General features: G+C 50.4%; 2 protein-coding genes and 1 pseudogene across 4 annotated transcripts; 1 reads left to right on the top strand and 2 right to left on the bottom strand.

The window, feature by feature from the left end:
* Positions 1-18,812: 18,812 nt before the first annotated feature.
* TMEM201 (transmembrane protein 201) lies at positions 18,813-41,067 on the bottom strand. Of its 2 annotated transcripts, XM_057702726.1 has the most exons (12): positions 40,869-41,067; positions 34,246-34,366; positions 33,874-34,062; positions 33,450-33,644; positions 32,064-32,240; positions 30,593-30,945; positions 29,917-30,120; positions 24,370-24,605; positions 22,123-22,194; positions 21,127-21,426; positions 20,190-20,327; positions 18,813-19,039 (listed from the first exon to the last, which is right to left on the bottom strand). In XM_057702726.1, the coding sequence occupies exons 1-12, from the start codon at positions 40,979-40,981 to the stop codon at positions 18,942-18,944; spliced, it is 2,196 nt and encodes a 731-aa protein (XP_057558709.1). In that variant the 5' UTR covers positions 40,982-41,067; the 3' UTR covers positions 18,813-18,941. The 2 variants fall into 2 exon arrangements, with proteins under 2 accessions (XP_057558709.1, XP_057558716.1); XM_057702733.1 differs by lacking the exon at positions 33,874-34,062.
* A 3,338-nt stretch (positions 41,068-44,405) lies between these two features.
* Positions 44,406-78,715, bottom strand: SLC25A33 (solute carrier family 25 member 33). 2 transcript variants are annotated; one of them, XM_057703660.1, is made up of 7 exons: positions 78,428-78,715; positions 61,170-61,349; positions 53,552-53,629; positions 51,400-51,500; positions 49,583-49,649; positions 46,078-46,358; positions 44,406-44,892 (listed from the first exon to the last, which is right to left on the bottom strand). In XM_057703660.1, exons 1-7 carry the CDS (start codon positions 78,481-78,483, stop codon positions 44,690-44,692), a joined length of 966 nt encoding a protein of 321 aa, XP_057559643.1. In that variant the 5' UTR covers positions 78,484-78,715; the 3' UTR covers positions 44,406-44,689. The 2 variants fall into 2 exon arrangements, with proteins under 2 accessions (XP_057559643.1, XP_057559651.1); XM_057703668.1 differs by lacking the exon at positions 53,552-53,629.
* Positions 78,716-128,808: 50,093 nt separating this feature from the next.
* On the top strand, positions 128,809-130,155 carry LOC130851033 (developmental pluripotency-associated protein 2-like; annotated as a pseudogene).
* Positions 130,156-140,313: the final 10,158 nt, after the last annotated feature.

The raw sequence follows: 140,313 nt of genomic DNA, 5'->3' as shown, positions 1-140,313 counted from the left end.
AGAACCACACACTCTAAAGACATCGCATATGGGAAGAGAAACAGCCTGGAGGAAAGCGGATGGAGGGAATGATCCAGAAGAAAGGAAGACCTTAACGAAGCCGAAGGGGGAGGGGCCGGGCTGGGTGGGAGCGGAGGGGTGGGGAGGGGCTGGGGTCAGGTGCGGGGTGGGGGCGCCGGCCTGGAATGGGAGCCTGGACGGTCCGTGGTGACAGGCAGGCGTGCAGAGGGCAGGGGGTAGCTGTCCATGGGCTGCTAGATAGAACGTGGGAGTCTGTGGGACTGAGGGGTTTTTTTTGTTTTTGTTTTTGTTTTCCTGTTAATTAGGAAGCAAGGGGGAGGGAGGGAAGAAGAAAGAAAAAAATTAGGACGCAAGCTCGTCAGCTGAGAGAGAAAAGAGGGGGGGAGGTACTGAGAATGGAGGCGAGAAGCGAGAGTGTGAAGGTTCCTCCAGGAACCTGTGCGGGGCGGCCGGGAGCCCGTAGCCGTGCTTTTCTCCAGATGCTTCGGGCTTTGGTCCAAGACGGCCCCGCGGCTGCTGCCCTGCCCGGCCGCCCTCCCTCACCGTGGAGCTCCCCGGCCCCTGGGGTCCCGCCTTCCTCTGGCCTGGGCCTCTGGCCGAACTGGTTTGAGCCGGTTTCTCTCACTTTATCACCTTGAACATGTCACTGGAACTTTCTAGCTGCAGTTTGTTTCCCCTAATCCGTCTGCCCTCGTGTCTCAGCCAGATCCTATTTCCAGAAGAGTTCATTGCTCTACAGGTGTTAGCTAGGCAAAGACAAAGTTCTGGAAGGTTCTAGGGTCCCGAGCGGGAGTGATCGTGACCAACTTACCAAGCACCAGCCACTGTTCTAAGCAGTCCTCACCCAGTTCACTCACTCAGGTCTCACAGTGGTTCTCCGTGCAACCTCTACTGTGATTTCCTCAGCACAGGCGAAAGGTGGGAGGGCAGAGAGGGGACTAAGGTGATGGACAAGCTGGAATCCAGACCCCCTGGGCCTGACTCTGACTCAGTCCAGAAGCCAAAGGGGCCCGTGTGGCTGGACGGCACAGGAGGACAGGTGCTGGCAGGATCGGTACATAACGTGCAAAAGGGACACGTACAAAGGGAAGCTAAGAATTTCCAGATGGCTTTTCAAGCAGGGCATTAAACCCAGCATAGGGCTTCTTTGATCACATGGGTCTGACACCCAGGAAGCAGGTGTGGTGGTAAAAAGAGACAGGAGGACCGCGGTGCAGGGCCTCTTAAGGGAGGTCCAGGGTGGGTTGTAGTAGAGGATGTTCAATGCTGCTGCCTTTGCCTTCCCACAGGGACCCCTCCCCAACCTTCCAGGGGCTCCTTGTTGAGACTAGAAAGGCCCTCTGGGTCCTGGACCCAGAAAGCAGGGACAGGGATGCAGCCCTGCATCAGAGAGAGGGACTTAGGTCTTTCCCGCTGCCTTTGACATGATCCCTCCCTCCTGTCCAAATCCTCTTCTCTGAACTCAAAATCCCCAAAACGTAGGGGAATCCTGGTATCAGGACCAGCGGCTCCCTCCCACCCCACCTTCTCCCCACCCTAGGTTACTGGGGAGGGACATTTAAAATGTGCAGGGAACTATGTTCTGAGCGTCCCTCTCACACACAGGACTCTCTCTGATTCACCTTCCATCCATTTGAGCTCAGAGCTGCTCACTTTAATGAAGCCTAACTCTTAACAGCAGGAGGTTGCTTTAAAACAGTTCCAGTACCAGAGATGAAAAAGTGTGCTGTCATCAGAACCGTGTAGCAGAATATTTAATGAAAAGGTAAAATGCTCAAGATATGAGACATTTTTTAAAAAGCTGCCTTAAAAAAAAAAAAACCAGCCTGCCCAACATGGTCCCAATTTTCATAAACAAATATACATATTTTCACTCATTTATTCCTTCAACCAACATCTACGATAAGAGGAGCCTCCTGAGAGCCAAGCCTCACCCTGCAGGCGTGGGGGTGGGAGGGGGTGTGGGGGGGATAGGTGTGAGGAAACCTACCTGCTTCAGCCTCACAGGTGAGCTGCAGTCTTGGCTGCCAGAAGGAAGTGCCAGGGGCTACAGGAAGGTTCGATGGCTTCCTGGAGAAAGTGGCACTGGAAGGAAAAGCTGCAGGAGTGAGAGTTATCTGGGCAGAAAGGGTGAGGGAGAGGCTGCAGAGAGCTCACAGGTTTGGGAACTGACCAGATAGAGCCCTGGCAGTGCTCGTGGATGAACTGGGGGTCCTGACCAGGCCAGACGGCCCCTGTGAGCCACCAGAACAGGAGCCACCCAAGGGCCTGGGTCCATTCAGCTCCGGCCCCTGACTGTCTTGCAAAGGAAATTAAAAATGTGTGGCAATAATGGGGGTGGTTAGGGAAGGCCCCTCTGAGGAGGTGATGTCTGAGGCGAGACCTATAGGAAGAGTGTGGGGAGGGTGGTCCGGGCAGGAAGTGCCACGTGTCTGCGGGTGGGCACCCACCAAGGCCTGGAGGTGGGAGGGGCACGAGATATTCCAGGAGCTGCAGGAAACTCACTGCGCTGCAGCAGGGCTGCCCCACTGTGTGCAGGGACCCCGACAGGTGTTTGCAGGGCTCCTGTCTCTATAAACAATTCTGAGGAAGCCAGAATCAGCATGGCATCACCCTCCTTGCAGCCCAGTCTCATCGGATTCCCCAAAGAAATGCCCCGCTGGCCAGTGTGAGCCGCCTTTACCAGGCTTCCGCCTGGGCTGGCTGCATAGGCGTGAGGACCTGAACTTCTCAAAGCATCTGGATTGGTTAAGTGCCCCCGTCTAAATGACAATTCTGGCCTCTGTTGGTCCCGGGCACCAAGGAAAATGCTCTTTGAGGAAGGGGACCCCTGAGGCGTGGTGCCTGCAGTCCCTGTACCCCCTTGTCTGGGCCTAAGTGTGGTACTGAGCTGGAGGGTGGGTGGCGCGCCAGGGAGGGGGGCAGGGCTGAAGGGGGCTGGGCCTGCAGGAACTTGGCTTGATGCTCAGGACAGAGGGAAGCTGGCACTAAGTGCCTCCGTCACTGGTCCCCTTTGGGTCCCAGACATCATGCAGCCATGAACAAGCCCACCCCACTCCTCTCTCCAAGAGCCAGAGGCAAGCCCCTCGTGCACAAGCGGGACCAGGGAGGGCCATGAAGTCCTGCCCCTGGTCTCCTGAGCAGCTGTCACCAGGTTCCAGCTTGGGGCGTGTGGGGCCTTCTCAGTGCAAGGGGGGAGGGGGGAGCCCCTCCCCACCTCTTCCCTCCGTTTGCTCCTGGGAATTAGTTGAGCAGCCTTCTCCCCAAACCTCTCCCTGGCATGGGCTCTTCTGAAGGCCCAGGGCCCAGGGTGCCCTGTCTGCAGCCCACGCTTGCCTGCCTGGCCTTCTAGTGCGCTCAGCACCCAATGAACAAGTGAACAAACGTGGCCACCATGGTGGGGCCTCTGCTGCTCTCTGGCTGCCCTGGGCTCTTCACAATCCCAATAAAACGCCGGGGTGTGGCATCAACGCCCACGCGGTAGGAGACCCAGAGACCTTGTGTACACTGCCTAAACCCGCCCAGATGATGGGGGGCAGGGAGGAGAGTTGAGCCCAGATTCACCTGGTGACACCAAGTAACCCCACCAACCAACCTTCCTCGTGGGTCAACCCCAGGGACCTAGGGCTGCTTGGCGTGTGATCCACTGCAAGGCGTCTAAGCCTCACCACGGCTCTGGGGGGATTCAGATTCTCCATCTCACACCCACAGGGGTGTCCAGAGAGCCCCCCCATCCCATTATCAAACCCGTGAGTCATTTCTGCAGCAAGATGTACGGCGTGCAGGCAAAGCGTGATGGGGGTGGGGGTGGGGGAGGGGGGGATCCAGATCACAGCCTCCCCTCAGGTCAGGGCAGAGATTTAGCCAAGTGAGTTTGTACGACACTGAAACACTTTCTGCTTTCAGAGCTTTGGGGGCTTTGGAACCGACAATAAAGGATTGTGAGTCTGTACTGCCCCCGTTTTATAGATGACAAAACTGAAGTACAGAAAGGATCCAACTTTATGTGGGAATTGGCTGAGTTGGGATTTATATACTTTTTTTGTTTATTTGTTTGACTGCCTGCGAGGCTTGTGGGATCTTAGTTCCCTGACCAGGGGTTGAACCCGGGCCCCTGCAGTGAAAGCGCTGAGTCCTAACCACTGGACTGCTGCGGAACTCCCTGAGCTGAGATTTAAATCAGGCAGGGGTTGTTAACTTCTATATTCTCCTGCCACCTGCATCTCCAACACAGTAACTATAACAAGCACCTTTATACTATAGACTCAATCTTACACCAGCCCAAAGAGGTAGAAAACAGGGCCCCAGTTTTTTCCAAGAAGAGACTGTATCTCAGGCCAGTAATTAATTTATCCACGATGAGCGAGCCAGTAACTGGCTGGTAGAGGCAGAATTTCACCCAGTTCTGCCCACTTCAAGCCCACGTTCTTTCCACTGGACAGCTAGATTGTGTCCTGGATATACGTATGTAAGTTACAAAAGAATAAATGCAGGACTTCCCTGGGAGCGCAGTGGATAAGACTCTGCGATCCTAATGCAGGGGTCCCGGGTTCGATTCCTGGTCAGAGAACTAGATCTCATATGCATGACACAACTAAGGAGACTGCCTGCTGCAAGTAAGGAGCCAGGTGCTGCAACTAAGGAGCTGGCAAGCTGCAACAAAGACCTGGTGCAAACAAAGAAATATTTTAAATAAAATAAAATTTTATTTAAAGACAATACTATTTGAAAAAAAAGAATTAAACACTTGTAAACAAACACAGTGTATGGAAAGAGACAAGAAATCTTTGCTTTCACTCTGCCCTAGTCCTATTCCCCAGGGATGACCGTTGCTGATAGTCAGGTGTAAGTTCCTTCCTGGCAGGAGGGGCTGCATAATTGCACAGCCCTGTGCAAAATGAAACTGTGGGGCCCTTTGTTCAAAAAAGATTAAGAATTTCAAGATGGTGACAAGAGAGCATTAAGCCAAGTGGAGCACGGAGCCTTTCTGGACACGGGGGTCTGTGCCACTGTGTGAGTCTCACACCTATGAAACACCATGAGCCATAACTACTGAGCCGGCATGCCACAACTACTGAGCCTGAGCACTTAGAGTCCGTGCTCCACAACAAGAGAAGCCACTGTGATGAGAAGCCCGTGCACCACAACGAAGAGTAGCCCCTGCTCGCTGCAACTAGAGAAACCCACACACAGCAACGAAGACCCAACACAGCCAATAAATAAAAAAATTTATTTATTTATTAAAAAAAAAAGAAAAGTAACCTGTTTAAAAAAAAAAGACATCAAAAATAGAAGAATGGAAACAGACTCACAGACTTAGAGAATGAACTTCTGGTTACCGGGGGGGAGGGTGGGGGGAGGGATAGTTAGGGAGTTTGGGATTGACATGTATACACTGCTATAATTTAAAATAAGTAACCAACAAGGAACTAAAAAAAATAGAACAGTATATACAATATAGATGTGAAGTATATACCATAGACATTCATAAACATTCAGTGACCTATACAGTTCTCCCAATTATAAAATACAGCTCAATTCTAGGAACCAGTAAAGCCTTAAAATGAGACAGAGAAGCCTCTAGTTCCTTTGTTCCTTACCCCAACTTGTACATATTCTGGTCCTCTGCACCAGACGATGCAGAAAGCGTCTCTGATAGTGTTTGGGCTACCTCAGTGATTCTCAATCTTGTGTCTACATTAAAATAAGTTTAATTTTTTAAACTTTATATTGAAATATATCACCTGTATTTGCTATTGCTGCCATAACAAAATATCAGATTGCATCACTTTAACATCAGAAATTTATGGTCTCACATTTCCAGAAGCTGAAAATTCAAGGTGTCGGCAGGTTTGTTTTCTCCTGAGGCCTCTCTTGCTGGCTTGCAGACAACCACCTCCTTGCTGTCTCCCTACATGGTCCTTCCTCTGTGCATATACGTCCCTGGTGTCCCTCTCTTCTTAAAAGGACACCAGTCCTTTTGGCTTCGGACTCCACTCTTCTGACCTCATTTAATCTTAATTACCTCTGTAAAGAGCCTGTCTCCCAATACAGTCACATTGAGGGTTAGGGCTCAACATGTGAATTCTAGGGCAACACGATGTAGTCCATACGTCATCCACGCAGGAACGCACACAGATCCCAAGTGTACAGTTGATAAGTCTTCACAAGCCTTACCAATAGCATCCAACTCCAGAAACAACATTACCAGCACCCTCCAGACCCCCCTTCCAGGTACCTCCGATCCCTCAAAAAAGTAACGGATACCAAACCAAACTTGGGTCAGCTCACCCGACGCACAGGAAAGCCAACCTACTGATGCTGGGTTGTGGTGAAGGAAAGTACAGTGTTGAGTGCATCTTCAAGATGCCCAACGTGGAGCCAAGCAAGGAGAACAGGCAGCTTCTGCTCAAAAGACCCGAAATCCCTAGTGGCTTTCAGGGAAGGGTTTTTATTTAATTATTTTTTTAAAATATTAATTTATATTTGATTTTCATTCTTTCTTTTTCTTCTTTTAAAAATTCTACTTTATTTATTGGCTGCTTTGGGTCTTCGTTGCTGCACACGGGCTTTTTCTAGTTTCAGCAAGCAGGGGCTAAGCTTCATTGTGGTGCGCGGGCTCCTCATTGCAGTGGCTTCTCTTGTTGTGGAGCATGGGCTCTAGGCACATGGGCTTCAGTAGTTGCAGCACAGGGGCTCAATAGTTGTGGCTCATGGGCTTAGTTGCTCTGAAGCATGTGGGATGGAATTCTCGGAGCAGGACTTAAACCTGGGTCCCCTGCATTGGTAGGCGGATTCCTAACCATTGCGCCACCTAGGAAGTCCCCGGGGAAGGGTTTTTAAAGGTGAGGTGAGGGAGAAGGTCGAAGAGTTCCTTATCTGCTTGTGGACATTCTTCTGACTGGTTGGTGGTGAGGTAACTGGGTTGTACTTCGGGAGTCAACATCATCAACCTTCTGGTTCCAACTGGTCTGGGGTCTTTGTGCTGGTGGGCAGCATGTAATTAACTTCTCCTACCTGGTGGGGGTTTCAGTCTCTGCAGAACAGGTGAAGGACATGGCTCAGGATATGATCTATAGTCCTCCAGGAGGAGCTAAAGGTCCTTGACTTTGTTTTATGGTTAAACTATTATTATTTTGTCTTGCTTGACTGTTTTCTTTTGTTTCTGCATTTTCTCACTTCTCTGATTAAATCTGCTCTTTGCAACTCAGAGAAGGCCTAGGAGGCTAAAGCTTTTACCCAAACAAGAGGGGGGAGGAGGACATGGGGGTCTGTCCCCACGAAGACCCCACAGGGTCCTGCTTGGTTTTATAACCACTATTGTTATTCTAACCTTATAGCTTATTGTTCTCTGATTTTGAACTTTTTTTAAAAAATAAATTTATTTACTCATTCATTTTTTGGCTGTGTTGGGTCTTTGTTTCTGCACATGGGCTTTCTCTAGTTGCGGCAAGTGGCAGGCTACTCTTCGTTGTGGTGCGCAGACTTATTGTGGTGGCTTCTCTTGTTTCAGAGCACAGGCTCTAGGCGTGTGGGCTTCAGTAGTTGCAACACTCGGGCTCAGTAGTTGTGGCTCACAGGCTCTAGAGTGCAGGCTCAGTAGTTGTGGCTCCCAGGCTTAGTTGCTCCAAGGCATGTGGGATCTTCCTGGACCAGGGCTCAAACCCATGTCCTCTGCATTGGCAGGCGGATTCTTAACCACTGCGCCACCAGGGAAGTCCCTTGAACTTTTATATAAATAAAAATTTTATGTATTCATTTGTGTCTGACTTCTTTCATTCAATGTTGTGTTATAAGTTCATCCATGTTTCTGTTCATTTCATTGCTGCGTCAATGTCCACATGTGTAAAAGCCCACATTTAATGTCATTTTCTATCCGTTCCACTGTAGATGGACGTTTACTTTGTTTCCTGTTTTTGGTCCTGCTGAAACTGCAGAAGAACAACTAGGGACTGTGGGAAATAAAGATCAACCTGTGAGACTCTAATAGGTGAATTTTACTGAGCACCTGCTATGTGCCAGCATCTTGCGCATTTCTCCTTCCTCTGGGTCCCGCAGAGCGCTTTGGCTGGATGTCATGTGTTTATCTGCCTCTGTGTATTCCACCCCACCCGCCCCCAAGCTCAGCTGGTGCATCGGGATCTCTGGGGGTAGGAACCAGCATCAGCATTTTTAACGTTCTCCAGGTGACCCCACTATCCTGCCAAGGGTGAGAATCAGTGATTCAGACTCGGAATTTGAGAGCTGTATGTTAATGAGGCAGAGCAGTTCCAGCACGCCTGTGGGTGCTGCTTGGGTGGTCTCTGTGGGCCCTGCATCAGGCAGTGGGTTATAAATGCCAGCCTGGGATCAGAAGGAAGATTGGGGGTGGTGGGGAGCAGGCGCGGTCTCAGTGTCTCTTCACCAGGTCACAGCTTGGAGCACCATCTTTGGACCACCACACCCCTGGGAGCGTGCTGGAAATGCAGATGCCTGGCTCCTTCCCAAGACCTAAGGTTCAGACTTTTTATTTTTTATTTTTATAAATTTATTTATTTATTTATTTATTGGCTGCTTTGGGTCTTTGTTGTTATTTATTTATTGGCTGCGGGCTTTCTCTAGTTGCTACGAGTGGGGGCTACTCTTTGTTGCAGTGCACAGGCTTCTCATTGTGGTGGCTTCTCTTGTGGTAGAGCGTGGGCTCTAGACACATGGGCTTCAGTAGTTGTGGCACAAGGGCTTGATAGCTGTGGCTTGCGGGCTCTAGAGCGCAGGTTCAGCAGTTGTGGTGCACGGGCTTAGTTGCTCCGTGGCATGTGGGATCTTCCCAGACCAGGGCTTGAACCTGTGTCCTCTGCATTGGCAGGCGGATTCTTAACCACTGCTCCACCAGGGAAGTCCCTAAGGTTGAAACTTTTAATGAGTCCTGTGCACACAAAAGTTTCAAAATCACTGACTTAAAAAGTTGACAAGTTCAGGATCTGGAGTCTAGAGCATGTGTAAGATCCCTGCTGATGTTCTGTAGTATCACAGGCAGAGGAAGTGCCTCAGTTTCCTCATCTATAAAATGGGTCTTATGATATCTAAGTTTGTCTCCAGCAAAAGGCTCTGGTCCAAATTGAACTGGGTCTGAATTAGTTATAAGTTGAAAGCTTTTAAGCTGCCATCAAGTGCTATGCTGATACCTTTAAAAAGGCACTGATTTCAAAAATTTAGCTGGTGTGTTTCTAATGATGAGTTAGGGACCAAGTGAAAGATTAGGGATATTTATTAGGGGAAAAATGCCTACAAAAAATAATTAAAGCAACTGTCCCATTAAGCAGTGTTATTGTAAAGGCCAAAGATTCCCCCAAGTTCTATAAATAAATTTTTAAAAATAAAGTATTTATTTTGGAATAATTTTTTTTAAGTTTAAAAAATATTTTAAGTGAAGTACTTTGTTTTTTTTAAATTAATTAATTAATTTAGGCTGTACCACGTCTTAGTTGCAGCATGTGGGATCTTCGTTGAGGCATGTGGGATCTTATAGTTGTGGCATACGGACTTCTCAGTTGTGGCACGCATGCGGCATTTAGTTCCCCGACCAGGGATCAAACCTGGGTCCCCTGCATTGGGAGCACGGAGTCTCATCCACCGGACCACCAGTAAAGTCCCTGGAACAATTCTAGATTCACAGAGAACGTGGTGCAGAGCGTTCCTGTATACCCCACACCTAGCTTCCCCTATTGCTAGCACCTCCGGTAATTATGGTACAATCTTCACACTGAATGAACTGATAGTACTACTAGAAAAACTCTACAATAAGGTTTTGCTTTTACATAGATTAATATTTTGGAAATCCATACCAGTTCCATGTATTCTAGTGATTTTGTGGGGGAAAAATACAAGCTCAACAAAATGTGCTGAAAGCAACTTCAGGCTGGCTGCTGCTTACTCAGCATGGAAGCAGAAAAAGGGACCTGCTGATGTGGTCTCTTCCTATACTGCTCGGTTGTGCCAAGTGTCACTTGGGGCCATTTATACCAGCCCTTCTATAAAGTCATCAGCTAATGCAGTTGGTAATTTGGCAGTGTGGAGTGAAGCAGCCACATAAAAATGAAATATTGACTCCAACTCCCCCGTGCGCTTTGCTATTTATAAGGTCAAAATAGAAATCTGTGCCCCTCAGGCTCCGCCACAGTGAATTTGGAAGCTGCAAGTTCATGACAAGCTGTCAGTGTCTCTGAAAACAGAAAACCAAATCGCTAGACAAAATCCCAGCTCAGCAAAGCTCTCAACAGTGGCAGGGAGGCTTCAAGGTCATAAAACGCCTTGACCGGTGATGGATGGCTGCTTTGTACTAGATCTGACCATAAAATCAACTTCAGAAAACCGCAAGCTTTTCCTTAACCCCATTATTCTTCCTGCATTACGTCTACAGCAGGTTGAAAAGGGGAAATCGTGCATCTCCTCGCTGGAAGGCAGCACCAGCAATTCTTGGGGAATGTTCTGGCAATTTGGTGGGCAAGCGAGGGCTATGCTATGTGAATTTGTGCTACTGTGTATAATTTAGATGGAGTAACTTGGAAAGGTCCACGAGTAGTAAGAGTACGAGCTGTTTAAAAAATTCTATAAAAAGCACCGAGTGGCCCCAGCAGCAGAATCAGTGGCTGCCTGATTCTGGCTAAGGTGCCACAGGCAGTGAGGAAGCCCCTACATATGTTATTGTTACTAATTTCAACACACCATTCAGGTACGCCGTTCAGGCTAAGTAGCAAACAATTCAGCTAGGTAGAAGAAAACACCAAACACAGAAAATGCTGCTATGCTCATAAATCTTGGACTCAGATCTTACTTGGTTCTCCAAAAACTGAATAACTTTTAGTTTAAAAAAAAAAGAAAGAAAGAAATCAGCACCAGAGAACTCTTTCCACCTTTAGAATCGAGGGGAACAGTGAAAGGACCCCAATAAATTTTTACCTGCACTCTTAGCCCTGAATAGTTGGGCTACTTAATGCACTGAGTGGGGTAAACTTCCTGGGACTCACAGCCCAAATTGCTTTCCGTGGGACCTCCCTGGCGGTCCAGTGGTTAAGACTCTGCACTTCCACTGCAGGAGGCACGGGTTTGATCCCTGGCCGGAGAACTAAGATCTTGCATGCTGTGCAGCATGGCCAAAAACAGTCAAACAAAAGCAAAAAACAAAATTGCTTTCCGTAACCCCAAAAGCACATAGTAGAGGTGTCACCATATCTGCCCTAGGGAGCTCTTTTTTTAAAAAATTAATTTATTTTGTAATTATTCATTTATTTATTTTTGGCTTTACTGGGTCTTGGTTGCTGCATGCAGGCTTTTCTCTAGTTGCGTGAGCTGGGACTACTCTTCATTGCGGTGCGCAGGCTTCTTATTGCAGTGGCTTCTCTTGTTGTGGAGCACGGGCTCTAGCAGTTGCAGCATGTTGGCTCAGCAGTGGCTGGCGGGCTCTAGAGCACAGGCTCAGCAGTTGTGGCTCACAGGCTTAGTTGCTCCGAGGCATGTGGGATCTTCCCAGACCAGGGACGGAACCCGTGTCCTCTGCATTGGCAGGTGGATTCTTAACCACTGCGCCATCAGCGAAGTCCCTAGGGGACTCTTTCTTTGACATCACATATGCTTTTCTGGGCAGCAAGGGCAGAGCTGAAACCCAGCATCCTGATCAGTTTGAGTGTTTCCCCTCAAACCCCAGGGCTTGTGCCCAGTGGGAAACCGTCCACCCTAAGCATGATTATTGGTCCTTATTTGGTTTGGACGGGGCGGGACAAATACCCCCCGAGTCAGCTGCAGCTTCATCCCTGGTCCTGTCCAAGTCCAAAGCCAGTAGCTCTGGCCATCGCCACCGCCCACAGTCTGCTTGCACCCCCTGAGGCCTGAGGTTCCACCCTTGGGGTGGTGGCAATGACCTTGGGCTGTGTGAGCCCAACTAATGGCCCTCTGCAGCCAGTGTTTGTGTGCCTCCCCGAGGGGCGGCCTCCAGCCCAGGCGGTGGACCTGTTGTCCCCTTCAGGTCCCTCCCCCGTGGCCCCCAGGTCCAGCCTGGCCCCTTTGCCTTTTTTGGGGTCAGGGCAGGTTGGCGGGGTCACACCAGGCGAGACATTCGCAAATGCCCACCCCATCCTCCCCATGGGGACTCCGCCTACCCCACCCCCCGCCCCCAGCCCAGCCTGAAACTGCACAGAGGCCTTACCTCTGAGGGTGGGTGGCAGACACCTCCCTCCAGATGATCCAAGAAGATAAAACTCTTACGTCAGACCTGGTCCCCAGTGACTTCCCGTAAGAGGTCAGACGTGGGCTTCTCCCCATGCCTCCCCCTACTTGGCCCTCACAGGGACCCTTTAGCATCCTGATTCAGCTCAGAGAAGAGGGTCAGAGTTTGTGTCTCTCAGGCCTAAAGTGCCACCAAACCCACAGGACCCTTCTCTCAACAGCGGCTTCTGCCACCTTCTGCCTCCACCTCCCCCTGATCGTGAGCAGCCCTCCCCACCCACTCCAGGGTCATGACTTTTTAGGTGGGAAGGGGCCTTGGATGCCTCCTGGCCTCTGTTGTCCCACCTGATGTTCCTCTATGACAGTAATAATTTGTTAGTGTGACTGTTCCCTCCCCCAGCACCGAACACCCTCGGGGGCAGGGGCTGCATGCTCCGCTTCAGTGGAGATGGGACGTGTGAGCCTTGTGGCTTCCCTGGGGATCCCGTCTCTGCTCGCCTCCTGCCCCTCCCACAGGTGCTCAGCCAAGGTCTCCCCTCTCCTTGTCTCTGCTCCTGGTTTGCCCTCCAGGTCCATGAAGGAGCCTCCAAAGGGGCTCTCAAGCCTAGCATCTGACACTCTCCCCTTGGCTTCAGGGAGCCCCAAAGTCATGTCCCTTCTGATACCTCTCCTTGGAGTTGAGACCTAGACAGAGCTGCACACTGGCTGCCTAAGGGACATTTCATTCATTCATTCAACAGCTAATGGGCCTCAACTCCAAGCCAAGGTCTCCGCTCTTGTGGAAATTATGTTCCAGAGGGGGAGGCAGCCGAGCCAGTAATCTCACGGGGGAGCCACCCCTTGTCATTCGCGTCAGAGGATATTGAGAGAGAAAATAATAGGGGAACCCGTTCAGGGCAGGCCTCTCAAGGCTGTCTCTTAGTGGGACCTGAAACTGTGCAGTCAGGGGAGGAGGGCTCCAGGCAGAGGCACAGCGGTCTCCAAAGCACCCTGTGCAGAGGCTCAAAGCTGAATTTAAAACCTATGCTCTGGGACTTCCCTGGTGGTGCAGTGGTTAAGAATCCGCCTGCCAATGCAGAGGTCATGGGTTTGATCCCTAGTCCGGGAAGATCCACATGCCACGGAGCAACTAAGCCCATGTGCCACAACTACTGAGCCCATGTGCTGCAACTACTGAAGCCCGCAAGTCCCATGTTCCACAACAAGAGAAGCCACTGCAACGAGTAAGCCCATGCGCCACAACTACTGAGCCAGTGTGCTGCAACTACTGAAGCCCGCGAGCCTAGAGCCCATGTTCCACAAGAGAAGCCACTGCAACAAGTAAGCCCAAGCACCACAACTAAGAGTAGCCCCCGCTTGCGGCAAGTAGGGCAAGCCTGTGCAGAAAAACGAAGACCCAATGCAGCCAAAAATAAATAGATTCAAATTTCAAAAAACCCTTTAAACTAAAACAAAACCCTAAAATAAAATAAAACCTATGCTGTAGCCCTGACCCCTCTAGTTTCCCTAGGTCTGGAGAGACCCCTCCAGTCAGCCAATTGTGCTCACTAAAAACCCAGAGGTCAACCTGGACATCCTTTTATCTGTACTTCCAATCACCAACTCCTGTGGGTTGTCCCTGGAAGCTGACTGGAACCTGACAGTGTCACTCTGCCTCCATCCTGTCCCAGCCGCAATCGTCTCTCTCTTGAACCATGAGGCAGCACCTGCATCCCCATCCCCCACCCCGCCACCCCCGGTGGTTCCTTGGTTTCATTCCTGTGCTCTTCCTACGAAAACTCCTTGTTCCGATGAATCATCTTTTTAAAATGAGCGTTTGCTGGGCCTTCCCTGGCAGTCCCGTGGTTAAGACTCTGCGCTTCTACTGCAGGGGGCACGGGTTTGATCCCTGGTTGGGGCATTAATATCCCACACGCCGCATGGAGCAGACTACACACACAAAAAAAGCACGTTTGCTCCTGTCACTCCCTTGCTTATCCTTGACACTGGCTTTCCCTTTGTTCTTAGGATGGAACCTAAAATCCCTAATGTGCCCTTCATGGCTTCTGCTCTCCTCCTGGACTCACCCGGAGTTCCTCACACCCTCCCTCCCTGGGTTCTTGCCACACTCCTAGAAAGCCACACCCCGGGGCCTTTGCAGAAGCACTTACTCCCACTTAATGATCCGTCTCATCCTGCCTTCAAGTTTCACCTCCAACCTCAAGGGACCATGACCCACGACTTCACAGCCTGCTCAGGTGTGTCACCGTGTACTGACTGGGTGCTTACCTAAGCCCGCCCCCCTGCTCTAGGTAGGCTCCAGGGAGCGGGGGCCTCTCTGTCCTGCCCACCATTGCAGCCCCGGTGCCGAGCACAGCCTGGCACACGCCAGGGCACCACAATAATCATCGTGCAGACCTGGCTGGTGATGGATGAAGATGTTATGGAAATCCCGGATCGCTCCATCCTTCACTGTGACCCAGCTCGATCTCAGCGGCCACACCCTTTGGGGACTGAGAGCAGCTTTCCCCACTTCCACCCCCCGCAGCAGAATGTCCACAGAGTTGCTACCACAAAAAGCAGATCCCCCAAACATCCTCTAATGGGGGGGCCTTCTGCCTCTGATCGCCCCTTGGACCCTTCTAAGGAGGTCCTCCAGGTCCTCCGGCTCTTATTGCACCGAGGGGTCCAGGCATTGCACAGTTAGTTGGTAAGGTGGCTGATATGCTAGCAGTGATTTTCAAAACTTTTTAAATCAGCAGATCTTTTTTTTTTTTTCCCCTGACATACAACCTCAAGTGGAGCCCAGCATTTGAAATCTGAGCTTCTCTGCTAAGACACGGTGCCCGGCACCCTCCTTGCCTCCCTCACCCTCCCGCAAGTCCCTCCCTGGAGCCCAAGAGATGGGGAACCATCTCTTCACAAATGTGACCAGAATCTGGATCTTCTGATCATCTTTCCACCCCACCACGTAAGCTGTCTGGAAACCAGGTACAGGTTTCCAAAGCAAAAGTCAGCTCAAGGTTTTTGAAAAAAAACAAAACAAAACAAAACAAACAACTGATCGTTTTCTGTACCTTTTTGGAATGCAACCAGGCAATGCACATAAAAAGCTTTAGAATCCTGAAAACTTTTGATACAATGACTCAACTCTCAAGACAGCCTAAGAAAAGTCTTACCTACAGAAAACATCCCTACAAGATGCTTACCGCTGTCCCAACTATAAAAGCAGGGAGAACTGACGAGGCTTCCAGATGCTCAGCAGGACGGGAAGGTAAAGCTACCTGCTCGTGCTCACGGGGAAGGCAGCCTTTAAGAGGGATGAGAAATCACACTTGATATGGAAATAGGCCCATGATGGTGTAAAGCGAGAAATAAAGTGACAAAATGTTGTGGACAGCAAGATCTAATTCTCGTAAAAGAAAAAAGGTATGTGAAGATATATATGTAGAAAAAAAGAGTAGACACCAATATTTTAATGGTGGGATTATGGGTCATTTTCTTTTTTGCTCACTTGTATTTCTAGATTTTCTACAATAAGCATATCTCCCTTTTATAAGAAAACAACAGAAGGTGACATTAGTAAGATAACAATGGACACACCTAAGGGAAGAAATCCCTCACAGAAACAGCTGGGGCTGAGTCTCCCCACGGCCCCCTCAGCTGGGCTTCCTCTTTCCAGTGCAGGGCTAGGTGGGAGCTCTGGGCAAGGGGACGGGGTGGCACACACCTCCAGGCTCGCTGGAGAAGAGGGTTTCTAAGAAGTGGGCTCTTTGGTCCCCTGAGATCACAGCTTCAGGGGACATCACAGGACCCGTCAGTGAACTCAGGTGTTTGTGGTTCCACCTGCAGACGCTTGGCCCCGCCTCCCCAGGTCAGCCGTGAGCGGCCCAGCTCCGTCCCTTCCCATCTGCCCTCAGGGCCAGGTACATGGCCTGCCCTGCCGGCCTCAGGGAGCCAAGCACCCACCATCCACCCTCCCCACGGGTGCTGGGCCTGAATGAATCCTTCTGCACCAACGGGTGCTTTCACCATCCCCGCTCAGCCCGGGGTGGTGAGCCCATTACTTCACGGAGTCAAACTGAAGCTCACAGAAATGCAGACTGCAGCCACTGGGCAGCCTGGGCTCAGAACTTGCGCTGGGACACTTAGGACGCCGGTCCCTGGGGTTCCCACCCGGGCTCCTGGCTCAGCGTAGCATCTCCCAGTGCATCTTTGTCAGGGTCCACCGGGGGCTGGCGCGTGGGCTGGGGGTCTGCCTGCACACCTGGAGAGGCTGGTGAGAAGCCCAGCTGCTGGGAGGATGGCCGGGCCATTCCAAGTGAGCTCGGGGGAAAACAAGGTCTCGCCCATGTGGGTGACTCCCGCCCCTGCAGCCCCAGGGCCAGGTCAGGGGCTGATGTGGGACAGGCTCTTCCAAAGAGACAGCTGAACCCCTGCTCACGCTGTTCGCCCAGACCTCCTCCTGTCTCCGCTCAGGAGACTCCAGTCACCCTCCCACCAGCCAGGCCCGTCTAGGCAGCTAACGTCCTGTCCAAATCCCTGTCTTTCTGGGGACACTGCCACACGGCACCCACCACCGACACCAGGAGCCCTGGGCTGCCACCCCCCACCCGGCCCGGGTTCTGTATCAAAGAAACAAGAGAGTGAAATCACTTCCACCACAGCCCAGGCTCTCCCCGCCCCCACCCCCACCTGAGGCTTGAGCTGCCCGAACAAAGAGAATAAAGACGAGACAGACTGAGGTATAGTTCAAAGGTTGCTATTTTTTTTGGTTTCCTTTTTTGCTTTTGTAAAGAAAAATAAGGTTGTGTTTTTTGTTTGAAAGAAAACATAAGTCAGCCCCCTCCCTGCCCAGCCTCTCCCCTGCCCCTGTGGGCGCTGGGACCACCGGCCCTGGGCAGGAGGGGCCAGGCTGACCCGGTCTCGAAGGAGGGGGCTGGGCACCCGGTCAGGGCTTCCTCAGAGCCAGAGAGGAGGGGCATTCGGGAATGGAGTTTGGCTTGGTTAGGCAAAAAGTAAAATTAAAAAACTCGACACACACCCTCGGTACAAATAGGGGCCAAGAGGCACCACCTCCGAGTTGGAACCATCTCTGGCAGCTGGAGTCAGGGGCCTGGCGCGGCCCCTGGCCCCCCAGTGCCCCATGTTCTGGGGTGGGGGGCAGGGCAGGGAACAGTAGCTCTCAGGAGAGCGGGGAAGTCAGAGCAATCTCCTTCCCCACATGTAAAAAAAATTACTAAAAAAGCACCCAAAGCTTAAAAAAACGAACCCTCCCTGGCAGGGAGAATTGGGGGCATCCTGCTTATCAGAATGCCTTACCTGGCAAAAATGTGTAGAAAAATAAAATTAAACTTTATCCCTGAATGATAGAGTGAAGACCCTTCCCCTGCCCTCATGACCCTCCCCCCAACGCATCTCAGGATTCACCGAGGCTGCCGCTTTCTCCTGCAGTGGCGCCGACACGTGCACCGACACACGCACCAGCGTGCACGCAGGCACACACGCACCAGCGTGCACGCAGGCACACACGCCGCCCCACACCCGCGTCCAGGGCCCGGGGCAGCGGGACGGGATTCTGACCCCCACAGGCAGTCTCTCATTCCTCACGGCATCGTGAGGGTCCCTGTGCCAGACTGAGCCCCGTCCTTCCTCTTCTCCAGGGCAGGATGGGTCCCTAGCACAAGGGCAGGGGTGGGAGGCAAACCCACTGTATCGGTCGGGAGGGCAGTGGCAAGACCGAGGGGCATGAAGCAGGCCAGCCGCGGTGGCCGGAGACGGAGGTCACGCTGAGCCCCCGTGGCAGCCGAATGCTGAGGGGAGCTGGGTTCACAGCACGGTAGCAGGGTCGGGGTGCAGGGCCAGTCTCGTCGGAGACCAGCAGGCTGAGGGGTCAAGCAAGGCCCCCACGGACGGCGCATGAGGGAGAGGCCTGGAGGTGGGGCGGGGCGGCCTGGGTAGTGTTCTCGGGGCTGCTGCTGGGAAGATCAGCGGAGGTAATAAAATGGGGGCGCGCAGGGAGAAGGGCGTCTGGGGGTGCTGCTCACACTGGTCCAGCTGGGCCCCCGAGACCCAGGACCTCCGAGGAGCCCCGGGCAGGAAACTCTCCTGCCCGCCCCAGAGAGCCAGACGGCCAGGCCTAGCCCACAGCCCACAGCCCACACGAAGGGGCAGGACAAGGGCAGAGGAGGCCGGTCCTCAAGGAGGCCCGCCAGGGGAGGTTTATCCACCGGGTCGGGGTGCGCGACACAGCGACCACCCCTCCCTCCTCCCCCAGGGAGCCTGAGGCGTGGGACAGGGGAGTACAGTACAAAGACGTGATCACAGCCCGCGGCTGCGGGGTCAGGGGGCAGCCCGGCCACTGCTCCCGTCACAGTAGTAGTGGCATTCCTGCCAGGCAGGGCTGGGTGGTGGGGAGGGGGCCCCGGGGTCATGCAGCCCCTCGGGGACCCCTGGCTTCGGGATCAGAGTGTCAGCACCAAACACACAACGGACGTCAGCCAAGGAGGTGGGCGGCGAGGGGCACGCCGCCCACCACCACGCCCGGCGCCCCCGTGGTCCGTCAGGTGGGGGGAGGCGTCCGCGGACAGGACTCCCTCCGGCGAGGTCAGGGGCCCTGGAGAGGACGGCGGAGGCGGCAGCCCCTCGGGGAGGCCTGAGGCCGGCAGTGGTGGACGCCGCACGCACCTGGGCGCACCCTCCGAGGCTCTCCAGGCGCCGGGAGGCCGCGCGCCGGGGGGTCAGCGCAGGCTCTGGTACAGGTAGGCCGAGGTGAAGAGCGCGTTGGCAGTCAAGCTCACGGCCAGGAGGCCCCGGATCAGGGAGGGGCCAAAACGACCTTCCAGAGACAAAACGAGAGACCTGTGAGCGGTGGGGCTGAGGCCCCGCCCCCCGGGAGGCGCTCCTGGGCTGAGGCCCCGCCCCTGGTTCCTTCCTGGCGCCCAGAGGCCTCCCCCCCTGGAAAGACCGGGCGGGGCACCTGGGGTCCCTGGGTTAAATCTGACTCCTTTTCCGTCCCGCGGCTCGTGGGATCTTATTTCCCCAAACGGGAATTGAACCCGGGCCCTCGGCAGTGAAAGCGGAGTCCTAACCCCGGGACCCCCGGGGAATTGCCAAGTCCCGGCTCCTCGAAGATGCTGCTCTTCCTGACCCTGTGCCACCAGGCAGGTAGCGGGCTAGGGCGGCACACACCTGCACCTTGCCATGGGGCACCCCAGCTTTACAGACAGGACAGGATGAGCACCCTGCACAGGCCTCACCGGTAACAAGCTGCGGACTAGGGCCCCCACCCCAAGCGGATGCCGCTGGGTCACATCCCAGACCCCACCCGATGCGGGGGCAGCACCCGTTTCCAGTCAGCTCAAAACGATCCCTCCAGGAAAATCCTCCACCAACATACACGTCCCCCCCGCCTTGGGGGGAGTACCAGGAGCCGACTCCTGGCCTTTACACACAGCGGGGATGTGACCTCACAGCCCGCTCCCAGCTCGCAAGATGAGGAGCCGGGATTTGAACCTAGGCAACTCAGTGCCCTGTGCAGCCTGCAGCCTCTGCACTGGCCCCCGGGGTGCCCAGGCTCTAGGCCAACACCCTCCTGGGGAACCTTCCGCAACAGTGAAAGTGTCCTGTATCTGTTCTGTCCAGTCGAGCAGCCACAGGCCACACGTGGCAACGGAGCACCTGCAATGTGGCTGGTGCAGCTAAGCAACTAGGTTTTGATTGTTATCACACTGTAGCTGTGAAACTTAAACAGCCACCTGTGGCCAGAGGCTCCGGTAACAGCGCAGATGCAGACTAATTCAAGTGTGAGGGTGCTGCCTGCTGTCACAGACGTGGCCCAGAAGGCACTGGAGGGGCCGTCTCACCATCCTCTGTCACCCGAGGGCCCTCGAGGGGCTGCTCTCTGACAGACAGGAGGTGACAGTGGCTGCAGACCCACGGCCCCACGCCGCCCTGCCCTCCTCCCGCACATCGCACAGGGCGCAGACCTCGCCAGGGGGTGGTCTCCTCTGCACACGCTCTGGTGGTGGTGTCCACCACGCAAGAGGATGACTGGGACGAGTCGTCCTCTTTCTTGATGGAGTGGCTGCTGCAGGTGCTGCCTCTTTCCGGCACTGACTTCATGTCTGCAGGGAGAAGGGGCATTTCAGTGGGGGCTCACGGCTCACCCCCAGGGACAGACGCGGGGCAGCTCCACCTCCAATCCCTGGATGGTCCTCGGACGTGGCTGGCCGGCCAGTCCTGCCGGTCCCAACTCGCTTGGCCCGCCCTGGGCAGTGGGAGGCCAGGTCCTCATTCAGGTCCCGTCTGCATAGCTGCTGTGAAGGGAGCTGGTTTTAGATGAGAAGCAGCAAACGCAGACGCCACCAGGCAGTGGGAGACAACGGCCGGGAGCGAGGCTGTGGAGGGGGCAGGTCGGTGGGGCGGAGAGTGGCGGAGGCTGGGGCATGGGTCCTCAGCCTGCCCTGCTACCTATCTGGCCCAGTGCGGCCAGATCTTCTGATATCATAAGAGACAGGAAATCCACACATTCATGTGAAAGTTCTCGATTTTAAAGGTTGAGGCCTAATTTAAAAAATTCTAAAATGCTCTGCAGAAAAACATCCCTGCAGCCAAACAAAAACATCTGCAATCAGATGCAGCCTGACGCATGTCTGATCCATCCCAAGGAACAGAGGATCCTCAAAGTCAATTGCAAAAGAAGAAAATAAAATCAGCCAACAGAGGGCAACGTCCTGGAGGGCTGAAGGTCACCAGAAGCCAGGCCGGGGTGTCTGGACTTGGGGGAGCAGCCACAGTCAGACAAGAGCCAGGAGAGGCCCCACGCGACCTCCTGACGGTGTCCCCACCGCTGCACACTGACCAGAGGCCTCCCACGGCCCGCCGGGCTCTCCCGCCTCCGGGAGGGCGGTCAGAGGGCCATACCCACGGTGTGCTTCGCGTCCCGCGCCGGCTGCCTCTGTGGGACTGGGGGCGGCTCGACGGCGAAGAGGCTGCCGTTGTGGGGCGCGTGTTCGTCCGAGCTGCTGGGGGTGTTGGGGGCCTCCCCGGGGGGCGACGGGAACAGCAGCAGCTTCTGCCCCTTCAGGTTGAGCCGGGCCGGGCTGATGAGGGGCCTGCGGTGGCGCAGAGAACCAGAGCTGGAGGCCACGGAGCCGGCCACGGAGGGCGCCGGGGAAGGGACCGGAGAGGAGGGGCAGCTCCCCGACAGCAGAGAGAAGTAATCTGGAGGGCGGGAACAAAGGCGACAGAGACAAAGATGACAGTATCGTGTCAATGTTCGCTCTGGTTACAGGAGTTGCTTTTTTGACCTTGCTGCGTTTTCCTCTATTGACGCAGGGAGAAAGGCAAGGCTGGGCCTAGACCGGGGGGCAGAGGGGAGCCCTGCTGGAAACTGAAGGAGGAGGGGTCTGCACCCCACCAGGCACCCGAGGGAGGGGAGAGGATCACGGAGCCTCAGCCATGCCCCTCTGACCCCCTCCCCCTGACTTCTATCCAAAGGCCCTGGTACCTCCCTCAGCTGAGAGCAAGGCCCAGGGAGAAACAAACCCTGGAGACCCGAGGTGAGGGAACCCGAGCCCTGCTGATACGGGGACCCCCAGTGCTGCCTTCATCCATCACCACTGTAAGGACGACAGCATCGTAGCTAATCCTAGAAACTCTGACACCCGTTTCATAGAAGAGGAAACCGAGGCACAAGCGCGTGGAGTGGAGCATTTGCCCACGGCTGTACAGCTGGGAGGCACACAGCTGGAGACTGGGATTTGAACACAGTCCCCTCCAGGGGCCCGCCTCACCCCAAAACTCACGCTTACCCTGTGTGCCATCCCGCCCCGCCCCGGCTCCAGAAACCCCGGCCCCCAGGCGAGCCCGCCTGAGGCGGCTTCCCTGTCACTCCTCTAGGCGCCCTGCCCTCCTTACCTGAAACTGGAACCTCCCCGGATCGAGACACCTGAGACGGCGGGCGGCTCCCGCTGAACAGATACCCTGAGTCTGGGGAGGAAAGAGAAAGGCGCCAGGCGTCTCCTCGCACAGCTGCTCTGCCGAAACGCACTCGCCGTCGCCCACCTGTGCACGTTGCCACCTCGCGGACCAGGGGACCGACACCCACGGCAGGCCCCACGGGAGCTCGAGGACCGGCGCCCGTCTTGTGCCCTCCTTTTCTTCAGCCGTTTTGTTTTGAGTCCTGCCTCCTCCACTAACCCAGCGCCTGACCGCACGTGCCCGACCTTGGGGCACAGAGCCCTCTGCCCCTTCCTCAGCCAAGTGCACCCCAAGGGCAGGGACTCCATCTCACGAGCCCCTTGGTCCCCCGAGTGCTCCGCTGACAGCCGAGCGTGAAAAGATCCGGCGGCCGCCACGTGCCCGTGGGGGCGGCTGCTGCACCGCCCGGCGGCCGCAGAGCCCCGCCTGCCCCTTCCACCCACCAGGCCCGGGGACGCAGACCCAGGGCAAGCCAAGTCACTGCGGGAGGGTGGCCACGCGGCCCAACCACAGCTGGGGTCCTGTCAAGAACCTGCTCTATGGGTGCTGGGAGGGGCCTTCCCGCTGGGCGGGAGCTGGAGGGACGCAGAGGGGAGGCCTGCAGCGAGAGGAGCAGAGGCAAGGAGAGCAGGGAGACGGGAGGACGGGCCCTGGCGCTGCGCCCACGCCCCAGACCACTAGGGCCTCCTGACACCTGAGCCAAGGACCCGCCCCGGCAATGGAGACTCTGGGATCCCGCCCGTCACAGAACATTCTGAGACCAGCCTGCGTTCCACAGAACTGCCCTGCTGCCCTCGGCACAGGGGGCCTCCTGAGCCCTCGACTTGGGCATCCAAGGGCGACATGGAGACTGCCCATTGACACACTGGGCAAGGCCCACGCTGCGCCACGCGGACCTGCAGAGACTCAGGAGCCTGGGTCCCTGCCCCCACCCTGGAGGCCTGGAAGCCCAGCGGGCTCCTGGTGGGGAGCTCCGGAGGACACACTTCTGGGGAAGGGCCCAGCTGCCAGGTCCCCCAGCTTCCTGGGTGCAGGGCATTCCATGTCCCCCTGCCCCCCACTCCCGCTGCTGTTCACAGAGGGCCCACAGAGACCCCATCCATCAGCCCCAGGGCCTGAGCTGGGCCGGGTCTCACCTGGGACTGGCCTGCCACGGGCTCAGGAACGGCTGAATAACCACCCCCAGAGGACGGCAGGCAGCAGCCACCTCCTCCAGCAACATGGCTCACGTCTGGTGACACAGAAGCACCTGGAGTCCACGTCTCTGTGCCACGCGGGGCTCTCACCCTTCAATCCCACCCTGAAGGCCGCGAACACTGTCCATCGCTCAGCTCGTGCGCTGTGTCCAGCGAGCCGCCCCTCCTGCAGGGTGAGCCACCCTCTACCTAGGAGGACGCGGGACTGCACACAGCAGACACTGGGCGAGGCCCAGAGGGGTGTCGGACTGGAGGGGGAGCCCCTGCCTGGGGAGCTGCTGAGGGGCTTCAGAGAGACACTGCACGTCAGCAAGCCCGGCTTAACCAAGATGCCACGCGTGTTCCTAGAGGCCGGATCCTGCCGCACAGCCCAGCTCCCCAGGCCGCACCGAGGGTGAGACAAGCCCCATGGGCACCAGGCGGCTTCCCAGAGGGACGCGGGTCTCCCCTGAGGAGACCCCGCAGGGCCGCCACGAAGACCCTGCTGGGGAAGGCGAGGGACACAACGTCTCCCCTGAGGGAGACCAGCCGCTGGTCACATGGGGGCTCCCTAAACGCGACAGACCTGAACCGCATCCCGGCCCCCTGGACCACACAGAAACGCCGTGGGCAAGTTTTCCAGCGCCCGGGGATCTCAAAACAACAGCAGTAATACTAACGCTAAGGACCGTGATAAAAGACAAACCCGATGAGCGGGGACGTGTACCCACTGGACGCCTAAGCACTTTAAATCCATCGCCAGGTTTAACCCTCACAGCCACCCACAGGGAGGGTTCCCCTCTGGCCTCATTTCTCTTGAGGGTAACTGAGGCTCAGAATGGTTAAGCCCCTTGGCTAAGACAGCTAGTGAGTGGACACACCAGGGTTTGAACCAAGTTCCGCCCATTTCTACAGCAGGAGCAGCCCCCCTACCTGGGGCTCAGCCAGAGTCCCCGAGCCCAGCTGCCCCCAGGCCCGTGCTGCCCGCCACTGACCGAGCACCACTTACCTGCCCGCGTCAGAGAGGGGATGGTCCCCAGCGAGAGGGCCCGGCTGAGGCGGCCGGGCAGTGAGGAGGGCGAGGCCCGGCGGGGAGAGCGGAACAGCTGCTGGTTGGTGAGTGGCAGGAAGCCGGGCGGGGTGGGGACCAACAGGGACGGTGGCGAGGGGCCCGTGATGCTCGGGCAGGGGATGGCCAGGCTGGGGCCAGCAGGGAAGAGGCCGGCAGAGTCTCCTAGGAAGTACCTGCGAGAGAGAGCCCAGTGGGCGTGGGAGAGAGGAGAGGGTCAGCCCCGGGGGCTCGGGAGCGGCCTCCGCATGGCGGGCCCCCTCCCCTCCCACGGTGCAAGGTGGGGCCGAGTCGGGGTCCCAGAGGAGGCGTGTGTTAGTTGCAGCAGAGAAGCAGTCTGACCACATTCACGCCATTAGGAGCGGGTGGCTGGGAGGTGCCAGCGTGACCCACCCCTCCCTGCATGCCCCCTCCGATCCCCCCAGCCTCACAGCAAACTAGGTCCACTACAAGTCTCGGTATTAAAGTGACACTGTCGCCCTCACCAACCTCACGCCAACCCTTCACCTCGAAGCAAAAACGCCCAGTCCTGCGCCGGGGCGCTCAATCGGGCCCATGGCCTTGGGCTCCTCGGCACCACTTCCCGCTCAGTGCCCAGAGCCTCCTGGCAGTGGCCGAGCTTGGGGAGCCCCTGCTCCCCAGGGCCCGACCCCGGGAGTCCCGCCACTGCCCTCTGGTCTCGGACACCGGACATGCCTCTAAAGCCCCTGGCAGAGCGGAGGGGGAGGCAGCCAGGCTTGGGAATCTCCAGGAAGAGGCTCTGGCAGGACACGAACTTGACCTTATTAGAAAGACCCGTAACAATCGCAAGGCTGCCCGAAAGACGGAAGGTGACAGTGTCTCTTTAACTCGAGAACGGTACAGATCACACAACAGGACTCGGTGGCCCCAAGCCAGAATGTCAACCATGCTTCTGATTAAGGCAACCGATTACAGAGGGGGAGGGGCAGAGGCAGTTAATACATGATTAGTCCGCCGTCTGGACGGAGCTGCGGGAGGTCCAGCCTTACCTCGGTCCCAAGGGACAACTGAGCCCATGGACAATGTGCCGGCGGACGGGCAGGCTGGCTCAGGCCCTGCAGCAGAGCCGGGGGCCAGCTAAGGCACCCACCCCGTGCCCACCACGACCGCGAGCTCAGGCACCGCTCGCCAAGCTCCACTCCACTGACTTCCCTGTTTTTCACCCCTGCCCCTCACTCGAAACAAGTTTTACGAGGAAAGTGTGGGGTCAGCTGATGCCTTCCTGGAGAATCACGTGACCTTTTTAATGCCTTCCCAAGGGCCAGGAGGCCACCTGGACTTCAGCACCAAAGGTGGGGCCGTGTTTGTGGGACATGGGGAAATCACGGCAGGTGCTCAACTAGGAAATCTACGGAGGAGCCTGGGCAACCTGGCTGGCCCCCGGCTGGACACGCCTGCATTCCACTGGCTGACCCGTCCTGCCTGAGCCTGTCTGACCCCTGCCTCCTTTGCCCTAAAACGCCTGGGGAAAGTTCTGCCTCTGAATACAAGACACCACTTTGTGTTGTCCTCTTAGAAATGCAATACCATTCGGCAGGATGGCAACAACCTGGGGAGTGGCCTGAGGCGGCGGGACACTTGGCACTGCAGGGGCAGTGAAGGCGCGCTGGGACCTCTGGCCAGCTTGCTCTGACCACACGTGGAGCCCTGTCCCCTGCCGGGGCCTGCACCTCCCACGGCACCCCAGTCTGCCCTGTGCAGCAGCAGCCTGGCAGGGGCCGGGCATGTGGGCCACGGGGTGGGCACGCCCGGGCCCTTCCAGAGGGCGGTAGCGGGACTCTGCCCGCCCTGGGCTTCCTGTGCCGCCCCACCTGGCAGCCCACAGGCCAGGCTAGGCCGGGATTTGGCCAAGGGCCTCCGGCAGTAACTGGCAAGTAAGAGGAGAGGGTCCAAGTCGGGCTGCAGGTTTTAGAGGTGGCCGGCTGGGCCCAAGAGAAGTTGGGTCTTATCAGCTCTTTCCTACTCTTCCCAGATCCTGCTCACACGTGGGGATGCCCACCTGGCACAGGTGTTTTCCTAACCTCTCATACTATTAAAAACGCTGGCACTGATGGGGAGACAGTTCTGGTCTGACCCTCTTGCTGGGACATGCGGTGGCGAAATTCAACGAGCAGATCCCCGTAAAGCACCAAGCGTGAGCCCTTGTCCTGGCTCCACAGAAGACAGTCCCTGGGAGCCCCTGTCAGAGGAGCCCCATGTCCGCCAGGGCCCTGAGCGCCGCACAGGGATGGCTGCTTCCTCTGGTGAGGCCCCCCAGGCCGCCTTGTGCCCTCAAACCCCATCTCAAGAGAGGCCTCCCAGGCCGGAATCCAAGTCTGTTTGTCCGCCAGGACAGAGGGGCTCTGCGGAAGGGGCAGATGGCTGGCTGTACTGCATCCCGTCTGACGCTGAGGGGGGAACCTTTGGTCCTCAACCCAATGCTAGCCTAGGCCGCGCGCGGTAAGAGAGAGAGGACTGCACTTTCAGCAGCAGTTTACGGAGACGAGGAGAAGTGCAAGCCCGCAGGGCAGCCGAGGAGGGATGCGCCGGGCTGCGTGGTGCACGGGCTGCCAGCTCCCAGACCTGACTCTGGTGGGCGCCCGTCCCCGGAAGCCCCTGCCCCCGGCACGGAAGCCTCTGAAGGAACGTGAAAGAAAAAACAGAAAAGACGTGGTGCCTGACGCCCGCCGGCCAAAGCAGGGCCCCGGGGGCATTTATTGAAAATACAGCATCAAAAACACTACATCTATGGCCGGGAGTTGCAGTTACAGTGATTAGAGGGTCACTAGACAATCATCCACGTCTACACAACGGAGAGGACAGGACACTTGGTGACAGTCGCAGGCAGGAGGGACACGGGCCCCTCCCAGCGGGCTCCCGGGCAAGGGATATGGGGGAGCCTGCTCGGCCTGGGGAGGGGACCCCAGAGCCGGCAGAAGACGGCCCCCCGATCCCGGACGGTCTGGCGGTCGTCCCCAGCGGAGGGGAGAGGCCCCGGCAGGGCCGACACATTCCCAGGGAATAAGCCACGATCCCAGTGATGCCCACACTTCCTCAGCTGCCGCCAGTAACGTGGAAGGTGCTGGAATGTGCTCCACGTAAGGGGACTTTAAGGGACAGGTGGGAGATTTTAGAACATCACAAACTCTAAAAAGGCCAGGAAGCCTTCCTCGACGAGGTCCGTCGCGCGCCATGGGGGTGTCTCTCCGTCCTCGCTAGAGGGCAGGAGAGCCATCTGCTCGGCAGGCTCCTGGCCAGAGAGAGAGCTGGGTACGGCTATTATAAATAATTTAACTTAAACACACACACACACACAGATGTCCTGCGTCTACTCAACGCCAAGAAAAGCAGTAATTAGCATCGTGCCGCCCGTTTCCTTGAGAACAGGAGATGCAGAGACCAGGGCACGCACAGCCAACAGACACGGGCTCCCCACCGGCGCCCGCCGCGCCCTCTCCCTGAGGCTGGCCGGTCGGGGCGAGGGACAGGCCAGCCACCCCCGCTCCTCCTGCACGGCACCCCCCCACCCAGAGCCAGCTGAGCCGGGCTCCTGGCCCACCCGGCTCTCCACACACGGCGCGGCTGCCACGGACACTCAGGAGAGTGGGGTGGCCTCTCGGGACCCCAAGAACATGAGGACGGTGGGGCTCGGGCACCCTCCCACCTGCCCCTCAGGCTCAGCCCCCTGACGGCCCTTTCCTGAGTGTGACCCTCACACACGCGGAACCTGCTCCTGCCTCCCCTAGGCTCCCACGTGCAGAGCGGGGCGGGGGGGGGGGCACACCTGGGGGGGGCACACGTGGAGGGGGGCTCCTGCGCGCCGCGATGAGTGGCACAGGACACAAGGGCCCTGGGCAGGGGGAGGCGCACAGCCTCGGTCTACCCGCCTGTCCTGGTCCTGGGAGGCAGCCGCCAGGCTGAGGACTGCCTCAGTCTGCAGACCACATCCACGCCAAGGCCAGCGCTCAAAGGCCCTGGAGAGGGGTCCAGCTCTCACCCCCCAGGTGGTAAACAGGCTGGGACGGCAAGGCCTGGCCCAGGAAGAGCGAGGCTGAGGCCCCGTGGGCTCTGTGGCTGCCCTACAGGGAGGTGGGAAGCAGGAGCCCTGGTGCCCTCCCTGAGGGGCTCTAGGGGCCAGGAGGAGGGCAGTGACAAGCCAGAGGGGGACAAGGTGACAATGACCCGGCCTCACAGGCCTGCATGTCCCCTGGGCCCCATACCCTGTGCTAACCTTGGGCCGTTAGAACTTCTCCCAGGAATCATACTGAGGGAGGGGGTGAGAGGAGGAAACGGGACACCCCTGGCATGGGGGGAGGGGGACAGGGTCAATGAGAGCAGCTCAGGCCCTGCGCTCCTGCCAACCAGGGCAGCCTCGGTCCTGGACGCCTGCACCCCAGCCCCTTCAGGGAGTGAGCGGAGGACCTGGCCATAAGGGTTGGGTCCTGCCTTTCCAGGGCAGAACCAGGGGCTTCCCAGAAGGGTGGGCAGAGCGTGTGTGCCCAGGTTCTGCCTGTCTGGCTCACAGTGGTGCCAGAAAGACAGAGGAGTAAAGGCAAGAGTATTTAGAGGTTAGACCTCCCCCCAGCCTGGGCGAATTCCCACCACAGCCTGGCTGTTAAGAAAAAACCTGCGGACCACAGGACAAGCAGGTCTCCTGCCCACCTTGAGAAAGGCCTCGCCCTTCTCGTGGTCAAGGCCAACGTGGGCCTAAGAACGTCACTCTGCATTCCTGGGGAAGGAGGCGGAGGGATCCCAGGGTCTCAGAGCAGGGAACCTGGTGGGCAGCCCCGCCTCCCTCTTGTTTCACCAGCTCTCGCGGGGCGGATGGTGCACCAGGCAGGACCCAAGGGACAGACCAGAGACGTGTCCCTGGGACGAGGTGGGGGGCTCTGCTCTGGCTCCGGCTCCGGCTCAGCAGCACCTGCCCATGCCAAGCAGCCCAAGGGGTCAGGCCATGCGGCCAGGGCCCAGCCTGCAGCCACCATCACCAGCCCACGTCCAGGGCTCAGAGGTGGGGCAAGGCGAGAGAAGCAGACAGCAGGCCCGCAGCCCACCTCCAATGGTGCCAGAGGCAGGAGAGGGCCGTGGCCAGCAGGAGGGTGCCTGGGGCTGCCAGCTGGAAGCCACGGGGCAGAGGCAGGCAGCACGAGTGCCTCCCGTGTTCCAGTCTCAGGGCAGTGAGGGGGTCTTTGGCCAGAGAGGTGGCAGCAGTGGTGAGCAGCCGGAGAGCACGTGGGGGGTGGGGAGAGGGCGCTGGGCTGGGGAACGGCCTGGAGGAGCCAGAAAGGAAAGGGGGGCGGGCCTGACTCCTCAGGGAGGTGGGGGGGGGCAGGCTGGCCCAGGATGGGGGGCCCTAGGCTGGGCGGGGCCAGGAGTGAGGCAGGTAAGAAAGATGCAAGACAGAGGTGCCCTATCAGGGCTGCCGGCAAAGCCCTGGGCTTGTCCGTCCGTCTGTCCTCCCCCCGCAGTCACTGCTGCTTCTCTGACCTTCGGGGCCGGAACCTCCGCGGACCCGTCGCCTTCCTCGTGGCCACGGCTGCCGTGAAGCCCACCAGGCAGCATAGGGACGTGGCGCTGAACTTGAGCGTGTCCAGCCAGCTGGGCGAGGCAGACTGCAGGTACTGCTCCGCCAGGTGCAGCCCCAGCAGCAGGGCCCACAGGCCGGTGGAGAAGGCGTCGATCCTCCGGAGCCTGCGGGGAGGGCGGGAGTGAGGGCCCAGCAGGCGGGGCAAGACCCCTCCTGCCCGCCACTTCCTGCCTCCTTCACCCACCCCCGGCCCTGCGGCGCAGAGGACAGACTCCAGGGCCACGAGGAGAGCGTGGGCCTCCGAATGCCACCTGCCACACTTACACACCACGTGACTCTGAGTCAGTGTTTCTTTGAGCCTCAGTGTTCTAGTCTGTACACTGGGGCTAAAAAACCTCAGAGTCCCTGTGAGATGACATGGACACCATTCGGTACAGGGTCCGCAACTGCACAGGGACGCAGAGCAAAGGCCGAAGGGCGCCCACTCGACCCTCCAACAACCCGGGAGCTGGGTAACCATCACCTGACTGCAGATGCCCTGCCTGAGGTGGAGGTGAGGCGCTGTGACCCCGGTGGCCCCGACTCCAGCCCTGAACCTTCCTGCCCCTGCAGCCCGCCCCGCCCGCCCCCACGCACCTGATGCGGCCGGCCAGCAGCATGGCCAGCAGGCAGGTGAGCAGGCCCAGCGCCACGACACCCGTCTGGTGGCTCTGCCCGAAGGCCCAGGCCTCGCGCAGCTTTTCTGCTGCGTGCTCAGGCAGCAGGCCCAGCAGCTGCCGCCAGCCCTTGGCCCCAGGGGCCGTGCCGTTGTCAGGCGAGGCCGAGCCATTGCTACCGGGCAGCAGGGCCGGAGGCAGGGGGGCCCCCGGGGCAAAGGGGTTGCCGGTGCCGTACAGCGCAGTGGTCAGCAGGAAGGCGCAGGCCACGAAGGCGAGGGCGCGCAGCACAATGACCTGGGCCGGGGACTTCACCGCAGACGAGCAGAAGCTCTGAGGGTGGGAGGGAGAGGGAGAGACCGCTCAGCGAGATGGCCAGGGCCACCGACAGCCATCCCGCTGCCCACTCTGTGCACGGGGTCCGGCCAGGAGCCCACGGCACTCGCTGAAGAACCACCAGTTCCCGATGCTCGGAGGGGCCCTAACCTCTCACGCACTCTTGGCTTCATCTCTGGGTTACTACCGGGTGCCCACAACCTGTCTCATTCTGCCTCCCCCCCCACCCCAGTGCGAGCTACTGTGTGGGAGGGCACTGTGCGGCCACGTTCTCTACAGAAATCCTTTTGATGAGATGGTGACCTCTCCTTTCCAACAGGCTTTTCAATAATTTTCAAATTCTCATAAGGAATCCTGATCACGGCTTTAACTTCAATCATAATAAGCGTACAGACAACCCCGGCCAAAGTTAAGTTGGAAAACACAGCAGTAAGCTGTTCAGCCTGGGAACGCGGCGCAGAGCAGCAGAGCAGGGGTCGGCACGGCCCGTTCTGCAGACGAGCAGGCAGGCCGGCACGGGGCCACGCGGCCGGGGCCTGGCTGCAGACTGGAAACCACGCGCCAGCTGGTCAGCGAGATGGCCACAACCAGCGGGAGAGCCCCGGGGACACGGAGAGCGGGTGGGAGCTTCTTTGCAGAAGATGGTGTTTGCTTCTAAACCCACTTGCTACTGTATCACATTTTTTAGAACAGGACATTCCATCATCTGAGTACGGTGAGAAACATTAACGACGGTCTTAGCCAGCTGGTCCTGGGCACAAATCCTGGTGACACTGCACACCAGGTGCGTGGCCCTCTGTAAACGAGTCTGGTTTCCACAGCACCTCGGAGAACACCCACCACAAAGGCGCTGCGAGGAACCCACACAGGTGTTGGGAGGTGCCCGGGCTCAGCAGGGCAGCCCAGAAATCCCTGCCACGCACGCAAATAACAAATGTGCTCCTCAGACCCCCAGCTCTGCTCTGCGTCTGGGGACAGGTTGGGACATGGCCCCACAGGAAGGCTGTTGCCCCAGGGAAAGGGCCTCAGCTCTGGCCCAGCCCTCCGGGAAGGGGTTTCCTGCACAGACTGGAGGGACGGGAACGCCTGGAGTGCTCCGTGGATGCCCCCCGGACCTGTGTGTGGGTCTGGTCGGCCTCCCGGCGCTTGAACTGGTGGCTGAGCAGCAGGGCGCGCAGCTGGCGGTTCTGGTGTTTGATGTAGTGCTCGACGGCCGCCTGGCATGGCCGGCACAGCTTGTACATCTGCTCCAGGTGGTGCCGGTACACCTCGATCTCCTCGTCGTACCTGCCCTGCGGAAGGGGACAGGGGCTCAGGTTCCTGGCGGGCGGAGGTGACTGCGAGCAAGTCGTCCCCACCTGCTCCTGCTGCTGCCCGACGGGACAAACAGCTGGGGAGGACAGGCCGCCCAGAGCCCGGGACACAGCAGGGCCCTCCGGTGACAGCATACACTCGAGCTGGTTCTGCTGCTCCGAAGGACACACCTTGAGGCCAGAGCCCGGGACGTGGCCGCTGCTTCAGGCCCTGCTCCTGGACTCCAGAAGGCAGGTGAGCCACAGGGGAAGGCATCTGGGCTGACGCCACCTGGACGCCAACAGATGGACAACCTAGAGCTGGGCCAGTCTCCCCACTTAAGCCTAGTGGTCTAGAAAACACTAGAGAGCCCCTGGCCGGGCCAACACCAACCAAAGGGCGTTTGGGCTTCAGGAACAGCCCAGGTGACTCGAGTCCCACGCCCCCTCTCCTGAGAGGTGCAGCAACACACCCCTCCCTCTCTGTTTCCAGGGGAGCCAAACATTTCAGTCTGTAAGGTGAGAGGGTTATTGGTTTGGTCTCTTGCTAGAACCAAACATGCCAGAAAAGCCACTGTCTGCCTCGTCACACATGCCTGCCCTTCTCTCTGCAGCCTCCCCACCTCTTCCTGCCCAGCCCCAGCTCACCTCCACTCCCCTTCCTCCCTTCCTCCCTCCCAGGCTGGGCCTTGGGGAAGTCTGCATCTCTGGGCTTTAGCTGGGATTTTCCCTTGAGGTGATGGAACCCCCAGACTGGGAGAGAAGAGATCAGCTAGATGACAAGGCTGCTGGGCTCCACAGTGGATGCAGGGGAGGCAAAGCCCTAACATCAAGCTTCCTGGCAGCACCCGTCTCCCCTCCCACAAACCAGGAGCGTCGTCCACCAACTCCACAGCAAACTGCCCGCCAGCCAGTGGGCAAGACCGACTTGGAGGGACCGGGACAGGATGGGTCCAACAGGGCCCCACGCTGGAGCCCAAGGACCCTACCTCCCCCTGCCCAGGGACAAACCCCGCGGGACCGGTAGGTACTAGGGTGTCCATGATGCTCCAAGCTTGGGGTCCCCACAGCAGCAACCGTGAGACAGGAAAAGTAAGACGCGCGCGCCAGCTGAGATGGACTAAATCACACACCCAGGACATGGGGCCAGCACGGGCTCACCTCCCGTCGGCCGCCCTGACAGCCCCAGCCCGTCGCCACACCCCTCACCTCGTCGCGTGGCGAGAAGGCAGCCAGCTGCTTGATCTTGGTGGTCTGGTGGTGGCTGCACCGCCGGCACAGCAGCACCTGGCTGCTCACCCACTGCGGCGGCTGTGCAGGGGCGCGGGGGCTGGGCGTGCCGCTCACCACGTGGTTCAGGTGCTCCAGGTACTGGGCAGGGATCGGCTTGTTGTAGTCGCCGTTCTGGGGGAGAAGGACCTGAGTCGGGGGGAGCCCCATCCTATGAGCAAGAGCCCCCCCACCGGCTCAGGCCACCCTGGGTGCGGACGCGCCACGGAAGCGGATCGCTAACACTCCCTCTCTTTACGTGCAGCACAGAAGCTCTTCTCCCAAAGGAACTTCGCAAGGAAGCCCAGCACAGGGGAGATACTGAGGGTGCAGCCTGGACTCAGCCTCCCACCCACACACCCACCTGCCGTCCCTCCTCAGGACCTGACAGGGGCTGGCACGGGGTCGGCAAACTCTGGCAGCGGTCTGGCCACCCGTGTCTGTGAGTGAAGCTCTCCTGGGCCACAGCCACACGCGCTGCACACCTGGAGAGGCTCGGCGGCGACCCTGAACTCCTCAGTGCCCGACCCGCAGAGAGCCTGCCGACCCTGGCCTGGGGCAAAGCAGAGACTGGGCTTCGGAGCCAGAAAGATCCGGGTCCGAACCCAAACCTGCCAGTCCTAGCGCCGTGACACTGCACAAGGCACCTGGCTCCCCAGCCTGTCTGCTTACCCCCAAAGGCGGGGTGCAGGATCCAGGCCCAGGGCCCGCAGGCCCTGCGCGGGAGGGGCCATACCTCCTGGAAGCCGTTGTACTGCTCGCAGTGGGGGCAGTCCCAGCAGTTGCGGTTCCCGTAGGGCACCACCGTGTCCTGGTTGCAGAACCAGCAGTTGACGATAGTGTGCGTCGGCTTCATCCTGTGGACGAGGACAGAGTGGAGTCAGCGGGAGGCCGGGAGAGCACCCGGGAAGCGGGATGGGGACCCCGAGCTGCAGACACGGGCAGGTGGAGGAGGGCAGGAGGCCGTGTGTCCACTGGCAGGACCTAGGCTTCTCCTCAGCCCCTGCGGCCAAGCCTCCCCCGACCCTGGGGGCAGTGGGAGATGCACCAGGAATCCAGGGCCAGCCAGGCCAGGAGGCTGACAGGGACCAGGCTCCAGGATTGCCCTCCCTCCCTGCAAGGCTCGCAGACCTGGGCCCGTTCCCAGGCTGCGGAAATGGTGCTCCCTGGGGAGGCTCCAGATGGAAGGAGCCTCCTGTGCTTCACTGAAGTCCCCAGGAGAGCGAGGGCCAAGGAGGCCAAGGGGTGGGGACTGCAGACAGCTGCTCAGCCCAGAGCCAACCCTGCCTGGCGGGGGGACAGGGCAGTCTGGCCACAGTGACCCTCGCAGGCCACACGTATGGTGACAGGTGGGGTGTGCAGGATAATCCCGGCCCAGACACTCAGGGATCTGTGCTCTCGCCCCCTCCATCCATCTCCCTGGCTGTGGGGGTGTGTAGAGGGGGTGGGGGAACAGACATGGCAACTGCCAGGCAAACCCCTCCAGTCCCAAGAATCTAAAACAATGTGGGTGACAGGTGGCAGCTGTTTGAGCCCCGGGGTCCTGGCCTTGCCACTCCTGTTCCCCTGCTCACCCGCAGGGTCCACCTCCAGCTCTGGGGGTGCCGCCTGTGCCTTTGCTGGGACGGACCATCACACTACACACCAACACCCCTACTGTCCGCAGGACGGCACGGCCCCAAGCTTCCGGGAGCTGGAGCCCCCCGGCTCTGCCAACCTCTCTCCCAGCCTCGGGCCGCATCTGCAAAGTGGGAGCCATCACAGAAGTAGGGCACCTGCCTGTCACAAGGACCCAATGACACAAGACACGTAAAGGCACTTCACAACGCAGAGCGCCGACGCTGTCACTACCCTGTCCCTGGGGTGGTCAGGGGCCTGGAAGACAGGCTGGCCCCCCGGGAAGCAGAGCTGCTGTTTCCGACACTGCAGATGCCTCCTGGCGTCGTCCCTCCTCTGACCATGGGCAGGGTACAAGAGTTCTTCAGACCTCATTCTTACCACCTGTCAACTGGGGACAAAGACATGTCAAGCGTGGGAAGCGCTTACAGAGCCCGGCGAAATGCCCAATAAACGGCAGCTTACGTGGGGAGGGTGGGGGAGGGGAGGAGAAAGCCTGGACAGAGAAGGGGACCCGGAACCAGACCCTGCAGGGAAGGGTCTTGCCCCCAGCAGCTGCAGCCCCAGGTCAGGCCAAAGCCCTCAGAATGGACCACAAGGGACCGCACATCTTCAGCACCACTGAAGCAGAGGGAGGCCCGGAAACAGCAGCACCGGGCAGCGCAGCCCTGTGGTCACCGTGTGGCCTTTGGGGAAAGTCATTCCTTTACCTGGCCAAGGGGGACAACGACAGTTCCTGCCTCCAAAAGGCTGCCGAGAGGATCAAATGAGAGGATTTAGGAAAGCGCTGAGCTGGGCAGATGGTCAGTGGAGGCATTTTGACAGCTTCACTGGGCTTCAGGCAAAGAGCAGGGTAAGAAGGCGGCTAGCGGTGTGGGAACCTGCTCTACTGAGAAGCGGGCACTTGGCATTCCTGGGCCATTAAGCACTTGGCCTTCTCTTTGTTAATCTGTACCTGCTTTACATGCCTCTTTGTAATAGTGCACAGAGGCGTGTCCAAAGGGGTGATGAGGCAGGTGGGAAAACCTCCCTCCTCTGCCCCCGGGTCCCGCTGTCCTCACAGTGGGCTCCTCTGCCACCTGCACCCCACCCCGCCTCTACAGAGAAGCCAGCAGAGGAGCTGGCAGCCCACGAATAAGGAGAGGTGGGAGAGGAGTACAGATGACCAGTGGCGGGCGAGCAAGAACTGAGGCTTTGGTCCAGGGGGCCAGGCACAAAGTCCCTCTGCACAGAAAATCATCGTTTTCACCCTGAATCTCCAGCTAGGGAAGTTAGCCTGGCCTGGAAAGGGGCGGCAGGAAGGGGAGGCGGGGGATTAGCCCTGGTCCCTGACCCAGCGGCTCTGGCATGGTAATCCCTGCCCAGGGTCCTCTCTTGCGGACAGAGCAGCTGCCGGCCACCCTGGCCAGGTGGGGTCCACGTACCAGGAGGTCATCTCCCACAGCTCCTTTGGGGTGAGCCCTGAAAGCATGTGCAGGCCTGTGAGCGGCAGACAGGCCAGTGAAGCCACAGGGAGCTGGGTGTGAATGTCCGCTCCCCAACCACCGCCACACGCCAGACACGTGGGCGCACGTGAATCACATTCGTGGGCTGCACTTGACGGCCAACCTCACAGCTCGTGCGTCCGGTCCCCACAACCATGGGGCAGTCCTGACCTCCGGGCCCGTGCCCGCCTCTAGCAGGCCTGATGCGGGAGACTCTGGGTCTGTCTATTCCGAGCCAGCCTGGCCAGGGTCCTGCTCGTGCTCAGGGACACGCCCCCCACCCTGCTCCACGCCTGACCCCTCAACCCACCTCTCCCCTGACAACCTCTGTCCCCAGCGAGGCTCTGGGTCAAATCACTCTTCGTGGTAGACAGGATCTGAGGGGACAAGACAGCATGTCCCTGTGACACAGGCAGGAGCGAGTTAGACAGGTCCAGGCCTGGCTGCCTCAGAAGGAAGGTTGGGCCCCAGAGGGTGAGCGGCCGGGAGGGTCTGGAAGGTGCTCGCCCAGCTCCTGCTACCTGCGTGCTGAGCTCTCGGGCTCCGCTGCTTTGCAGGATGGGCCCCTTGGGAGGAGCCGGGGCTGCTGCCTGCTCTGGAACCACGCTCCACAAGCCCATACACACAAGGGGAAAGATGAATGCACGTCCCAACAGTGGTGCCACCCCATCAGCCCCAAACATGGACATTTAATTACAACAGAGCTTGTGCCCTCACATCCCGCCATGCCCTACAGGTCTGGTGGGGGCAGGGGGTCGGTTCTAGCCCACCACTAGCCCACCACTTTGAGGGCTGCAGCTCCAGGCCCTCGGCCCAGGAGCCTGCCAGGGGGTGGGCACCTGCTGTGAGCCCAGAACTGTGCCTCGTGGAAGAGACACTGCGTGGGGCTCAGTCCTTATGGGGAGGGGGGGGCTCAGAATCCGGGGGAGGCTGGCGTGTCAACCAGTCTCCTCCTGGCCCTGAGAAGTCCCCCGAGGGGGGCCCGGCACATAGCCTGTGACCCTGGGCACCGTGTGCTGGCCCTGCAGGGTCTGGAAGATGGTCTCTGAGAGTCGGAAGCCAAGAGGATCCCAGAACAGCTCACAGGTGAGGGGTCCTTGCTGGACCCAAGCGGCTCCTCACTTGCTCCTCTGTGCCCTGAGTGCTGCCCGATCCACCCGGGAAAATCCAAGAAGGTGACTCTTGAGCAGCAGGAAAGCGGCACCAGCGTGCACGTTCGCACCACCAGAACCCAATGGGCCTCTGGGCCGCCTGCTCCAGCCTCGAGGCAGCGCACACTTAAGCCCACAGCAGTCCAGCCAACACCAAGACGGGAAGCCTGGATCCACTCTTGGTGGATGGCCCTGGTTCCTCAGCACAGCCCAGGCTGGCCAGGTACATGCTGGACTTGCGAGGAGGCTCTCCACTCCTGACATGGTCAAAAGGACAACAATGGTGACCTCACAGGGCAGCCGGTGACAGATGCCACAGGAAAGAGCCAACAAGCGGAGCATTTGCTGTCACCCTCAAGAACGGGTTTGCTGGCCAGCAGGGAAACGAGCAGATGGCCCTCAGACGGGACTACCGGGCAAGGGGGGGACCACCCAGGGTGCGTGCAGGGAGCCGGGCCCCCCAGCCAGAGTGCGCAGCACCGGGAGAGCGTGGCAAGAGGTGAGTGGGGACCAGGGACTCTGGACACCAGGCGGAGACTCTGCTCCTTTACCCGGGAGGCTGCATCCCCTTCATCTTCAAACACCAGTAAGCAGACAATCCAATCACCACCCATGGGGGCCTCCAGAGGTCTCGAGCAGGGATATGCTGGCAGAAGATGGACATGATGCCAAGCAGCAGAGCCCAGGGGAGGGGGTCTAGGTGGAGGAGACACAGGAATCCACAAGACTGCCCAGGTACACAGAGAGCAAGCCCAAGGAGTGTAATTTGGGCTTCCACCCCTCTGTGGGTGCAGAGTGACAGCTAACTGCTTACTGAGGACCCAGAGCACAAGGCTTGCTCAGGACTGAAGGGCCAGAGTGAGGCAGGGCTCTGCCATGTAGTGACTCGGTGTCGTAGGGCAGGAAGCCCGATCTCCTGGGGCCTCTGTTTCCCCATCTGTAGAATGGGGCCAACAGCAGCGCCTGCCTCCCAAGTCCCAGTCCGGTCAAGAGGACTCTGTGGATGGGAAGCCAGGTTGGCCCTGGGGCTTGGCCCCTGAGGCTCAGGGGACCGCAGCCCTTCTGAGAAGTGGGCTCTTCCCCCTGCTCCCCAGCCAGTCCTCTGTCCAGGTCCCTGCATCTCTGTGCTGAGCCGGCAAACACCCACCCGGCCAAGTCCATTTCCAAAAACAACTCTCCTCACATGCCCTCCCCAGGGTCATTCAAAACCCATGCTGTGGCCAAAGCCATTCCTCACTGTCACTGTTCCCCCCACACAGAGAGAAGGGCTCAGTTGGGTCTTGCTTCTGAATCGTGACAGTGGCCAATTTATGACCCCCAGACAAAAGCCAGTGCTCTAGGAGAATCTCAGAGCCCCCTGGGAAAGGGCTGGTCCTGCTCAACCAACAGGTCCCAACACCACACACGACTCTGGTGTCACGCCCCTGGTACCCTGCTGGCTCCCCTCAGAGCAGCTCACCCAACACGGCCCCAAGGCCTCAGACTCCTGTCTCCGGGAGAGGGAACGCTGTGGCTGGCAGTCCAGGAGGAGAGACAGGACCCCCGGGAACAGCCACAGCACAAGACAGGAGCTCGAGGCACAGGGAGCAAACCCAGTGCAAATCCAGCCACACCGACAGGGGTGGGGGCCGCAAAGCCTGGGGACAAGGCCCGGCCCAGGCTCTGACCCTTGGGCTCATTCCCTACCCCGGTTTCCTGGGAGGCAAACCCGGCTCTGGACACACCTCTGCTGTCAACATGCTCTGGGAAGCGGAGCACGCGGCGTGCACCTCTGCACCTCAGTTCCCTTGTGTATAAAACGACTGGTTTGAACCAGTTGGTCTGACAAGCCCTTCCAGCTTCCAAAAATTGGGCAGAAGCTGGGACACGCAGAGACGTGGGTTGTCAGGGACCCCTTGAGGCCGCCCCCTCCTCAGCCTGCCAGTCTGGCTCATCCTGCAGACACAGCTGATGTCCCTCCTCCCCCTTCCTCCCCCAGGAAGCCTGTGACTCAGTCGCCCTCACTTCTTTTCTCCTTGGGTGAGAAGCAATACGTGGTGGTGGCTAAGGAAGAACAGACATGCCCTCCAGGTCCAAGTCCCAGCTCCCCCACTTGCTGCCGAGTGACCGTGGGCAAGTTCCGCCGCCTCTCCCACCTAAGCGCTGAGCTTCCAACATCCCTTGCTGAAGCTACAAACCCACTCATTCTGTCTCCAGAATGTTCTCACAACCCCACCTTTTCTCCCTGTCCCCTGGGAGGGTAGATCAAGTGGGAAGACAGTGGGGCTGTCCCTGACGTCCTCCTGAAGCAAGAAGCCATTAAGCTTTTACCCCTGACCATGGAGGCCCATGAGCGGCTAGCTCTGCATAGAGGGGTCAGCACGCTCTCGGCGCCTGGGCCAGCGTGGGGGGCCGCCCCTGAACGCGCTCAGCAGCAGCCCAGCCCGGTTTAAACACCTCTGAAGTATGTCAGGCTTTCCTGCTCTTGGAGGCATTAGAGCCCAGGGTTAGGGATGCAGCCTCCACGGCTAGGATGCTTCAGCTCGCATCCCGACTCGTCTACTTAATAACAATTTATGTAGCTCTTTTGTCCCTCAGCTTCTCTAGGCAGAGCAGGGGTTGTGATTCTGAAATGGGCTTATGTGAGATTAGAACAACGCCTGAGACAGCGTATGCAGACTACAAACCGCCGTGTAGTATTCACGCCGCCCCGACGTGCTCCTGAGGACCAGGGATGGGGGCTGGAGGCGGAAGACAGCGCGGCCCGACCCCGCGACCCTCCCGCAGGATCTGGGGTCCCCGCAGACCCTGCCGCTCGCCAGCACAGGTTTCCGCGGGGGAAGAAGTTCGCACCCCCACGCGCTGGCTGTCCCCGCCCGCCCCACATGCCTGAGGTCCCCCGACCCCCTCCTCAGCCTCCTCCCGACCGGGGATCCGCAGCCCGGGGGCGGGGGCGCGCACGGCGGGTCTCAGCGCGGGGGCGCACGGGCCGGGCCCACCGCCACGCCGCGGCCTCGCCGCGCACGGACAGGGAGGCGCCGGGCGGCCGCGGAGCCGGCGGGAGCGGGAGGGCCGCGGCCGGAGGCGCGGGCGGGATCCCAGGGGCCGCGTGGGCCGCGCGCACTCACCTCCGCGCGATCCGGTAGAGCAGCACGCCGGCGGCGGCGCACGCCGTGACCCCCAGGCCGCCGGCCAGGCCGGCCGTGGGGCAGCGGGCCAGCAGCGCGCTCATTCCCTCCATGGCTCCCGGCGCGGGCAGCGGGCGGCGGGCGGCGGCGGCGGCAGGAGGCAGGCGGGCGGGCGGCGGGCGGCGGCGGGGCCGAGGGCCGCGGGGCCGAGGGCCGCGGGCGGGACGCGGAGCGGCGGCGCGCGCCTGCTCGCGCCGTGACCTTCGCCGCTTTGTAGCCGGCGCGGGCCCGCCCCCTGACTCGGCGCGCTCCCGCCACGCAGCCAATCGGAGCGCGGGGCGAGCCCTGTGGGCGGGGCGCCGGCGGAAGTCGCCGTGCCGGAGCGAGCGCGCCCTCCCGCGGCCGGAGGTGGGAGGTGGCGCGGAGCCGGGCAGGGCCCTCGTGCGCTCCCGCCTCGCTCGCCCGGCTCCTCCCGCAGAGTCCGCCAACTTCAGCATCTCGAGCTAGTAAGTCTTTTCCCTGCTAGTCCTGCTTCGCCAGACCCGGCCCACGCGCGCCATGCTGTGGTGCGGTAAGTTGGAGCTTCGTAAGCCGCTTCCGCTGAAGCCACTCAAGTGGTCAAAAAATTAGCTTGTAGAAACATGAACCCCGCCCCCCTCCCGCCTAGGGAGCAAGGTGACTAGATCGCGGGACAGCCACGCTTCGGAACGTAATCCAGCTATTAGAATGTCCGAGCTACAGGTATTGACCTAGGGGATGAAACACTTAAAAAAAAAAAGCGACACGCACATTAATTTTGATAATACCTAAGTTGGAATAAACTCCTATCATATGTGTATGTTCATAGGAATAGCCGATGGTTAATATTGAACTGCAGTTACTTTGGGGGGTGAAGATTCACTTCATGCAAGTGTTTCAGTATTACTGGTTTGCACTAAATTACTTTTATAACTAAAAGCAGCAAAAAGCAAGTTGGGAATATTTGTATTTAATTCTGCAATATCTATCTCAGTGTTCCCACAATGATTCGTGTTTTTTTGAGACCAACATCAGAGTCCTTACTGCCCTGGACAGCAGTGGGTGATTTAGCAGCAGATGTTACCTTTGGTTGATCTCTCCCGCGTCCTAGTCCTGTGCCTTCTTCACCAGCACTGCAGAGAAGGATGCTGGGCAAGAAGCCCCGCCCGACCCTCCACTTTCTCCGAGCTTTCCTTTGCCACACTTCTGCTTTCACCACAAATGAATGAACTGCAGTGAAGCTTCCCTTCAAAATGTGGGGCGTTGTATTCAAGCACCATTCTCTTTTCAAGGAAGACTGTTTATAGCACGTCCCGCTCCCAAGAAGGGCTCTGTGATCTATGTGGACGAAAAATGCACCCCACAGCTCTATCCTGTATTAAAGCTCACCTTGATCGATGAGGTTGGAATCGTAATCCTTAAGTGAACTGAATGGTACAGTTTCCTGGACCTTGGCTTCAGAGTCGGATCATCGCACAGGCTCGGGTACCCCTTCCACCTTACTAAGATTCCTCTATTCCACAAGCAGCATAAACTCACTATTGGTCAGTTTATTACTTACCTCCGGCGAGCCAGGCAAGCCCCAGAGCCTCTCCCGTCTGTAAAATGTAGCGATAATATGTGCCTTACAAGGTTGTCAGAATTAATTTAAATGAGAACATAAGTAACAGCTCGCACAGTGCATGGCACACAACGGGTAAGCAACGAGGTTTGTTTGTTTTTTTTAATATTTACTTATTGGCTGTGTTGGGTCTTCGTTGCTGCGTGCAGGCTTTGTCATTGCAGTGGCTTCTCTTGTTGCGGAGCATGGGCTCTGGGTGCGTGGGCCTCCGTAGTTGTGGCACGTGGGCTCAACAGTTGTGGCTCGCGGGCTCTAGAGCACAGGCTCAGTAGTCGTGGCGCACAGGCTTAGCTGCTCCGCGGCATGTGGGATCTTCCCGGACCAGGAATCGAACCCATGTCCCCTGCATTGGCAGGTGGATTCCTGGTTTTAAAAGTCTTATAACTACTGAAAACTGGTGACATCCCTGGGACTAAGCTTGCAGAGAAGAGAGAACTCATCGTGGGGTCTCTCCATTAACAGCTCAGTGATATTTCTCACTTCAGAATCCAACGAGCCCCTTTATAGAGGAAGCATCACTTTTTCCCTGTTTGTTCTCTTCCTACTCCTGGTGCTCAATGTTTCACTTCAATGCCCTGGTGCAAAAGCAGCAGAGAGCTAAATTATACCAGCTCAACATCAAATTTATTACTACTTCAAGAAAGTGTGAGAATTACTTCCAAATAATTCTCATATCCAACTAGTGAAGATTAAGCAACCTGACTTTTAACCTTCCTATTAGATAAAATCTTGAGGAAAAATTCAGGCTGTAGGATGAACATTAAGATAGGAAGGTGTTGCTGAGTGCCACTATTAAACAGTTAAAATGAGCTTCTGGAATACAAATCTCTTTGCTGTTGTGCATTGTAGAATCACCAAAGCTTGGCTAAAATCATCCATCTTGACTTCCACTTAGTGCTGACAGTTTAAGCAAATTATACTAGAGACTCAGAAACACCAACCAACCTCCTTTATGACCAAAGGTGAACAGAATTAAACTCAATTGTATTCAATTTGAAAATATCCTCCTCTCATCCCTACCAGATACCAGAGCATCTGCCACTGAATCTGAAGCTACAGTGCAGCAATGATTAGAATTAAGTGTCTTTCTAGATATTCAGATTGAAAAATAACCTTAATGTACAATACACGCAAATTCCAGTGGAAGAGCTAATGGGAGACCATTGATCTTACCTGCCTTCTGTCTTATTCTCTTTTCATCCCTTATTTACATTTCCTTTAAAAATGAGGGGCGGGGGAAGAGGTTAAAACTCTGGTCATTTATACGATTTTTTTTTAAAACCTTGAATACCACCAATGCCTCCTATCAGAATAAAAAGGAATTCTCCTAGGGGTGGGCAGTCAGCCTTGCGTCCTGCGCCTCTTCTTCAGTGGTGCAGCCCCGAGAACAGGGCTGAAGACTCGCACGTTTCACACACACAGCTGACTCGGGAGGCTGTGTTCTGACACGCTCACCAGGGACCTGGGCTTGACTAGGCTGAACTTAGGGAAGTACATGCAGGGGCAAGTAACTGGTAAACCCTTCCTTAAAGCTCTTGCCTTTGGTTCAAATTGGGGATAAAGGATAACTTCTGGAAGAGGTTTATAGTTTAAAATACTTAGTGTCAGGAAGCTGTACTTATTTTTTTAACTCAGCAGCCAGAAAGTTTAGATGATCCATCTGTAGGAGATTTGGAAACGAAGAGAGGAGACTAGCTGGGGAGTCTGTCCTGGTCCACCCTGTGCCACCAAGATGTGACACTTCCCACCTGTCCAGCAGGGCAGGATCTTACAGTCAGATTAGAAAACAACTGTATCTTGATTTTATAGCTTTTCTCTGCGTTTCTAGGCTTACGCTTCACCTTAGTTACGCTATACCGGACGGTAGACATAAAAGAGGACACAAACCAAATTTATACTTAAATTAAATACCATGATTTAATTTACTGGCTGCTTAATCCTGAACTCTCTTAAGTTAAAAAAACAAAAAACAAACACAACCAAAAGTTATAATTAACTGTTAACGTTAACGAATTTAAACCTCCCAGAAAGCATGAATCCAAAAGGAAATGTCCAACAGGTGATATGAGCCAGGTATTCTATGGCTTTTCCTGTTGTCTCAAACATTCTACACATCAATGGGAAAAAAAAATTCTCTAGAGTTTCTCAGTTTTATTCTTCCAGACTGCAATTTTCTGGCCTGTTACTGAGCATGGTCTTCTAACAGGTACACAATTAACTCATAGGTAGACAACACAATGGCAGTATTTGGTATCTGCCGGATGAGCTGGGCAAAGAGTCCTCTATAAAAGGCCAGGTAGCCTTCTTCCCGGAAGACCAGCCGAGCAGTCTGGACAAAAGACTTGTACTTGGTGCCTTCCTCCCGGAGCCGTGTCCTTATGACTTCTGCAGAGAGAAACACATTTTAGGATACGTTCAGGTGAACTGTACTTCCAAGCAGTTTGTGCAGGGAACGCAAAGCACACAGCTTTCTCAGCGTTAACGTACAGCTATGGCTCTTGGCCATCTCAGCTCCATTTGGACGGGGCAACGCGGAGAGACAATGAAAGGTTCCCTTCAGAACATTTTCTAACTCTGGGAATTGGTCAATTGTCCCAAGACTTACGTATGCATACAAAAGTACCAAATAACTTCTAAAGGGATTTTTTAAAAAAGCTTAGTTTGAATGGGACTCAATTTTAAGGTGGTTTATGGTTTTCTACTCTCAATGTAGTTAGCACCATCATTTCGCTGGAGGTGTAGTTTGTATTAAGTATGGCGACATCTCCAACAAGACTTTCTTTCCACGTACTCCCCAACTTTCTCCTCCTACCACGATCCTTCTCCACGCTGTCCAGCCTCCTCCTTTTCCACACCCTTGCCCACCTGGCCCTGCCTCACCCTGGCACCCACAGCACGACACCTGTCACTGCCTGTCAAGCAGACTTAAGGGCACGTGACCTGGGAAGCATCCCGACCTCCTCTCCACGAACCCATGGGGCTGCTCGGGGCCCCAACATGTGACAGGGACGCGTGACCTGTTAGAAGTGGACCGTGTACATTTGTCACAGCTGACAGTGCAGCAGGCATTTGAAAACAAAAACCCATTTTTCATGGCACAATAAACTAAGCTGGTTTTTTTTTTTTTTCTAAAGTAGTTCAGTAGAACATTAGGGCTATTATTAATTCCTTAAAAAATTAAACTTATCCAAAGTAGCTTTCCTCAGCACTGCATTCAGTGGAAGCTGAGAGAAATTGTTTTTAAAGCTTGGCTCCCCATTTAAGTCATTTTTTTTAAATTGAGGAATTTTAAATAAAATCCAGACTTCTGGCTTCTTTGGAAACATCAGACGTTCCACAACACGGGGCCCACGCTCTGCACAGCCACGTCCTGGCCAGCAGCTGCTGGAGCCGAGGGGAGCAGAACTCCCGCCGCCCGCGTGGCCTGCGCCCCGGAGCGGCAGGCAGCCGCGCTGCGACTCAGGGACCCTGTCACCTGCGGGCACCTGCCTCTCCACCTGCGCTACAGAGGTCTGGATGTACTGACACAAATGGCTATGCTCCTGCTCTGGAGGGAACAGCAAAACCTACCGTGGGGGTAAGCGACACAGGAGGCACACCCCTTAGAAAGCGCGGCAGCTGCCATAAGTCCAAAAAAATTTGTGGCATTTTTCTCAGTCCCATTCGTAGCAGGGGCTAAGGGAGCTTCTTTCAGATACTTCTTTAAACTTTCATAAATAGCAAAACAGATGATGGTTTCTGAAATTCCGGCGTAAGAGGCAGTCAATCCCCTGTAGAAGCCGCGAATGCCTTCCGTCTGGTACACATAGCGCGCGCACTGCAGCGTGTTCATCTGCTTGGAGCCTCTCACTCTGCACAAAGGAGACGGACAGGAGGCCGTTACGACAACACGCCGAGGAGCCCTCCTGCTGCGCCGGGTCACAAAGATGGTGACGAGAACTCGCCTGGTGGGTGCCACCGTCTTCCCTGGCCTGTGGTCGGCTGAGCCTGGCCTGCTGTGAGGCCAGGCTCGTCAGCCGGGACACCCAACAGGCCCACAGGGTGGTGTGTACACCTGTACTGGGCCACAGACGCGTGCTCAGACTCTTCGATCTACTTTTGGAAAGAGCTTCCTGGAGGGTGTTCATCACAGAGAAAAATGTGACCAAAACAGAATCAAAGCAATCCAAAGTCTACACATGGTGGGGGGGGCTTCCCTGGTGGTGCAGTGGTGAAGAATCCGCCTGCCAATGCAGGGGACACGGTATGACCCCTGGTCCATGAAGATCCCACATGCCATGGAGCAACGAAGCCCGTGCGCCACAACTACTGAGCCTGTGCTCTAGAGTCTGAGCCGCAACTATTGAGCCCATGCACCGCAACTACTGAAGCCTGAACGCCTAGAGCCCGTGCTCCACAACAAGAGAAGCCACCGCAATGAAAAGCCTGCGCACTGCAATGAAGAGTAGCCCCCGCTCGCCGCAACTAGAGAAAGCCCGTGTGTAGCAACGAAGACCAAACGCAGCCAATAAGTAAATAAATACATAAATAAATAAAAGATGCATACAAAAGCTACATATGGGGATGGATATGTGAACCGTGGTACACACACTAGACTAAAACAGCTAAGGTAGTAAGGTATGGGGAAGTGCTTAAAGTGAAGAGCAGGACAAAGTTACATGTAAAGTATAATCACAATTATGATACATGCTTTAAGAAAACGCTGAAGGGAAACTCCCCAACATTCCGACAGGGGGGTGAGCATCTGCTCTTTCTCATCATTCTCATCTCCAAATGGTGTATTTCGATTCCACTATTTCTACATTTGTAAAATTATAAACACAGAATAGACAATACAGTAGCTAAAAGGCCTCGGCTTGGATGCTCCTACCCCACGATGGGAAGTTTTCAAAAACTGCTGGGATACAAACAGCATCCCAGGCCTGGACAGTGTTCACACTGGGCGCACGTGGGAGACCCTCCCGTGGGGCAGCAGACCAGTGTACTGGGTCCCCCCAGCCCCACTCCCCACCTGGAATGACCTTTGTGACACAGACGCAAGCACCCCACCTCCCCTGCTCAACATCCTCTCATGCAGGGCTTCTCAACCTTGGCGCTACTGATATTCGGGTCTGGAAAATTCTCTGTTGGGAGCGGGTATCTAACAGCATCCCTAGCCTTCACCCACTAGATGCGACCTAAATTGTGAGAGATAAAGATGCTGCCAAATATCCCCTGGGGGACAGGCCCCCTGAGCCACTGCTCTAATGGCTCTGCACTGCCTCCAATAAAGCCCGAGGCCAAACTCCCACTCCTTCCCAGGTTTTTAAGGATGTGGCCCCCTGGTTTGGCTTCTCCAGTACATCCGCATGCAGGAGATATCCCTTCTTTCAGTTGCCCAGCACGAACAATGCTTTCTCGCCTCCAGATTTTCTGCACACCCAATTCTCTGTCTGAGGCACCTCCGCTGCCACCGCCTACCCCTATTCTGCGGATGGGAGGGAGGATGCCACCAGAGGCCCTCCCTGGCTGCACATCCCACCCAGACTGCGTTAGGGACCCTCCAGGGTGCAGGAGCACCTCAGGCCCCTTATCCCATGAGCCTATGATTCTCTTTATTTATTTTCTGTGAAGCTGTGAGCTTCTGGAAGGCAGGGCCCATGTCTTATTCTCTGCTGTTTCTGCTGTGACTAGTAGACAGGAAGTATGCAACAAACGCTCATTGTTGAGGGCCATGTTAACAGAACCCACCCAAACAGAGCTTTAAAATGTCCTAAGCAAGGGTCATTACCAGGCAGATTTAAAAGAATGCACATGAAGGCTCTCAGCTAACTCGCGCACGTACCCACTGCTAAACAGAAGTGACATCTGGACACAGTGTGCACACTTGGAATAGGAAGTGATTGCCAAAGGTTTCCAGGAGAGGGTGCTGGTCAGAAACTGGTAAGACAAGGTGTTCTTGAGGGACAAGAAGGGGAAATGGGATCCTGGTGAGGGGATGGCACACCAGGGAGATGGCAGCATGAGAGCACATGACATTTTTAGGAAACTGCCAAGGACCTTGAATGTTAAACTCAGGAGCCAGGATTTGACCCTGAGAGTAACTGACATTCATCGAAGCATTCTGAGCAAAATGATTATTCTGATCTATTCAAAATGAGGAGAGGATGCACTTTAGAAGGTTCTTTCAGGCAAAACAGATTGGGGGAATATGGAATCAAAGACCAATCCAGAGGCTACAGGGGTCATTTGAGAGAGAGACAAGCTATGGCAGACCACCCCCCACCCCCCCACCCCCACCCCCGGCTTCCAGGGGCTGCTCTTGCTCACTCTCTCCCCTCCTTTCTTCACCGGCAGCTTAAGGTTGGACTGGACTAGCTGGAGGTTTCCAGTGTCCCACACACATTTCTAGGCAACCTAGTACCAGAAGGGTTCTTAGAATCCTATCACAAAACGTCATTTACCATCTTCACTAACTTGAAAATACAGTAGTTACCGGGATGCTCTTTGATCTTGTTATTTAATGTATTAGAGGAGTATATTACTATACCGCAATTTAAAAAAAAAAAATAAAGCACTGATAATGGTATTTCAATAACTGGTTTTCATTGCTTTTAAAAATATTGTTCTAAAAAGTGCCTGTAGGCTTCACCAGAGACTGACAAAGGAACACACAGCATGAAAAATGTTAGAATCCCTGGCTAATTTCAGGGCAGGAATCCCAGATATGTGAGGGCCTTGAAGATTAAAATGACCCTGCTGAGACCTGGGGCATTTGCTGTTCTGCCCTTCCTGGCATCTTCCCACCTGAAAGAGAGACCATCTAGAGGACAGCCCAGATGGTCCAACCGGGGGTGCTTCAGGGGCAACAGCTTTGCGAACGTCCGACATCCCCCCGTGTGTTATTTCTGTTGGCCTCTGTCTCCCCACACGGCTTGGCAGTATCAACCTCAACACAAAAGGAGTTTCTACACATTCAGACAGAACAGGGTGGGGATGGCTAAGGATGCTACACATCTCATGCCACAGCTGGAACGGGCGGGAAAAAAAGTGCCTAGGAATTCTTATATGAAGGCGGGAACAATTAACAACTTACTTCCGTTCTAGCTGCATCCGGGTTTTAACCATCCATATAGGGTTCATTAAGGAATTTGTGACAAAAGCTGGAAGAAAAAAAAAAGGAAATGTCATCGTTGAACAGATTCAATGCTGATAAAAGCCATCTTTTCCATGTGACAAACTTTTAAATCAGGCTTTCAGTGGCTTAACCATAAAAATGGCTGGTAGGAAGCAGTTACATTTCCGTACTACAGATGGAAGCGATAGTCCTCTAAAATGTAACATCTCTCAGTATGCGGGACCCGACATAAATCTCAGTGTTCGAGAGCCCGGTCTAGTGCTTCCAGCCTCTGGGTGGTGCTGTGGATATTCCTGTTAATGTGATTCTTATGGTAAATACGTATGAAACTATTCTAAAACTCAGTCGAAAGCTGTAGGTTCAAAAATAATTTAAAGAGTTGCTGATCTAATCCAAAAGGGTTCCTTATATATAACTTAAAAGAGAAGAAACGAAATCTCCATTTACCTGAATTCAAACTTAGACATTTTAATACCTGACTGATCATTTTAGGAAATCAAAGTTTTAAGACTGATCTGCCTATAGGAACCACTTTTTAAGTAAGTCTTCTCCATCTTAATACTGCTAATCATTCCACACCAACCAAAAAAGCAACGTCATGGTACTGACCTGACACACAGTGAGTCCTCTGGAATATCTCATCCCCTCCACAGTCTAAGAGATTGATTAGATAATAGGACCCTAGATAGTGGTTTAAAAATCTCCCTCTATAGATAAACAACAAGAACCTACTGTACAGCACAGGGACCTACATTCAATATCTTGTAATAAACCATAATGGAAAAGAATCTGAAAAAGAATGTGTGTGTGTGTGTGTGTGTGTGTACATAAGAAACTGAATCACTCTGCTGTACACCTAAAACTAACACAACTTTGTAAATCAACTATACTTGAATTACACATATACACACACACAAATTGAATGCTACAGGAAGGAGGGGAAAAAACCAATTACAGCAACATTAGCTCCTTAAAACAGCAAATTAAAGATTGCTAATGTCATTTCCTATTTGGGGTCCAGAAGTCATTACCTATAACCATTCAGATGGATTACTAGTACTTTTATTTGGAGTAACAGAGACAAAACTGATACATACAACTTACATGGTGGAAATTTTTCATAAAATGCCAATTTAATTCTCTAAAATACCTTTCTATTTAAACAGACATAAAATTTATAGGGAAAAAGACACAGCCTTCTCTCAGCAATCTACATGTCCATGTTTTTGCCAAGTATTTCCTAGGGAAAAAATCCTTTTGTGAATTTTCTATGGTAGGTGGAATGATTCCCTCAAAAAAGAACAGGAGCTACCTGATCCATCACTGACCCTACTGCGAGAATCCCACTACAAGCCCTGAGCCCTCAGCATAGAATCCAACTGTTAAGGACAAACGTGCCAATTGTACAGAGGGTAGGCTGGACACCGTGGGGAGCCACAGAAAAAGCAGCTCAAATTTTAGAAAATGATGTAATAGAAAGACATGAAAACACACTAATATTCCTTTAAAAAATACATCACACTAACCAGTAGCATGCAAGAGAACATGTCAATTTTAAGGGAGAATAAAAGGCTTTAGAGGTAAGAGAAAATGGAAGTAAGTTACAAACTGCTCGCAAACATTCATATTTTATCAATTTTAACAAAGCTTTAGGAAAATGATTTTAGATGCAGAAGAAGCAGAGAACTAATTTCTAATTCCTGGAAAAAGTTGTTTGGCGCAACATATGCTTTAGGAAAGTGAGAAACTTATCTCCACTCACTGGGGTAACATACCTGCAGAGCCAGCTGAGAAAACGTGCACAATATTGCTGTTAGGCACGAAAATGCCATTGAACTGCTCTTTGGCTTTGGAGTAGCATGCAAAGTACACAGCCCTGTTAGAACAGAGAGAATGCTATCAAGACATCAGTTTGATGCTATACAATACATATGTCCCTCTGCAACCCCTGACAAATTTAGCAATGAGGGAAAGAAGTTAATATGAAATCTGAAAGCTTGACCTTATCTGTGCTAAAACCAAAACCCGCGGCAAGCACCTTCAGGAAGCTCTTGACTGTCCCCCCAGAAAGTACTCAAATGATGATGGACGTGCCTAAAACAACTGAGGAAAAAGAGGTTTTGGTAACTAACATACAAAGTCTATTTCCATTCTTTACCCTGGACAAATGCCAGTCCTTTAAGCACCAGCATATACTAATAAACTGTTAAAATTTATAATACATTTCTAAAACATACCACACTTGTCCTGCCTTACACCATAATGAGTATGTCAAATGTAATCTGAACTTTTCCCCTGATGACTCAGGATCACATGGGAACATGTACGGTGGCATACATGTTTACATAAAGTGCACCCTCCACTGACACGCTCACACCCCAGAAAGGGACCGCTGGAGGTGGCGGCACCGCCCACCCCCGCCTCGGCTCTCCGGTCTCTCTTCTCTTCTCTCTTCTCCGCCTGTCTGCTCTCCCCTCTCTGTCTCCTCTCCTGCTGGGGCTGGAGTGCACAGCCTGCTTGTGATTTTCTCCGCTCCTTCACCAGCAATGCCAGGGAAAATGCTTTTTTTTCCCAGCTGACCAATGGATCAATTATAGACTGTAATTTTCAACTTAGGATCCCGACTACTTATCATGACTGTGTTATAAAACAGTCTTTCGTTTTTTATCCCCCCAGGTCCCAACTGTTCTAAATGGGTGTGGTGGCCAGCAGTCTATATTACACTGACAGGTGTTACCAAATCAGCACTGTCCACAAGTAGATCTGACTCCATTCTTTACGTTTACTACATGTATGCAGGATGTTTGCCTTCTCTTAATAATGCATACCCCATACAAACTCACAGACTAGTACTTTCTGTATTTTAAATAGATTATACACATAAGCTACAGGATTCCAGAGGATTTAGTAAGAATCTGCATTTTTACAACATCCTCAGGAAATGTGTGTATAAATTGGAGCAATGATATGCAAGTATTCTAGAAGCTTTCAGTCTTCACTTTGCATAAAACAAGATTCTCATTTTTGTCATAAAGACTAATTTTGCTTAAAGTCTATTCAAATATTATGTGGATTCATGTAAGTGATCTACCCTTGTCACCGAGCTCCCCCTTCCAGGAGGCAATTTCTAGAAGCAGTTTCTTACCTACTTTTCGGACATGCTGCTACACACACACACACACACACACACACACACACACTTTCATATCCACACATGCCTACCCTCTGCATCAGCACTGCCCAACAGAACTTTCTGCAGAGATGGAAATGTTTTACACCTATGATCTCCAATGCAGGAGCCACGAGCTACATATGAGTGTTAAGTACTTGAAATGTGGCTGGTGAGGCTGAGGAACTGAATTTTTAATTTTAATTTATTTAAGTAGCCCCACGTGACCAGCGGCGATTGTACTGGGACAGCGCAGCTCGATATATTCAAATAAGCTTTAAAGAGAATTAAACCTTGTAACAAAAAAATGAGGATTTTTAAACTAAAGTATGCCTGGAAGTCTTTAAATTGTTTTAGACCAGTGCTTCCAAGTACATATGAATCACCTGGGGGTCTCGGCAGAATGCAAATTCTGGTGTTGGTCTGGGGTGTGGTCCTAGGTCGTGTGGTTTTAACAAGCTCTTGATTGACACCAGTGCTGCTGACCACACGCCATCCTTCGTAGCAAACCCTCAGAGAAGGCTCCAGGTGATGGGGCAGGGTAATTCTCAACTTACGAACAAAATAACTAAGAGTCTGTTTCTCACGCACACACACTGAAAGACATACCAACAGTTGTGACTCTTTCTATATGTCAGATGCACAAATCCCACACAGAAAAAGAAACTAGGTGTCTAGCAGTACTGTCCCTCCAGTGAGAAAGGACACAGCGTACCAGACACCGTATGAAGTGAGCCAGCTGAAAGACTAATGCTTACCGCGATGGCGCAACTCCAACCAAATTTGGACCCAAGCCTCTAAAAAGCGACTTTGGTCCCTCCTTCTCCAAGATCGACCTGAATAACAAGAAAAGATGTATCTTTAAAATCCTTAGGCAAGGCCCGTGCAAAATGATAAGGGGTCAGCCTTCACATCAGCTCCTTGAATAAAGAACAGAATGTTTACAAAACCCCAGGGTCTTATCTGATTATATTACAATACAGAACCAGAAGACTGATGAATACTGCTTTCATTACTACAGTGGAAAAAACATGCTTCAACATCTCGCTTGTTCACACAGAAGCAGGGTGTTCAAGCTTTGTACCACCCACCAACATCCTAGTAAGGCGGAGAGAGCACCTGGCAAAGGGTCTGATACAGGAAATGATGTCCTTGTTATGACAAGATTCACTGAGAATTTCTTGGATGGTATTTCTTTTGGATTTATTCCTTATTTATAACAGTCCTACCTTCTAGATCTTCACCTGTTAGAGGAGAGCCCTAAACAGGGATACGAGAAATAGAAAAACCCCGTAATTTCTGTGGGATGGATGACTGCTCTTTAAAGCCAAAGCCTAGTATCTCAAGCTCAAAGAGAATACTGTGCCTGCTTTTTCTTTAAAGACTTTTTTTATTGTGGTCACATATACATAAATTTTTACCATTTTCCATATTTAAGTGTACAGTTCAGTGGCAGTAAGCACATTCACACTGTTGTGCAACCATCACCACCACCCATCTCCAGAACTTCATCTTCTCAGATTCCATACCCATTAAACACTAACTCCCCATCCCCCCGGCCCCAGCTCCGGGCAGACACCATTCTACTTTCCGTCTCTGTAAACCTGACTACTCTAGGGACCTCCCATGAGCAGAATCAAACAGTATGTGTCCTTCTGTCACTGGCTTATTTCACTCACCACAGTGTCATTAAGGTTCACCTATGTTGCGGCATACGTAAGAATTGCCTTCTTTTTAAGGCTAAATTATAAATCCATTATGTGGGTGCTCCACACGTTGTTCACCCATTTATCTGTCAACGGACACCTGGGCTGCTTCCACCTTTTGGCTACTGTGAACATATGAGTGTCCAAATATCTGTGCAGGGCCCTAGTTTAAACTCTCTTGGGTATATACCCAGATATACCCAGAGGTAGAATTGTCGGATCATACGGGAATTCTGTTTGTTTGCCATACTATCTACTATAGCAGCTGTACCATTTTACATTCCTATCAGCAATGCACAAGGGTTCCAATTTTTCCATAGCCTTGCCTACACGGTTAAAAAAAAAAAAGTTAAGTACGGTTTCTGACTAAAAGTGACTAAGAAAATTCTGAAAGGATTCTATGGGACAATCTTTTCCCACTCCAACATAATGATCTTCAAATTGGTTAAATTTATTCTTCTCTCTCTTTTTTTTTGGTCGCGCCGCACAGCTTGCGGGATGCTTACTTCCCCGACCAGGGATGGAACCCGGGACCTTGGCAGCAAAAGCGCAGAGTCCTAACCACTGGACCGCCAGGGAATTCCCAGATTTATTCTTTTCAATGGCTCAATGTTCACGGTATCATGAGGAATTATGATCCTCTCCAATATAATCTCCTTCTCTGAGGACTTTTCCTTACTTGGTAATCAGTACCTCCAATCTGACAGCATTCTAAGTTGACCTAGCTCACAAATAATCATATTGTTGTCAAAAGAGTTTATATTTTACCTTCGTTATGACACTGAAGGTAAGATAAAGAGGTATCTTCTATGGAAAAGCTATTCCTATAAAGCTAACAGTAAAGTGAATCCTGCCAATTCCATTTCTAGCAATTTCCACTTTTCCCCATAGAGAAAAAGTTTCTAAAACGAAGCTGAAATTCTTGGTGCAAATGAGGCTAAGCTGAGGTTCCAGTCTGTGGAATGCTGGAAAATGTTTAAGCTTTATCCACGTATACTTTTCTTTCTTCAGACTGATGTAATGTTTCATGGTCTAGATTCTCTGGATGTGCAAAATAAAGTAAAATTTTGAATCTTAGCCTTCTCTTCTACAAATTTTTGGATATTTATAAAATATTGCGATATAAAGAATACTTATACCTTTAAGAGCCTTCCTAAAAAACAAGAGGCTAGCAATTAGACAAGAGAAAATAAAAGGTATCTAGCTGGGCGATAAAAGGAAGTACTGACACACACTACAAGGGTGAACCTTCAAGGAACAGTAGGGTAAGTGAAAGTAGCTGGACTCCAGAGGCCACGTGGTGTATGATTTCATTTAGATGAAACATGCAGGAGACAAGTCTGTACAGACAGAAGGAAGATTAGTGGTTGGTTGTCTAGGGCTGCGGCCCTGGGGATGGGGAGTGACTGCAAACAGGTTAGGGGGTTCTTGTAGTGGGGAAGAAAACGTTCTAAAATTGTTGTGACGGGTGCACAAAACTCTGTGAACAGACTACAACAGGAGAACTGTGTGCTCTTAAGTGCGCAAATTGCATGGCGCGTGAGTTACATCTTAATAAAGCAGTTAAACACACAAAAAACCCCAGAAAGGCTCACTGAAAAAGTTCCTGAAAACAGAAGAGATATTGGTAGGAACAGAGTTTTAAAACAAAATTGAGCTCTTGTGCTAAATCAACTGCTTAACAATAGATAAATGATAAAACTGGAATAGAGACTGTAGATTAGTTAAAAAGCAGTACATCAATATTAAATTTCCTGAACTTGAAAACTGTACTGTGGTTCTAAGAGAATACCCTTTTCATAAGAAATAAATGCTGAAGAATTAAGGGTAAAGGGACTTAACACATGTAACCTATTTTCAAATGGTTCAGAAAAAAAATGTCTGTGTATAGAGCAAAAATTAGCAAATGTAGCAAAATGTTAAAAACGAGTGACCTGAGGTACAGTATAAACAAGTTATTATACTGTTCCTATAACTTTTCTGTAAGTTAGATATTATTTTTTTTAAAAAGTTTTTTTTTTTTTTTAAAGCTATAGGTCATAGGTTACAAAAATACTGAAGTCATGTTTCTAGCCCACAAAGCCATGAAGCAAGGGTTGGGGTAAAGAAAATTTGTGGGTTTCTGTAAACCTAACACTCCAAAATGAAGTACATGGAGTTTCAGTGCATTCTCACACTGGCCAAAAGCAAGCCATCTGGTCCTTAATAGAGGCATGAGAATTTAGTGTTTTCAACTTTAAATACTTTACTGTTACTCTTTCTCAAAACAGGATTGGGCTTTTAAAAAGCCAGGCTCTCTCAACAAAAACTTCTCTCAAATAACACTCTGGAGTGACCTACATCTTATAGTATACTGCATAAAAGATTTCAAACAGTCAATATGTTCAGCATTTTTTAAAGTTCAGCCTCCATCTGTGGTCCCCACGAATGTTCACTGTGCAGCCAGACCCAGGAGTCACTTATACACAATTAAGGGAATCTCTGGCTCCAGGGAGCTGGGAGCCTCGCATCTGTGATGCAGTAGGCAATGCATGTCCTCAAGTGACTCAGGCCTCTTAAGAACTGCAGAAAGCCTGTCTCCAAAGGCTGTCTCCATAGTTACGCATATTAACAGTGGGCAAAAAGTCAAATCTGTTACATAATTGAAACTTCTAACCTAGCTGGATGTTTACAAAACTTTTCTGGAACAATCAAGTTCCTACTATAAATGGTCCTCCTCAGCTTCAAAATAAGGCATGTTAGGACCTAGACTAATTTTCCCACCGTCATATAAACTTTCATTTAGGAAAGAAATGCGGAAAGAAATTAAGGTCTTGTTTGGAGCGTTTCATTCTTGTCACTATTTTAGATCATGACATGCGTACCACAGATCGACCCAAGACAAAACAAAGTGCTCATCTGAACCCAACAGTCTTTAAAAGAGAAACCACCTCACTAACATATTACTGTTCAGATTAAAGAGGCACTTGAAAAAACAAAAAATAAAGTACCTGAAGTAGTGTAAAGAACAGGAGTTCTGATGGGGGGGCGGGCAGAGATTAAGTCATAAAGGCAGACACCTGAATAAAAGGATTATTACTCTTTAGTAAATGTAATAGTGAGAGCCTAATTGTTTTTAACATCTTGTCTTTTTTCTTTTTAAGTAACTATATTCAAAATATAAAGGTAATTGATGTTCCAATGGAGAGTATTTTTTCCTTAATAGGTTAACCTAACATGAGACACAAGCAAATACTGATGCATTTTGAAAAATAAACTTCCTGTACACAAATTTCATTGTCTGTTAGGTCTTTAAATGCAGTACACTTCCTGGAAGAGTAAGGCTAATAATAAGCAGCTTAGTTTTAAATGAAAAATCATCTGATAAACCCAATGGCTTCTAAAACTGTGAACAGACAACCTCGATGGGCTTTGTGGCATAAAGCACAGAGCAAAGGCCGGGATCTCTGTCCGGTTTACCACTTCCTGGATAAAGAGCCCGCCCTGTAGACCACCATCACTGCCCCAGCCTAGGGGTGATTAATGGAAGAATCAGACAGCAGTCCAATAACCCAGGTAAGCGAGGAGGGTGGTTGGTAAAGTGAAACGTAGTCGTCTTCTTAAAACCATCCTAAAAGACATGCTTCTCATGCTGGTACATGTCTGATGGAAGTACTGGGTAACAGACTGCTTTCAGGACTTATTAGGACTTCCCTGGTGGTCCAGTAGGTAAGACGTCGTGCTCCCAATGCAGGGGGCCTGGGTTCGATCCCTGGTCGAGGAACTAGATCCCACATACACGCCGCAATTAAAAGATCCCGTGTGTCGCAACTAAGACCAGGTGCAGTCAAATTAAAACAAAAACAAAATACTTATTAACAGGAAACGACGCACATCTGCCCTAAAGAGCAAGTGTGCTTTCTGCAGATGAGAATTAGGTGGTAGGATAGTCCCCTTTTTGCCTTGGCTACCAAGAAACTCAGTTATAACTCCCATGTTTACAAAGTACAGAAGGTATGCATTTCCACAGCAGCTAATATTTGTTTACATGGCAGGGGAAGGAGTGTGTGAAGCTCTCTATTGGGTATCTTACTGCTGCGCCACATGCGGCCCTGAATCCCTGCTGTGTGGCAGGCCGAACTGGGTGCTTAGGGATACCTTGGGGTCAAAACACATCAAAGTCCCTGCCTCCAAGGAACTCCCGTTCTGGCGGGGGCAGGGAGAGAAAATAAACAATATAAATAAGTGAACTACACTGCATGTTGGATGGAGGCGAGTGCTCTGTATACAAATAGAGCAGAAGGAGGCACAGGGCAAGAAGGAAGGGCTCAGTTTTCAATAGCATGGCCTTCCTGCAAAGGTGACAACTGAGGGGCAGCCATGCAATGTCCAGCAGAAAGGCCCTGCTGTGGAATGTTCCAGTGTTCCTGGTCTTTTAAAGGGACAGTAAGGAGGTCAGTGTAGCCCACAGGGTTCAGGAGGGGAAATACAGGAGGTGAAGTCAGGGAAGTAATGGGAGGGTGACAGTGGTGCTGAGACCCACAGGCCCCAGAGGCAGCTTTGGGGGGCAGGCGGTGCATGGGGGTGACGGGAGCCTTGGAGATATCAGGCAGAGAGTTTCTAGCTGCTCCGCTGAGAAGAGCCTAAGGGCGGAGCAGGGCACAGGTCTCACGCCAGACCAGTGAGGGAAACGGGTTGTCTTGCATGCAGTGTGGGCACTGCTCACGTGCTTTAAAAGATGGAGAGAATTTTCCCTTTGGTTTACATTTTAGTAAACAATTGTCCTAATTGGGGGAAAATATGTATTTTTAGAGAGAGATTTACTGGAGATAGAGACACAGAGATACTGGGGGCATAGAACACGCATCCTGAAACACTTGAACTAGAGAAACAGTCCCATTTACCTTATGGGCTTGGCTCTGATGACATCCACAACTTCCGGGTAAGAGTTTCCCAGTTACAGTAAATAGATAAATCCACTAGTCATGCCGTTGCTGGCAAGTAAATAAAAGGAAGTTCACTTTGGATGTTATCACAGTTGGCAATTACCTCTTTCATTATGTCCAAAGCACTTTAAGTTCCTCAGAAGAAAGGTGCCATTTGAAACACTGCTAGTGACTAGACTTATAAAAAGGTGAACCGGGATGGGGTGTCTTCAGAGCCTTGTTTGTGGAGGAAGTGGGTTTGTCTCTCTGAGAGCAAAGCGTGCCTCCCACCTCTGTGCTTCCACCTTTCCTGCATCTGCCCCTAACTTTCTACCTTTTGTGGCTCTGCAATCCTTCTCAGTGTTCAATTTATTTACTATTTTTTAATTTTAATTTTTGGCCACACCACAAGGCATGCGGGATCTTAGTCCCCCGACCAGGGATAGAACCTGTGCCCCCTGCAGTGGAAGCATGGAGTCCTAACTGCTGGACCACCAGGAAGCCCCTCAATGTTCAATTTAAAAACCTCACTTCTCCTCGAGTCTTGGGTACCAGCCATCTCTTTCCCTAGTTGGGTTTCTGATTCTCCCACTTGGGACCTTGCCCTCGGCAGCTGGTCCTGCTGCCCAGTTTTGTCCAAGCTTAGAGGCACCCTTGTACAAGAGTTTGATGTGGGTGCCTGAGTGACTCAGAAACTGGCTTTACAAACAAAATGTACCTAACAATAAATTGCTTTCCAATCCATTCTACCTTATCTAAAATGTGACTGAACTCGGCCCAAAGTGTGAAGTCTTGGGGTTATTAAGACAGCCATTTCCATTTTATTGCATCTTTTTCTAAAATTTTCCAACTAACCATCCACACTGATACACAGCTGTCTCTCTCCTGAACCCATGCTCTCCCAATGACCAGTTTTAGAACTCTGAATATCAGGAGTAGTCAAATTCAACTATCATGTGTTAAACATCTCTTTCAAAGCACAAGGCCCCAAGATAAAACGCAGACACTGCCAACTGCTCTTCTGAATTTCTGATTTTGCCTTAAGCGGGGAGACAGATAAGCCAAATTCAGCTTAAGAATATGCAGCTACTTTGTAAGCAAATGAGATATTTTAACGTGGTAAAAATAATGAATCAGGCAGGTAGCCTGGGTATGAAACAAAAATTTTAAAGACCACTTTACTAAATATATATTGCAACTTTTCTATAAATGTAAAATTATTTCCAAATAAAAAGTAAAAAATTACAACATTTTGTTTCCAGATCACTTCCTCTTAAAATATTCACAACCCTTCTCTTGCGCAATGGTTAAATTTTTAACTTCATTCTACCACCTCAGAGCTTCTTGCTAGCCCTCAAAGATTGGGGGCAAGAGCCACACTTCAATGCAACAATTTAAACACGGATGCGGGGTTTGCTTTGTTAGGTTTACTTTGTCCCTGGATGGCGATCACATGCACACCGGGAGCCCTGTGGCCAAGAGAGCAGGGTCAGAGTTCAACGGTACTAGTATAGAAACCTAATTTTTTTTTTTTGGCACGGGGGATCTTTTAGTTCCTTGAACCCCGTGCCCCCTGCACTGGAAGCGTGGAGTCTTAACCACTGGACCGCCAGGGAAGTCCCCAGAAACCTAATTCTTAAATTTGGACAAAGACTGTACAGGCAGAACATCCCATCCAATGGGCCTGAGAAACATTCTGCATTGAGAGTGGGGGCGGGGGCGGGGCGGTGCTGGGAGCAGGAATCCGGAACTGGGACTGAACTTACTTCAGAACCTGTAAGAGTCCAGGCGTCACTGACGTTGGTCTCACCATCCCAGCTCCACTGATGGTCCCCAGATGGACCTGAGGATAATAGACTGTCCGAAGAGCTAATCTTGAAGACTGCAACCTCGTCTTAATGACTTCTAGTGGGCAAGTGAAAATAGCACCAACTGTGCCCCCACACCTGTAAGAAAGGAAGTCACAACAGGATCAGAAGAGCTGTATACTGTTCTGTACACAAATGAAATGGGAAATTGAACCTTTCTCTATTAAAAAAAAAAGGTACCTATGTTCATTTCATAATTAGAGGATACCAAGAGTTTAAAAAAAAAATTAGTCAAAACCCCAGGGGCCAAAAAGATAACTATTGTTAACATGTTAGTACATCCTTTAGGGCTTTTCATTACTAGCTTTTTAATCTCACATTTTTTTCTTCTTAACTAGATACTGTGAATGTCTATCCGTGTCAATATATATATATATATATATATACCTACACCACCACCTGTAATAGTTGCATACTATTCCTCTCTCTCAGTGTATAACATTTTTAAATAAATTTATTTATTTTATTTACTTATTTTTTATTTTTGGCTGTGTTAGGTCTTCAATGCTGTGCACAGGCTTTCCCTAGTTGCGGCAAGTGGGAGCTACTCTTTGTTGTGGTGCGCGGGCTTCTCATTAAGGTGGCTTCTCTTGTAGCGGAGCATGGGCTCTAAGTGTGCAAGCTTCAGTAGTTATGGTTCGCAGGCTCAGAAGTGCAGGCTCAGTAGTTGTGGCTCACGGGCTTAGCTGCTCCTCGACATGTGGGATCTTCCCAAATCAGGGATCGAATCCATGTCCCCTGCACTGGCAGGCAGATTTTTAACCACAGCACCACCAGGGAAGCCCTATCAGTGTATAATATTTTAACCTATTTCCTACTGTTAGATGTTGAGTCATTTCCAACTTCACTCTCATGTTGTGATGAATATTCTACAAAATGCATCTTTTCACAGAGAAACAAAATAGTTATTCAGGTAATGCTACTATTTTGACAATCAGTGTTTACTACAACCCAGATTTTTATTAAAATCTGATTAATTTGGAGAAGAATCAAGATGGCGGAGTAGGAGGACGTGAGCTCACTCCCTCTTGCAAGAGCACCGGAATTCCAACTAACTGCTGAACAACTATCGACAGAAAGACACTGGAACTCACCAAAAACAACCACCCCACATCCAGAGACAAAGGAGAAGCTGCAACGAGACGGTAGGAGGGGCGCAATCGCGTTAAAATCAAATCACATAAATGCTGGGTGGGTGACTCACAAGCTGGAGAACAGTTACACCGCAGAAGTCCTGAGGGTTCTGAGCCCCATGTCAGGCTGCCTAACCTGGGGGTCCAGCAACGGGAGGAGGAATCCCCAGAGAATCAGACTTTGAAAGCCAGCGGGATTTGACTGCAGGACCTCCACAGGACTGGGGGAAACGGAGACTCCACTCTTGGAGGGCACACAAAAAAGTGTGCTCACCAGGACCCAGGGGGAAGGAGCAGTGACCCCATAGGAGCCTGAACCAGACCTACCTGCTGGTGTTGGAGGGCTGCCTGCAGAGGTGGGGGGCAGCTGTGGCTCACCGAGGAGACGGGGCACTGGCAGCAGGGGTTCTGAGACCACCATTAGCTCCACCAAAAAGCCTGTAAGCTCCAGTGCTGGGTTGCCTCAGGCCAAACGACCACCAGGGTGGGAACAAAGCCCCACCCATTGGCAGACAAGCAGATTAAAGTGTCACTGAGCTCCACCCACCCAGCCCAACCCACCATCAGTCCCTCCCATCAGGAAGCACCCACCAGCCTCCTAGACAGCTTCCTCCACAAGAGGGCAGACAGCAGAATCAAGCAGTATAAGCAGTATTTCATCTTGTGGAACTGAAAATCACAGCCACAGAAAGACAGAGAAAATGAAAAGACAAAAGACTTTGTACCAGATGAAGGGACAAGATAAAACACCAGAAAAACAACTAAATGAAGAGACAGGCACTCGTCCAGAAAAAGAATTCAGAATAATGATGGTGAAGATGATCCAGGACTTTGAAAAAAGACTGGATGCAAAGATCGAAAAGTTGCAAGAAAAGTTTACCAAAGACCTAGAAGAATTAAAGAATAAACAAACAGAGATATGCAACACAATAACGGAAATGAAAAATACACTAGAAGGAACCAACAGCAGATTAACTGAGGCAGAAGGGCGAATAAGTAACCTGGAAGACAGAATGGTGATAATCACTGATGCAGAAAAGAATAAAGAAAAAAGAATGAAAAGAACTGAAGCCCGCCTAAGAGACCTCTGGGACAACGTTAAATGCACCAATATTCACATTATAGGAGTCCCATAAGGAGAAGAGAGAGAGAAAGGACCTGAGAAAATACTGGAAGAGATTATAGTTGAAAACTTCCCTAACATGGGAAAAGAAATAGCTATCCAAGTCCAGGAAGTGCAGAGAGTCCCAGGCAGGATGAACCCAAGGAGAAACACGCCAAGACATATAGTAGTCAAATTGACAAAAATTAAAGATAGAGAAAAGTTATTAAAAGCAACAAGGGAAAAACGACAAATAACATACAAGGGAACTCCCATAAGGGTAACAGCTGATTTCTCAGCAGAAGCTCTGCAAGCCAGAAGGGAGTGGCACGATATACTTAAAGTGATGACAGGGAAGAACCTACAACCTAGAATACTCTACCCAGCAAGGATCTCATTCAGATTCGATAGAGAAATCAAAAGCTTTACAGACAAGCAACAGCTAAGAGAATTCAGCACCACCGAACCAGCCTTACAACAAATGCTAAAGGAACTTCTCTAAGTGAGAAACATAAGAGAAAAAAAGGACCTACAGAAACAAAAACAAAACAATTAAGAAAATGGTAATAGGAACATTATGTATGTACATATCGATAATTACCTTGAATGTAAATGGACTAAATGCACCAACCAAAAGACACAGACTGGCTGAATGGATACAAAACCAAGACCCATATATATGCTGTCTCCAAGAGACCCACTTCAGACCTAGGGACACATACAGACGGAAAGTGAGGGGATGGAAAAAGATATTCCATGCAAATGGAAATCAAAAGAAAGCTAGAGTAGTGATACTCAGATCAGATAAAATAGCCTTTAAAATAAAAAATGTTACAAGAGACAAGAAAGGACACTACATAAAGACTGAGGGATCAATCCAAGAGAGGAGATAACAATTATAAATATATATGCACCCAATATAGGAGCACCTCAATACATAAGGCAAATGCTAACAACTATGAAAGAGGAAATCGACAGTAACACAGTCATAGTGGGGGACTTTAACACCCCACTGACACCAATGGACAGATCATCCACACAGAAAATTAATAAGGAAACACAAGCTTTAAATGACACAATAAATCAGCTTGATTTAATAGATATCGATAGGACATTACATCCAAAAACAGCAGATTACACATTTTTCTCAAGTGCACATGGAACATTCTCCAGGATAGATCACATTTGGGGTCATAAATCAAGCCTTGGTAAATTCAAGAAAATTGAAATCGTATCAAGCCTCTTTTCTGACCACAAGGTTATGAGATTAGAAATCAATTACAGGAAAAAAACTGTAAAAAACACAAACACATGGAGGCTAAACAACACACTACTAAATAACCAACAGATCACTGAAGAAATCAAAGAGGAAATCAAAAAATACCTAGAGACAAATGACAATGAAAACACAACAATACAAAACCTATGGGATGCAGCAAAGGCAGTTCTAAGAGGGAATTTTATAGCGATACAACCCTACCTCAAGAAACAAGAAAAATCCCAAATAAACAATCTAACCTTACACCTAAAGAAACTAGAGGAAGAAGAACAAACAAAACCCAAAATTAGCAGACAAAGAAAAATCATAAAGATCAGAGCAGAAATAAATGAAATAGAGACAAAGAAAACAATAGCAAAAATCAATAAAACTGAAAGCTGGTTCTTTGAAAAGATAAATAAAATCGATAAACCTCTAGCAAGACTCATCAAGAAAAAGAGGGAGAGGACTCAAATCAATAAAATTAGAAATGAAACAGGAGAAGTTACAATGGACACCGCAGAAATAAAAAGCACCATAAGAGATTACTACAAGCAACTATATGCCAATAAAATGGACAACCTGGATGAAATGGACAGATTCTTAGAAAGGTATAACCTTCCAAGAATGAATCAGGAAGACATAGAAAATAAGAACAGACCAATCACAAGCAATGAAATTGAAACTGTGATTAAAAATCTCCCAACACGGGCTTCCTAGGTGGCGCAGTGGTTAAGAATCCGCCTGCCAATGCAGAGGTCACGGGTTCGATCCCAGCTCCAGGAAGATCCCACATGCCGCGGAGCAACTAAGCCCGTGTGCCAAAAAAAAAAAAAAAAAAAAAAAAATCTCCCAACAAACAGAAGTCCAGGACCAGATGGATTCACAGGTGAATTTTATCAAACATTTACAGAAGAGCTAACACCCATCCTTCTCAAACTCTTCCAAACAATTGCAGAGGAAGGAACACTCCCATACTCATTTTATGAAGCCACCATCACTCTGGTACCAAAACCAGACAAAGATACTACAAAAAAAGAAAACTACAGACCAATATCACTGATGAATTTAGATGCAAAAATCCTTAACAAAATACTAGCCAACAGAATCCAACAACACATTAAAAGGATCATACACCGTGATCAAGTGGGGTTTATCCCTGGAATGCAAGGATTCAATATATACAAATCAATCAATGTGATACACCATATTAACAAACTGAAAGATAAAAACCACATGATCATCTCAATAGATGCAGAAAAAGCTTTTGACAAAATTCAACATCCATTTATGATAAAAACTCTCCAGAAGGTGGGCATAAAGGGAACCTACCTCAACATAATAAAGGCCATATATGACAAATCCACAGCAAACATCATTCTCAATGCTGAAAAACTGAAAGCATTCCCTCTAAGATCAGCAACAAGACAAGGATGTCCACTCTCACCACTACTATTCAACATAGTTTTGGAAGTCCTTGCCACAGCAATCAGAGAAGAAAAAGAAATAAAAGGAATCCAGACTGGAAAAGAAGAAGTAAAACTGTCACTGTTTGCATATGACATGATACTATACATAGAAAATCCTAAAGATGCCACCAGAAAACTTCTCGAGCTAATCAATGAATTTGGTAAAGTTGCAGGATACAAAATTAACACACAGAAATCTCTTGCATTTCTACACACCAACAATGAAAGATCAGAAAGAGAAATTAAGGAAACAATCCCATTCACCATTGCAACAAAAAGAATAAAATACCTAGGAATAAACCTAACCAAGGAGGTAAAAGACCTGTGCTCAGAAAACTATAAGACACTAATGAAAGAAATCAAAGACACAAACAGATGGAGGGACATACCATGTTTTTGGATTGCAAGAATCAACATTGTGAAAATGACTACATTACCGAAAGCAATTTACAGATTCAATGCAATCCCTATCAAATTACCAATGGCATTTTTCACAGAACTAGAACAAGAAATTTTACGATTTGTATGGAAACGCAAAAGACCCCGAATAGCCAAAGCAATCTTGAGAAGGAAAGACAGAGTTGGTGGAATCAGGCTTTCTGACTTCAGGCTATACTACAAGGCTACAGTGATCAAAATGGAATGGTACTGGCACAAAAACAGAAATATAGATCAATGGAACAGCATAGAAAGCCCAGAGATAAACTACGGTCAACTAATCTATGACAAAGGAGGCAAGGATATACAGTGGAGAAAAGGCAGCCTCTTCAATAAGTGGTGCTGGGAAAACTGGACAGCTACATGTAAAAGAATGAAATTAGAACACTTCCTAACACCATACACAAAAATAAACTCAAAATGGATAAAAGACCTAAATGTAAGGCCAGACACTATAAAACTCCTAGAGGAAAACATAGGAAGAACACTCTTCGACGTAAATAACAGCAAGATCTTTTTTGATCCACCCCCTAGAATAATGGAAATAAAAACAAAAATAAATAAGTGGGACCTAGTGAAACTTCAAAGCTTCTGCACAGCAAAGGAAACTATAAGCAAGACGAAAAGACAACCCTCAGAGTGGGAGAAAATATTTGCGAACGAATCAACAGACAAAGGACTAATCTCCAAAATATATAAACAGTTTATCTAGCTCAATATCAAAAAAACAACCCAATCCAAAAATGGGCAGAAGACCTAAATAGGCATTTCTCCAAAGACGACATACAGATGGCCAAGAGGCACATGAAAAGCTGCTCAACATCACTAATTTCTAGAGGAACGCAAATCAAAACTACAATGAGGTATCACCTCACACCAATTAGAATGGGCATCATCAGAAAATCTACACACAGTAAATGCTGGAGAGGGTGTGGAGAGAAAGGAACGCTCTTGCATTGCTGGTGGGAATGTAAATTGATACACCCACTACAGAGAACAGTATGGAGGTTCCTTGCAAAACTAAAAATAGAACTACCATATGACCCAGCAATCCCACTACTGGACATATACCCAGAGAACACCATCATTCAAAAAGACACATGCACTCCAATGTTCATTGCAGCACTATTTACAATAGCCAGGACATGGAAGCAACCTAAATGTCCATCAACAGATGAATGGATTAAGAAGATGTGGTACATACAATGGAATATTACTCAGCTGTAAAAAGCAATGAAACTGGGACATTTGTAGAGACGTGGATGGACCTAGAGACTGTCATACAGAGTGGAGTCAGAAAGAGAAAAACAAATATTGTATATTAACACATACATGTGGACTATAGAAAAATGGTACAAATCAACTGGTTTGCAAGGCAGAAATAGAGACACAGATGTAGAGAAGAAACATACGGACACCAAGTTGGGAAAGCGGGGAGGGTTGGGGGGGGATGTATTGGGAGACTGGGATACCAAATTGTACACTCTAAATATATGCAGATTATTGTAAAATATAAAAAAAAAAAAAGTTTAAAAAAATCTGATTAATTTGGACTCCACTGAAAATCAAACTAAAGCTTATTTTTTAATAATGAAGTCCTTGTGTTTCCCTCATTCGGAACTAATCAATTCATCCTCTCGGATTTCAGTAGTTGCACTGTCTCTGTAGGTCAGCGTTCCCCTTACTACCCTTTACAATTTTACATACTGAACTATTACCTATATTTAAAATTTAAATATTTTTCACCTATTTATCCTAAAATACCCCCTTCCATCGTTTCTTAAACAATAATATCCATGAAACTGCACGGCTGGTTCTAGATAACAATGTCCTATTCGATCTGAAGCCAGCCCCATGCCACCAGCAACACAGGTTCTACTCTTCAGAAAACACTGAAGTTCAGGACCTGGGTTGCATTCATCTTTGTGTCCCTGGCGTTAATATCACAAACAATATTTGCTAATCAGAAAGGAATTACTAAACTGAGATTTTTAAGAATGCCTTGTAAGGGAGCTAAATGTTTGAAGACAGCACGTACTGTCTACCTCCTCACAGGCTGACTCTCGCACTAGATCAGGAGCTGCCTGCAGGGAGGAGCTGTGTATTGTAGGTTCTTGCACTTGGCTAGAGCATGGTACCAGGCAAACAGGTGGTTCAATAAAAGTAACAGAGCACTGGCATCTATGACTGGGAACAGCAACGGCAAGAAGGAGGGCCAGGCCCTGGCAAACACAGGACCTGCAGGTGAGCTTCCCGACTTCACCAGATGCAGGTGTTGGGAATCTGGAAGGGAACCCATCCCCTGGCACAGGCCCTGAGGTACGGGGTGAAGTAAAATTCCCAGGCAGCATTTTAAAACCAGAAGCCCGTAATTCCACAGAGCGGGGAAAATCCTGATAACTAAGAGCTAGACAGCCACTATCAGTGTAAACAACAGCACTGCTGCCTTTGACTGAATGACTATCTTACAAGCATTCAATCCTCCCACAATCTTATAAGGTAGGATTATTTAGCTTCAGTTTACCACAAAGAGCCTGAATGTCAGAAAAAGGAGAATGAAATGTACAGACTGGGGGAGGGGGAGAGGAAAGGAAAATAGCCACTTGGGGCTATTTAGGTAAACCTGCTTTAAAATCACAACAGTAATATACCCTAACCTGAGCTCTAACTGCCGAGGGCCCCGGTTCAATCCCTGGTTGGGGAGCTAAGATCCCACAAGCGGTGGCAAAAAGCAAACAAAACAAAACAAATAACTGAGCTGTCTGTTTACACAGTATTTTCTGAACTGTGTCCAAAGCCCATCAAACACAAAGCAACGTAGGGGACCTCGGTCAGAAGGGGAAGGGAGGACGGCAGGAAGGACCTGACGTGTGGAATGGCCAGCATTTAACCCTGATTCTGCAGGGTGGTATTACCCTGACCTTAAAGATGGGGAGCCTAGGTCTCAGTGAGCTTATACACTTTCCCAGCGTCACAGGGGACTGTCTAAATTGAAAGCCAAACCCAGACCCGCCGTCTCCAAAGCCTGTGTTTCCCTCTGTACTAAGGTATCCTCTTTGGAAATAGTACAGAAAGACCAGTATTATATACAGTTTGTTATCTCATTTAGACTATTTACATTCACAGTCAAAATGGAAAACTGTCGATTAGCCAACCAGGACTTTAAAACTCTAACGTGTCCTTCAGTATCAAGAAAAAATTGTGAGCCCAGCTGAATGTTGGTCTGTATAATGTGCTCTAAGCACTAGAATATATCTAAAGAAAATGGGATATAATGGGCAGTATATAAAAAAGAGGTTAACGGGGGGGATTCAAGGGAGGGAGGGAATACGGAGATATGTGTATAAAAACAGATGATTGAACTTGGTGTACCCCCCCAAAAATAATAAATTAAAAAAAAAAAAAGAGGTTAAAAACCTTCCAAACCTGTGTCTATTCACACAAAATAAATCTTTCTTCTCGATGACAAGAAGAACCATGTACTTGAAAAGCAGTATAACATTTTAAACACTGGAAAACTTACAAGCTCCAGAGTAAGATAAAGAAATATCTGAAATCAATAACATGACTCCACATCACTGGGAAAAAAAATTAAGCTTTGGGTAAATTCTTTCATCAGAAAGTCAACAAGTTCCAATATGACATTGGTCAACCACCTTCGCTTCTGTCCCCAAGTCAGCTGTGCTCTGTACCTCAGCCAACTGTCTCCCACACGAATGCCACCAACCAGAGGACAGTCCCTAACAAAACCAATGCCCGCTGACAGTGAGCCGGTCCCCTCCTGGGGGTGGCGGGCCACACTCACGCCACAGCCCCCGTTCTGTATGTTACAAGGTAGGGGCAGGGGTGGCCAAGAGGCCCCGGCCTCCTCTAGGGACAAACTAAGGCCTCTTCTACAAGAAGGATGACGGCCACCTCACAGCAACACGGGAAACTAAACTAAAAACTGGGAAAGCGCTGCCAACTGTGAACTGCACTGTGAAGTAACTACTCAGTAGCTAAGCCCCTCCTCACCTACCAGGAAAAAAAAATTAGATGAAAAATACACACAGGATTTTTTTTTTTTTGGCCACACCACTCCACATGCAGGATCTTAGCTCCCTGATCAGGGACTGAACCTAAGCCCCCTGCAGTGGAAGCGCAGTCTTAACCACTGGACCACCAGGGAAGTGCCCCCAAAGGATATTTTAAATCATTAAGCTGTGCTGGATACAAATTCACTAAAATACTCTTAATTAGAAGACAAGTTCTGATATTAAACTAAATTGTCTGAAGAAGATTCTTCCTGAAATGTAAGACATTTCATAGCAGAATTTTAAGAGTTAATCATTCAGTTCAACTGCTTTTTCTTTCTTCCACAATCAAACGTACAGGATATTCATCAGTCTGAGGAGATAACAGATAATATGAAAACAATGACTTCTCTAGATTGGCTTTCCAAATAGTCTAAAGATATTTATTTAATCAAGTTGGGTCCAAAGCATTTATGAGTAAAACAAATTATATTCTTTACAGAAAAAAAGGTCCCCTCGATTCTTTGATGCAAAGACCTTCAATATTAGTCTGGCTCCTCACCCCGATCAACTAGCCAGGATGAACTCCCATCCACCACGACTCTGCGGAAGGTATTAACCAAGCTTTCCAGGAATCTCCATTCAGAGAGAGTGGAAACCTCAGTTCTGTCCACCAGCCCTCCCCAACACTACTTTTTAGCTATGCTCCACTGAACCCTGCCTCTCCCATCCTTTCAGCTGTTCAAATTCAGTCCTATCTAGAACTTTAATCTCAAATCTGATTCAAAACTTGCCTCCACCACTACCAGATTGAGGGGACTCGGTCTGCTCTTTCACCAAGGTTTTTCTTCCCTTCCTTTTAGGGTTCTTTGGGCACGAGGACTGGGAGAGAATTGGTCTTACATAAATGGTCTAGGTCTAGTGGGTCCACCTGGCTGTGTGTTACGTATATTGGTGGCCTCAGAGAATGTTATGAGTCAGTGTAAATGGTGTGCAGGCTTCCCTGCGGTGGTGCTCAACTTCCCCAAGAGCCCTGACACTGAGAACCCCTGTATTCGGTCCACCAGCAGTCCATCCCCCAATCTCCTTTTGGACTGACCTGGCCTGGGAACCTTGCTGGCAGCACTAGGTGTCTTTCCTTCCTCTGGTCCCCATGCTCCTTGACCCCAAGCCAACGGGGCCCACTAGTGTCCTTCCACTCCCACCATGAAGCAACAAGACTGGCACTGGGTAGGAAGTCAGCCCTACGTCCTTCCCAAGCCACCACGCTGGTCCCTTCCGGCCCTGCTGGCACGGGCCGATGATGTAGCAGCCTCCCACCTGCAGGAAGCCTCCGGACACAGAGCAAGGTGCCCATCTCCCAGCCTCGTGACCTCCCTCAATCTACAGCTCAGAGCAACAGGGGCTGGAGACGGAGAAGGGGACAGTGACAGGAAAGGCCTCCCTCAACACTCCACACGCCACAATGCTGACAACGGTAACTTTCTGCTCTGCGTACACAGCCTGGGGGCGGCGGTCAGTGGCAGTTCTCCTTCTAAGTCTTAGAGCAGGTTCAGCCGAGGGCCCTGGTAGCCAATGCTCAGATGGCAGGGTAAGTCCCATTCCACATCGAGGTTCACGGTGACACAGTTGGGAACCTGACTAATCCTGACTGGATACCCATATTTTAGACCACTGATCTCCCAAGCGGGGGAATACTCTAAAAGGCGTGCACAGTGACCCACAGGCGTAAGGGAAGAAACTACTACGGAAAGAAAATGCCGTTTTATTTATTGTAGAATCGCCACTATTTAATTTCTCTTTTGCGTATGTTTTAAAATGTTTTATAATGTGTTTAAAATTAATAGGATACTTTATACACGGGGATATGCATGAACATTTTAATCACAGGGTCTTGTGATCAAAGTGTGAAGACCACTGTTCTAGACCAGTGGTTCTCAACCAGGGCAATTTTGCCCCCACTCCAGTGACGTCTGGCAATGCCTGGAGGCATTTCTGGTTGCTGAAACTGGGGGAGGGGGTAACGAGCACCTTGGGGGCGGAGGCCAGGGGTGCTGCTACACATCCTGTAACGCACAGGACAGCCCTGCCCTCTAAACAAATAATTATCTGACCAAGGTCGAGAAACCCTGCTCCAGATCAACAACGTGGACAGTGCATCTGAAGGCGGGATAACCAATGTCCATTCCGGCTTCCTCTGTCCCAAATCTCTTAAGCCGTAGAGTCTGGGTAGGATTAAAGCCATTTCTAGTTTAGCCCTAACTCACTGAACCCACATAAAGCCCTGTCATCCATTCAGAGATAGGCACACGATTCAGCCCAAGACAAACAGCATAATTCCCCTGCAAGCAATACTGGTTCAGAGCTGGGTGCACCTCCAGCCCAAGCCGGCCCAACCAGAGTCAAGCTCAAGGCTTGTTCAATGGCAGAGAAACACTGTGCGGTGCTGGAAGCCATTCTGTGTTCCTGCAGGGACCAACCTTGGAATCAAGCAGATAGTTCTGGAAAGCAGAGCAGTCATCGAAGGGTCCCATGGTGACACTGTTGAGCTATGTAGGTAAGCCCTCTCCAAAACCTGTGCTCTCTCTAGAATTCAGGTGTATGTGCCAATAATCAAGCCAGCTGGAAGTGAATTTTTTACTACTTATAACTGAAAGCCTCCCCAATGAGCCTAAGTCAATTAAAAAAATTTACACCCAAGCTTTTCAAGAAAGTACTTAAAGAGTTTAACTATTATCAATAATCTTCCAATACACAGTTAGGACTTGTGTTTCTAGTGAGCTAGGTTTCTAACGGCTATGAGGAAATTCCCTGGATATTAATTTCACTTCATTCCTAAAATCCTGTTCTAGTCACTGATGCCAAAGTCCAGAGACAATTCTCTGTGGGAAATTCCATTCAGTGAAAACACCCACAGGGCTTGAACAGGCAGCCGAAAGGCCATGAACAGCAGTTAAACCATACGTGTCTCAGAGCAGCCACAAGAGACTGCTGCTCTCTGAAATCTATTTGCCTAATTTTCTAAAAAATCTATTACCTGTATTTTTCTGCACCTTTTCCCTGTTTTACTACTTGCTCCTCCTCCTTCCCCTCATTCTCTACCTTCTCTCATTCTTCCTGCCCAGAACTGAAGCCTTGTGTTTACTACATAAAGATGCATTTATTTAACTGTTATCTTCACCCCCGTGGGCCTTGCTTGTTTCCTCCTTGGGTGGATTAGGCTCCTCCTCTTCACTTTACAGCAGAACAAAGCAGGACTATCACTTACACAATATATGCACTGGATTTTTCTACAATCATTATGTGATCAGAGACCAAATTTTTAAATTAGGTACACAAATTTTTACCTTTTAACTCTGAGTTTCAAGTAACAAGGAGAATTTTAAAACCTAGATATTTTCAACAAGAAGCTGTCTTCTATACATACACTCACTCATTTTAGACACTACAGCCAAGACCAAGATCCTCTTTATTATAACTGCTAACCAACTGATAGTAAACTGGTTTCCAGACTCACAGCTTATCATAACTGCAACGTGAATTCTACTAACAGTGCAGCCAGACACCTTGTGATCCCACTCTTTGGAGCTTTTGGTAATTTCCTCCCTTCATCTGCTACTTCAATAGTCACTACCTGAAAAACGAGTGCCTCTTTATACATAGTTTTCTGCAATGTTTTATTTGAATACCCAGCATAAGGCGGAGATTTTGATTATGCAAATTCGGTACTCACTCAGTAAAAGCAAAATGCCTGACTTCCTAGGTGGCGTAGTGGTTAAGAATCTGCCTGCTAATGCAGGGGACACGGGTTTGATCCCTGCTCCAGGAAGATCCCAAAACGCCTATTTTTTGATGCTGCTAACTATCCTTTAGATGCTATTTTCTATATTCTACCTCATTTAGAAAAAAAAAAAGTTGAAATAGCAACTGAATAAAAAAAACCCTACAGTACTTTCTGACTCTGAAGAGAATCAGTATCTTTCACAAACACACAAATACAAAATAATGTTACCTTATGCCAATACAGTTTCAGCAAATCTTACTATAGAGTCATGTTCACAATTCACAAAATACTGCTTTCCTTTATTTGGGACAATTTAACAAGCCACATCAACCTATACCTCCAGGTGACATGCACCATACCTTTTATTCATTTAGTTACTCATTAAACAAGTATCGATAAAGTATCTCTAACATGTGGGGGGTACTGTACTTGGGATGGACCAGTGAAGAAAACAGACATGGCTGCTATCCTCATGAAGCTTAAATTCTAGCAGGAATCTTTCATCCATACAAAATACATTTTAAAAAAAATGTTTGTTGCATATATGAAATACACTGGATGAAATCAAAGTCAATTCACATCCTTAGTATACTTATCTAAGCCTTATATAAAATACATGGACACACTAGATTTGTCTTATCAAAATTTCTTTAATCACTGCCAATACATGTTGCATCTTCTCTACATGGTTCCTTAGCAAATATATTAACATGTGCCTAACACTTCAACACTAACCATTAGCTGATATAGATCAAATCTGGGGGGACAAGGACAGTACAGGAGTACACCAGGTGACAGTCATCTGTAATGGGGGGAATACTGAATTGTGAACATATCTTAGATTACATATTTTAAAAACCTTAAAGACATACCATATACCCATTAAAATATATTTTAAGGGTTAAGTACATTTAATGACAAAGAAAACACCACACCATAAAAATAACATATAATCCAGACCATCAACCTCTAATCTAAGGGCAGCTTAGTACAGCTACTTCAGGTGCAGAGTACTCTCCTGAATCACCACCCTGCCATGTTGCTGCTTGTTCAGCAGGCGAAGGACACCACTAACACTGCACACACAACCAGAACCCCCAAGCCATTCAACAGGGAAAGTTTAAGAAGAGATTTTACTCAACAGACCTAAGGCCTAGACACAGAAGGGCCATTCTGGAGGATTTCAGTGTTTCTCTTAATGGGGTTGTTTACACAGTAGAAAAGGAATGACAGGTCTACAATAAAATTTGTTTAGGTTTTTTCTTTTAACAATACTATCCAGATTTGGGGATAGGAGGGGAGAAAGCAGAAAACAGCAGAATCCCTTAAGATACTAAAAATTAACATCAAATGAACGAGGTTCGCTCACACAGAAGCAACCCATCCTAAGAGATGGCTTATGAAGGTGCTGGTGGCTATCAAAAGCCTTAAAAATGTGTTTTGACTCAGCAATTGTACTTCCAATGGTTTACCCTAAGGAAATAATCAGACAATTACACAGGTACACATAAGGATGTCCAGTTTAAAATGGCAAAAAATTAGCAATGAGAGATCAGAAAGAAATTATGTAATCAGAATAAACTAGGTAGTCCTGTCATAAATTACTATAACAGCCTCACTGAATTCTTGTCACTGGGCTTGGAAATGGTGTTTACCTTCTTCACTGCAACCACGGAACAGTAAGGACTGATTAGGAGTATACTCAGATGTTTTGTGAAGACCTAAAGGGGTGGGAAGGGGAGAGTGGGACGGTGGCTTGGGAGGGAGGGGATATGGGGATATATGTATACATATAGCTGATTCACTTTGTTGTACAGCAGAAACTAACACAATACTGTAAAGCGATTATGCTCCAATAAAGATGAAAAAAAAAGAGTATACTCAGAAAATTCACTCCCATGCTGCCATCAGAACCCAGCACATTTCTGACGAAGCACTGTATGAAGAATGGGAGCCTATTTTAAAATTAACTATGAAATTACATTTGATGCACATATACACACATACAACTGATTCTAAAGTGCTTATTTCTAGGTAGTGTTTTGTGGGTGGTTTCTCCTCCAGTTCCCCCTGTCTTAAAGGGCAACACTATATTAAAAAGATTACTATTACAGGTTAACTTAGGAGCATTTCTGCCTTGGCAAAGAACCCATGAAGCAGCTTTAAAAAAAAAAATTAAGAAATGTAAAAGACAATGAGTTGTTTGGGGTGTAGTTTTTACTTTGCAGAATCTAAAAATTTTCAACTATTCATAAGCCTGTTGTACCTGATAAAAATATTTACTCGGTATCATTAATTACTGATAGCATTACACTTGCTGGATGTTAAGTTTCCAATGGCTACTCAATAAACAGGAGAACTAGGACAGAGCCCCGCTTAACAAGCAGAGGCTCTGGACGCCTTTTCAAAGGAAGTAAATTCAGTTCTTTGGAAAGAGGCCAGCTTAAGAGTGGAAACTAGCTACTTGGAGCAAGGCAGCACAGCCTTCCAGCAGACGGGGGTGGGACCACCGCAATGACTGATTTTAACTGTATGATACACCCATTTGATACTTAGCTCCTTTAATTTTCTTCCCTAAAGGAAATGGAAGTAGTATATTTTAGGCTAGTGGGAATGAGTCAAAATCCAATTAGTTACTCTGAAAGCATCCTTTTCGAAGACTCGTTCTCTTTCTTGCATATCTGCAAGGAATCCTGAACTGCTGCTAATGAAAGAAAGGAAAGCTGTTAATAGCCCCAGGCACCACCCTAATAAACTCCACATTTTAATCAGTCCAGAGCTGTGCTGGCTACTGCAGTTTTCCTCCATCACAAGGTAAGAGGCTGGTGCTCCAGTAGGAGAATCCGCAGCCAGAGGGCACTGTGAAGGACGTGTAGAGAGATGCATGTCGACAGCGGAATCAATTACGCAGCAAGCCTCACAGAGGCTTGTTTGCAATAAAGAACATATCTAGGTAGCAACTAGAACACTACGCTGCAACTGAAATACTCAAATCATGACATGATCTAGGATACATTCTACTTCATGCAGAATGTCCTACACTTAAAAATGGCTGTGCCAAGCCTGTGAGGTCCTCAAATAAAACTCCAAACATCTATAAGACTCCAAAAGGACCCAAAGGCTGTACTAAAAGAAAACAAATTACTAATACAAAACATTTCAACTTCAATTTTCTGAAAAGAAACAAGCAAACAAAAAAGCCCCAAAACACCGGCTCCCTTCCTAACCCCCTATCCACCTCACCTCCCTAAAAATACGTTGCCTCCGCTGAAAAACATCAGGTGCCATGACGATGAAACTAAGGATGCTCTCAAGACAGGGCACATTTTAGATTTATGTTGTTTCTGACGTTGGACGCTTCAACCAGCAGGTGAGATGCACTGCAACACACCTTCCCGACCTCACCTGGCTCCCGAGGTCGCCCACTACCCCTCCCACAGGTTGCTGACCCCGGAATCACGGTTCACCAGCACTTTCCAGGCCCTTGCTGATGCCCGTATCATACCGGCGGCCCTCTGGACCACCTGAACTCGCCCCTGCGCTCCCCGGAGGCACTCCCGGGCCACACCGCGCATCCCCAAGACCGCCCAGAGCCTTCGGGAAAAGGCCAGGCGGGAGAATGCAGGCAGAGGGTCGGTAAATGCAGCGTGGCCGGGCAGCACCGCCCCCGAGGGACACTCACCAGACCAGCCACGAACTGTTTAGAAGGAGAAAAAGCCGAAGACGCCGCGGGGGTGGGCGTGGGCGAGGGCCACGCGGCGCAAAATCGCCCTCCCGGGACGCGGCCGGGAGGGGGGACAGGCCCCGCTCCCGCTCCCCGCGGGCCTCGCCCCCCCCCCCCCGCAACGCCGGGGCTTCCGCCTCCGGGGGCCGGCGCTTCAGCCCCCGGAGGGCCGGGGACCGGCTCCGGCGCACCCAGGGCGCGGGGCGGGGCCGCGGGGTCGCGCCAGGACACTCACCCGCCGGCGAAGAGGTGGAGCAACGTGTTCTCCTTCTGCTGAGCGCCCGTCGCCATGACCGCGCCTGCTCCGCGGCCCGCAGCCGCCGGGCGCCGCGGGCTCGAGGCGGCTCGACGGATGCGCGAGGCGGCCGCTCCGCTCGCCCGGCTGCTCTCAGGCGGCCGCCGGCGCGGGCTCCATGCGAGCGAGCGCGCGCGCGCCCCCACGACCAGCTCCCTCGGCCCGCGCCCTCCGCCGCGTGGCCGACGGCGCCTCACCGGCCTCTGCGGCGCGAGCGCGGCAGCCAGCGGGAACCCGGCGCGCGGCGGTCACGTGCGGGGGGCCGGGCCGTGACGACACTCGGCGGCGCGGGCCCGGGGGGCGGTGCGCGGCGGGGGTGTGGGCCCGGATCGCGCGCGCCCATTGGCCAGCGGGAGGACGTGGGCGGGGCGGCTGCGCGGCCCGGGGCGGGGGGGCGGGGCGTGCGGACCTAAGCCCGCGCGCGTGGAGAGGGAACCGGCCGAGGCTGCCTGGTGCCTGATCAGGGAGTCGCGGAGAGTGGGCTGGGGGGACCCTAGCGAGGCCCTGCGCCTGGCCTTTTTTCCTTTTCTTAAATCGAGTTTACTCTGTGATGCTCACGATGTGCGAGAAAGTATATAAATGACGTATGACATCTCACAGCTCTGTACTCCTCACCCAGTTTAGGGGAAAAACAAGATCGATCGAAACAGCTTTTAACCCCCAGTGTACGCGTGGCATCATTTTGCGTATCTTGGATTTTTCTAGAAATAGCATTATATGCTGCGATACGCTTTTTTGGCCTCTTTTCTGATCATCTCCAGCCCAGATTTATGAGCTCCAAGCTTCTATATCCGAGTTGCTTCTCTACTTTATATGTCCTTGGGTCACCGTCAAACTCAGCCTGAAAAACCTCTTACCTCCAAGTCTCCACACACAGGCCTTCCTTGGGCCCCCTTGCAGCACACTCAACCCCTCTACTCTATCTCCTTTCCTCACATAGGCCACTGCAGCTACTTTGTTGTTTTATTTGTGTAAATTGTCCTTCCGCTCCTGGAGTGTAAGCTTCAGGAGTGCAGGGACTTTGTTTCTTTTGTTCACTGTTTTTCCTGACAACGTACCTGCCATAGTAATGCCCAAGAAACTAAGGAATAAATGTCCCGGACAGAACTCATTCTTCATTCTTGGACAGTCACTTCATTCTTCCCCTCCCCCAAACCTGTCTGCCTCTTGTATTTCCTGCCCTGGAAGATGGTGACACCACCATCCGCACAGCCACCAACACCAGAAACTTTCCTGTTAGTTTGCACTCCTCTCTCTCTCTCTTCCCAGTCCACCTGGCACTTACTATCCCCTGGAATTCTCCCCAAATATCCCCCTCTCTGTGTTCCTCCCACTACTGCTACTGGTTTCAAGTCTTCACGTCTCTGGTAGCAAAAATCTTCCACCTGCTCTCACAGGCCACCCCTTTACCCTTTAGTCCGTTGTCCTCCACTCTCACCCCTCCCCAGAGGCACCGGGTACAGAACATACCAACACTTTGTTTTCAGTCTCCCAGAGCTGCTAAAAGCAGTACCTTGACCAGACCAAGCTGCTAGATGTCCTGTGTGTAAACACAACAAGAGCTTAAGCAGAAGGGAAATGGTGTGCAAACACGGGAGCTAGGTATTTGATTGCTGAGACTCTTTAAAAACAACTCTTAGGAGCAGTCATCCAAAATACAAATACAGTGAGTACTGTATATTAAAGCTGTTACTTCCCCTAGGAAGGGGGAAAGCCATACTAGCGCTCCATATATGGGGAAAAAGAAGGAAGGAAATGAGGCAGGCAGGAAAAAAAGAAAGGGGTTTCTTCATGCTTCCTGGATCTCCCAAATCCCTTGATTCAGTTGCTCAGAAAGTCAATGTTGGTTTTAGCTGAAGACGATTTATGAGGCATGAGTAGAAAGCAGAAGAGACTAATGCAACCCTGATAGCCAGGAGGGGTTCCTATCCAGGCCGGATTCTGAACCCAAGGAGATTCCATCCTTGGAGCACATCTTGGCTGCTGTCCCACAGAGGTGTCTGAGGCTGGGACCCCGTCTTCTCACACCACGGCGAGCACCCTGCCTCCTCCTCCTTTCCCTAAGGACTGTCAGTCTAGGCTGTGTTGGACACACAACCAGACTTCCCCATCCCCTTGTTTAATAGTAATGCTGCCTTCATGTTGGAGTTTTTCCAAGGTCTTTCATGTATTTATCTCTCTGGATACTCACACTGTTTGGCAGCCTTGTTGTTTGCCTTCCCTTTTATGGATAAGCAGGATAGATCTGCCCAAGGTCACACAGCTAGTTAGTGGCTGATGCAATACTCTTTCATGCTCCCCTGCCTTGGAACATGCTGTTGCTTAAGATGTCCCCTTCCTCCATTGGCCGGACTCTTTCTGGACCTTCTCTAAGACCAGCTCAGAAATCACCTTCTCTATGAAGCTGCCCCCTGCTTGCCTGGGGAAATGGAGTGTTCGTTTCTCCTATTCCTCATCACTTAGTCCAGGGTCTGTGGCTGTGGCTATCAGGCCATGTTGCTGTGCCACGTGGCAGTGAGCTGCACCAGCATTCATTCCCTGGTGTTATGTGTTGGTGGGAGTGAAGACTGGGACATTTTCAGAGGGAAGTCTGGACATTTATGACAAAATGTAGAAATGAATACATTCTTTGATCCCCATGTCAAGGAAGCTATCTGATTCATGCATTCAGGACATTTTTATTGAGCATTGGCTCTGTTCAGAAAAAGCATTTGACAACACAGAATACCCATTCCTGAAAAAAGTTCTTAGCAAACTGGAGAAGGAATTCCTCTACCTGCTGAAGGGTGTCACAGTAAACCTACAGCTGACATCATAATTAATGGCACAAGGCTGCGTGCCTGCCCCTCTAAGACTGGCAACAAGAAAAGATGTCTGCTCTTGCCATTTATTCAAGATGGTACTAGAGGTCATAGTCAGTGCAATAAGGCAAGAAAAAGAAATAAAAGGCATAAAGATTGGAAAGGAAGAAGTATAACTGTCTTTAGTCATAGATGATGTAATAGTTTACTAGGAAATCCTAAGGAATCTGTATAACAACTGCCAGAACTAATTAGTAAGTTTAGCAAGATCAAAGGAGACAAGGTCATTATACAAAAAAAGAAATACTTCTTTTGGTAGCTGCAAACAATCTAAATATGAAATTAAAAAAATTATTTACAATAACATCAGAAAACCCCAACAACAACAACAAAGAAGGCAGACATAAAGGAATACATGATTCTATATTTATACGAAATTCTAGAAGAGGCAAAACGAATCTAAGGTGACAGAGAGCATATCAGTAGATGCCTGGGGCTGAACCTGGGGCTGGGAAGGGGATTAACTACAAAGAGGCCAGTGGAACTTCTTGGGGTGATAAAAATGTTCTGTATTCTGGTCAGATATATACAGTTCTCAAAACTATTAAAACTTACACTTAAAATGGGTGCATTTTTTAATATATAAATTATATCTCAATAATATTCATTAAAAAGGAAAAGGTAAGGCAGACTACATATATGCATATGTGTACATCATGTCAAGTTGAGAAATGAGGAAAGGCACAGACAGATAATTACACCCAGAGATCCACTTAGGCATTGCTGAGTTTCAGACGTGGATGACTCCCAGACTTGGTGGGGTCTGGAGGAGAAGCTTGTTTGGGTTTTTGGTAACCAAACCTGAGGTTTTGGTCTTGAAGGGCCTGAGGCTTCCCACTGACCTGTTACCAGTTTCTTTTTGCTTTCTTCCTCTGACAGTTGGCTGTCAAACCTCTAATTGCTTCTTTAATCCTTGTTTTTTTGCAAAAGGGATACTATTGGAAAAACATCTCACCACCCACCCCACCCCCAGGGCCTGGGATTTCTTTGCAGAGAGTAGTAAGCAGCATTTCAGTTTTGCAGTGTATACGGCTGGGGCAGGGCCAAGTTTCTCCTGAGGGGCCCCCGCATCTCAGGAGATGCTGAAAGGCCTGTGTCCACCTTGGGGCTGGAGGGAAGCAGGGGCAGGTGGTGTGATTGGGGACAAAGGACTTCTCTCCCTCCTTTCCTTTCTTTCCCAGACCCAGCCTGAGCTGGGTTTCCGGTTACAGTCCTCATGAGGCTCTGCAAGGCAAGCCTCCTTGCTGATGAAAGGCTGTTTTGTTCTGGCTCCCGCAAGGATCGGCCACTGCCAGTGGGTCTCCCTCTGTTTGTCCGCCAGGCTGGAACCTGTTTTTCCTAATGCTTTGTGAGCTCACCATCGCCGCCCCCGCGTTTTCCTGACTGTTGCTGAGAAGGAAAGTGCCTTTGGTAAAATATAGATTCCAGGAGGCCCAGACTTGCGTTCCTGCTATATTTTGAATAAAGCTTGGAACTTGACTGGACAGGCTGTCCGGCTGGGCAGGCACTGCTGGGGTGGATGATGCCCTTTTTCTCCCCTCCTCCCTCCCTCCCACTCTTCCCTTTGTCCCGACTTCTGAGAGGCAGTAGAACATAGGGCTGTGTTGCCCAACTGCCAAGTTACTTAATCTCCCCATGCTTCAGTCACCCCGCTTGTTGGACCAGGCTTGTCATGGTACATACTTCAGAGTGCAGATTAATAAGAATAATTCTGCTAACATTGAATATGTGCCCGATGCTGTTCTAAGTCCTTCTAGGACTCTTTCCGTTGGAACTATGACTGTATCCCCATTTACGTGTGGGGGGAGGGGCTTGTCACTAGTAAGTGACAGAGCTGGGATTTGAACAAAGGGATGCGCTTAGCCACCCAGCTAAGGTGAGAGGGAGGACACATAAAGGGCTTAGAACCCTAGCTAAGGTCAGTACTGAACACACAGTACTTATTACCAGGATTCTCACCAGTATCTATATGCATCCATCGAAACGCATAAGAATTCTTGTTTCCAATTTAAAGAGCAGAGTGGGCTGGAGAGAGGGGTTAGTGTAATCCTAAAAGAAGAGAGAATTTTTTTTTAAGCTCTTTATTGGAATATAATTGCTGTACACTGTTGTGCCAGTTTTTGCTGTACAACAAAGTGAATCAGCTGTATTTATACATATGTCCCCATATCCCCTCCCTCCCGCAACTCCTTCCCACCCTCCCTATCCCAGCCCTCCAAGTCATCACCCAACACTGAGTTGAGAGAGAACAGTTATTTACTGAGCACCTGCTATATGCCAGCCTTGTGCAGAGGATGCTATAAACAAAACCCCTTATCCAAAACCCCGGGGTGTGTTTCACAAGTCAGAGCTAGTCTGATGATTTTAGAGACATCGGGGCGGTGCATATATTGCATACTAAATGACACCACCAGGCCCAGGACAGCACTCCATCAGCAAGCACGTAACCGTTCTGAATAATCACACTGTGTGGAATTAAAAAGCACTACATAAGTAACCTCATGATCCCGCAGGGTCAGAGTTTGCCACCAAATGAGGTGGCTCTAGGTCAGGTTCTGCTGCTGAGGGAGTTAGCCTCCAATTTTCAGGGGTTTTTGGATTTTAGATGCTGGATGAGGAACTGTGGAGCAGTGTTTCACTTCATCCTCCCATCAAGCCTGGGAGGTGGGTATTATCCCGCCCGAGCATCCAGGCTGAGGACTTTGCCTGAGGTCACAGAGCCCTGAGAGTGACAATGGCAAGAACACTCACACTAGCCAGGTCCAGTGCTATCCATTGAACCCTCCCAACAAGCCACAACCTCTTATTATACCCATTTTACAGCTGAGCAAACTGAGCCTAGGAGAGGTTAAGCAAGCTACCCTCCCTGCAGAATGGGAGTGCTTTACCACCAAGTAGCAGAAAAGTTAACTATAGTCACCTAGAGAGAGGCCATATGAGTTTAAGTTCCAGAACTTTGGGCAAGTCATTTAACCTCTCTGAGCATCTGTTCCCCAACTATAGAGAGGAGATGAATACTAGTAGTGCTTGCCTTGGGTTTATGGTGAGGATTACATAAGCTAATTGCGCCTTGGCCATAGAAACTGCCAGTAAACATAAATCTCAGGACTTCCCTGGTGGTCCAGTGGTTAAGACTCCGAGCTTCCACTGCAGGGGCCATGGGGTTCAATCCCTCATCAAGGAACTAAGATCCTGCATGCCACGCAGTACAACAACAACAACAAGACAAAAACATATCTCATTATTGTCATGCTTTTGTCTCCTCAGCCCCTTGATATGGGTTTAAGCTACATTGATTGGTGGGGGGGGGGGGGGGGCAGCAGGCAGTTGGCAAGGCTGTTGGGTGAGAGACTTTGGGAAGTGGGGTCTGGCTTCTTGTCCAACAGGTGAGGCCCTGAACTGGGGAGAAGCCTCTTGCTCTCCTCAACCTGGTACACAATGCTGGCTGACCTCTGAGGGAGGCTGGGCCAGGAGAATCTGTGTGGGCACAGCCATCCCACAGGGAGAGACAACTGTCTAGACTCAAAGCATCTTCCAACCACTGAGGGTGGTTGGGGCTGAGCAGGAGAGAGAAACAGGGCAGACACGTCTCACTCATTCATTTGTCCTTTCATGCAACAAATACTGACTTACCCACTACTCTGCTGCAGACCTGAGCCTGGCACAGGGCAACCTTATCAGATGAACTTTATAGGGTCCTGCATGCCTGGGGCTTCAGTTTCTTGGAGACCTGAAGAGTGACCAGGAATGAACCAGGCTAAAAAGAGGGGGGAGAATGGCCTGGGGGAGAGAGCAGCTGGGGCAAAGGGCCCGGGGCCTGGAGAGAAAACAAGTCCCATGGGGCCGGAGAATGGCAGGGAGAGAGGGCAGCCAACTCAGACCAGGAAGGCCCAGGATTTTGTACTTTATCCCGAGGTTAATGGGAAGCCACTGAAGGGTTTCATAAGGGCGGTGGTACGACCTGAGAGGACTTCTGAAGAAGATGCTTCTGGCTGCTGTGTGGTCAAAGAATTGGTTGGTGGAAGATTGGAATCAGGGAGATGTTTGGACGGTGCAGACAAGAAAGATTGGTAGCCTAGAACAGGGTCAGGGAATAGGGGGCAGAGGAAAGGGCTGCACGTTTATTTAGGGGGAAAACCTCCAAATAACAGACTGTGTGAGGGATGGGTGATGGGTGGGGACACAGACTGTGGTTCCTGTGGCAGACAGCTGGTTTTCTGAGCCCACATGTAGTGGAGTGGGGGGCACTCCTGTTACAGCCTTAGGCTGGCATGGAGCGTGGTTTCCTCTACCTCCATCCCCTGACTTTGCTGGCTATCACACTGGGCTCTCCTGGCCTAGTCTGGAGCAGTTATGATTTTAAAGTGTGGGCCCAGGGACTTCCCTGGCAGTCCACTGGTTAGGACTCAGCGTGACCCTGGGTTCGATCCCTGTTCGAGGAATTAAGATTCTGCAAGCTGCATGGTACAACCAAAAAAAAAAAATGTGAGCCCAGCGTAGATGACCTAGAGCCAGGGTTCTCATCCCAATGCCAATACTGATGACCATGGATGTCAGAGCCCAGGGGTGACCCCAGTGATCCCCCTTCACTCTGCTCCGAAAACCATCCACCTGTGTAAGCAAAACAGGAGAAATGCACTGAGGATTTGCCTTGGGGGAGCTGAGCAGAGAAGGGCTCTTTTTCTTGGGGCGGCTTCGGCACAGCTGTACCTGACAACATTGGGGGAAATAATGTCTCTCTCTCTGGCTTCCTGTAGGACCACAGGGGAGTTGGTAGACCAGGGACATGAGAGCAGGGCTGGGAGTCCCAGCGGGTCCCTGCAGGCGTGCAGGAGGGCACGGGTGCCTGTGTATCCTGGGACCCTCCTTCAGGCTCTGACGGATCACTTCTCAATGGGCTTTTTTCAGGGAGGCGGAAGCAGGGCACCGTTCAGGGGGCTGAAGGGATGATGTGCCAACAAGCCCCTGGCGTTTGAAGGATTCATTAGCTCCTGGAAATTATCCCATGTTTGCTGTCCTCTCAGGGGAGCTGGCTCTGGTTGCAGACCTGGCAGCCCCACAGTCTAAGTGAGGCAGAGCTGGGCTGCTGTTACCCTGGGCCCAGGTTAAGGGGAGGGGGCAGGTCTAAAAGGGACCCAGAATCCTAGTAAGCTTTACAGAGCACCTGTGCCTGTGTTAACTCACTCAACGATGCCAACAACCCCGTGAGGTGAGAAAGTTATTCTTGTCCCCATTTTACAGATAAGGAGACCGAGGCACAGAGGCTTCGAACCAAGGTGGTTGGGCTCCAGAGTCTGTGTTCCAGCCCCCCAGGACTGGATTAAGGGTTCTCAGCAGAACGCATCCCCATTCTTTCTCCCTGATGTGTAAGCTTCCTCGCCATTGATCACCCCTCTTTGTGCTGGTTTGCAAATCGGTTACAGTGAAGGGGGAGGAAGACGGGGTAGAGAAAGAAGACAGGCTGGGTTCTCATTACCAGACGGCTTTGGCTGCCATGGCCATGGCCATGACCATCAAAGCTAATGATAGCCGAGGACGTCACTGTGTGCTCTGCCACTTAGGGGCTCTGTGACTTGGCGTGAGTTACCTGCCATCTCTGAACCTGACTTTCCTCTTGTATAAAAAGATGCTTAAAATGCTTACTTCACCTGACTGTTCAGAATCTCCCCAACACGTACCCTCTCTCCGAGCTAAGAGTGGCCCCTCCTGCTTCCTTGGGACTCTGCCCGCTCCTTCCTTGTAGCTGTCCCACTAAACTGTGGGGTCCAGGACAGGGACAGGTCATTCCCAACACCAGCACTTGAGGGCACTGGGGGAGTATAGCTGGACTATTGATAAATAAACTAGGTTGTGTGCCCCACAGTAATTTTACAGATCGGGAAACTGAGGCTTGGAGAAGTTGCATCTCACTGAGCTGTACAGATCGTAAGGGACAGAAATAACAGGAGACCTGAGTCTTATCATCTCCGATTCCATGGGAGCTGATGCCCATCGCTGAAGGCTACGTGTTGGGTGATTGACAACATGGTTTAAATGTGGTCCCTACAGCTCAAAGACAGCTAAGCCTCCCAATGCTGTGATTGGGGGCTGAACTGTCTCTCTAGGTGACGTTATCAAGTCCCAAGACTTAAGAAACCATCCACATGGCATTTGTATGACTCACAATTTCTACCTGCAGCTCCACCCTTTCCCTGAGATTCGTTCTGGAACATCTGCCTACTTGACACGTCCAGATGGGGACTGAACAACGCAAGTGGGACCGAACATAGACAAAGGCCATCTATCGATTCTTCATCCCATCCTCCCCAGCCCTTCGCATCTGCCCCACTGGATGGCCACCATCGGAAGGACCTTGCCACTCGTGTGTTGCTTTCTAGGTCTGGACTCACTTCAGGGCTTAATGGTGTCATTGAATCATGAAAACTCTGATCTTTTTTTTTTCCCCCGCTACTTCTACCTGGATTCCTTCTTATCTGGGCACTAGGGACTTGGGTAAGAACAAAAAGTGGTCCCCACGTGTCATGGAGCTCAAATTCCAGTAGGGAAGCCGTCAATAAACAAAGAAACAAATGGTACATGAAATTAAATAATTACCCCCTGTCCAATGCCATGAAGGAAGTAAGTGGGGCACTGTGATGGTAAAGTGCTTTAAGTATCTAGCATTCTCTTTGGAAAGGGTGGTCAGGGAAGCCCTGTCTGCAGAAGTGGCATTACGCTAGATGTGGAGGATGCAAAGGAATTAGACTGGCAAGAGCCTGGGGCGTGTGTCCCCATCTGTGATACAGCAGGTGCAAAGGCCCGGAGGTAGGAGTGAGCTTGGATTGCATGAGGAACTGGAAGGAGGCCTGTATGGCTGGGGCCTGGTGAGCAAGGGAGGGGAGATGCCAGTGGATGGAGAAGCAGGTTGGCACCAGGCCAGGCAGACTGTGTGCGTAAACACAAACTCCTACCTTCAGGAGATGGTTTTACCACCCCCCCCACCCCATCCCACCCCCAACCTCCAGTCTGGGGATTGTTTTGCAGCAACCTACATGCTGAATATATCCTAGTTCATAGGCCAAAACTGCACTGAATCAAGCCCCGTAAGTCTGCAGCAGTGGCTGAATCACAGTCAGGGAGAAGCAGGCTCGCAAAGCAAACCAATGGTGTTCACAAGTTTGTGAAGGGGATGGCGACGGGGATGCCGAGGGATCTACCAGACCCTTTGCTCTTCGGTCCCAGAGCCTCTGTTTCTGGAAATACGGCTCATGTGAGGTCCTGAAAAGCACCCCTTGCTACAAAACTCCTCCAAATCCAAGATGAGACACAGAGGATAACTTTTAAAGCACGAAACCGAGTTATTCTCTGATTCATTTATTTTTAGTTGTAATAATTGTAGTAATCACACAATTTGCCATTTTAACCGTTTTAAAGAATACAGTTCAGTGGCATTAAATACCTTCACCTTGTTGTACAACCATCACCTCCATCCCTCTCTAGAACTTTTTCATCTTCCCAAGCAGAAATTTTGTCCCCACTAAACACTAACTCTCCGTTTTCCATTCCCCCTAGAGCCCCTGGTAACCACCCTTCTACTTTCTAGCTCTGAATTTCACTGCTCTAAGTACTTCATAGACGTGGAATCGTATGGTATTTGCCTTTCTGTGACTGGCTTATTTCACTCAGCATCATGTCCTCAGGGTTCATTGTTTTCATTTTCGTTGGTGCTTCCTTTCTAAGGCTGAATGATGTTTCCTTGTGTGTAGGTACCGTGTTTTGTTTACTCATTTACGCATTGATGGTCACTTGGGTTGCTTCCACAATTTGGCTTTTGTGAATAAGACTGTCCTGAATGTGGGTGTATAAATAAATGTCTGTTTAAGATGCAGATGGCTTTCCGTGCTCTTGGGTATTCCACAGAAGAAGAATGGCTGGATCATATGCTTGTTCTATTTTTAATTCCTTGAGGAACTGCAGTATCATTTTCCGTAAAACTTCGAGAAATTACTCCGGGGGTTGGGGGGGGCCGTCTATGGAGAGGGAATCATGACTGCCCTTCAGCAGTTGGCTGACCTTATTGCCCGGATGTTTGGTGTGAGGAGGTGGAAGGAATAGGGGTGCAGGGGACCCTCCGGGGCCTAGAACCTCTGTGAAGGTGGATTTTAATGTAAAATCCAGCAAAGGCAGGTGAAGAAACTGCTCTGTCCATCTAGACTCAAGGAGAGAGGAGGAAAACTCCTCTGAAAATCGGTGCCCACAGGCCTGCCTGCATGTGAGTTTGGGGTTTGAATTTATACCACCTTCGTGATCTGGAAAGAACCAAAGGGGAAAGCTATGTTTGCCTTTGTTTTCCCCCAGAGCAGGGCCTGTGACAAGGCCAGGGTGCGGGCAGTTGGTGTGGGAAGTGGTCCAGGGCTGGGCAGGGAGGTGAGGGGAGCGAGGAAGTGTAAGGGGGTGCCATTGAGCTGTTACTACTGGGGGATGTGGGGCCAGACCCCAAGGGGGCCCCATGGGGACTGAGTGGGACACACAGCACAGAATGTCCCCAAGGGGCGTGGGGACTGGGCGTCCCTCCATCAGGGTTACTCCTGGGGGACCGGCTCCTGGTTCCCTCTGACGGTGTGTCCCCACAGCCCGGAAATGTCCTCACAGAGGGTTCAGGAAACCACGGGGGCCTGCCTGGGAAGTGTCCGCCATGACTTTGGGGCTGGCTGAGGGGATGCAGGTGGGTCCCTGACGATGCTGAATCCATGAAGTTAAATAGTCCTGGGAGCCGTGTTGGGGGGGTCTAGCAGAGGCCCCACACCCTCAACCATGGCTCTGCAGGATTCCCATCCTAAGGTGCCCAGCTGAATGTGAACTCAAAACCACCCTTTCAAAGCACAATCAGGACTTCTCTGGGGGTCCAGTGGTTAAGACTCTGCGCTTCCACTGCAGGGGTGACAGGTTCCATCCCTGGTCCGGGAACGAAGCTCCTGCATGCTCTGCTGTGCGGCCAAAATAAGTAAGTAAGTAAGTAAATAAATAAATAGCACAACCGACCCCTGGGAGTGTGTCCAGATTCTTCTGTCACGTGACACTCTTTCATGTCCCCATGCCTCTGCATACGCTGTACCCTCTGCCTGGGACTCTCCCCTTTCCCTGCTGTAGGTTAATCTCAAATATTCCCTCTGTGCGGAGCCCCGCTGCTGTCCTTCTCCCCCACCCAAGCATTCTTCCCTCTGCACCCCTAGGACACCCCTAGGGCACCTCAGCCAGATGTCCCAGGGAGGCGCATTTGTTTACATTTGTCTTTCCTGCCTTAGTCTTTACTGCCCAGCCTGTGCCCAGCCCAGGAATTACATGTAAAAGGAGTAGATAACAAGAGTTGTGAAAGGTACTGCCCTGCCCAGACCTGCCTCTCATCCCTTTTCAAGGATGAGCCTTGCTATGGAAAAGTTGGTCAACTTAGTTTCAATAATAACACTATGTCCATGAAAATAATAACTCTTGATTCTTTAAAAGTCTATGAATTTTAGACCAGATCTCCTTTTAAAGTGTTTTTAAGTTCAGGTGAGATTCACCTCCTGTTCTGTATAGAGTGAGGTTTTTTTGGTTTTGTTTTGTTTTTTTAATTTATTTTATGGAAGTATAGTTACTTTACAACATTATATTAATCTCTGCTGTACGACAAAGTGATTCAGTTATACATATACATACATTCTTTTTCATATTCTTTTCCATTATGGTGTATCACAGGATATTGAATATAGTTCCCTGTACTATACAATGGGACCTTGTTGTTATCCATTGAGTGACATTTTAAACATGGCTCTTGGTTTGGGGCAGGCACCAGCTGACTGGGTGCTGCTTCCTTTCCTTCTCTGCCCATCCCTGGCAGACCGGCTCGTCCTGGCAGTGGTCCCGGGAACTTGCTGTACTGTGAAGTTGGAGATGTTTCCTTCCTCCAGCTCTGCCCTCTCCCTCCAAGGGCTTTCCCCCAGGAGAGGCCAGGGGGGCTCGGCCGATGCTCTAGGATAAGCCTGGTGTTGCCAGCACTTCTTAGGCAACCATGGGGACAAGCCAGTCTTCCAACCGAGGAGCAGAGCTGGCACTTCAACCCTGGTTGTTAGGGACACCGGGCAGGGACTTGGCCCCCATCTGTGCCCTCACAGGGGGCTCCACAGTCACGGATCACATTTCCATCCCCAGAACTTTAGGAGCAGATTCGGCCACAATTCACAAGTCTTGAGTGAGGAGTAAACTGGGAAAATGAATTTAAGTGAATGTTTTCATTCCAAAAGCAACGTCCCAGGAGGAGGTGGAGGTAGGGGTACCTATCCTGCAGAAACAGCCCCATCTTTTCTTTTTCTTTTCTTTTTTTGGGGGGAGGGGCCCCGCACCATGCAGCATGTGGGATCTTAGTTCTCCGACCAGGGATTGAACCCGTGTCCGCTGCAGTGGAAGCACGGAGCCCTAACCACAGGACATCCAGGGAAGTCCTGTCATCTTTTTTTTTTTAATTGACATATAGTAGATTTATAATATTGTGTTAGTTTCTGCCGTACAGCAAAATGATTCAGTTATATATATATGTACATTCTTTTTTAAAAATTCTTTTCCATTATGGTATATCACAGAATATTGAATATAGTTCCCTGTGCTCTACAGTAGGACCTTGTTGTTTATCCATTCTACACATAATAGTTTGCATCTGGTAATCCCAGACTCCCAATCCATCCCTCCCTCCTCCTCCCTGCCTCTTGGCAACCACGAGTCTGTTCTCTGTGAGTCTGTTTCTGTTTTGTAGATAAGTTCATTTGTGTCGTATTTTAGATTCCACATATAAGTGATGTTGTATAGTATTTGTCTGTCTCCTTCTGACTTAGTCCACTTCGTATGATCATCTCTATCCATATTGCTGCAAATGGCATTATTTCATTCTTTTTTTATGGCTGAGCAGTTTTCCACTGAATCTATGTCACAGTGTTCTTTATCCATTCATCTGTCGATGGACATTTAGGTTGTTTCCATGTCTTGGCGATTGTGAGTAGTGGAAAGAGCCCCATCTTAACTTTGATTTCTGTAGCTCAGATAGGACATCAAGAATCATATCCATCAGCAAGGATTGAAACAGAGGAAGGCTGATGAATCAGTTAGACTCTGGGTCATTTTATTATGCATCTGGTTTGATGGATTTTTTTTTTTTAATTAGAATAAGGGTCCTCAAACTACAGCCTGTAGGTAGATCTGCTTTTGTGTGGCCCAGAAGCTAAGAATGGTTTTTACATTTTTACTTATTTAAAAAAATTATTATGATGATTTTTGGCCATGCTATGTGGCATGTGGGATCTTATTTCCCTGACCAGGGATTGAACCCATGCCTCCTGCATTGGGAGGGCAGAGTCTTAACCACTGGACCACCAAGAGAGTCCTGGTTTTTACATTTTTAAAGGACTGGGAAAGAAGCACCAAAAGAATAATATTTCAGGACAGGTGAAAACCACAGAAATTTAAATTCTTGTGTGCTTAAAGTTTTGTTGGGACACAGCCACGCCCATGCATTTACATATCGCCTGCAGCTGCTGGCCCTCGAAGGCAGAGCCTTGCAGTAGACGCAGATAGGATGGCTGCAGAGCTGAAAACAGTTACTGTTTGGTGCTTTGCAGAAAGTTCACTGAGCCTTGGGTTGGGATATTGGTGATAAAGGAGTTATCGATGCTGCCACACCTGGTAAAACGCCCGCTACACTGAGCATTCCTTGCATTGCAAGGGAAGAAAGGAAGGAATGGATGGAGGGAGTGAGCAAGATCACCTGGCCTCCATGGAGATTTCACATTCAGGCTGTGCCAATGTCCAGTCCTGAGAGAGGACGTGGTGGTCACGGCCCCCTGGAAACCCACACACTCCTGGACAGCAGGGGTTAATGCCAGCGTGATTAGACTCAGGGCATCAGAAGACTGCCCCACCCAGCCACCCAGGAACCCACCCACTCTACTCAGGAATTCACCCCTCCCATCCTGGTGGGTGTCAATGACCACTTCCTCTTCTCAAATGTCACTTTACCTAATGTCTTAGTCGGCTTGGGCTGCCTGAGCAAAGTCCCAGCCTGGGCGGCTTCAGCCACAGAAATTGATTTTCTCATATTTCTGAAGGCTGGAAGCCTGGGATCAAGATGCCGGAGGTATGGTTTGTCCTGAGGCCTCTCTCCTTGGCTTGCAGACGGCTGCTGTCTCCCTGTGTCCTCACCTGGTCTTCCCTCCCCGGTGTCTCTCTCTCTTCTTAGGAGGACACCAGTCCTATTGGATTAGAGCCCATCCGTATGACCTCACTCAACCTTAATCACATCCTTAAAGGCCCTGACTGCAAATACATTCACGTTCTCAGGTCCTAGGAGTTAGGACTTCTGAAACCGGGTCCATCTCAAACCGAGTTCTGCCGCGTTTATGATTAACCTCTCTTTCCAAAACTTTATTCTCTTTCTTGTCCTGTCCCCCGTTCCCCTCAGGACTGAGGAGTATCTAAGAAAAGGGGGGATTGAAACTAAGCAGGACCCTCCGGGGTCCTCCTGGGTACGAAACCCCTCTGTGTCTCCTGTTTCTTGTTTGTAGAAAAAAGACTTTAGTCTCTTAGGCTTTCCTGGAGTCCCAAAGAGCAGATCCAGTAGTTAATGATTAGAACGATAAAGTTACAGGACTCCTAGTTCCTCTTCAAGGAACAGAGCTAAACAACCTGCTGCATAGCTTTGAGTTGTTCTGCAGAAACTTAAGACCCCCACCTCGTGCAGGATGCTGACTATATGCTGACCACAAGCACTAGACCCGAGACTGGTTGGAACCAGAAGGTTGATAATTGAGACTCCGGAAACATCACCCTATTACCTCACTACCAACCAATCAGAAGAAGGTCCATGTACTGACCAGGCATCCTACCCCCTAACTCTGTCTTTAAAAACCCTTGCCTTGTAAGCCATTAGAGAGTTTGCGTCTTTTAAGCATGAGCTGCCTATTCTCCTTGGCGCCCCACAAATAAATCTTTCTTTGCTCCAAACCCTGATGTTTTGGTTTGTTTGGTCCTAGTATGAGTCGGGCACATGGACTTAAGTTTGACAATAACTTCAACATATGAAATTTGGGGGGACACAGTTGACTCCATGACACAATTTTTTCTTTTCTTTCTTTCTTTTTCTTTCTTTCTTTCTTTCTTTCTTTCTTTCTTTCTTTCTTTCTTTCTTTCTTTCTTTCTTTCTTTCTTTCTTTCTTTCTTTCTTTCTTTCTTCCTTCCTTCCTTCCTTCCTTCCTTCCTTCCTTCCTTCCTTTCCTTTTCTTTCTTTCTTTCGCTGCACTGGGTCTTTGTGGTGGTGTGTGGGGCTCTTTGTTGCAGGCTTCTCTCTGGTTGCAGTGCAGGCTTCTCTAGTTGTGGCATGCAGTTTTAGTTGCCCCACAGCACATGGGATCTTAGTTCCCTGACCAGGGATCAAACCTGCGTCCCCTGCATTGGAAGGCGGATTCTTAACCACTGGACCACCAGGGAAGTCCCCCTGACACTTAATTTTCTTTAAATCAAAGTGTACCTGCTTTGGGGCTGTGTCACACAGCATAGAAGGGAAATTCACTATCAGGTGTGACTGCAGCTCTGGCCTCCTGCCTTCCCACCTACTGAGATACTGAGGGTCTTTTGAGGCCATTGAGACACTGGGGCAGGACCCTTGGAACTTCTGGCCTCATGGGCTGCTGCTGTTCTTCTGTCCCTCCTAGCTGCCCTCTTCTGGATGAACCTGGGAGCCCCACCCCCACCTGGTCTGAGAGTTCTGCCCCTCACATCTTCCAAGTGGCTGTCCCACCTGGGCCCCCAAAGACACAGGCTGGCCCTCAGTCTGCCCCTTCCCTGCCTGCTACTTCCTAAGCCCCTGGCTGCAGACAATTCAACTCTTTTTGGAGACTAAAAAACCTCTGAACTTGGTCCCAGAGCGGAGAATTCTGAGTGTCCAGCCTCAAAGCCCAGTCGGTATGTCTTAAGGTGGCGGAAGGGAGGGAGTGACGAATAGCTGTGTTCTTTTTTTCCAAGAGCAGGGAAGCGAAATTCTCACATTCCATAGTCTGGTAGATGACACCGGCACATTCAAGCTCTCTGCCCTCCGCTGGGCACTCTCCCAGCAATGGCCTCTGTAAATCTCCACTTTGCTCAGACCCCACCAGCTCCCCACCCCCACCCCCGGCCCCTAAGTGATGCCAGCTTGTCTGCAAAGGGAAGACAGATGACGGGCTGTTGCCTTGAACTCCTGTGGCTTCCTGCCAGGGACCCATGCACACGGCACCATCCCTTCTCCCCTCCTTCCAGGGAGGTGGAAGCCGGTGGGGCTGACTGCTCCCCCACCCCCTCCAGCTCCATCAGTGGTCCCCTCATATACATTTGGGCTTTGTTTTTAAATAAACCTTTTATGTTTAGAATCATTTATGATTTACAGAAAAGTATACAGAGAGTTCCCGTACACAACCCTCCCACCCAGTTATACACTATTATTAACTAAAGTCCATCCTCTATTCAAATTTCCTTAGTTTTTCCTAATGTCTTTCTTCTGTTCCAGGATCCCAGCCAGGACATCACATGACATTTCATTGTCATGCCTTCCTTAGGCTACTCTTGACTGTGACAGTTTCTCAGACTTTCCTTGTCTTTGATAATCTGGACAGATTTTGGAAGTGCAGGTCAGGTCGTTTCTGTAGATTACCCCTTGTTTGGGGTTTGTGTGGTGGTTTTTGTTTTTGTTTTTTTGTTTTTTCTTGTGACTAGACTGGTGTTTATGGGCTTTTGGGAGGAAGACCCCAGAGGCAAAGTGTCATTCTCTTCGCATCGTTTCAAGGGTGCCTGCTGTCAACATACTGGCCGAGGTGGTGTCTATAGAGTTCTTCCCTGTCTGTTCTTCCATACTGTGCTCCTTGGAAGAAGTCACCAGGTGCAGCCCCTTCTCGGCGGGGGGAGTCATGCTTCATTTCTTTGAGAGGTCAATATTTATATCAATTATTTAGAACTTTCCCATATGGGAGATTTCTCTTCCCCGTTTATTTGCTTATTCAATCATTTATTTGTATCAGTGTAGATGCACAGATATTTATTTCATTCTTTGAGCTGTTATCAAATACATTATTTACTTTTTGTTCAGATCGTTCCAACCTTTGCCACCGGGAGCTCTTTCAGTTGGCTCAGTGGTCCTTTGACGTGATCCCATCTCTTTGTTTTGGGAGCCCTTCTTTCCTTCTTTCCTGGCTATACAAGACGCTCCAGCCTCCTCCCTCAGGCTAGAATCAGCCACTTCTCCAAGGAGCCCTGGTGTCTGTTATTGAGAACGGGCTTAGGAGCCCAGGCCTGGGTGCTGTGCGTGCTCCTTGCTACTTGGGTGTCGTTGCTCCTAGCTCTCTCAAGGGGCAAAACTGGAAATGTGTGCGTAAATATGAGTAACCTGTGCATATGCGTGTAACTAGGATTTCTGTGTTTATCCATCCATATTTATATAAGCTAAACATGACTTCCTACTGGCATCTCCAACCCTGTACCAGTACCACGTGGTTCACTTTAGCCTCCCCCTGGCTAATCTGTAACTTCCCCCTCCGACAGGGAGAAACCTGGCTCTTGTCACCTGTCATCCCTTTACTCGTTTATTTATCCGGGTGGCTTGGGATGCTTAGCCTGTTTGCCATGAGAAACGACTGTATCAACAAGAACCATGTGCAGCCCCCTTTGTGTAAAGTCTTATGGTCGCCACTCTTTCCCGAAGTTGCTTAGGTAACTTCAGATCAGCGCCTTTTCTCCCTCACCTCCTTCAGGGAAGTTATGTCACTTTTCTAATACAGTTAGATTCGGTACAGTCTGCATTTCATGCTGGGATGCCCCAACCTAACTGAGTTTTTAAAAATTGCCTCCATTAAGGTTCATTCTGAGCTATGAAGCTCCAGGGGTGTGACAATGGACAATGTCACACATCCATGTCTCATAGAACGGTTTCACTCCCGCCCGCCCCAAATCCCCTGTGCTTCACCTATTCAGCCCTCCTTCCAACGCTCTGGCAACCACTGGTCAATTTTCCATCTCCATCTTCTACATTTTATTTATTTATTTATTTATTTATTTATTTATTTAATTTTTTGGGGTCTCTTCATGCCTTTATAGCTCATTTAAAAAAATTTTTTTTAAATTGCAGTATAGTTGATTTGCAATGTTGTGTTTGTTTCAGTTGTACAGCAAAGTGAATCAGTTATACATATATGTATGTATGTATATATATGTATATGTGTATAGCTGATTCACTTGTTTTTAGATTCTTTTCCCATATAGGTTATTACAGAGTATTGAGCAGAGTTCCCTGTGCTATACAGTGGGTCCTTATTAATTTTGTATATAGTAGTGTGTATATGTCAATCCTAATCTCCCTATTTATCCCTCCCTCTCTTACCTGCTGGTAGCCATAAATTTGTTTTCTACATCTGTAACTCTATTCCTGCTTTGTAGATAAGTTCACTTGTACCCTTTTTTAAGATTCCACCTATAAGTGATATCATATGATATTTGTCTTTGCCTGACTTCACTCAGTATGACAATCTCTAGATCCATCCATGTTGCCGCAAATGGCATTATTTTGTTCTTTTCTCCATCTTCTGCATTTTAACTGAACTTGACTTTCTCCACGGGCTCCTGCCCACCAGCATTTAGCATCTTTGAAAACCCTTCTCTCTGATTACCTTGCGTACCTTCCACTACCGCATCACCTGTCCTCTCCCTTTCACAGCCAGACTCTGTATTTGCCTTCAGCCTGACTTCTCTCTTTGCCACTGAAACTGCTCCTGCCAAGGCCCCCAGTGGCTTCCTTGTTGCTAAGCCCAGAGAGCCCTGCATCCCCTCTGTGGCCACCTCCTGGGGCCGGAAGACCCGCCCCCACTTCTCACTCTGCAGTGTCTCTGCCTGGTGACTCATTCCCTCTCCGGCTGTTAATAAGCTTCCCCGTGGACCCCTCCCACCCAGACTTGTTTTGAAACAGACTTGTTTTGTCTGATCTCTGCTGGACCTCCCGCTAAGATGTTTTCACAGGTGCCTCTAACACAGCAGGACGAAACCAACCTGGTTCTCTGCTGCCCACCACTGAACAAGAAGAAATCATCACAGAAGGGGGAACAGACAAAAAGATAAAAATCAATCCAGAAAAAAGAACATTAAAAACTACTTTTTATTTTATTTAAAATTTATTTATTTAGCTAGGCAGCATGTGGGAACTTAGTTTTCCCACCAGGGATCGAACCTGTGCCCCCTGCACTGCGATCGTGGAATCCTAACCACTGGTCTGCCAGGGAGTTCCCAACATTAAAAAATTAACCAGAGAGACTTCCCTGGTGGCGCAGTGGTTAAAAATCCGCCTGCCAATGCGGGGGACACGGGTTCGAGCCCTGGTCCGAGAAGATCCTACATGCCACGGAGCAACCAAGCCCATGCACCACAACTACTGAGCTCACGTACCTCAACTACCGAAGCCCACGTGCTTAGAGCCTGTGCTCCACAACAAGAGAAGCCACTGCAATGAGAAGCCCATGCACCTCAACGAAGAGTAGGCCTCTCTCACCGCAATTAGAGAATAGCTGGCACGCAGCAGTGAAGACCCATCACAGCTAATAAATAAATTAATTAATTGAAAAAGAAAAAAAAAGAATCTGCCCTCCAATGCAGGGGAGGCGGCTTCGTTCTCTGGTTGGAGAACTAAGATCACACATGCTGCAGGGAAACTAAACTGGAGCAGCACAGCTAGAAAGGAGCCTGTGTGCTGCAACAAAAGACCCCACATGCCACAGCTAAGACCCGATGCAGCCAAAAAAATAAATAAATAAAATTAAATTTAAAAATAAAATATAATAAAAAATTTAAAATATTGTTTAAAAATTTTAAAAAATCAAAAAAATTAAAAAAAGAATTAACCAGCTGCTCAGTAGGCAGTGTCCTAGAGCTCTTTCCCCCACATTTGGCTGCAGGCTCTCTGACCCTGCACCACCGTCACTGTGTAGGGTGAGCCGCAGGGAGCAGTGGCGGCCTTTCCGGAAGACCTTTCTACAATAACTTCACATACATCGCCTTGATCATAGCCATATAAATATACTCCACCAAACCCAACCCACCTTCCCCCGACCAGATCCCAAAACATGGCCTGCAGCCTCTATAATGTCCCCTGACTGGAGGGGCAGTGCGTTGGAGGGAACGTCTGAATGGAAAGAAGCAATCCTTAACTAATTGCAGTTAAATATCTCACTTTTGCAAATTTTGCAAAAACATTTGACCACGAGAGGACCATTGCTAGGGCCCCTGATGCTTAAGTCACATCCACCCCTGTGTCAAGCCGTTGAAGCATTTATAACCCACGCTTTCCTGGTGTTGCAGGCTAGATGGTGCCTGTGGGTCTCTTAAAGACATTTGTACATCTTCTGGCTGGTGACTCCAAAAGGAAAACAATATTTTAAAACTTGCTTACATGAATATTCATAGCAGCATATTCATAACAGCCAAACAGCATAAACATCTAAAAGTCCATCAACTGATGAATGGATAAACAAAATGTGGTCCGTCTGTGCAATGGCATATTACTCAGCATGAAAAGGGATGAAGTGCTGATACAGACTACAGCATGGGTGAACCTTGGAAATATTAAGTGGTGGGAGAGAAACCAGACACAAAAAGCCACTATTATATGATTCCATTTACATGAAATGTCCAGAATAGGCAAATCTATAGACAGAAGGAAAAGAAGAGTAGTGGTTGTCAGGGGCCAAGGGGAGGGAGAATAAGGGGGTGATGAACACATTCTGAAAATGATTGTGGTGACGATTGCACAAATCTGTGAATATAATGCAAACCATTAAACTGTACACTTTAGATGGGTGAATTGTATGGTAGGTGAATTACAGCTAAATAAAGCTGTTACAAAACAAAACGAAACGAAACAAAACAATACCCTTATCGATTGCTTTAAGGTGACATCCATTGAGATTAGTCACACTCACTGTGAATTCTCAGGCTGACTCAGGGTTACTTTCATGACAGCCCCAACCTGGGCTTCAGGCCAACTCGGGACTAGCCAAGGAGGCTTATTCAAAGGCACCCTGAACTGCTTTACAGGGGAGCTGGCCACGCATACCTGTGACGTCTCTTAGGCTGTGGGGTCCCAGAGATTGAGCAGGTCGTGCACAAAGAAAACAGTCACAGTCGTTTCAGCTTTGGACCCTCGTTTCCCTCCACACTAAGACACAAGCTGGGATTGGAACCTGGGAGGATTTTGCAAGTGACAGAACTTTAGCCCCGTCTGTAGGACTCTGCCCTGCCTCGGGGTGGGGAGGCGGCACCACTTTCTGACGCCAGATCAAACGCGGATGTGATTACAGCGGCAGGGTCAGGAAATAGCAGCAAAGCAGCCAAAGAAATTGGTTCCAGAAAGTAATCTGAGAGGGAGCGCCACACGCACCGTCACATGCATTCATTCTCAATGAGTGACCTGTCACGGGGGACGCAGTGGGTGGCCGGGTGGATTTGCAGAGCAATGAAGAAGAATTCTCTCGTCCTCCAGTTCCGGCTCTACCTGCAGACCTGCTGGCCTTGCCTGTAACCTCTCAGCACGTCGCTGGGGAATCTGGAGGCTCCGTGTTTCCTGGTGCCCGGTCCTCTCCACCCACCACCACCACCGGCGGGTGGGTGTTGAAGGAGCTGGTTTATCTTCCTTTCACCACTAACTCTGCTGGGTGTTAGGCCCTGTGGTGGGTTGAATGGTGCGCTTCTGCCCCGCCCCCCCCATAGGTCCACCCAGAACCTATGAATGTGACCTTATCTGAAGAAAAGGGTCTTTGCAGAGTAATTAATTTAAGAATCTCTGAGATCATCCTGGATTATCTGTTATTGGCCCTAAATCTAATGACTGGTGTTCTCAAAAAAGACAGTAGAGGACTTCCTAGGTGGCGCAGTGGTAAAGAATCCGCCTGCTAATGCAGGGGACACAGGTTAGAACCCTGCCCTGGGAAGATTCCATGTGCCACAGAGCAACTAAGCCTGAGCTCCACAACTATTGAGCCTGTGCTCTAGAGCCCGTGAGCCACAACTATTGAGCCCATGCGCCACAACTATTGAAACTCACCCGCCTAGGGCCCGTGTTCCACAACAAGAGAAGCCACTACAATGAGGAGCCTGTGCACCACAATGAAGAGTAGCCCCTGCTTGCAGCAACTAGAGAAAGCCCGTGTGCAGCAACAAAGACCCAACGCAGCCAATAAATAAATAAAATAAATAAATAAATTTATTAAAAAAAAAAGACAGTAGAGGAGACGGTCCTGCAGACACCTTGATTTCGTACTTTTGGCCTCTGGAACTGTGAGAGAATACATTTCTGTCATTTTAAGCCCCCCAGTTGGTGGGAATTTGTTATGGCGGCCCCAGGAAATTAATACAGTCCTGAGCCTCTGTACTTCATCTGTAGGGGATATTAAAATAAAGCAGCATTTACCATGTGCCAGGGACTATGTAGGCTAAGCCTTAACCTATTTATACCATCTAATCCCTGGATTAACCTGCGTGGTGGACACTAGTGTTCCCATTTTGCCCACATGGGAGGGAGATGCAGTGGGAGGTCGTGACCAGGACGTGGCCAGGCTGTGTGGGCATCTCCCCCACGGCTCTTGTCCTTGGTTCCTCAATACTCCAAAAGGCACTGGGAATCTAACTCATATAGCCTCTGGCCTGACCTGTCCCTGAGATCTTCCATTCTGTGCACCAGCTAGCACTGCAGGGACCTGAGGGGCCAAGGAGGGGATTAAAGGGTTAAACCCAAACCTCGGTGGCTGGGCCTTGGAAGTGGTCCTGGGGGTCGCCTATTGTCCTGCCCAGAAGGTCCTTTCTCTCAGCAGCTCTTCCCAACCCTGCTGACCCCAAAAGTACCCTAGTCAGGAGGGGGATGCTTAGTTAGGCTGGGAACCACAGCTCAGACCTGGAAGTGGCCTCAGGGAGCATCCTCTCCTCGTACAGGGAGACACTGAGTCTAACCTGGATGGTGGCAGACAGGTTGACCTGTTGCCTCATTTTAGTGCCTGTAAGTGGGTGGGAGTGATGGCGAGATGTTGACAACTTGGCAGGGCACAGACAGGCCCCGCGAGAAGGGACAGTGACCATGGACAGTGCACAGGGGGCAATGGGCTCACTGAGAACCCCCCGAGGGTGGGACCCCTCGTCCCTGCACACAGCCACAGCTTCTAAGCCCGATGGCTCTTAGGCGGCTGCCCACGTGCACCCCTCATCTCTCATGCTTTCGCCCCAGAAGAAAGCAGCATGGGTTGCTAAAACACATTTCGTAATAAAGTAAACAAGTTCTGGTCCCAGGCTGCAGGGCTCTGGGGGACACTCATTCAAGACAAGTAACACTAGCCCCGTGACCTTTCCCACGCTGGCCGGCTGGGAGCCCGTCCACCTGTCAGGCCAGAACAAGTGCACACGTGAAAGTCACCCGCCTCCCGCTGCTCCCTCCCCCTCTAGCAGCAAATAACAGCTCGCTGATGCCAGGGGTGCCAGCCGAGGCCCAGGCAGGATGGGCTGTATGTGCTGGCTCTTCCGGGGCTGGGGCCATGGCGCCGTTATTTATAAGCTCTGACTGCCGCCAACCCTCCTGGATCAGACCAGTTTGTTTGAGTCTCTGGTGCCAAGTGTTTTCCTTTTTCCAATGAGAATCTGAATGTGAACATTGCCGGGGAAACCCAGAATCAAACCACTGGATCAATACTTGCTGTTACCCACGGTCAAGGCCTTGAAGGCACCATGTGCGGCTTGTCTTCCACTCTCTCCAGGACAACAGTGGGGCTGGGGGGCGGAGGGGGCGTCCCCAAGAGCATCTGCCTAGAATTTGTCCTCCACTGTGTCCTTTTCAGAGAGGGACACGTCAGAGCTTTGTTGTTATTTACAAAGTAGACTGATGTCCCTGGAGAAAGGGTGTCCAGAATGTTCGCACACTGTAGGGCTCAGGGCTATTCTGTGACCTCCACAGGCGCTGAGAACTTCTGCTTTCCCGGGTCCCTTCCTTCATTAAAAAAATTTTAAAATGTATTTTATAATTGCATTGGTATAAGGACAAACATAATTCAGGCTGGATTTGCTGCTATATGTTTATTACTAAAGTATTCGCTTTTTTCTTCTGATTTTGTAAAGTAATTAAAGCATCCTTGGGGCCTTCGGCTGGGCCCCCCTCCCACCGCTGCTTTTTTTTATTTTTGGTGGAGGTGGCTGCGTTGCATCTTTGTGGCTGCACATGGGCTTTCTCTAGTTGCAGAGAGCGGGCTGTCTTCTCTTGCTGCGGAGTGCGGGCTCTAGAACTCAGGCCCAGTAGCTGTGGCACGCAGGCTTAGTTGCTCCGTGGCATGTGGGCTCTTAGTTCCCAGACCAGGGCTCGAACCCATGTCCTCTGCATTGGCAGGTGGATTCTTAACCACTGCGCCACCAGGGAAGTGCCCCTCCCACTGCTGTTTTATTCTGTGATGGTCACCCTTATCCAGGTTTACTGTGCGAAGCGATTTATATGCAAAGTCTTATTTCTTTTCCGCAAGAAGCCCATGGGTAGCCTCGCTGCCCCAAACCCACAGAGGTGGAAGCTGAGAAATGAGATAACTTGTCCAAGGTCACGTACAGCTGGGGCTGAACCTACCGCACGCCACACCCACAGCCTTGTCCTCAGTCTCCACGCTAGAGCCTCTTCACCCACATTTGACTTTGAAAAGTTTACACGCCCACAGTTCACAGTAAAAGCCGCACACAGCTGCCTGGAGGCCTCTGTTAATCAGTAGCCACTTGCACCTGGCCCAGTGGGCGCTACCAGGAGCCGAGAGTCCTGCGCAGAGGGAACCTGTGGCCGCGTCTGGAGCCACGCTCTCCCCTCCTCAACCTCCCCTCGACTCCCTGGGCCCAGCGTCCTCAGTGTTGTTCAGTAGCCGAGACAGCCGGCTCCCTCTGGCCTCGTCTACCTCAGGCCCAGGGCCAGGACCCTGTGAAAATTCGTAAAAGGCATCCCTTCCTTAAGACCCTTGATTGTCAGGAAACTGGTGCATTAAATATACAAATCTATGATGTCCAGCGTGTCGGTGATGTGAATGGACCCCCTCCGCTGTGTGATGTGCACATCAGCCGAACTGCACAGGGTAGCCCTGTCCAGGCTTCCAGTGCCCTGGTGCCACTGCCTGCTTTCAAGGATGCTTTAAATGATGATAGTCTAGTCTTAGGAGAAGGCTGGAGGTTAAAGTGCTTGCGGCAGAAAGGAGGGGCCCTGGGGAACTGTCTCAGGCTGGCACCCGAGGGAGGATTGGGGGGATGCAGTTGGAGCTGAAAGCAGAAGCCCAGGCTGCCTGGTGGGACATGGTAGCCACATAGGGACCAACACTACACAATCCTAGGCAGTTTTACTTGGGGTCAGGAGCATCCTGCGTAGTGTGAACCAAAGGTGGGCCTTGGAGCACGCATCAGATGCTATAAAAGCAAAGACAAAGGGGCAATTAAGTCTGCCTGGGCAGAAGGGCAACCAAGAAGTGCTTCATGAAAGAGAAAACATTTGAGCTGGGCTTTGCAGGATGACTAGGAGTTGATGGTGCCAAGCATCTAGGAAGAACTTTTTTTTTTTTTTGGCTGCAGCTTGTGGGATCCTAGTTCCCATCCCCTTCCCACTGCACCCTCGGCTCCTGAGAGCAGGGACTGGGTCTAGTTTGCCTTGTATTGCAAAACCAGGCTTAGGGTCTGGCATAAAGGGGCTTTTGCTAAATATACTCAGGATGAATGCACCACCTGTTGATTTATTGTCTGTCATAGCCTGAGTTTAAGGGGCTGGGAATTGGAGTTGGGGTGGTGGTGGTGGTGGTGAGAGGAAGCAAGGCTGAAAAGGCCAGCTGGAGACATTGCGTGGTCCTGGGGGCTCTGCCATGGAGCCTGGGTTTCCCCATGTAGGGGATGTAGAGTCAACAGAAGGGTGATCCAGACCTTCTTAGTTCCCTGCTCTGTTGTATAAGGTTCGGGGTGGCCTCTAGTTCAAGTGCGCAGAGCCCTGAAATAGCAGAGCAGAGAGGGGGAGACTTTTGGGATTGCAGGCTGCTGGCCATATCTACCTGCGTTAAAATGATGGAAACGGTCCCCCCGTGGGAAGGAGGGAGTTCTTCAAATGAGAGGCAGGAGTCAGGAAGAGCATCAATCACAATCTCCTGGGTCCGCTTTGCTGGGGTGGGTGGGTGTGGTAGCGTTTGGGACTCATGACCTGTCACAGGGCTAGTGCGTAAAAGGATTCACTCGGCACCATGACTAAGTAGGATTTATCCCAGGTATGTAAGGCGGGTTCGGCACTCAAATATCAATGAATGTAATCTATCACATCAACAGGCTAAAGAAGAAAAATCACATGGTCATATCAATAGATGCAGAGAAAGCGTTTGACAAAATCCAACACTCATTCATGAATAAAACTCTCGGCAAACTAGGAAGAGGGGAAATTCCTCGACTTCATAAAAAACATTTGCGAAAACTACAGCTAACATCATACTTGATAGTGAGAAACTTGAAGCTTTCCTGCTAAGATCAGGAGTGAGGCAAGGATGACCCCTCTCACCATGCCCTTTCAACACTGCACTGAAAATCCTGGCAAACGCAATAAGGTGAGAAAAGGAAATAAAAGGTATAAAGATGGGGAGGAAAGACATAAAACTGTCTTTATTCACACATGACATGATTGTCTATGCAGAAAATCTGAAAGGATCCACAAAAAAACTCCTGGAACTACTAAGCAGTTTTGGAAAGGCTGCAGGATACAAAGTTAATATGTGAAAGTCAATAGCTTTCCTGTATACCAGCAACAAACAACTGGAATTGAAGTTAAAAACACACTACCATTTACATTAGCAGCCCCTCAAAAGAAATACTTAGGTATAAATCAAACCCAGATCTATATGAGGAAAACTACAAAATTCTGATGAAAGAAATTAAAGAACTAAATAAATGGAGAGATTTCCATATTTATGGATAGGAAGACAATATCATCAAGCTGCCAGTTCTTCTTAATTTGATCGACAGTCAATGTGATCCCAATCCAAATCCCAGTAAATTATTTTATGTTTTTTTTTTTTTTTTGGCTGTGCTGCATGGCTTGCTGGAACATCCTTGACCAGGGATTGAACCCAGGCCCATGGCAGTGAAAGTGCCGTGTCCTATCCACTGGACCGCCAGGGAAGTCCCTATTTTATGGATATTGATAAGCTGATTCTAAAGTTTATATGGAGAGGCAAAAGGCCCAGAATAGCCAACCCAGTATTGAAGGAGAAGAACGAAGTCAGAGGACTGACACTGTCCAACTTCAAGACTTACTATAAAGCTACAGTAATCAGGACACTGTACTAACGGCAAAAGAACAGACAAATAGATCAATGGAACAGAATAGAGAGCCCAGAAATAGATCCACATAAATATAGTCAACTGATATTTAACAAAAGAGGAAACATGATACAATGGAGCAAAGAGAGTCTCTTCAACAAATGGTGCTGGGACAACTGGATATCCACCTGCAAAAAAAATGAATCTAGACATCGATCTTAAACTTGTTCAAAAATTAACTCCAAATGGATGATAGACCGAAGTGTAAAATGCAAAACTATAAAAGTTCTTGAAGATGATGTAGGAGAAAATCTAGGTGACCTTGGGTATGGTGATGACTTTTCATATATATAACGCCAAAGGCACAATCCATGAGAGAAAGAATTGATAAGCTGGACGTCATTGAAATGAAAAACTTCTGCTTTGTGAAAAATAATGTCAAGCAAATGAAAAGACAAGCCACAAACTGGAAGAAAATATTTGCAAAAAACATATCTGATAAAGGATTGTTATCCAAAATACACAAAATGCTCTTAAAACTCAACAATAAGAAAATGAATAACTCAATTACAAAATGGCAAAAGATTTGAACAGACACATCACTGAAGAAGATATACAGATGACAAACATATGAAGAGATGTCCAACATCGTCTGTCATTAGAGAAATGCAAATTAAAACAACGAGATATCACTACACGCCTATGAGAATGGCCAAGACCCAGAGAAGTGACAGCACCAAATGCTGGTGAGGACGTGGAGCCATAGGAACTCTCATTCACTGCTGGAGGGAGTGCAAAATGGTGCAGCCACTTTGGAAGACAGTTGGGCAATTTCTTACAAAACTAAACATACTCTTACCAATATAATCCAGCAATCTCAGTCCTTGGTATTTACCCAAATGAACCGAAAACTTATGTCCACATGAAACCCTGCACATGGATGTTTATAGCAGCTATATTCATAATTGCCAAAACTTGAAAGCAAACAAGATGTCCTTCAGTAGGTGAATGGATAAATGAACTGTGGAACATTCGGACAATAGGATTTTATTCAAGGGAATTCCCTGGAGGTCCAGTGTTTAGGACTCCACGCTGTCACTGCTGAGGGCCACGGTTCAATCTCTGCTCAGGGAACTAAGATCCCACAAGCTGCGCAGCCAAAGAAAACCCCCAACAAACAAACAAACAAACAAACAAACAAAAACATAAATAAATGAACAAACCTGAAGTTGGTTTAAAAAAAAGAATATTTTTCAAGGTTAAAAAGAAATGAGCTGGAAAAAAAAAAAAAGAAATGAGCTGGACTTCCCTGGTGGCGCAGTGGTTAAGAATCCGCCTGCCAATGCAGGGGACACGGGTTCAGTCCCTGGTCTGGGAAGATCCCACATGCAGAGGAGCAACTAAACCCATGCACCACAACTACTGAGCCTGCGCTCTAGAGTCTGTGCTCCACAACAAGAAAATCCACCGCAATGCGAAGCCTGCACACAGCAATGAAGAGCAGCCCCCGCTCGCCGGTATTAGAGGAAGCCCGAGTGCAGCAACGAAGACCCAACACAGCCAATAAAAAATTAACTAATTAAAAAAAAAAAAAGAAATGAGCTATCAAGCTATGAAAAGACATAAGGGATACAAATGTTTGTTACTAAGTGACAGAAGGCTGAAAAGGCTGCACACTTTATGATTCCAATTACATACATGACATTCTGGAAAAGGCAAAACTATGGAAATAGTAAAGGATAAGTAGTTGCCAGGGGTTGGCGAGGGAAAGAGGGTTGGAGGATTTTTCGACAATGAAACTGCTCTGTATGAAACTACAGTGGTGGACACATGTCCTTATACATTCCTGAAAACCCATAGAATGTACAACACCAAGAATGAAGTGTGAACTTTGGGTGATGATGTGTCAACATGTGTTGATCGTAACAAAATGTTACTCTGGAGCGGGATGGTGATAGTGAGGCAGGCTGTGCCTATCAGGGGCAGGGGGTAAATGGGAAATCTCTGAACTTTCTGCTCAATTTTGCTGTGAACCTACATCTGTTCTAAAAGATAAAGTCTATTAAAAAATGACAGAGTCAAAAACCCCCTCACCCCTGTCATCAGCCCCTGAGCTGGGGGTGGAAGGAAAGATGGGGATCACAGGAGAAGGGTCTCCAGGAGAAGGGTCTCCAGGAGAGGCTGTCTAAAGAGGGGAAGGACCGCAGTTGTCCCACACCCAGTCCTGCCCGGGTCATCCCCACCTCCCCAGGCCTCATCAGCCTTGGAGGGGACACACAAGGGGGCCAGAGGTGACTGTAAAACAAGGGCTGGCTGGGGACTTCCTTGGCGGTCCAGTGGTTAACACTCTGTGCTTCTGTTGCAGGGGGGCTTGGGTTCCATCCCTGGTTGGGGAACTAAGATCCCACACGCCACATGGTGGGGCAAAACCCCCCCCCAAACCCCAAAACCAACCAACCAAAAATAAAAACAACAAAAAATAAAAAACAAAGGCTGGGTGTTGTCCCACCTCTGGGCTCCAGTCCTGCTTCACCATTTTTCAGCTGGGAAACTTGCCAGGTCTATGCCTGTCTGTAAAATGGGCATAGTGGGGACTTCCTTTGTGGCACAGCGGTTAAGAATTCCCCTGCCAACGCAGGGGACATGGGTTTGAGCCCTGAGCTGGGAAGATCCCACATGCCGAGGAGCATCTAAGCCCGAGCTCCACAACTATTGAGCCTGCACTCTAGAGCCTGTGAGCCACAACTACTAAGCCCGTGAGCCACAACTACTGAAGCCTGCATGCCTAGAGCCCGTGCTCTGCAACAAGAGAAGCCACGGCAATGAGGAGCCCATGCACTGCAACTAGAGAAAGCCTATGTGTAGCAACGAAGACCCAACGCAGCCAACACATAAATAAATAATGATATTTTTTTAAAAAAGGGCATAGTGAGTGCACCTCCGGTGGGCGTCGGTGAAGGTGACTGAGATAACACGGGTGGATGGCCCAGAGTGGACAGCTGGACAGCAGGGGTAGCGGCGAGGGAATTGTCAGTCAGTTCCCTGCTGGCACCGCTCCGCCCCCTGGTGGCCACATCGGGAAGGGCGGCTTTGGCCGTCTGCCTGGAGCCCGGTCACACTGGCCCCTGCACCTGCCTGCAGCTTGCTTTGCCAGCAGTGGGTACTGTGATTTACTAATCAAGCGTCCCCAAAGGCCGCCGTGCTGAGTTTTCTCCCGGCCTCCTCCCTCTCGGGTCCGGGGGTCACCATCCTCAGGACAGGATTGGTGGATGCTTGCAGGACTGTGCTCTAAACCTTTCACACACCCATCACCAACTCTACCTGGGATGGAGACCCCACCCCTAGTCCCCTATCTCCCCCTACCCCATGCCGCTTGGGATCTCCCAGGACACATCCCCAGAGGTGGAGGGAGCCAACTCCTTCTCCTCTGGAAAGCCCACACCAGCCCCGGGCAGCCCACCCCACTAAGCCAGACTGCTAGGGCTGGGTATCCAGACAGATCCTCCCTTGGGAAGGAAGTCCAGGGGAGGGCCCAACCACTTGGTTTTTGAGGGACGCTGAGTGCCAGCACTTGGAGGGGATTTATCCCCTCCCATCTCCTCCAGCAACCACAAATAAGGATAAAAAAAATTGGCAAATATGTGTTTTGAACTTCCAAATCGATGGGACTACTGGTTAATTCACAAAAAGAAGAAATTAAGAGAAAGCGATAATGTACTGGTGAAGTAACTGATCGGTCATTAGGGGAAAATTCTAGATTCCACTTAAAAAAATCCTATTAGATAACCTGTTTGCAAGGAAAAGTATTAATAACATCTTTCTGGATTATTTTCCGGTGCTGTCCTCAGTTGGCCGATGAGAACTTTCCTGTGAATGTGCCCTCAGCTCCAGCCCAGCTAAAGAGCCACCCCAGTGCCCTGTGATGAGGAAGCCCTGGCACTCCCACCCACCCGGCCACTGGTGTCTTAGTACAGGTACCCATCCCAGGGCATCCTGAGTGTGATTGGATTGTGGAGGAAACTGGCAGAGGGCACAGGTCCACTGACCAGTCGTTAAACGGAGGCTCCTCCACCTCTGCCCCAGCTGGGAGAGCAGAATGGGAACCCTAGGGGTGGGAGTGAACACTGTGTGTCTGTGTTTGGGGTTTTAGTCTGGACCTGAGCAGACTGTGAAATCAGGGCTTTTGAGCCATGTTTATCTAAATTTTCAAAGGGCCAAGTTGGCCCAAAGTGACATCTGAATGGGTCACAATATTTAATACCACTGATGTTGCCTTGGATATTGGAGTGCTGCCAGTGAACAGGCTGTGTGACAGGGCCGCCAGGGCTGGAGGAAGGCAGGCTGTTCTGGAAGGAGAAGAGGAGGGCCTTCAAGCTCAGGGAAGAGGGGCAGCTAAGAGAGAGGGGTCCAGGCTCCCAGGGTAGACCAGGGCCCAGCTGGGAAACGAGCGGGGGCCTCACCTGTCCAGACCTGGACTCAGGACCTCGCAGATGCTCGCGTTTCTCACCACCTCCTTCACAGGCTCCGAAATCTCAGAAGGACTTGGACAAATTGTAGGTTCTGGCCACTTGAAAGACATCAATTGTGCAGTATTTTTCATTTTTCTCTGACAGAGTCTCAGGTGCATTTTCCGTCTTAAAAATCGTGTTTCTATGATAAGAGTAATAGAACCACAGAAAGCTGGGGAACCTGGGACAGAAAAGTAAATAAAACTCCTGTAGCTCCAACCACAAAGCATGGTTGGCATGTGGCTCTATCCCCTCTGTCCGTGAACATGGCTGCAATCCCAGGCCACTTGCAGATCTAAATTATGTGTTAAAACAGAAAAACACTGAGAGAGTAGTCTTGAGTGTTCTCACCACCACCACTACTACCACCACCACCACACACACACACATACACAGAGGCAAGTATGTGAAGTGATAGAAGTGTTAATTAGCTTGATTACGGTAATCATTTTACAATGTATACCTATATCAAATCTTTTCTTTTTTTTCTTTTTTTTTAGATGAGCTTTTTTTTTTTCTTTTTAAAATTTTATTTATTTTTGTCTGCCTTGGGTCTTCATTGCCTCGTGCTGGCCTTCTCTAATTGTGGTGAGCAGGGGGGCTACACTTCATTGTGGTGCACGTGCTTCTCATTGTGGTGGCTTCTCTTGTTGTGGAGCATGCGTTCTAGGCACGGGTTTCAGTAGTTGCAGCATGCAGACTCAGTAGTTGTGGTTCACGGGCTTAGTTGCTCCATGGCATGTGGGATCTTCCTGGACCAGGGACTGAACTTGTGTCCCCTGCACTGGCAGGCAGATTCTCAAACACTGCGCCACCAGGGAGTCCCTCGTCGTATACTTAATGTATATAATTTTTTGTCCATTATACCTCAATAAAGCTGGAAAAAATAGAAGAGCAGATTTCTTCAACAAATAAATTGTGAGATGAACAGGGAATCTATAAACTTTTTATCTAAAAGAAATTTAAACGTCAGACCAACCAATCTCAGTGGATCCTGATTCGAACAGCCTGTTTAAAAAAAAAGGGGGGGGGGTGGGGAGCTTCCCTGGTAGCACAGTGGTTTAAGATTCTGCCTGCCAATGCAGGGGACATAGGTTCGATCCCTGGTCCAGGAAGATCCCATATGCCATGGAGCAACTAAGCCCACGTGCCACAACTACAGAGCCTGCACTCTAGAGCCCGTGAGCCACAACTAATGAGCGCACATGCAGCAACTACTGAAGCCCATGCGCCTAGAGCCTGTGCTCCGCAACAAGAGAAGCCACCACAATGAGAAGCCTGCGCACCACAACAAAGTGTGGCTCCACTCGCCACAACTAGAGAAAGCCCGCACACAGTAATGAAGATCCAACACAGCCAATAAATAAAAATAAAATAAATAAATAAATTTGAAAAAGGAATATTTTTATACTTTTGGCATTGAGGAGACTATCGATAATATGACACTAGTAATTTATTTATGTTGAAGTTTTTTTTTAGGTGTGATAGTAGTATTGTGGTGAGATTAAAAAGAGTCTGTATCTTTTATGCATTCAGAAATATTTACAGATGGAATAATATGCTCTCTGGGATTTGCTTTAAAATAACACAGTTGGAGGGAATGAATGGAGGCCAAGATGAAATGAGGATGAGACTGGCCACACGTTGGTACTTGTTAAAGCAGAGAGTGGCTATGTAGGGGTTCATTAGACTATTTCTCTATTTTAAAAAAATGTTTGCAATTCTCCGTAATAAATGCCCCATAATAAAAAGGTTTACATTTTTTTTTAAAGAAAGGGTTGCACAGGGCCTAGGACTGACCTTCTTTGGGTGCAAAGGGACTCAGACACCGAGAGATACCCTTGTGGGCTGGGAAGAGTGCTCCAGGCTGTTCAGTCTGGTCCAGCTGCCAGCTCCCTCCCCGGTGTCCACCAGGGGGCGGCCGAGACCATGTGAACTGACCCAGAGCAGAGGGGCTGGACAGGTCCTCCTGGCTCTTTTCTTGACCCCCTCTGAGATGTGCTGAGATTTCAGACTTCTCTGTGGGAAAAAGTTTGGGCACAGACCTCAGAGATGTGCAGGGGGTCAAGGCAAGGGCCGAGATTGCAGGGATGCTGCTGAAAACTCATAGATGAAATCTGGCCTTGCCTGCTGTTTTCTTCAGAGAATTTTATTTCTTTGGCTTCTGTCCCAGAGTTTCTCCAGTCTCCCTTGTGGGTTTGTTTTTTTTTAAACAAATATTTTGGGGGCTGTAATTCACATAGCATACAGTTTAGCCATTCAAATTGTACAATGCAATCATTTTTAGAATATTCATAGATATGTGAAACTATCCCCTCCTTTAATGTTAGTTTTTAGAAATCACCTCAAAAGGAAACGGTGAAAAAATAAAACAAACAAACAAAAAGTTTACCATTTAGATATCTCCTGACTACCTCCCATCCCCTGTCCCCAGCCCTAAGTCACCACCAATCTACTTTCTCTTTGTGGATTTCTCTATGCTGGACGTTCCCTTGTGGTTTTGATGAATGAGGAGGGTTTTTTCTCTCTCACCCTGGAAATGAGAGAGTTATGGGACCCACTGGGGCCTCCTGCCCCTCCCTCAGCGAGCTTGGTCCAGAACACGGAAGCTGCAGGTTGCAGTGATACTCTCTAGACTGATTGATGAAACTGGCTTCTCTGAAATTAGAGTCTGAAGTGGTTGGGGTCCACTGGACCACACCCCCCGTACACACACGTGAGCACACACAAAGAATTACAGCAGAGGGATGAGACTTCAACCATCCTCATACATGGCGGGGGTGGGGGGTGGCGGGAGGATTGGACAATGATGCAGCCCCTATGGAAAAGGAGTTGGCAGTTCCTCAAAAAGTTAAGCATAAAGTCACCACATGACTCAGCAATTCTACGACGAGGTTTATATCTAAGAGAACTGAAACCGTAGGTTTGCGCAAAAAACTTGTACACAAATGTTCATAGAAGCATTATTCACGATAGCCAAAAAGTGGAAACAACCCAAATGTCTATCAACAAAGGAACAGATAAAATAAAGTATAGCCGTAATGAGTACTATTCAGCCATAAAAAGGAGTGAAGTACTGATACACGAGTGAACCTTGAAAATATCACGCTCAGTGACAGAAGCCAGACACGAAAGGCCCCATATTGTATGATTCCATTTATAAGAAATGACCTGAATAAGCAAATTCACAGAGACAGCAAGTAGATTAGTGGTTGCCAGGGGTTGGGGGAAGTGGAGATTAGAAGTGACTGCCAATGAGGTGGGGTTTCCTTTAGGGGTGATGAAAATTTTCTGGAGTCAGATAGTGGTGGTGGTTGTACAACATTGTGAATAAGCTAAAACCCAGTGCATTACACACTTTAGAATGGTTAAAAAGGTGAGGAAAAAAAAGACTGACCCGAAGGGCCATCTTTCAGCCCCTCGAGGGAGGGAGGTGGGCAAAAGATCTGAGGACTCCTCCTAGAACTGGGGTGCAGAGTGAGATCTGGAACATTCTAGATCTTGGGCTCCAGGTTGCAGTCTCCCTCACTGCTCCTCTGAAATGGCTCTTGTCCGGGTCACGGGTGATGCTCTCCTGGTTTTCTCTTGCTTCTCTGACGGCTGCTCCTCAGTGTCCTCTGCTGGTCCCTCCTCCTCTGCCAGCTGGCAGTGCCGACGTGCCCTACACAGCCCTTGAACCCCTGCTCTCCTGGTCACTGCCAGGTGCCTCCCAGCCATCGGTCCAGCCCGAACTGTCCCCTTTCTCTAGATTCCCCTGTACACCTGCCTCTCCACCTTGCTGAGATGCCCAACAGGAAAATCAAACCTAACTTCTGCAAATCCACTTCCTCCCTCCCTATCCCAACCTGCTCCTGACCCCCGTGACCTGCTCTCCATCCTTCCAGTTGTCCAGGCCAAGGACATCGGGGTCATCCGGCTCTTTCTCTCACACTCGATGTCCAATCTGTCAGGAAATCCTTTCAGTTCTACATGGCACGAGAAGATGTTGTGGATTTGACTGTTCTCACCACCTCCGCTGCTTCCTCCCTCACTGGATTACAGTAATAACCCCCATGGAGTCTCCCTTTTGCCCTTCTAAAATCTTCTCAACATAGCAGCCACATTGATCCCTTTAATTATAAATCAGATCATGTCACTCTTCTGCTCAAAACCTCCTGAGGCCCCCATTTCACTCAGAGAGAAAGCTGGAGCACAAGCTTCACAGGACCCTCTGTGATCGGACCCCTTGTGTGGGCCGAATAAGAGTCCCCCAAAAGATGGCCATGTCCTAACCCCTGGGACCCGTGAATATGTCACCTTAGATGGTAAAAGGGTCTTTTGCTGATGTGATCAAGTTAAGGATCTTGAGACAAGGAGGTATCCTGAATTATCTGGGTGGGCCCTAAATGTGGTCCCAAGTGTCCTTTTAAGAGGGAGGCAGAGGGAGATGTGACCCCAGAAGAGGAGAAGGTACTGTGACCATGGAGGGAGAAGTGGAGGGGCCACGAGTCAGGGAATGCAGGCTGCCTCTGGAAGCTGGAAGCTTCAGGAACAGACTGCCCAGGAGCCTCCAGAGGGAACCAACTCTCCCCACACTTTGATTTTAGCCCCATAAGACTTGTTGTAGACTTCTGACCTCAGGATGCCATAGGAGAATAAATTGCTGATGGTTTAAGCCTCTAAGTTTGTGATGATTTGCTACAGCAGCATCAGAAAACAAATACATCCCCTCCTCATCTCTTTGACCTCATGGCCTAGTCCCCACTCCCTCCCTTCTTGCGGTGCCTCCAACTGGCCTTGGGGTGCTTGCTCTGGCTGACCTCTCTGCTGGGAACACCCCCAAATGAACCCATGGCCAGATCTCTTGCCTCGAGTCCTGAGAAAAGCCACCTTCTCCAGGAGGCCCACCATGACAACTCTATTTAAAAAGATGGCCCACCCCATCCTTCCACCCTGAGCACTTCCAAAATCCTTTCCTTGCTCTGCTTTTCGTGCTATCTTAGCACTTACAGGTGTCACTTTCAGCACAGCACGTCAGTGACTTAGTTACCATGTTCTTGGAGGGGAGAAGAAGAGGTTCTGATGGCCAAAGCCAGGTACTACTGATGATAAACTTCCAAAGTCATAAAGCACAGTCCTTAGAGTATGATTCGCATGTGCGTGTGGAAAAGACCAGGAAGGGATGGAGCAAAGACACCACCAAGGATGGTCTCCAGATGGTGGTGTTCTAGATGGCTGCTATAGTCCTCAAACTGTTCCATATTTTCAAAAATTTCCGCAAAAACTTAAAAAAACGCTATTTCCATTTTTTACTATGAAAAATGGTGAGTATATACAAAAATGGACAGAATATCGTAGTACCATCACTATGTGCCTATCAGCCAGCATCTGCAACGGTCGACTCATGGTCAGTCTTGTTTCGCCTCTATCCTTGCTCACTCCTCCCCATCCCTGTCCTGTATTATTTTGGAAGCAAATTTAGGACATCATATTACTTACAAATGACAAGACCCCGAGGCTAACTGCACTTCTCTGCAGTAAGGGAAATGCCTGGGCCTCCATCATGTCTTGGAGGGCAGGTTGGGCAGATGGGCTGTACAGGGTCACATCAGATTCCCTTCCAGCCACGTTACCCGGGGAAGGGTGGTTGAGCAGTTGTGCCAGCCAAGAGGGGTCTGCAAGGCAAGACTGGAGCCCCGCTAAATTTTTGTTTATTGTGGCAAACTACACATAACATGAAACGCACCATTTAAATCATTTTAAAGTGTGTACTTCAGTGGCATCAGATACATTCCCCATGTTGTGCAATCATCATTGTTATTTACTTCCAGATCTTTATCATCACCCCAGAAGGAGACCCCATACCCGTTAAGCAGCCACTTCCAGTTCCTTCTTCCCTCCAGGCCCTGGAAATCACTCGTCCGCTTTCTGTCTCTATGGATTTACCTATTCTGGACATTTCTTTTCTTGTTTTTGTTTCTTGTTTTTTTAAAAATTGATTAATTTATTTATTGGCTGCGTTGGGTCTTCGTTGCTGCACACGGGCTTTCTCTAGTTGCTGAGAGCAGGGGCTACTCTTCGTTGTGATGCACGGGCTCCTCATTGCAGTGGCTTCTCTTGTTGCGGAGCACGGGCTCTACGCGCACGGGCTTCAGTAGTTGCGGCACATGGGATCAATAGTTGTGGCTCATGGGCTCTAGAGCACAGGCTCAATAGTTGTGGCACACGGGCTTAGTTGTTCCGTAGCCTGTGGGATCTTCCTAGGGCAGGGATTGAACCCGTGTCCCCTGCATTGGCAGGCAATTCTTAACCACTGCGCCACCTAGGAAGTCCCTCTTGTGTTTTTTTTTTAATTAAAAATTAAAAAAAATTTTTTTTGGTCACACCACGTGGCTTGCAGGATCTTAGTTCCCTGACCAGAGATCGAACTCAATTCCCCTGCAGTGGAAGCACGGAGTCTTAAACTCTGGACCACAAGGAATTCCCTGGACATTTCATATAAATGCAGTCATAGAATATGTGGCCCTTTGTGTCTGATTTCTTTCACTGAGCGTGTTTGCAAGGTTTCCCTGGGTTGCAGCATGTGCCAGAGCTTCATTCCTCTTCATGGCTGAGTGACATTCCATTGCACGGCTGTGTCTCCCTTTGTTCATCCAGTCATCTGTCTATGGACACGTGGGTGGTTTCCACCTTTTATGAATAGTGCTGTTATAAATATTCGTGTACAAGCTTTTCTTTGACACGTTTAATATTAAAGGGGTAAATGTTAAGTCTCACCTAGAAGAACAAAACACCAATTGCCAACGTACAGGAATGTTCTGTGACCCAAATCTGGAGCTTTCCTGCATTCTCATCTCAGTAAGGACCAATGATGCGATGCAGCTCTTGGGGAAATAGATGAACAAATGCAGTCCCTGGACCATCGTTTTCTCTGCTTGGACCAGAGACCAGAAGCACAGCGGCTGTTTACCGTTGGAGGCAGCAGTATTTGGAGAACAAGTTCCTCATTACCAGAAGTACCAGCCCCATTGTGTCCTGCGCTGATTAAGCACAAGCACTGAGGGATTACGGATTCCACAGGAAAGGTAAGGCCTTGGGTTCAAATCCCACTCTTGCTACTTCCTGACCGTATGGCCAAGTTTGTTACTTAACCTGTCCAACCCTGGAGTCCACTCCCTACATAATGGAAACCTCCTAGGATGGTCGTTTCAGAGGAAATAAGGTCATGTGGCCAAGCCCTCCAGCAGTACACGTGGAAGATGCTCCACTGACATTTGCAGGGGCCCTGGGATGGGGCCAGGGCTCCAGGATTACCTGCTGAGCTCCACGACTTTGCTCCTGAGGTTGGATATGCTTTAGGCAGAAACAGATCATAACACGAAGCAGTTTCCTCTTACAGCTTGATAAAGAGGATCCAGGGAGGGCAGAAAAGCAGGCCTGGAGCAGGGAGAAAACCCACGCTCAGATAGAGCATGTGATACCACGAGTATCGCAAATATGCTTGATCCAGCCAAAATCGAGTCTGCAATCAGGCCGATGAGAAGTCCTTGCACAAAAATAGCACCCTTGGAGATAAGAGGATGTTTCTTATCGGGGAAATTTCCTTTTGGGTCTTCACATAGGGAGTTCATCGGTGACTCTGGAGGGAATTTTGAGGAGAGAAGGCAATAAAAGTGATGAAGAGGCTGGAGAGCTCGATTATGAGCAAAGATGAAACGACAGCTTGGCCGTAGCACAGATTTCGGGGAGACGCGGCCTCCATCTGGCAGATGTGAAGGGTCCCAGATGGAATGAGAGGTTGGGAGAGTCTGGGAGGATGTAAGTAGGAGTGAGGGTGTGATATTATGAAAAGAAAGTGATAGGCTGTGGCTCAAGACCATTTCTGGGCAAAGAGCCTGTTTAGGAGAATAATAGCACCCCCAGGGCCGTGGACACGCTCTGTGACTCGAGATAGCTAACATTAGACAAGATCAAAGTCTTAGAAGCTGCTCTGTTGGGAGTGGCCACCTCCTCCCCAACTCAGATGTTTCATCTCCAGGTCCCGTGTCTCTTTCACAAGTTTGGAAACGCTGTGTGGGTTTGCAGCCCAGGTCTTCAGGGCGGTGGACGGGGCTCTGGCCCGTGAACACAGGCGCGGAGGAGAGCTTCGCGAAGAGGAACAGATGGATGAGCTGGCTGGAGAGCACCTTTATCCACCCAGAGAGCAAAGGATGGATAAGGGATCAGATGAAGCGGATGCTGTTGGGATACTGGGTAAACAACCAATGTGCTTCTGGCCTCTGGTCTGAGCTGAGGAAACATTGCGCTGGTTCCTCCCAGGCCAGTTTCTTTGATTTCTATGGTTCCTCTGCCCACTGCGTCGGGATGCCTCAACCTTTCCGGCCGACAAGGCAGTTTCATGCCTATCACCTCCTTTATCGTTGGTACTACTTGAAGCTGACCTTCAAGGTGGCAGAAGTATTTGCATCGTCTTCTCTGGTCCCCCAATTTGCTGATGAGGAAACTGAGGCCTCCAAAGAGCAAGTGACTTGATCAGAGGCAGCCGTCATGCCCAGACCTTGCATGTAGAGACCACAGCGCATGACTCCATGCCCAGGACACGTATGAGGGCAGTGCTTGGCTGAACTCCAAAAGGTTGCCTCTGGGAGGAGAAGGGCTAGGTGTGGACAGGGATTGTAGAGAGACTTACTGTATTCCCCTTGGGTACATTTCTTAAAATTTTTGTTTATTTATTTAGGCTACGTTGCATGGCTTGTGGGATCTTTGTTCCCTGACCAGGGGTTAAACCCAGCCCTGGCAGTGAAAGCGCTGAGTCTTAACCACTGGACCACCAGGGATTTCCCCTCCTTGTGTACATTTTATTTTTTATTTATATATTTTTAAAAATTTTATTTATTTATTACAATTTTTTTTAATTGGTTGTGTTGGGTCTTCATTGCTGCGTGCGGGCTTTCTGTAGTTGTGGAGAGCAGGGGCTACCCCTCATTGCAGTGCGCAGGCTTCTCACTGTGGCGGCTTCCCTTGCTGTGGAGCACAGGCTCCAGGCACATGGGCTTCAGTAATTGCGGCGGGGATGGGGGGGGTCAATAATTGTGGCTCGTGGGCTCCAGAGCGCAGGCTCAGTAGTTGTGGCACAGGGGCCTAGTCGCTCCACGGCATGTGGGATCTTCCCTGTCTGGGGCTCGAACCCGTGTCCCCTGCATTGGTAGGCAGACTGCCAACCTCTGTGCCACCGGGGAAGCCCCCATTTTATTTTTAATTAAAAAAATTTTTTTTGGTTGCGTTGGGTTTTCCTTGCTGTGCGTGGGCTTTCTCTAGTTGTGGAGAGTGGGGGCTACTCTTCATTACGGTGCACAGGCTTCTCACTGCGGTGGCTTCTCTTGTTGTGGATCACAGGCTCTAGGCACACGGGCTTCAGTAGTTGTGGCTCAGAGGCTCTGGAACGCAGGTTCAGTAGTTGTGGCACATGGGCTCAGCTGCTCTGTGGCATGTGGGATCTTCCCGGCCCAGGGCTTGAACCTGTGTCCCCTGCATTGGCAGGCGAATTCTTAACCACTGCACCACCAGGGAAGTCCCCTTGTGTACATTTTAAATTCGGGGCCATATGCATGAATTACTTATTCAAAAATAATATTTGGAAGAAAGAAAGAAGGAGGGGACTAGTGTGCCTGGGGCAGAGATGGAGGAGCTGACCTCAGAGAGTGGGGTGTGATCAGGAAGTCCAATGTCAGGAATTTGAGCTCTGCCACGGCTAGCTGTGTGGCTTTGGGCCAGCTACTCCACCTCCCTGGGCCTTTGTTTCTCAGGCTGTACCTCGGGGCTCTCATGAGGCGTAATGAGTGAGACGCTTCAGTGGTGCCTGGCAGACACACCCCTGTGAAGATCACGCATTCGTTCTCGGAGATGAGCGCCGCGGGAGGGCTCTGAGCAGAGGCGTGACTTGCTCGGGAGCGTGTGTCGTCATGGGGTCCCTTTGGTTGCTGTGTGAAGGCGGGGCAAGCAGAAACCAGGGAGATGGGAGACCAATTAAGAGGCTTTTGCCTCCATCCAGGTGAGAGGCCGGTGGCTGGGGCCAGTGGGAACCGTGAAGGTGGTGAATGTATTCTGAGGGTTCGGCCGGTAGGATTTTCTCGTGGATTAGACGAGTGCCGTGAGAAGAAGAGAGGGCTCAGGGGTGACCCGGGGTTTGGAGGCTTTGCACCTGAGATGGGGTTGCCTGTGAGAGGAGCAGGTGTGGGGCATGGAAGGCTCGAGATGCCCGCCCCATATCCACCTGGAGATATGAGTGGGAAGCCGATGGCCTTAAAGCCCTGACATGGGATGAACTCACAGAAGGTGCGAGGGTGGATGGAGAAAAGAAGAGCCCGGGCCTGGGCCCTGGGGACCAGTAGCATCAGGGGCTAGGAGAGGAGGGGGAGGGGGAGGAGGAGGGGGCAAGGGGAAAGGTGAATTGTTTCTACAAGCCTTTATTGAGCACCTACCATGTTCCACCCTGGAACAGGGATGGAAAGCCCAGGCTCTGCACTTAGGAGCGTCCAGACTGATGCCTGAGGCCAAGGAGCAAACTGCTGTCCTCAGACTCGGCATCAAGCCCACCAAGGTGTAGTTTCTGGGCAGTGATAAAAAGAAGAGCATCTAAACCTGACTCTGTGGACCTCCCTCGTGGCTCAGTGGTTAAGAATCCACCTGCCAATGCAGGGGACAGGGGTTCGATCCCTGGTCCGGGAAGATCCCACATGCCTTGGAGCAACTAAGCCCGTCCGCCACAAGTACTGAGTCTGTGCTCTAGGGCCCACGAGCCACAACTACTGAGCCTCTGTGCCACAACAACTGAAGCTTGCGCACCTAGAGCCCGTGCTCCGCAACGAAGTGTAGCCCCTGCTCTCTGCAACTAGAGAAAGCCTAGGCACAGCAACGAAGACCCAACACAGCCAACCAACCAAACACACAAACAAACAAAAAACCTGACTGTGTATTGAGAAGAGGCTTCCCAGAACTGAGCCTTAAAAACAATCAAGTGTTGGAAAGGGAGGAGGAAGGATGTTCCAGAAGAACCCATAAGACAGGTGTGAACTGAGAACTGCAGAGGTTACATGGGGTCCACGGGGGCCCGGGGGGGCCCTGATTGGCAGAATGTGACGAGCCTCGTGCTTGGGTTTGATCCCGAAGGTGTGAGGCCACCATGTCAGGGGTCATTGGCCACATCCCACCACAACTTGTTTTTGTACAACCTGCAGGCTGGGGATGGTTTTCACCTTTTTAAACGCTAAGGAGGAAAAAAAGTCAAAAGAATACTATTTCATGACATGTGAAACTGACATGAAGTTCAAATGTCAGTATCCATAAATAAAGTTTTACTGGGACAAGCCAAGCCCGTCCTTACATCCTGAAGAAGGGAAAGCAGGCGTGGCGAGTGATGGTCTCAGCCGGGCAGCGGGGCCTGTGGACTTAACCAGCTGGTCCTTTACAGGATGATTGCGGGGCTTTGGGACCACACACGCGGTGAAGAAGGCAGAATTTGGGCCCTGGTGGAGTTTCTGTCCGGGTGGGGCTGTCCTGATGCAGAAGTTACCCCTTTCTGAGAGTGGAGACCATTTGGAACACCATCCACTCCTGCTTCTAGAACTTCACCTGTTCCTTTTCCCAGGAGTGAGTCAGCTCTCACGGGGGAGGTGGCAGCCTCTGAGCTGACCTCTGAGACTCCCTCCCAACCCCCCCGGGAGAGGTGATGCGACTGCAGGAGCCTCTGGAACGTTCTCTCGGGCGGGTGTTCATGTCGTGGTCAGTGGTCCGGGCGGGAAGGGACTGCCTGGGTCCTGGAGCGGCCTCTCGGAGCCCGTCCCTCTCACTGGTGGAACGCGAGGGCCTTTACCCAGTGTCCGGTTTCACTGTGTTGCTTTTCTTTCAAGAACAAACTGCTCATTCAAGTCAAATGCAGGTGTACAACCTTGTTCTGTGGCACAGGGAGGCCACCTCCTGCTGCTCCATCGCAGGGCCCCACGTGGCTCCCGGAGTCCACCCCTGATGGCTGGTAGACAGCGATGGAGCTGTCCAGCCTGGGACCGCACAGCCCCGCATGGATCCCTGGGCTTGGCTGACCTCTGACCTCGGAGTCGGTTGGATGGCACGTGGGCTGGCTAAGAGCAGAGCCAGAGCCAGACTGCTGGGGTACAAACGCCACTCTGCCACTTAGCAGCTGTGTGACTTTGGGTAACTCATTCAACCTCTCTGTGCCCCTAGCTTCCATAAAATGTGGTAATAATAATACTGCCTCCACCAAGCTCTTAGAATGAAATGGCTTAGCGTTTGTTCTTAGAACAATGCCTGGCACACGCGCTCTGTAAGTTCTTGTCACATAAACTGAATCAAGGAGGGTGAGCCTCAGAGGGACCCTGGCTCTCTCGTTCTCTCCCAGGTCCCAGAGCACTTTGTCACTGTGCTCTTCTGGCACTTAGCTACTTTTTTTTTTTTTTGGCCATGCCACACAGCTTGTGGGATCTTCGTTCCCTGACCAGGGATTGACCCTGGGGAGCTCAGCAGTGAAAGCACCGAGCCCTAACCACTGGACTGCCAGGGAGTTCCCTGGGACTTAGCTATTTTTTTAAAAAAATTTATTTATTTATTTATTTTTATTTATTGGCCGCACTGGGTCTTCATTGCTGTGCTTGGGCTTTCTGTAGTTTCGGTGAGCGGGGACTGCTCTTCGTTGCAGTGCGTGGGCTTCTCTTGCTGTAGAGCATGGGCTCTAGGCATTCAGGCTTCAGTACTTGTGGCTCATGGGCTCTAGAGCGCAGGCTCAGTAGTTGTGGTGCACGGGCTTAGTTGCTCCACTGCATGTGGGATCTTCCCGGACCAGGGCTCAAACCCGTGTTCCCTGCATTGGGAGGTGGATTTTTAACCACTGTGCCACCAGGGAAGTCCTGCAACCTTTGACGTTAGGAGCTGGGTCCTGTGCTTGTTCACTGGGGCAGCTGGGTCTGGTTGGGAACTTGTAGGGTTACTGAGTGACCCCGGGGGGAGCACGTGGGCCATGCAGTGACTTCAAATGCAGGGAAGTGGCAGGTGAGTGGCTCGGCTTCTCAGAGGACGAGGCCTTCCATCCCACCAGGCCTTGACCTGCTGACTCCAGGAGAGAAGCCAACAGTCGTTCCCCCAACACTGCCTGGAACATCGGGGCCCATTCTTCCTGATTAAGTCCTAGGATGGGCCAGGTTATTAGACTTCTAGGGCCCAGGTGTGCAGTCGATAGGGTGAAGGTAGAGCAGCAGCTCCAGGAGGCACGCAGTGTCCAGATTGCAACTTTTACTCCCTGACAAGTAACTAGAGGGACTGGCAGGGGAAGAAGACCACTGGGAACCAAGTAAAATCACCTGTCGTTGGGGTAGAGACATCTCTACCTCTTCATCCTTTGACTCCAGGGTAGCCGGTTCCCAGTCAGTTCCCGGTATCCAGCTCAGCCCTGCCCCATCTGTTCACACCTTAACTGGCATCCAAAGGGGTGATACCTTTTGGGAGACCCAGAAACAAGGGAAAATGTGTCTGGGAGGGTCCTGGCCCCACCCGCCAATGTCACCTCCTGATGCCCCTCTCTGCTCACGGAGGTCCAGACACTACATCTAAGTGCATGAAGCCAGCTGGCCAGAGGCAGGCAGAGGCCTGAAATCATTGCCTTGGCTGGTCTGCAAATCGGAGTCATTGGTGAGGAAGGGGGGACGACAGATGACCCCCTCTGACAGCCTCCGGGCTCTCACATTTAAAGAAATTATTGTGGCCGCTATGAGAAGCCTTAGACAGGCTTTGGGTGGCGTGTAAGGGCCTGATCAGAATCATCCCAGGCTGGGGGAGAGAACTCTGTGCTCCCTGCCATCAACAGTAGGAGTCAGAGGCCTCCCTGGGAGCGGGTCTCGTCTCTCCCCATCCCCGCCTTCCCCCGACTGCGGGCTGGGGTGGGTGCGGCTCCAGGGAGGGGAGGGCTCCAGAGTCCAATCCCAGCCAAAGCAAAGACCAGTCACTGAAATATTAGCCACCACATCGTTTTTTTTTTTTTTCTTTTCAAAATCTGAATTTTTATTTTTATTTTTTATTAATTAATTTTTACGGCAGTACAGTTGCTTTACAATGTTGTATACATTTCTACTGCACAGCAAAATGAATCACACACACATATACATCTATCCCCTCTGTTTTGGATTTCCCTCCCATTTAGGACACCACAGTGCATTAAGTAGGGTTCCCTGTGCTATACAGTATGTTACCAACAGTTGTCTATTTTATACATAGTATCAGTAATGTATATGTGTCAATCCCAATCTCCCAGTTCCTCCCTGCTCTTTTTCCCTCTTGGTATCCATACATTTATTCTCTATGTTTGTGTCTCTGTTTAGACATTGCATCCTTAAGTACAGGACAGAATGGAGCTGACGCTTGCCTGGATGAAGGCTGCTGCATAAATTTAAACTCTGCATCTTTGGGAAAAACTTGGGAAATTAGCTCTCTTCTAAAGCAGTTCATTTCATTCATTCATTCATTCATTCATTCATTCAACAGACATGCATTGAAGCTTCACTGTGGCCCAAGCACTGTGCAGTCAGCAGTGAGCCAGGCATACACTTGGCCCCAAAGGATCCCTGTTTGGGTGGGGAGTGGGGTGGAGACGAGACATGGGAAGATAATTAACAACAATGTGCGCTCAAGTCCTGTGACTGAACCACATGCAGAGTTGTGGCGAGCCCGGGGGACACAGCTTTCTGCTGGAGGAGAGGTGGGGCACTGAGTCAGGGAAGGCTTTTTGGAAGAGGTCATGCCTGAATTGGGTGATAAAGGATGAGTAAGTGTTTGGGGGTCGGGTGGGGGTGATGAGAGCATTCTGGGCAGAGGAGACAGCAAGAGCAGAGACCCTAAGGCAGGAAAAGCATCGTGTGTGTGCGTGTGTGTGTGTGTGTGTGTGTGTGTGTATGTGTGTGTGTATGAACTGCTTGGCTGGCATATTAAACTAGAGGCGGTGGGGTACAAGGGATGAAGGAGGAGGGAGACAGGGTTGGATCAGGAAGACTGTATATTCCTTACTAGGGAGTTGTATTTTATTCCATAAGGGATGGGAAGGCAGGTGAGTGAAATAATGCCACATATATTGTTCGGGTCTCTTTTAGTTGCATGTTACAGAAACCAAGTTCCAACTAGCTTCAGCACAAAAGGATGTTATTGGCTTTCAAAAGTGAAATGTCCAAGGATAGACCACCTTCAGGCACAGATGGATCCAGGTGCTCAGACAATGTTGACCAGCCTCCCACTGAAACCAAGTCTTATGATTAATTTATAATTAAAATAATACCTGGGTTTCTGTTCTTGGTCTCCTTATTCCTCTTTGTCCTAGCCCATACTTTTTTTAAAAAAAATACATTTATTTATTTATTGGCTGCATTGGGTCTTTGTTGCTGCACCTGGGCTTCCTCTAGCAGCTCCTAGCAGGGGCTACTCTGTTTTGATGCTCGGGCTTTTCAATGCGGTGGCTTCTCTTGTTGCAGAGCACGGGCTCTAGGTACATGGGTTTCAGTGGCATGTGGGCTCAATAGTTGTGGCTCGCAGGCTCTAGAGCACAGGCTCAGTAGTTGTGGCGAATGTGCTTAGTTGCTCCAAGATATGTGGGATCTTCCCGGCCCAGGGCTTGAACTCGTGTCCCCTGCATTGGCAGGCAGATTCTTAACCACTGTGCCACCAGGGAAGCCCCTATACATGTTTGATCACATGTTTCCCTAATCAACAGGGAGTAGTGAAGCTCAGGTGCCTTGAGCCACAGCTTTCCGATAGTCATCACAGTTTATGTGATGTTCTGGGTTGTCTTCCAGGTCAAGATGACCTGCACAGATTATGTTGACATAGACGGCCCCAGTTCACAGACCACAATCTGTCATACAGAGTGAAGTAAGTCAGAAAGAGAAGGACAAATATTGTATGCTAATGCACATATACGGAATCTAAGAATGGTACTGATGAACTCAGTGACAAGATCAAGGACGCAGATACAGAGAAGGGACTGGAGAACTCGAGGTATGGGAGGGGGCGGGGGGTGAAGGGGAAACTGAGACGAAGTGTGAGAGTAGCACAGACATATATATACTACCAACTGTAAAATAGATAGTCAGTGGGAAGTTGTTGTATAACAAAGGGAGTCCAACTTGAGGATGGAAGATGCCTTAGAGGACTGGGGCGGGGAGGGTGGGGGGGACTCGAGGGTGGGGGAGTCAAGGAAGGGAGGAAATACGGGGATATGTGTATAAAAACAGACGATTGAACTTGGTGTACCCCCCAAAAAATAAAAAATAACAGAAGAAAAAAAAAAAAAAAAACAAGTTCACAGACACACAGGCCACAGATGATTAAGATGCTGAACCCCAGCTCCTTTGTTCTTTCCTTAGAGAGATCCCTAACTCAGAGGCCAGGTTGGAGTGGATCTGACACTTGTTTCCCATTCCCTTGCTTGGTGCCCTGCCACCAAATCCTTGTTTTGCTGCACACACGCTCAGAGTTTGGCTTTCTTTGCTTCTGGCACATGAACCCTTTGCGCGGAGTCCGTGTTTTATCTCTGCTTTCCTCTGGGTGGCTTTCTTTCCCAGGTGGGCACCCCCTGCCATGGCGACAGAGGTGGCTGCCAGGAAGCCCAGCTTCCCGTTCGGCTGATTCAGCGAGCCAAGCAGAGACGCCACTTGCTCCAGAAGTCCTGCAGCTGCTCTCATTGGCGGGGCTCGAGTCACAAGCCCACCCCTGAACCAATCACGGTGACGTGTGCCAGGTTTGGGTCATGTGCCCGCCCCCGCACGCAGTGTGTGGGGCAGCCATGTGGACTGGGGGGGAGTTGTGGGGTGGCTTCCCCGAAGTGGAGCGTGGGTGCTACCATCAGCAGAAGAGGAGATGGGGTGCTCGGCAGATAAAAGCAACAGATGGCTCGTTTCAAACTGCCTGCCTCCCTTCATATGAAAAGTCCAGAACAGCTAACTCCGGAGACAGGAAGCAGATTGGTGGTTGCCAGGGGCTGGGAGGAGGGCCAACGGGAGTGATGGTGGTTTAATGGGTAGGGGGTTTCCTCTTGGTGTGAAGAAATGATTTGGAACCAAATAGAGATGCTGTTTGCACAACACTGTGTACTGAATGCTACTGAGTTATTCACTTTACGGGGGTTAATTTTATGTTATATGAATTCCACCCCAATAAAAAGTTAAAAAAAACAAACAAACAGAAAAATGGCACACCTAAATTACGAGAAGAATTTCTTTGAAGAGGCATTAGATGACGAACATGTGATTCTTACATTGGTTCCAGTTAATGAGGGAATTGCTGAAGACCATCAAATGCAACCAGGTGTTTCTTCTTTCGGAAGTCAATGTGGAGGGACTTCCCTGGTGGTCCAGTGGGTAAGACTCCAAGTTCCCAATGCAGGGGGCCTGGGTTCAATCCCTGGTCAGGGAACTGAGATCCCACGGGCCGCAACTAAGAAGACTTCGTGCCCCAACTAAGACCCAGTGCAGCCAAAATAAATAAATAAACAAAATAAAAAATATAAAAAAAAGTCACCGTGGAGCCACTGAGTATAAATGATCAAGCTTATCCTCTTTAAACAAACGAACAGTTCAAGGCTTGCCCCAAATCTAGTTGTAGGAAACCATTCTCCCCTGCCGATCATGATGCCTCCAAATGAATACAGCGCGTCTGGACACTTTGTGGAACTGGCGCCAACAATGTACTTTGAGTACCGATGGCAAGAAAATAGAGGTTTATCTGAGACTCCAGAAACATGCTTATTCTGAAAAAGAGCAGCATATTCCAGAATCATCACGGGAGGCCAGACGGCAGTCGTGTTCAAGGAAATGCAAGATGGTGACTGAGAGAGCAAGCATTTGGAAAAGTAGGATGCGTGAGAGCAAAGAAAGGACTAACGTGGTTGGAATGATAATGCTGGCTCAGGAAACCATGTTGGCAGAATTGTTGCAAGAGCCATTCAACCTAAGGCTGTGAATTCGTGGCCCCTTCCTACCTCTGATGAGTCCTTTCTGCCGCAACCTCAGGTGTCTGGTGGTGTGTGGCCCATGGCAGATGGCTCTTAGAAGACACAGAAAGCTGGGTTCACCTGCAGGTCCATGCAGGTCAGGCCTGGGTGCCTGACACTGCCAGCAGGATGAGCTCTCTCTTCATGTTACCTGCCTGCACTTTCCCATCCCCAGACCTAGAAGATGGTGTGTTATGCCCTGAATGTGCTGAGAGGAATAAGAAAATTATGAAAAGATTAACTGCAATGGGAAAGAGGAAGAAACCTGGTTTGGACATGCCAACATCATTGCTTTTAGATGGTCCATGTTGGGAATTGCCTGGTGGTCCAGTGGTTAGAACTTGGCACTTTCACTGTGTGGCAAAAAAAAAAAAAAAAAAAAGAAAGAAAGAAAGAAAAGGAACGTAGATGGTCCATGTCTTAATACAAAATAAATGGTTACCAGAGGGGAAGGGGTGAGGGGGTGGGTGTGATGGATGAACCGGTGGGGGGGGTGTAATTGTATGGTAATAATGGTAACTAGACTTATCGGGGTCTATTATTTTGTAGTGTACAGAAATATTGAATAACTATGTTGTACGCCTGTAACATGACGTTATATACCAATTTTATCTCAATATAAAAAATGTTTGTTAGAAACAAACACACAAGCAAACTCAAAACACAGTGGATGTCTACTCCCCACGTGTCCTGGAATGCTTCCTTATTTCACAGGGTGGCCTGGATGGGGTGACTCCTTTCCTTCCTTTTTTTCCTGCTCCCCCCCTTCTTCAACCTCAGAGGGTTTGGGACGTGCAGTGGATTTTAAGTCAGAGGTGATTCTGGGTGTGGCCGCTGGCAGAGCCACTGCCCACTGCCGCGGACTCGGAGAGCTGGATGCTTGGTCCAGAAGCTGAGCTCACGTCTTTTCATGAGACCTGGTAGAGCGGACTCCAGTGAGATGCCAAGGACGTCTTGTTCAGCAGCTGTACCTGGTTTCCTCCCGGCTTTGGGTGGTGGACGGGAGCTGCACTCCGTAGGGTGCAAGGCTGCAGCTCCAGTTGGCTGGGAAGAACTGGAATGCCGGATTTCCATCATCGCTTGGCCCTGAGGATGTACAGATGACGCCACTATGAAAGGGCTGGTCTCTGGGAAGAGCTATTGGCGCTGGAATTGTAAAGGGGAAAGAGGGTTTTGGCTCATTCTTTGGGCCTTTCCAAATCCTCCATGCTGGGGTTTGGGCAGAGCCCAGAGCTGCCTTGGGGCTCTCCCAGAATGAGCTTACATTAGCTCCTTCAGGAATGGGAGTTTGAATCCAAACACTCCTCCTCCGGTTGCTCGGCACCAGCTGGCTGTGGTGGGATGAGGCCCTCTGGTGCCTGGCAGGCCCGGCCCTCTGGGCTTATCTGGCATGGACACGGGGAGCGGTCCCTTTGGCTGAGCTGTGCTCCCTGCTCCTGCCTTGAGCAGGAGACGGATGGACCTCAGTCCCAGGGTCTGATCTCAGTGATGCCTCAGGGATTCTCAGGGCGTGGTTCTGGACCCGCCTGTGCCTCCTGCATCCAGTCACCTGGGGCTCAGGGTCCTGTTCACTATGCAGAACCTCGTGCCCCGCCCCCACCAGCCGGCTGGGTCAGAACCTCTGAGAGGGATTTTACAAACTCCTTTCGGGGATTCATTCACCAGCTGAAGTTAGAGAGTGACTGGGGGATGGGACCATGTTTTGCTCCCCAAAGCTGAGGATTTCCTACTTGTATTCCCTCCTGCCTGGATGTGCAGGGTGGGAATTCCCACAGGTGTTGGGCTCTGGCAGAAATATTACAGTGGGTCCTGGGGCCGTGGGACCTGGGTTTGAATTCTGACTCCACCACTTTCCACCTGAGGGACTCTGGACCAACCACCTCGCTTCACTGGTCCCCAGTTTCCTCATCTCTAGAAAGGGGCCCCCTCGGAATTCCCTGGGGGTCCAGTGGTTAGGACTCTGCATTCTCACTCCAAGGGCCTGGGTTCAACCCCTGGTCAGGGAAACAATGTTCCACAAGCTGCACTGTGTGGCCAGAAAACGGGGCGGGGGGAGGAGGCTCGAAATTCGCGTCCACCCAGGCCCGCTGAATGTGACCTTGTTTGGAAACAGGGTCCTTGCCTATGTTGTTAGTTAAGGATTCCCAGATGACATCATCCTGGATTTAGCGTGGACCCTAAGTCTGACGACTGGTGTGCTTGTAAGAAAAGGAGAGGATGACACACAGAGACATACACAGGGTGGAAAAGGCCATGTGAAGACAAGGCCAAGAGGGGAGCGATGTGGCCCCAACCAAGGAAGGCCCTGGAGCTGCTGGAGCTGGAGGAGGCCAGGGAGGATTCTCCCCAACAGCCTTCAGAGGGAGCAGGGGCAGCCGACACCTTGATTTCCAGCCTCCTGCCTCCTGAACTGTGAGAGAAGAATTTGCTGTTGTTTTAAGCCACCCTGTTTATGGTCATTTGTAATGGGCACCCTGGGAATCAAAAACACTCCCTCAAAGGACGGTCATCACCTAGAGCATTGGACACACAACATATAGAAGGGGCTGGGACTTTCCTGGTGGTCCAGTGGTTAAGAATCCGCCCTCCAGTGCAGCAGATGTGGGTTCGATCCCTGGTCGGGGAACTAAGATCCCACACGCCGTGTGCCACAACTACTGAGCCCACAAGCCACAACTAGAGAGAAGCCCGCACACCACAACGAAGAGCCCGCATGCTGCAACAAAAGATCCCGCATGCCACAACTGAGACCCAACACAGCCAAATAAATAAATAAATAAATATTTAAAAAAAAAGAAGGGGTTACGTGCACCACAACGAAGAGTAACCCCCACTCACCGCAACTAAAAAAAAAAGAAAGCCCACGCACAGCAAAAAAGACCCAACACAGCCAATAAAATAAATTAATCAATTTAAAAAAAAAAGAAGGGGCCAATAAACAGCCACTATTATCACCATACAGACGGAACAGCAAGAGAGCTCAGCAGCCTTTCAGGGGCAGCCCGTGGCCCTGGAGAGGACCAGCTTGTCAAAAGGCGCATCCCCGGTGTGTCGGTGTGTGCCTCATTCCACGCCTTCCTGGCTTCCAGAGGCTGGAGCCCTGGGAGGGAGCCGGGAGCAAGGCGTGGGCTGGGAAGGGCAGCGCTGGCCCCGGGGTGAGGAATGTGAAGCATGGCACGCAGGCCAGTGGCCGCCTGCTGACACCTCACACCCCAGGGGCAGGACAGTGGTGACCTAATGCGGGTGTCAAACACTCAGGGCCCCTCCCAGCACCGCCCCGATGCTTCAATGTTGCCCAGAGGGAGCTGTCCCCACCCCACCCCTGCCCAAGTCTGTGTGCTCCTCACCCCCACCCCCCTGCACACGCAGCAGGACAAGCAGACCGCTTGAGCCAAGACTTCAGTGGAGGTTTATTGTTTGGATTCTTCGGAATGGGCGAGGCGAACAGTTTCCACTTCCCCGAGGGCAGCCGCGTTGTAAATCCTGGAATACGCACTGCACATCTGCCACAGCTGCCTGGGGAGAGTGTGATGGGATGAGCTTCCCAGGGACGGTTCCCAGGGCCGGAGTCCCACTCTCTCCCGCATCTGTCTATAAAAATAATGGCTTACAGATGGGGAAACTGAGGCCCAGAGCTGCTAAGGACCTACTCTACACCTCCAAGTCCAAGAGCTTCTTGGCAACAGATCTGGGATTGCAGGGGAGAATTTATCTTGGGCAAAGTTCTGTCCTACCTCCTGCACCAGGGTCACCTGTCATCTTCTTGGCCACTGCTGCAAATCTCGGCTCCCCTGCTCCTGGGTCCTGGACGTGTACCCCCGAGTCAGGGTATTGTGGCTTCCGGGCTCTTGGAACCACTCGTATTTTCTTGGCCCTCACCTTTTTTTTTTAGGAAATTTTATTGAGATATAATTGACATACAAGGCCCTCACCTTCTGAAAGTGTGTATATCTACCTTCGGCAGTGATTTTACCTCCACGAACTCCCTCTGTGCCCACCTTCAGAGAGAAAGTCTTCCCGAGGCTCTGGATTTCCCGAGGTTCTTGGCTGCTGGATTGCCGCAAGACTGTGAGCAAAGATTTTCGGAGAGTCTTGTCGAGACCAGGCACCTAGCATGCAGCAGAGTCCCTGAGTATCCAGGGCACATGCAGCCCCTGATCTGTGCTCCGTCCCCCAGGATAGGGGTCCTCGCTTCCCTGTGGGTGAGCCAAATCCTTGCATGGGCTTTGATGGGCATCTGGAACAGCGGGCAGGGCCACTTCGAGCTCCCTAAGGCTCCTGCTTATTTATTTTACCATCATAGCTTGAAGCCAATATTTAAGCGTTACCAAGGCAACAGCCCAAATCTTCCAGCCCTTGGTCCCCATCCAGCCCCACATGGTGGGGACAAGGGCAGGAGGGAAGCGAGAAAATGAGTCAACCGTTCCCCCACCCCTCGACCACCTGGGAAAACAGTGACCCAAAAAACAGATCCCGGCTTCTCTTACAGGGTAATTGTTCTTTTTTTTTTGTGGGCCTACGACTCAGCGCTTCTCACACAAGAGAAACGGAATTGAGCAAGACCTCTGCCCTGATATTTTATTTTGTTTTTGCAGTTATGGTTGGAGACGAGAAGTTTTTCAAATGTTTTATTGAAGCTTCATGTGCAAGAGGAAAGTGGACAAGTTACAAGGGTACAATTTTGTTTTGCAAAGTGAACTCTCCCTTTCACCAGCACCCCAACAAGAGCAGCCCCCCAAAGGTCCCCTGTCCCCTCTCATTGTCACTGTACCCCTGGGTGACTATGATCTTAGCTGCTCACAGTTTTGCCTGTTTTTGTACTTCACGTAGAGGGAAGCATATGCTATGTTCCATCTTGGGTTGAAGCCAACAGCATTTTTAGGTTCTAGGAGGTTCCCATGGGCTTTTTCACCACCATTCCGGGGAGGAGAGAACACAGAGGAGCAGAAAACACCTTCCCTGTCCCCCAGGCCATGTGGGTGTCAGGACAGGGATGGAGAGCATGTAGAGAATGGGGTGGGGATGGTCCTGATATTAGAAAAAAAACCACAGCATCCTTTTCCCTTGTGCTGTGTATCTTGAGTCTCCACCTGACATACATGATTGCAGAAAGGAGGGGAACCACAGGTTTATAACAAAGCCTGCCCGGTGGGGGTCTCCAGAGCCCCCATTTCCAGAAGTCCTTGACTCTCGTGGCAGGATGCCGGGGGAGCCCACATCCTCTTTACTGGCCGGTGGATCTCGCCACTGCAGGGCTGGCTCTGATCACCCCTATTTTTATGCCTGGTCGGGGCAGGGCAGGGATTCACCTTAACCTGTGTGCCTCAGTGGAGTTGGTGGGCCCGGGCTCCCGGCTGCCTGGTCAGCACCCGGTAAGGCCCCCTCAGGGCTGCTGCAGCCCCTGCTGCTCTGTGGATTTCACTCTCTGTCCCAGGATTGAGGAGGGGGTTCTTTTCTCTCTCTCTCTCTTTTTTTTTGGGGGGGGAAGGGGTCGCCGCTTGCGGGATTTTAGTTCCCCAACCAGGGATGGAACCTGGGCCCCCTGCAGTGGAAGCATGGAGTCCTAACCACTGGACCACCAGGGAATCCTTTTGTTGGTGCTTCACATCCTTTGGACCAGTGAGTATCTGCTGAGAAAGACCAGTTTTCAACATTTCCAAGCTATCACAGACTGCTGCCTTTGTGAAATACAATAACCATGACATAGGTGAGAAAAAGAAAAGAAAGAAATAAAAGCCATACAAAATACAAGCTCCCATTTGTTTTCCTATTATTAAGAAAAGATGGCCACAAAATTGCATTTCACAAAATATAACAGGACAAACCCAACGAGGGGCGAAAGTCGTATAGACGTTTCTTGGCACTTCCTCTCGATTTCTGTTCTTATCCTGTGAGGTTTGTGGCATGCCGTTAGCTGACCGACATAGGTCCGTGGGCCACACCTGGAGCAGCCTAACCTTAGACCACCTTCTGCCCCGCCCTGGGCTGACCTTGACGGGTCTCTGCTGTTTGCATTTGTCTGGGGCCCCTTTCCCATCTCCTTGTAGGCCCCGTCCTCTTCCTATTTCTGTGTATGTTGCTTTAGTGCCAGTAAAAGAGAGAGAACCCTCTGCCCACCTTGTATGAGACCCCAAGCACAGAAGCCTTGCTCTTTTCAGTTTCTTATAGATCCTTAAGAATTGCACCTAGCTACTTTTGGCATCTCCTGGCTTCTTTGTCTTAGACGTGGGACAAGGTTCCTCTGGAGCTGGGTTGGAATATTACACTGCTGACAAGAAGACGGTGGCACACCCCAATGCTCTCTCCTCCCTTTGCCCCCACCCACTGCACCCTGGTAGCCCGTGTCACCCTCCGGGAGATGCTGAGGGTGTGGGAAGGGGGTTCCTGGAGGGGGTACAAGGCATCTCTGCCCCCTCCTTGCTTGAGAATCTCTGTCCTGTGGTTCAACCCTGAGCCTGCACATCCTGGGCTTTTCCTCGAGGGAACGCTCTCAGGATCCAAGTGGACTGGAGGCTTTATGAGGGCTGAGGTCACCACCAGGGACATAACCAAGCCCTCCACCCGCTACGTCCTCCGCATTCCCGCAGGAAATCCACAGTCTCAGCTCCTCTCGCTCAGGGAGATCGCTGAGTCTGCTCATCCTCCCTCCCCCTTGCAGGAGGGACAGCTCCTCTGTGGCCTTCCATGGTGTGACCAGTCCCTCCAGAGGGCAGCCCGCACGCCCTCTCTGGCTCTAAGAGCCCCCAGACCCATCTGACCAGAGTGTCATGGGCACGTGTGGGATGGTGAGGAGGGTGGAGTGCGTTTTCTACCTGAGATTGGTTTTATTTGGGTTTCTTTTGGGACAGAAGGGCTCCGTGAGGACCAAGTAAGCCCAGCCAGAGACACATGCAGGACCAGCGGTGCTGGGATTTACGAGCTGTCACCGGTCCTGCTGTGTACAAGCCTTCCTGCTTTTCGCTTTCCTCTCTTCATTCTTCTGCTTTTTTTTTTTTCTTTTTAATAACCCTGGCTGCATATTTTCTCTAAACCAAACCATCTGTTTACTAGCTTTTCTAAGCAGTAATAAAGACAGCAGAGACCAAGAGCCTGTTGGGTCCAGGCTCCTTCTCTGGCTGTCCCCAGGTGGCCCGAGGAAGGAGTTAAGTGCCCCGGAGTGGGGCCTGGAGGTCGTGTGTCCGGCAGGGTCCTTTCCTTTCTGCCTGAAGTTGCCTGTGCAAAGCAGGCGCCTCCTGGGAGAGGGCCTGCGGCTGCCTCCCCGCCGCTGCCTCTTGCAGCTGATCACAGGACCGCGGGGTCACCTGCCCGCGGCCAGCTGCCCGCTGGATGCGGAGCTGGGGAGAGAGGCTGCTGGGCCGTCCGGGCTTCCCGGGCGCCAAGTTCTCTCCGAGGGAATGTACTGAATTACGAGGATGGGTGAGCCCAGGAAAACAATTCGACAACAGTGCCGAGCGCCTAGGTGACAGAGAAAAAAAAAAAGAGGAGTCTGTTTGGGAACAGATTTCGGCCCCCACGTCCAAGGCATTAGTAATTCAAGCAGCAGTGAGTGTCGTGTTTACTTGGGAAACTATGAAAAGTTGTATAACAATGTTCTCCTCACAGCTTTCTTCATCGGCTCCCTGGGATCCCAGCGCAGTCAGCCACCTAATCACACACGGAGGTGCGCGCCGCCATCTGGCAGCTGGGGCGGGCACACTGCCGGCAGCCGGGGCCCAGGCCCCTCCGCTGCCAGGCGACCTCCATCACCAGGCCTGCTGTCCGCCACCGGGCCCCAGGAAGCCCTCAATGTCCCCCCCGGTCCCTGCATCCGGACAGCCCCGCACGCCTCTCGGACCACGAAGAAGCCGGGGTGGGGGTGCTGACAGCTCCACGTCTGTCCCAGCAAGCTGGCCTGAGGGAAGATGAATTCTTAGGCCAGCAAACCTCCACTTTGTTACCTTATGTCGTGTTATTATTATTATTATTATTATTTTCGCTGCACTGCACGGCTTAGTTCCCCAACCAGGAATTGAACCTGGGCAATGGAAGTGCTGAGTCCTAACTACTGCACCGCCAGGGAATTCCCTCGTGTTATGTTTGTTTGTATTTATTTATTTATTTATTTATTTGGGAGGGCTTCTTATTGCAGTGGCTTCTCCTGTTGTGGAGCATGGGCTCTAGGCATGCGGACTTCAGTAGTTATGGCACGTGGGCTCAGTAGTTGTGGCGCACGGGCTTAGTTGCTCCGTGGCATGTGGTATCTTCCCAGCCCAGGGCTCAAACCTATGTCCCCTGCATTGGCAGGTGGATTCTTAACCACTGCGCCACCAGGGAAGCCCCTCGTGTTATGTTTTTTGATGGGAGAGAAAGATGGGAAGTGAGAGGTAGGGTGACCAACCATCCCGGCTTATCTGGGACTGAGGTTTCTGGGCTACTGGACTTTATGTTCTAAAAAACTGGTATATGAGCGGGTCACCCTCATACAGGGGATTTCACAGAGTAGGAACAAGCACAGGCTTTACCTGCACACCCTAGGGCCCATGTGCCACAACTACTGAGCCCGCATGCTGCAGCTACTGAAGCCTGTGCACCTAGAGCCCATGCTCTGCAGTAAGAGAAGCCACCGCAATGAGAAGCCCATGTACTGCCACAAAGAGTGGCCCTCACTCACTGCAACTAGAGAAAGCCCGCATGTAGCAACGAAGACCCAACACAGCCAATAATAATAATGATAATGATAATAATAATAATTTTTTTTTTAAAAGAAGCACAGGCTTCGATGTCAGTATTTATGGTTTGCCCCTAAATCACTATTTACCCCCAGCAAAATCGGGTAACCTCCCCGGGGTTTATCTATAAAAGGGAGCGATTTGACTATTAGGATGAGGAACAAATCCAGCTTTCTTCTTTTTAGGATAAACTTCAGCCATTTTGTCTTTTTTATTTTAAAATTTAATTCATTTATTTATTGGCTGCATTGGGTCTTCGTTGCTGCACACGGGCTTTCTCTAGTTGTGGAGAGCAGGGCTACTCTTCATTGCAGTACCCGGGCTCAATTGTTGTGACTCATGGGCTCTAGCACGCAGGCTCAATAGTTGTGGCACACGGGCTTAGCTGCTCCGTGGCATGTGGAATCTTCCTGGAGCAGGGATTTAACCTGTGCCCTCTGCATTGGCAGGCGGATTCTTAACCACTGCGCCACCTAAGGAGTCCCCAAATTCAACTCTTTGCAGATGGGGCAGGTAAGCTGATGGTGAAGGGGGCAGGTGCAGGGACACAGGTGGTCTGTGGGGTGGTGGCGACCAAGGAAACCTGGAAAAGAGGCTCCTCCCCTCACCCAGCCCATCACCTCCAGGCAAAATGTGGTCCCTGGGCTGCCAGACATCTGATTTTTTAAAGAATTATTTTGTGAAAATTCCCAAATTCTGAAATGTTGGCTCCCATGTTAAGGACATCCTGTGTAAGCCACACAAACACCTCCGGTTGCCACGTTGGCCTCTGGGCAACCAGCGTGCAAGCTCTTCACTATGCAACTTCTAAGTTTCCTGTCACTTCTAAAGCTCAATGATTTTACAAAACCCCAGCCAGCCAGCCCCTTCAGTTAACTGGAAATGAATCACATGGTTTACTTTGAATTAGAATAAGCAGATACATATGTTACAAAAGCTGATTCCGGGAGGGTCATTCTAAAAAGTGGTTTCTCCAAAGGAGGAATTGTACTTCCAGAAAAATCTCAAGGAAAAAATATTGAAAGAAACAGTAGTAGCTGTTGGATCAGGCTCTAAAGGCAAAGTGTGGAGAGATTCAACCAGTTAGCGTGAAAACTGGAGATAAAGTTCTCCCAGAATATGGAGGCACCAAAGTAGTTCTAGATGACAAGGATTACTTCTTATTTAGAGAAGGTGACAGTCTTGGAAAATATGTAGACTGAAATAAGTCACTATTGAAGTGGCATCACGTGAAGGTGCCCATTCCACTGAAGTTCTGAAATCTTTTCATTATAATTTCCATGTTTCTCTTTTATAATAAAGTAATGATATTTTTTTTAAAAAAAAGCAGTTTCTGCAAACTGGCCCAGGCTGGTCTGTCTCTCCGTTGATTTAGCTGCTGTGGACTCAGTATCGTTAAGATATCTCTTATAACCTGGATGAATCTGGAAAACAATTTGCTCAGTGAAAGAAGCCAGACCCAAAAGGTCACATGTTGCATGATTCTACTGATATGAAATATTCAGAATAAGCAAATTCATAGAGACAGAAAGTTGATTAGTGGTTGTCAGGGACGGGGAGGAGGAAGCAATGGAAAGGAACTCCTAACGGGTACAGGCTTTCCTTTTGGGGTGACGAAAATGTCCTGGAATTTGATAGGGGTGATGGTTATACAATGTTGTGAGTAGACTAGAAACCACTGAACAGTATACTTTACAATGGTGAACTTTATGGTATGTGAATTATATCTTAATTTAAAAATATACTGTTAAGTTGTCATTTCTCAGACTGATCTATATCTTTTATGCAATCTCAGTCAAAATTCCAGCAGGCTTTTTGGGGGTAGAAAGGGACAAACTGATTCTAGAATTCAAATGGAATTGCAACGGACATAGCATAGCCAAAACAACTTTGAAAATGAAGGACAAAGGAGGAGGTCTCACACCACCTGATTTTTAAGACTTGTAAAGCTACAGTAACCAAGACAGTGTGGTATTAGCATAAAGACAAACAGATTAATGAAACAGAATAGAGAGCCCAGAAATAGACTCAAACAAATATGGACAACAGATTTTCAACAAAGGACCAAAGGCAATTTAGTGGAAGAACGACAGTCATTTCAACAAATGTTCTGGAACAACTGCATATCCGTATGCAAAAAAAAAAAAAAAGAGTTGAATCTGGGGACTCCTTAGGTGGTGCAGTGGTTAAGAATCCGCCTACCAATGCAGGGGACACGGGTTCAAGCCCTGGTCCAGGAAGATCCCACGTGCCTCGGAGCAACTAAACCCGTGCATCACAACTGCTAGAGCCCATGTGCCTAGAGCCCGTGCTCTGCAACAAGAGAAGCCACTGCAATGAGAAGCCCACGCACTGCAGCAAAGAGTAGCCTCAG

Source organism: Hippopotamus amphibius, chromosome 1 (genome assembly GCF_030028045.1).
Source record: "Hippopotamus amphibius kiboko isolate mHipAmp2 chromosome 1, mHipAmp2.hap2, whole genome shotgun sequence".
NCBI lineage: Eukaryota > Metazoa > Chordata > Mammalia > Artiodactyla > Hippopotamidae > Hippopotamus > Hippopotamus amphibius.
Note: the sequence above shows the minus strand (reverse complement) of the source record. Positions and strands in the feature narration are given on the sequence as shown.

Bases quoted from the DNA above. Each gene is read 5' to 3' on its own strand.
- TMEM201 (XM_057702726.1), bottom strand. From the start codon at position 40,981: ATGGAGGGAATGAGCGCGCTGCTGGCCCGCTGCCCCACGGCCGGCCTG. The intron at 30,946-32,063 runs GTCCGGGGGGCA...TCCCACCCTCAG, and splicing joins CCGACCAGACCCACACACAG to AGCTTCTGCTCGTCTGCGGT. The intron at 22,195-24,369 runs GTAAGTGGTGCT...TTTCCTCCCCAG, and splicing joins CCCCTCTCTGACGCGGGCAG to ACTCAGGGTATCTGTTCAGC.
- SLC25A33 (XM_057703660.1), bottom strand. From the start codon at position 78,483: ATGGCGACGGGCGCTCAGCAGAAGGAGAACACGTTGCTCCACCTCTTC. The intron at 53,630-61,169 runs GTAAGTTCAGTC...CTTGTTATTCAG, and splicing joins GGACTCTTACAGGTTCTGAA to GTCGATCTTGGAGAAGGAGG. The intron at 46,359-49,582 runs GTAAGTTGTTAA...TCCTTTGTGCAG, and splicing joins CGGATGCAGCTAGAACGGAA to AGTGAGAGGCTCCAAGCAGA.